Raw genomic sequence first — 143,735 nt, 5'->3', positions numbered from 1 at the left:
TGCTGGCTTTCTTTTAAGGCGGCTAGTATTTGGCGGTTTTGTGCTTGCAGTTCTTTAAACTGTTTCACAATCGTTTCGAAATTTGAAGAAATTTCTTCTTTTTCGCTGTCGGGGTCAACGTTCTCATTCTCGCTTGTTGCTTGCAATAGGCGATTTCTGTGTTCTCTTAGCACATCCTCGTTACCACCAGGGACAGAGGGAATAAGTATGTTAAGCCTTTGAGAATTGGCGCCATTTTCAGTATGTCTACTGGTACTGCTTGTACTGGTAGTTGCAGTAACAGAATGGATTGGCATTGGGCGTCCTGGTAAAGGTGTAGATGTTCTTCCCATTTTTTGATCGCGACGAATGAACGCAATTTATAAGCAAAGATATAGAATGTGCGGGAAACTAGATGACCGACAGAGTTTGTTACCTGTTTGTGACCAAAAGGCGAATGAACGAATAAGCACATCCACCGAACAAATCTACCCCCTATCTATCACGGCGTATCACGTGACTTGTGATGACATATACGTTCATATAATGAAGTCTAATAATAAAAAAAGGAATAACTGTCTTATAAAAATGCTGAAGTTGTATCCAGGATTCATGTTAAGTAATGTATTTATTATCTTAAAGCTATTTGCTCCATTTTATAAAGTTATGAAATTTTTTCTAAAGCCTAGATTCACGAAATATCATTGCAATAAACTTGATTAGCTTCTAGCTCTAAAACCATCGTACCATTATCTGCCGCCAACAGTGACAGCTCTAAGGAAAAGGGCGCGGTAATAAAGATCCGGCGTGCTTTTGTCCAGTGGCATGTGGTTGATGGACGTGGAACTTTATTACGCTGGAATATGGCTGTTAGCCATTCAAAATGCTTGGATTTTGAGTAATTATCCCAATGATACACACCGTCTTTTTAATTATATAGTTCTGGAAAACAAAATGTCTTCTGCGATGTCAAAGCGTTATCATTGCTTTCATTGTAACGAAGATTTACATTACAGAGTATTTTGCCGTCACAAAGAAGAATTTTATGATCCTTTAACAAATCAATGGCAATTACAGCGGAATGACGACGAAGACTCAAATGATAGTATTTTCACTCACGAGATTGACGGCCAGAACGACACTTCTTCTAATGACTACAGCGAGATAAACGTTTTGGACCAAACTGATCAAGACTCCTCTGATGTGCCAAATACAAACCAACCATCAAGTGACGAATTCTTACCAGCTACTTCACAAAAAGGTATTGATGTTATACGTTTATTTGATGATTAGATTATATAATCTTTAAATGTTAAAGTCAAACTGCATAGATAAAAGACTGAATCTTTAACAAGCGGCTGATTTGCACATGATCTAGCTCCCCTATTGGATTTACTACCAAGCATTAGTGTTATTGAAGCGAGATTAAGTTAGAGGTACAAATGATTCTTTTCTATTTCTATCTTAGCCTCGTTTTCACCGTTACTTTTAAGAAGGGTGCATTATTAAGTAATCGGCTTATGGTTGCCATTAAAACCTCAGTGTTCATTCAGAAAGGTTCATTCAAAGAGTTTATAAAATCATAGCTAGAGATAACTCATTTAAAACGCCAAAAAGAATTTACTATGTTCAAATGGATATTGCTGTACATTTTTGTCTCCAAATCAATTCATGACTGTGGTCATCCTGAGATAGCATGGTATCCGGCAAAACATGTTTGTCAAGTTAGAGAAATACAATTATAAGTAATTTATTTAATATGTCTCTTGGGTTTTTTATTTTCGATTTATCATTTTTCTTTCACGAATTATAAATTGTTGTTTTGCTGACTTAGAAATTTATATTTTATTTTCAATGGAAATCATTTATTTTCAGAGCAAAATTTGGGTCAAAATTATACATTTAGGGACCGGTCATTATTTAAGTTGGAGGTAGGGGGGGGGGGGGGGGGTGGAGGAGAAATTGTCAGTGACGCAAAAAAATTTCAAGGCCCCCCATTTGAAGGCATCCAAGTTTATCGAAAACCCCCCATGGATTGTAGTAAAAAATTAAAAAATTTTCCCTAAAAGTCAACTTAAATAATGACCGGTCCCTTAGCCCATGAGGTTTTTTTTACTGACATTTTTTTTTCTAGTATTATAATGGTTTCAGACTTTATCTTATACTATGTTGCAGTTATACAATGCCGAATGAATAAAATACATCGTATTTGCTTATGTTTAAAGGAGACGGAATAAATAACTTTGAGGAAGAAGATCAAGTGTTTTGGGATGACAAGTTGGACAGTGAATCTGACCATGAAGAGATAAGAGGAAATGAAAGAAGGAGATTGGTTGAAACTTGGGATATTGATATCGAAGACGTAGAAAGAGATTTTGAACAATCTAGTGCAGAAATAAGCGTTGCCGTCGAAGCAAGTTCCCGAGTGACCCTTATTAACTGGATTGCCTTGTTTGTGTGCTTTTGGTCTGCATACTTTTCTGTACCAGACCGAGGCATTGATATTCTCCTCGCCTTTTTTAAAGCGATTTTTGAGGTTTTGTGTGAGCTTTCGCCAATCATTTTCCCAACCGCAGTATTGGTTTTCCCGAGCTCCTTCAAACTCTTGAAAAATTATCTTTCTTTTAAAGATAAGCATTCAAAGTATGTTGTTTGTCCGAAATGCGACACCCTATACCGTTTTCAAGACTGCATAACAACAAGATTCGGGCGTGTCATTGCTAAACCATGTTCTCACATTGCTTTTCCGAATCACCGTCAATTGTTTCGCCGCACACCTTGTGGAGCGGAATTGCTTAAGGAAATTCGTTTGAAAAATGGACAGACAAAATTGTACCCACATAAAGTTTATTGTTATAAAAGCATCAGAGACACTCTAACTCACTTTATTAAGCGACCAGACTTTGTACAAAAATGTGAGATTTGGAGAAATCGGAATGTACCGGACGATATTTTAGTTGATATTTACGATGGCCAAGTGTGGAAAGATTGGCAATATTTTAACGGCACTCCTTTCCTTGCCCAGCCTAATAATTATGCTTTTATGCTGAATGTTGACTGGTTTCAGCCTTTTAAGCACAGTGTCTATAGCGTTGGAGTCATATATATGGTCCTCCTAAATCTTCCGAGAAAAGAAAGGTACAAAGAGGAAAACGTAATAATAGTTGGGGTAATACCTGGTCCACACGAGCCCAAATTGAATATCAATACGTACTTACAACCACTTGTAGCCGAATTGAACTTATTGTGGCACGAAGGCATCCAAGTTCGGCCTCATGGGAGTAGAACAGCAAGATGTTTTCGAGCTGCCCTCCTTTGTATTGCTTGTGACATTCCTGCACTAAGAAAAGTTTGCGGTTTCTTAGGATGTACTGCTCACCGAGGGTGCTCAAAGTGCACAAGATTTTTTCCCGGAGATTTTAGTAGCATGGATTTTTCAGGTTTCGAAGATGACGATACACCAAGGACAAATGAAGAGCATCGAAGAGAGGCTCAGAAAATACTCAATGCAACAACCGCTGATGAACGAAACCAAATTGAAACTTCCACTGGAACAAGATATTCTGAACTCTTACAGTTGCCTTACTTCGATTGTACTCGTTACCATGTTGTTGATCCTATGCACAATTTGTTTTTAGGGACAGCAAAACATTTAATGAAAAATGTATGGCTAAATGCTGAAACGCCAATTATTTCTAAAGAAAATTTGAATAAAATCCAGGAAAAGGTAGATGACGTCAAAGCACCATCATTTATTGGGCGTCTCCCGAAAAAGATATCAACATCGTTTGGAGGATTTACTGCTGATCAGTGGAAAACATGGACTCTCTTGTATTCTGTATTCTGCATTTGGAATATCGTTCCAACAGATGATTTGGAGCTGTGGAGGTTATTCGTATTGTCCTGCTTTCACCTTTGCTCTCCACTTATTACAACTGAAGAGCTACAAGAAGGACATGATTACCTAGTGGAATTTTGTAAATCGTTTGAAAAAAGATATGGAAAGGAACGTGTTACGCCAAACATGCATCTACACCTGCACCTCAAACAATGTATTTTAGATTACGGGCCTGTATATTCATTTTGGCTTTTCAGCTTCGAACGTTTCAATGGGATTTTAGGAGCGTTTCGAACTAACAATAGATCTGTTGAAATACAAATCATGAGAAAATTTCTCCAAAAGCATGAACTAAGAGATATCCCTTTACCAGAGAGATTTCGAGAAACTTTCCAACCAGTATTTCAACTTCTTCAGGAGGCACAACAAGTAGGAACACTTGGCGAAAGCATCCCATCAATACCATCAACACTTAATCTTTCAGTTGGTCAAGTACTACGTTGCTTAGAATGGAGCAATATGAATGCATACTCATGTTTTTCACCTCGATCCATTGATGTTCTTGATGATGACTATACAGAATATCTCTTTAAAGCTTATGAAACAATTTTACCTCAACACTCGGTCATTGAATGTGTTACCGATACGTTTGAGAGAATTAGTACCATTGGATATTCGGGGACAAAGCTAGGGTCCTCTGACTCTAGACTGGAACGTTCTTCCTTCATTCTTGCAAGTTGGTGTGGCCAATATAGTGGCAGTATTGAGACCGATTCATTTGACTTGCGCCCCGGTGTTGTCGATTTCTTTCTTAAACAAACCATTATAATTGATGGCAAGCAGGAATCATTGTGTATGGCAAAGGTTCGATGGTATCAGCGACATCCAGAAAGACACAGGATTGGCAGACCACATGAAATTTGGTGCAGAAACTTGTTTGAAATGGAAGGGCCCTCTACATTCATTCCCATACAAAGGATACACAGCCAGTTTGTTGCTGCTTACGATGTTATTGACAAAGAAAGAGTATTAATTGTTTGTCCTTTACAACGTAAATTGTACGGATGATGGAGATGACAGTAAAGTATCATCCAGGAAAAATATTCAAAGCTATCAAAAATAAACTGTTTGAACTGTGCATCAGTAACTAGATAGTCAAAATGAAAATTGAATGAATTCTTTGATGAGTTTAAAATTAGATGAATTAAAATAATTATGAATGAAATTGCATATATTGCCAATAAAAAAGATGAATTCATATGTTTAGACTAAACAAAATTGATGCTTCAAATAATATTACAGATGTTAGCGGTTTGAAATGCAGCTGAGGTTAATGGGTTAATGAGTTTTCTTATTGTCACTGGAAAAAACGCATGTACGACTTACGCATATTAAAAATACATCGTCCGCGTTTTTTCCTGTGTGTATCAACGCATATAACCTCACTTTCATGACATCAAAGCAAAACAATGATTGAATTAATGTGGTCGCAACATTGATGTCATGCGTTAGGAGAAAAAATTGACACATATGACTGAGATGGACCTGCATGCACTCCCCCCTCGTAAGTCGTAAAAACAAGCCAACATCCATCATAATTCAGTTGAAAAATTATTGAGTTGTTTTGAAAAGTTTTGATTGCAATAAATTGAAACGGAAACCTCACATCGGATATACTCAGTTTGGGGTATTGTATTTGCTCCCCAGGTAAATATGGGGCAAAGCCTAGTGCAAAGTTGATTTCATATGTGCCCTTCATTTGACAATAGGGCAAATATAGGGCAAAAACGGTTATCATATATCCCCACTGGGTAAATGCGTCTAAACTAAGGGCAAATATATAACATATTTACCCATGTGTTCAGATGTATGGCAAAGCAATGGCAAATTTATTAGAAATTTACCCCGACCTTTGCCTGCATAGGCAAATGTATGGGCAAATATAGAGCACCATATTTGCCCAACATTTGCCAAGCGGACATATGATGACCAAATCCATTATTTCGTCGAGTGTTTTTAGCCTCGGAACACCCAGTCATTACCTCAATGATGCCTTATGATAAATGAAATATCTAAAAAGCTTCCTTTTAATTTGTTGACCCGCTTCAAGATCTAAAATAAATGAACTGGTGAATATCTTACAAAGGCTTTATCTACTTGAAAGAAAAAAGTGATAACAAATAACATCAATTTAGTGAGGGGAAAAAACCACCAATTTAGTGCAAAATATAGTAAGCTTGTTTTCGTTGTGTTCGTTTGAATGCAAAGAACATGTATGAAACATTAGATCAACTGTCTGTTTCGAGACTTAGAATGTGAAGTTTACAAATTAGGGCAAAGCAATTGTTAAATTATCAATTCAGGGCAGACTTGCTTTATCTAATAAATAATAATAATCTAATAACGGCCTATTTTGCGCAAAATGCAGAAATAGCAATACTTTATGCAGCATGCGAATTCAATCGCCTCGGGCAAAACGAATCGAAGGAATAACCAAACTACAAAACAACCACACGCATCGTCTTTTCTATTTTTGCTTGGCAATATATAAAAAATGTAGGCCCGAAAGAACAACAAGTATAACGATAAATAACTATTAAATTATTCAGGGAAAGAAGACATACTGATTACGTGAAAATTTCAACGAAAAAAAGAGGTTGAAAATGAAATAGTAAATACCAAGTACAGAGAGAAATTACAACTACATTGAATTAACGAAACTTTGGAAGGAAAATCCACTATATTGCAAAACTTACTTATAAATATATATGCAATGCATAGTACGCAACCTACAAGCCCACCCACACAAAAAACAATATATGCAAACATGATTGTCTTATCATAATGTGTGAACTCCACACATTAAAACAATTCAAATAAAGCTAAACACTCAGACCTATAGCTATAATTTTTTCATAAACAATTTTTTTTTATAAAAATAATTTTCGAAATATTTGATACTTTATACAAGGATTTTGTAAAAAAAAAAAAAAAAATCTTCAGAAAGTAATTACTGAATTCCAAGTTTCTTGATCCAATAAAGGCTAGAGGTATGCTGCCCTCATAAGCTCCCAGATCAAGTTTTTATACGCTATAAAATGCGCTCAGCAGTAGCGACTATATGTGGTTTGGTTATTTTGTTAAGAACACAACCACTTCCTCACACTATGTTCTCGTTCAAGCAGCTTCGGTATTTGTTTTAAGTCGATAGAGCAGAAGCTTTGCACGAACCCTGCGGACAAAACCGCCCATGCAGACAGGAAAACTGTTAATTTCGATGCGCGAGTTGGTGGAAAATTTTTTATTCAAAGATAATACGAAACAAAAAAAAACAAAAAACAAATTAAACGCGCAAGGACATTATTGTATAATATGAAGCTACATTACCTATTTTCCTTCCGAAAGAAATTGTTTTTCTCATAGCTTAAAATACTTCCTGTTTGTTGAAATAGATGCTACAAAAACCAGCTTAGAATCGACGCATTTAACTAAGATAATGGATCAAGACGATAAGATAGTGACCAAGTTTTTAAGCTGGCAATTTGTCAAAACTAAAGTATTCTTGCTCTGATATTTTAGATTTTAGACTATGGATTTTCATATGCATTTATATGGATTTTCATAGTGCCAGAACTGAACAATGTTGTTGGGGATGAGCACTGGGCTTTTCAGACTGGGCAAAGGTGCTGTTATATAAGGAAGCATTAAGATCTGATAGGATAAGATAAGGACTTTTACTTACTTGAGTGCATCCTTGTTTCAAGAAGGCTTATTGCTTATAGTAAAGCAATGCACCAAATCACCTAGACTTTAGTTATAAATGGAATGGCGAAGTTTTTAATACTGTTAAATTTGTAACTTTAAGTCCTTACATTTCGAGATTCGTTGGCTCATTTTTCGACAACCTGTGGAATTTTCTGGGCCCATCTGGAAGGATTTAACTACATCCGTAAGAAGGAGCTTAGCTGAATAATGAATATCTTCCCAGTCGTTGCTCAATACCAACGGTTTAAGCACACTGTGACGATATAGACGTTGGCTTGCAATAAAATAACTTTGAAGTACTGTGAAAATGAAACTTTGTGTGTGTGAGGTCGACGTGGGTCATCAACCGTAACAATGGAAAACAACCAGACTTGATTGAACGATCCAGCCTCTAGAAGAAAACCAGTTCTTAATTAAATAGCAAAAAATCCTCGTGTTTTGTATCTTTGAGCCAAGCACTTGAGCCGTGTGCGTCAGAAATGCTTGACTTATTCCTAAAAATTATGCTCCTCTTGCTGTCATTGGACAGAAAAAATAATCACGTGACCAATGCCTATGGCCTTCTCGAGTTCTTTCTTCTGTTTCTTTATTGCTGATATGGATATACTTAAAAGCTCTCAACGCATGCTTTCAGTCGTAGAGCCACTTTGCGATGAATTTATCGATGTTAAAAATAAGGCGTTTTGAGTGGGAGTCGTAACACGTCGAGTTGGACTTCGAGTTCGAGTTCGAGTTGAGTCCGTCATAAGTAGCTACTCAATAGCACAAGATCACTAGCCAGTGGGAATTTACCGTTATATTTTCTATCAATCTTTTTTAAAGAACTCGAAATGCGAATTTCGAAATAAATAAACCTGAAGATATCTTGTGACTTCCTTTCTGGGTCTACTACTTTAATTCGCGAATTACTTCGAAAATAAACATACAAAAACCACTCACTCGTTATATATAGCTGGTATATTGTTTAACATGTTAATGCCCGAAAGATGTTTATTACAAATGACAGAGTGGTATAAAATGCTTTAGCGTATTTAGAACTACTTCACTCTAATTCTTTTGTTTGCTGTTATGTTTATTTGACTAAATATACACTATAATTAGTACAATATGAATTCATATAAAATTATATGGATCGAACCCAGACTTTCCAAATTCCACTCACCACTGAGTATTATCTACATTTTTTTTTTGCCAGAGGTTCATTTATTAAACGTTAAACGCTGTGTCGATATGGCCGGCAGCCGGCCAGGGCCTTCGAATTACTAAATGGCCGGCAGTCAAGAATTTTTGTTTATATCTAGCTGGAAATATAGCCAATCGCTTCCAAGCTACTCTAACTTTATTCTATTACCCCAAGCGAACACGAAAAACGTTTTAGATCTCATATTGTACTTTTCGTCGATGCCCGACATAGAATACGAAGCCATGAATTCAGTGAGACAGAGAAATCACCACACGACTGCCGGTCAAAAGGCAACACGAATTCCTAAATGACCGGCAGTCAAAAAAATGCACTTTTTTTCCAACCCAATCGCTTTTTAAAATCAAAAAAGGCTCGGTTTTTTTAGATTCGTTTGGACTGCGACAATTGAGTTGAAGTATTTAAATTTCGGGGTAAAGCCGATGAGTGTTGAAGTATATACTGAACTCTATAGACTGCCGGTCGAGAAATATTTATATTTCTTCAAAACAAATTTAAAATAGCAATCAAATTAAAAAAACTTTATTTTAAGAATCACCAGGCACTTTTTCACAACCCTGTGCTATTAGAATACAAATCAGATTGGGCTGGAAAAAATGTGCATTTTTTTGACTGTAGAGTAGCTTTGAAGCGATTGGCTATATTTCCAGCTAGTTATAAACAAAAATTCTCGACTGCCGATCATTTAGTAATTTGAAGACCCTGGCCGGCTGCCGGCCATACAGACACCGCGTTTATTAAATGTTAATTACTGGAAGCCATTTCTTAAACACTTCAAAAACATACCTACATGGGTCTTATGCTTTCATCAGATTTGGTGTTTGGAGCTACTGATCCAAACACTACCAGTAAAACATTACAAAACTAAACCAAACTCCATTAAATTACTACGGTGTGCCTGATTTAGCATATCCCTGATAACGCGGGGTATTTGGACTAACGATGAAACAAAATAAGCCTGTTGCCTTTTAAGACAGCCCGTGTTGACGTGGTAATATACATTCCCAGGTCTATCTCTCAGTAGTCCTGCCTGATCGTAATATGACCTGGTCGTGTTAGATACAATGACTAGATCATGTGGGGGATTACCAATTTTACCCCCTGGTTTTAAAGCTTGTCCACACCCGAAACACGATTTTACTTGTGGTGGACAGAATTGCAGGAAGTAGACCATATAACTACCATAAAGAGGGTTGGGATAACCAGGAGAAGGGGCGAATGGATTGTGCCTATTCGGCCTAAGTTGCGTATGATGTGTTGTAGATTTGTTTCTTGACTGCTGCTGTAGGAGTTGTTGTTGCTGTTGTAAACTAACAGGAGCTAAACCTCGCGTGCGTTGTCCTGTGTACCAGTAATTTGATGGATTTGGTGGTTGTTGCGTTTGCATCTGCTGCTGTTGTTGTTACTGCTGCTGCTGTTGCCATGATTGCTGTTGTTGGTGTTGCCATAGTCGTTGCTGGTGTTGTTGTTGTTGTTGTTGCTGCTGCTGACATGATTGCTGTTGTTGGTGAGGTGGCCATGACTGATGCTGTTGCTTTTGCTGTCGCTGCTGCTGTAGTTGCAGAGGTGATATTCTTTGATCTGTCTGATATGTCGACGTGTGAGATTGTAGAGATGGTGTATTGGTTTGTACGTGTAATGAGTTGGAATGTGAAAGTGAAGCGTAACTTTGCAAAGTCGATGTGGCTTGTGTTGTTATTGTGTGTGTAACAGCAGATTTTCCAGGATTAGAGCGCTGATCCGGTGATGTGCCTAGCAGAGTATGCAAGACGTCTAAGGTTAGCGTTTTCTTCTCAAGCACGTCGCTATTTTCGTCAACATTCAGAGCGAAAAGATAAACCCAAAGAAGGTGCTTGCAAACATCCTTTTGGCCAAAATCGGGATAAGAGCAGCGAGGAGTAAGGTTGATGTCAATGAAGTAGCCTTTGTTTTCGTGGGTGAGTACAAACCTACAGTAATCAGAAGCGAGGAGCACTTTGCGTGAGAGGTACATTTCAGCAGCTTCAGATTTCGCTTTTGCCAGACGCGCTTGAAAATCTCTACTGCGTCGTTTCGGCTTGGCGGGTTTGGCAGATCGTGATTTTCCTGTTCGTTTAGTTGGGCTATGGGATGAGGAGGGATCAATATCACAATGAACGTCAGTTGCACTATAAGGATCTCCCTCGAAATGGGGATCAAGGATTTCTTTTCCGTAGTCTCGTGCCCTCGCCATTTGTGCCGCATGGTCTCGGGTAGCAGCTGCACTAGAACTTGGACCCTTCCCAGTAGATTTGATACTTCCATCCAGGAATCCCTGGACGATCTTTTCCAACCGAATGTTCTCGCCCACGTCATGCCTTGCCGCGTCTACGAGAGTGAGATTACAGGCTCCTGATTTTGCCCATGTTGAATGCCCTGTCTCTGCCAGATTCATGTGGGGTATTTTAAATGTACCCTTAAAAGCTCTGAAGATATGTGTTTTTCGTGCTTCCCACCATTTTACCCATTCCTTTAGAAAATCTCTTTTTTTCTGGTTTTTCCTTTATAAAGCGGTTCAAATCTGCACGTCGCTTTTCAAACACACTAGGTGTGCTGGCTTCTAACAACGCAGATGAAAGCGACTCAAAACGTGCTTTGCTGTCTTGAGGAATCTTATGCGATTTCCGTCCAACAGACTGTTTAAAATGGAATTCGCAGGACACGGCCCTGGAATCTGCATCATCACCAAACACAATTTTCAAAGCGTTCCAGTTACCGCCAGCCTCATCCATGACGAAACCAGTAGGATTAAACATATAGATGGGATCCCCAGACACAGCTTGTAATACCTGTGAACATTAACGTAAAGAACGACAAAATATAATGAATAAGAATGTATGTCCGCGTCCATGCAGCAACGAACATGCAGACATGTTTTTTTTTCTTCGACGGAAATTTTTGTCCCAGGAAAGATTAAATAGTCATGGGTGTAGCTAACTGTACGCCAAAATACGCACTTGCGTACCTGAATAATGGGCAAAAAATAAAAGAACAACAATAAAGGAAAATAAAGCATTGTGAAAAAAGGAAATGAGGCAATTGATCTTTCCTCCGATAAGATCCTAGCTACGCCCATGATAGTAATACTCATTTCTATAGCGTGCGCTGCATCCGGAATTCCGGTTGCAGCGCAGACTATGGTTTTTACAGTTCCTTTTAAGTCGTGGTTGGAATTGCATTGCCGGGAATAGGAAAACTGTAGTTTGCACGGCAACTCCAACCTGGCCTATTATTCGTGGTTACCGAACGGAACTGTTAAAAGTATTGTGCCCTACCTCATTCCAGTTTGACCAAAACTTCACCAAGGCGTCAGTGTCTTCTTTTTTACACTCCATGGTGGCCAACTTCACAACTTTACGTATCAAGGGATGGTACACCCACAGAGTGATAGTTTTAAATCCCGCGCACCTGTTGTGCTTTGCGTCCACATAACAATACTGATCACGTAGTAATCCCTCTCCATCCCTATCCATAGATATTCCAAGACTTGCTTGGAACTTCGATGCTTTAAAAACAAATGACATTTCCTTGTTATGCCTCTCATCGTTGATTTTATGAATAAAAAAAGGATCCCGTTTGTCACACTGAGCTTTAAAATCAGCAAGGGCCTCGAACGAATGTCCAAGGTTGTCCTTTCGTGAGCTCTTTTTTACTGACTCTATGCCTCTCGTATCGGCAAGACTTTCAGCGAGCTTGTCAATTTCATCCCAGTCCGTTACTTCTTTCAGCGCTTCAACTATTTTGTTGCTGGCAACTTGCATGGGTGTAAGTGTATGATTTTTCAGAAATGTATCTTTCAGTTCTGCCTTGACCGCTTCGCTGAATTTTCTTGAAACTGGGGGGCATGTGTGATTGCCCTGATGATAAACAGTAACCTTTGTCTTGTTTTTGTCGAACTCCCACACTTTTATCGCCGGGCAAGGTATGAATTTTGCCGTTGACTCACATACGAAGCAGCATTTCTCTTTTTTTGGCCCTACAAATTGCACATTATTTTTCGTCTTCCTTTCTTGTAAAAATGTGCATTCTTCGTTGGGACACATCCATGAACCAGTACACTGACTTCGACGTCGTATCCCATTGAAATCTGCTCTATTTGATGTAACCCACGTTTTCCAGGGGCGTCCATCCTTGCTTGACTTCATTATGTTATTTGGATCACAAGGGAGCACAAATTTTTTGTAGCCGTTGATATCGTACGGCAGTGACTCGACAACGCTTTCAAGCATTTCCAAAGTATGAGGCAGAACATTGGTATTCCTGGAAAAGATAACGAAATGTATGCCATCTCTAAGCCTCTCTCTTCGTAAAATGAATTTTAACGCTATAGAATACTAAACGATGGTATTCATGAGTGCTCTAATCTTTACCTGATCTGCTTTTGATTTTCACAATCATTTACATCTGCTGGTTCAATAACGTCCTTGCATTTGAATAATGTTTTGTTATGGGGAAAAAAAAGGAGCATTGTTGTCATGTGACCATATACAATCAGGACAAGCCACAAAAGAGCAGAAATTAACGATCGAAAGGGAAATGAAAACAAAAGAAGGGTCAAATTAAACTAGTTCAAAAGCTAAAAAAAATAATAAATACAAAATAAAACAAACAAATACAAAAATAACTCAGCTGTTAGTTGAACAAATACGACAGAATAAAAACAAAAGGAGGGAGAAAAGTAGGAGAAACAAACAAACATGACAAAAACAAAACACTAAGCGAGACTGCAAATAATCACTGATAGGCGCAAACAATTCAATGTTATTCTTACATACCTCGATTTTTGAGGAGTATTTTCTGGGCTTGACAAGACGATTACTTGTCAGCACAAACAGAGCTACCAAACCTGTTCAAATAGTAATAGATGTTAGGCTTAGTCAATTTTTTTCAGGGCTGGATGCTTATCAATATAATTAATCATAACGGAATTTTACCGTGGCTTTTGAGGACTGTTTTCAGGGCTGGACAAAACGATGAATTTGTCAACAGGAGAACAATCAACTCTGCATATATAAAAAGAACTACCGTTCAGCTAGCTGCGAGATTGCATTAATAGTAAACATTTTTTTACCGTGGCTTTTGAGGACTGTTTTCAGGGCTGGACAAAACGGTGACTTTGTCAACAGGAGGACATTCAGCTCTGCATATATAAAAAGAACTACCGTTCAGCTAGCTGCGAGATTGCATTAATAGTAAACATTTTTTTTACCGTGGCTTTTGAGGACTGTTTTCAGGGCTGGACAAAACGGTGACTTTGTCAACAGGAGGACATTCAGCTCTGCATATATAAAAAGAACTACCGTTCAGCTAGCTGCGAGATTGCATTAATAGTAAACATTTTTTTACCGTGGCTTTTGAGGACTGTTTTCAGGGCTGGACAAAACGGTGACTTTGTCAACAGGAGGACATTCAGCTCTGCATATATAAAAAGAACTACCGTTCAGCTAGCTGCGAGATTGCATTAATAGTAAACATTTTTTTTACCGTGGCTTTTGAGGACTGTTTTCAGGGCTGGACAAAACGGTGACTTTGTCAACAGGAGGACATTCAGCTCTGCATATATAAAAAGAACTACCGTTCAGCTAGCTGCGAGATTGCATTAATAGTAAACATTTTTTTACCGTGGCTTTTGAGGACTGTTTTCAGGGCTGGACAAAACGGTGACTTTGTCAACAGGAGGACATTCAGCTCTGCATATATAAAAAGAACTACCGTTCAGTCAGCTGCGAGATTGCTTATATATCACATAATCTAGTTTTTGCATGTATACATTACCGTGTCTTTTGAGGACTGTTTTCTGGGCTAGACAAGATGGTCACTATGTTGGATGGAGAACTATCAACCCTGTACAAAGAACGTTATATTCTCTTTATTTTCTTATAAATTGGAATTTATAAAAATTGCCTATTTTGTTTTTTCTTACCTCTTAGTCTTATGACTTTTCTTGTTTAAAGCTTTACGCCACAATTTACCTAAATATTTAAAAAACATCACAGTGAAGAGCAGGATAACTATACTGGAATGTAACATTTTCAATTAACGTGATATTTTCATAACATTCCGAATTCCAAAACCTGGCCAGGAACGGCAATGCCGTAAGCTATAACAAAAAAAGTGTTTACCTTTATCTTCCTTTTTGGTAGCATTTTTAGGCCTTTTGCGGTAGCGCTGTGCCAGTGGAGGGTTTTCAAGTGCGCTATAGAAAGAAATATGTGGATTGATAGCGGTTTTTCACTCAATGCTTTTGCATGAGTTAGAAAATTTACTCCTCAGAGAAAATAAAATTTCTATTGTTTTACCCTTAGACATATTGCTGCCGTCACGTCCTAATGCATGATCATTTTTTACCTTATACATTTTATGGTGTCTGTTGGCGTAAGAGGTTAAATTTCAATTTCCGGTTCAGATTCAGACCTCTTAGGATTGTCAAGCCTATAGTTAGTATGGAATGAATTTGTATCTCTAAAAGAAGTTTTAAAATTATTTTCATGCCATCAAAAGCCAAGAAAAAGTGGTGCAAACGTAGGAGTGATGATAATACATAAAAGAAAACGCCCGTTCAGATAACTTTATATATGCCGCTATGTAATCAGCTAGTGATAGTGCTGATACATCGGTAGATAATCGCAGTTTCCTAATTTCCTTACTGTCTACCCTGTCATTTCCATCACGTTGACAATAAACGCGTTCCTCGGTATAAAAAAGCAAATTTTGTTACAATGGTATCTAGTTAATGATCGGCAGAACGAAATATGGTAGTGGCTCTGCATCTCGCACACGGGGGGGGGGGGGGGGGGGGGGGGGGGGGGGACGAGGGGCGCATTTCATTAGTTTTCAGTCAACGGAAACCCCATTGTTGTTCTTAGCATTGTTGTCAGTTAACTTTTCAAGAGCCTAATGTCTAAAAGCCGATACTGATAGTATTTCTTTTGGGCTAGGCTATAGATGCTCTCAGAAAAGATAGATAATAGAAGTCAAACCTGAGTTTGCGTCATCCGTTAACAAAAAATATGAACTACTTATTGTTACTTTAAAAAGTCTTATCTTGCTAGCCATCACCCCAAGACCACCATTTTTTAAAAAGCCAGCTAATAGCCTGTCCAATAAATTCCGGCTTATGTGTATTCAGAGAATTCCTCCGAGAAAAAGACTAAACTTAACTGAATAAATCTTTGAAATTTTCTTTAGATAACACAGGCGTTTTGATCATTAAAAAACTGCACAACATGCAATCTTCAAATAGCATCATCGACAGGTATGAAAAAACTAAAAGCAGCGTTGGGGGTCATAATGATAAGGATCGTACCAAGCAACGATGACAGTAGAATTTTTTTTTACAAAAACTTACACTAGGATTTATTCTTAAACCTTATCCCAGTATTTGTTCAATGAAAATAACAATAAAAACTTTACACTTAACTCTCACCTCACACCCATATTTCCAATGTTTTGGGACGATCCTACAGTCCCTACAGTAGAGACAAATCCACGTGATTACGGACACAAATGATAAATTTGAATAAACAATTTGAAAGAATTTTCCGCCTTACCTTTGTTAGAAACAACATCTGCATAGCTCCTTTTGCTCATGTTGGTGAAATTTTTCAGAGTATTTCTTATATTCTTATATATAATAAATTGAAAAATCTACTTCGTGAACAGATATCCGAATATCAGTTTCAACCTCGTGTAAGTTAATTTTGTAACTTTGTGTTTTTCTAGTTATCAAGTTACAGCAAAATCATCGATCAGAGGGACGAGTGTGACGGGGACGGGGGACGATCAATGGGGTAAGGGAGTGAAGCGTTGTGCGACGACAATGATAGCGGCTGCGGACTAACAAGGACGAGTTTGTTTTTTTCGAAATGACTTGACATGAACAGATGGCCGCTGATTCGCGGAGATATCTTTTCTTTTATTATCATTGAGTAACATTGTAGCTGTTCGTGAACTCTATTCATGTTCTCATGTAAATATTAAGTTTTATTACATCTGTAAAAGCAAAATATCTGCAAAATATATTTCGTTGTTAACGCAATGGTTCGTCATCGTATCCCTGAATATTCGAGGTGACGAATCTAATAGTTTAAATAAATAATATATTTATCCATGGTAACTCGAATTCGAACTCGAAATCCAACTCGAACTCGAACTCGAACTCGAACTCGGTATCCAACTCGAAACATCCGGAATCCCGTTTTGAGTAAGATGCTGCCGGTGATGAATCAGATTTGAATGATTATAAAATGCGTTGAGTGAATAGTATCTCCTAAGGCAATTCCTAGCGATCCATGCATGTCAAAAATGAAACGAAATCCCCAAAAGGTTTCCTAACAGTTATCCTACTAGTGTTATAGGTTTGGCCTCTGTGTTGAACGATATAAATAGTTACTTTCTGCACAAAATCAAGAAGCGAGGGAGTCCATTCATTGGCGTCGCGTTGAAAGAAATTCATGCGAGACAAATCAGTCATGACTAGCTTGGACAAAAAGGCAAAAAACTGGCTCATTTTGATACTAGACGAGCTCCTAAACAATAGACATACACCAAGAAACACAGACCAAGTGATATTTATAGCAAATAATTCAAATTTCATGAACAAAGGTTATCTGGGACCAAGATCCTCCAATACACTGAAAATCCAAAACCCGCCATTTCGATAAGCAAACTGTGGGAAGACGAACGAGACAACAGGGAGCCCGGCTTGGTGATGCTAAATCGGTAAAACGATCACGTTTCATATCTTGATGACATTACATAATAATCGTAACTCAATACACCCCTGTTACAAATGGTCACTACGTAATTAGAACTTGTAATGCAATAGTGTTAGACGCCCCGTAAGAAGAGAGAAAGGAGAGAAGGGCTGAAACAAAATATAGTAGCAATTTTAAAACCTCGATTTTCTAGTCTTGTTTTAGAGTTAGGGCTCTTAAACCTGGATCAAGCGAATGAGTATAGATTAAACCAAATGAGGGAGCGTTGATTTCATAACTTGTGAGCAGTTCTCATGATATTTTCGGCAAGCTTGGTTTAAAGTTATGTGCGCCAGCAGTTGATGGGACATGTTTATGATTAACCTAGCCTGATTTGCCATTTTTCAATGAAATGATTCCCCCCCCCCCCCCCCCCCACTTTTTTCCAAAGTGATTTTGACTAGTTGCTGAAGGAAAAACGGTTTTTAGGAGATGTCCGAGTTCTCTGTTATTATTGTCTATATTTTCTTTATCCTGAACTTACCCTGCGAGCAGAGGTTTTTTTTCTGACCCTCCGTGGAGCTGGCTGTCGGGGAGAAAAAATAACTCGAGGTATTTTTTCTCCCCGACAGCCAGCTCCACGGAGGGTCAGAAAAAAAACCTCTGCTCGCAGGGTATCCTGAACTATATGCCGGTAGCTCTTCGTATATTTCGGCGATTGATATTTCTTCAGAGCCAACTTCAACGTTTTCAAGTAGCCTGTCCTCGAAATTCACGAAAATAATTCTTAGTTTATAATCGATAACAAACTCATTTAGTACTTTTTTAAATCAGTTTTAATACCCACTATTATGGACGAACTCGGAACTAGTACATTTGAGTACACGTTCGATGTCATGCTGGTTATGAATAAATTAAGTGTCCATCAACTGTTGGCGCACATACAACAAATAAACTTCGCTTGTTTCAGCCCTTCTCTCCTTTCTCTCTTCTTAACGCGTGCGTTACGTATTTGAATTTATCACGGTATTAAGTTACGCGTTACAAACACTGGTGTTCTATTACGTAGTGACCGTTTGTAACAGGGGTGTATTGAGTTACGATGATTATGTAATGTCCTCAACATATGAAACGTGATCGTTTTACCGATTTAGCATTACCTCTCTCCTTTCTCTCTTCTTACGGGTCGTCTAACACTATTGCATTACAAGTTCTAATTACGTAGTGACTATTTGTAACAGGGGTGTATTGAGTTACGATTATTATGTAATGTCATCAACATATGAAACATGATCGTTTTACCGATTTAGCATCACCAAGCCGGGCTCCCTGTGACGAGACGAGACTTTTGTTTGTCTAAACGAAGAACATGCACCAACGCTTGCGAGCAATAAAAGTGTTCAGAATAAATATTTTTTTCCTAGAATACCTAAGAAATAGTATTTAAAAAACACTTGGATCTGAGGGCTGACCCAAGGAAAAGAATTGAAATTTAACGGCCATTGCTTTCAGACCGGAATTTTCTTAGCCCAATCATTGGAGAGCTTTCATGTTAGTTACTCTCGTTAATTTAGACTTACTTTAGAATAAAGGGAGTATAACACGACAATCGTCGTGAAATAGCCGTGGGTAAAAGAGGAAAAGAAACCTTCTTGGTTTCACGTTGTTTCGTTTTGTGTGTGTGTGTGTTTTTTCTTTCATTCTTTGACTATCATAATTTCAGAGTCTGGGGTGGACGAATATAATGGCGTCTGTTTTCTAGAGGATAGTGAGTTTGTTAGAAAGATTAGAACAGCGACTGCTGGCGATAATTATCAACCAATATCGTTTCTTTATAGCTATATTTTTTACTTAGGCATCCAAGTTTTCATGGCAAATAATTTTTGGTGAAACATTTGTACAATGTAAGACTCATGTGGAAATGTATTAAAGCTTATGTACATCGAGTTTACGAAATTAAAAAAATAAAATAAATCGGAAAAGCTAGAGCCGATGCTTTTTCCACCGATAATGCGCAGACTTGAAGGCTTTTTAGGAGAACAAGCCCTTCTTCTATCGAGGAAGGAGAGAAATCATAGATTTGGTCGTGTTCGCTTCTCTTTTCAGGAATGAACAATTAACTAACATTAACTTTGATAAAAATGAATTCCACTTACCGCATGTACCTCACTTGACTCGAAATATGTCCCAGAGCGCTCGACTACCAAGAAGTCATCGATAAAACTGCCACTAAGCATAAAAATTGGCGAGATAGAAAAATAAAATGAGTAGGAAAAGACTTTGAGATGAAACCAGTGCTCAGGAGCGTGGTTTCAACGGCCGTTTGTACAGATCAAACATGTTCCTGATGTGCCCATGTTGTCGTGACTTAATTCATCCTTTTTACAGATTAGATCCTAACACATCACCGATCGCATTTAGAATCACGATCGAAAGAAGCAAAGACCAGGAAACCTAGGCTTATATTTTGCAATAATTTTGGATGAAGTCCTTAAGGCGCAGCCAGCATAGTCTCCCCCACAGCCGCTTCCAGTGTCGTCACGCAACGCTTTCCATTCCTTTCCTATTGTTTGTGATCAACCAATCAGATAAAAGTCACTGTGTTTCAAGAACCAATCAAAACGTTTCGAATTTGACAACTTGTAAACATTCGCGAGAGAAATAATTCTAAGACGCATTTGAGTGGAAGTTGGAAAAAATCTTTGGGAAATTAAAATTGAATTCGTTCTTGTTAAATGTTTAATGCCAAGAAAAAAAATTATTGGAGACGGAACTAAGTGTTTTCTTTGTTCATAAATGAAAGAAAATATTTATATTTTTATGAGTTTAGCTATCGACATTGTTTTATCGGCCGATAGTGAATTCGAGTTTGTACTTGCTATCGAGCTCGCACCAAAATATTAGAAGCAAAAAGAAACTGGAAAACTTTTTTTAAAAGCGTAATTTAGACTCATGGAAGTTAAACAAGACGACTCAAGATTTAAGAGATTGAATTCGAATATAAAGTCTGGGAACTTAATATAATGAAATATTATGTTATTATCTCAGTATATATACTGTTAAGTTTTAAGCCGTTTTCCCAGTATGTAATATTTAATATATATTCATATTTACCGACGAAACTAATAGGCCATTAATTAACGGCTTAAGATGTTACATAAAATATTACCGACCGTCAAAATAGGCAATAGGCCGTTAACTAACGGCCTAAAATGTTACAGTAAGTAACATGTAGGAGACCGACAAAATAGGCCGTTAACTAACGGCCTAAAATGTTACAGTAAGTAATATGTAGGAGACCGTCAAAATACGCCGTTAACTAACGGCCTAAAATGTTACAGTAAGTAACATCTAGGAGACCGACAAAATAGGCCGTTAACTAACGGCCTAAAATGTTACAGTAAGTAACATCTAGGAGACCGTCAAAATATGCCGTTAACTAACGGCCTAAAATGTTACAGTAAGTAACATGTAGGAGACCGACAAAATAGGCCGTTAACTAACGGCCTAAAATGTTACAGTAAGTAACATGTAGGAGACCGTCAAAATAGGCCGTTAACTAACGGCCTAAAATGTTACAGTAAGTAACATCTAGGAGACCGACAAAATAGGCCGTTAACTAACGGTACCACCGGGAGTCCAGCTAGCCTTTTGGCTGTAATACACCATGTGCGTGCGTACACTTTTTGACGCAGAAAAAATTGGCTTCTTTATACCAACCATTTAACTTTTTTGGGGGGTGGGCGATTATTTTGTGAAAATTGGAAATTTAAAAAAAAGTTTTTAGTCATTTGGAAATGTATTTTGCCCAAATGTAGAGGATTACGTTACCATTTTCCCTTGCTGGAATTTTTTTTCGGCTTTTGGACCGTGCAGGAAGTTTTTTTCAAAAACACCCGTCCCCCCTCACAAGTTAAATGGTCCACCCATAAAGCTGAGCAGAAATTAAATGATGTGTATGTATGTATATGTAACATATCAATTAACAGTTTGACGTTTCGCACCTTTTGCATTGCCATCTATGCTCAAGCGGAAGTGCCAATCCAAACTTTAGCAAGGCCAGTCATTCTCTCGCCCATTTGCTTCTTTGCAAGAGCGCGATAAACTGTTGTCAGTGTATTGCTGGTTATTAGCGATATTTTATAGATTTGGTGATTGTATTTCAATGAAAATGGAAGGCGGATTTCTATCATTGTTTGTCCGTGGTACTTCCTGGTTTGGCAAGCCGGATTCCCAGGAATTGCTAGAGCATTTTACTCGTAAGTATGATACTGATATAAATCGCTGTGCGGGACGGGCAGCACTTCATAATATTCCATGGATAAATGCGTCTTTTTAAAACCTTTAAGAGTAGGTCTCTGTAAGACTCAAGCAAAGTGGGAAATGAAATTTTTTGACCACCCTTGAAATTTGGTGTGTGAGTAGGCTTTTATATGGGATTCACAAAAACAACAACAATTTGGTCACCAAATGTATTGTTGCCATGGAAACGGCAAGTGTTTTATGAGACCTTAATTTCCAATTTTTGGAATAAATTAAACCCACTCGAAGGTAAAATTCAATGCTGTGTTTCTTATACATGTTAAACTTAATTTCCTTAAAACTTTCGTCAATTATAAAGTATCTTTTCTAGTTTAGAAAAATACCAATTATTGTTAGTTTGTTATTTTGTGCATGAAATATTCGTGCCTTCAAGTAATCGATGTATCAACTGTTTTAGCAACAAGATAAAATGGTCAAAATGTTTTTTGGTCGTTCTCCAAAAGTATTGCATTTCTAATATAGAGGCTTGGTGGGAAGTTTTCTGAAACATTGAAGTTACCAAATCGTGCAAAATCTCTGCGGGTACAATCATCTTTAGTCCTTGGATAGTCAAATTATAAGGCCTAAAATTCAAAATGTCCTAAATTCAACCATATCAAAGCTTCGAAAATTAGCACCAAAAAGATGCCAATAAGCTAAACAAGCATTAGAGGTTGAAGGGTAATACCTAAATAACAAAATTCTAGCAAAAAAAATAATGTTCTAGTCTGCAAACACGGTAAAAAAAATTTTTATTCGAAGTAAACAATGGGTTATTTGCAATTTTCGTCATTTTCAACCTACCTTTATCGTTTCATTGTGACTTTTGTGGCGCTCAACTTTCCAAATTTTCACAAGGAAATGTTTCTTGGAGACTCAATAAGCATTTAGCGAACTAACCTTGGTCGTAAAGAGCTAAAATCCAAGCAATAATTAAGTGGTTCTATAAAGGATTACAACAGAATACACAAGTCATCGAATTCTCGTTCGAAGCAATACAGCATTTATAGTTTCTTCGAGCTTCAAAATTCCTGTATTTCGTGACAGAATTACCTGTAAGCTGTTATTTAACATGAATGCTGAACTTTTGAAGGCTACAAAGTAAAAAAAAAAAATTCTTATTTTGAGAATATTTGAAAGAAAGAATTCTTGATCTAAAGTTGTTGTTCTCATTTTCAACCGCTGACCGGAAGTTTGGAAAAATGAATGAGACATTCGGCCTTAGCAAATGTACTCACTTAGTCAATGAATCCGATTTATTACTCTGCCGCGCAGGTAAGTATAATTACAGGTATTTCATGTTCAGCCATTTGTTAATGACTTCAATTTGTGTTATGTCATTTATCGACCTTATTCTTTTCTACAATAATTAAAGGGGGACCAGCACGAAAATCATCCAAATTTTAATTCTGCTGAAACCTTTACTGGAATAACCCTTACAGGTCTAATAATCACTGGTTAAAGTTTTTTTCTGATATTTGGGTGGGAAGTATTATATTTTACCAATTTTTATAGGAGTCTGTGACGTCATACACTCAACACTAAACATTGCTCCATACATTTCTTTGTATTTTGTAATCAAAATTTCCGCTAGTTTTATACTCAGTCTAACCACAAGTTCGAAAGTTAAGTTTTCAGCGGACCTTTGTGTTTAATAGAAAAAGAGTAAAACATGAAATTATTTACAAAGAAATGTATGGAGCGCAGTGAAAACAGAAGTAAAAGATCGTCAAGGTAGTCGGCATGCATGCTTCGAATAACTTGTTTGTTCCCATTGGAATATAAAAAAAATAATTTAACCAGTGATTATTAAACCCTTAATAATTATTCGATTGAAGTTTTAGTCAAATTAAATTTCGGAGGATTTTCATGTTAGTCCCCCTTTAAAGTGCTACTACGACGAAAATCGCTCAAACTTGGATTCAGCTGAAACTTCCTAAGAATACTCTTTAAAGGTCCAATAATCACTGTATGAAGTGTTTTCTCGATATTCAGGACGAAAGTATGATATTTTTACGATTATTTTTTGGAGTCTGTGACGTCATACACTCAACATCGAACATCGCTCCATACATTTCTTCGTAGTTTATGATCAAAATATCAGTAGTAAAGGGAGAAAGAAATACCCAAACACCCCAAAATATAAATTATAGTCACAAGTAATGTGAAATAAGCACATTAGCCACCCTTTGGGCTTCATAGGAATAAAATAAATTAAGGATTTATATACAAAGAAATATATGTAGCGATGCTCGATGTTGAGTGTATGACGTCACAGACTCCAAAAAAATAATCGTAAAAATATCATACTTTCGTCCTGAATATCGAGAAAACACTTCATACAGTGATTATTGGACCTTTAAAGAGTATTTTTAGGAAGTTTCAGCTGAATCCAAGTTTGAGCGATTTTCGTCGTAGTAGCACTTTAAAGTTAATAATTTAGTTTCGAATTTCTATTTTGACAAGTTTATGTGAAAATAGTTGTAGGAACAGAGTTTTTAGTAGCGGAAGAGGGGGTATATCTTGTGATAAAGTATTAAAAAAAAAAAAAACAAGTTATTCGAAGCATGCATGCCGACTACCTTGACGATCTTTTACTTCTGTTTTCACTGCGCTCTTGTCAAGAATTTATTCTTCGCATGCTGGTATATAATTGCCGTGCAAGTCAGGGGCGGATCCAGGATTTTTTCTATTGGGGGAGACACCATCCAGGATTTTCGTTTTAGGAGGGGGTGCATCCTTTGCTTACAAACTCAAACCCCAATAATGCAGTAGATAACAGCTCATCTAGGGATCTAGGGAGAAGGGAAACAAAATTCCCATGCACCCCTCCCCTAGATCTGCCGTTGCAAGTTAACTCCGCAACAGGATTTTTTGACATATCACTGGAAGATTCTAATAAATTTGTATATGCAACCACCATCGTGATAAGCTTGGCATTTACTGGAGAGGATGTCTCTGGAATAGTCAGGTCCAATCAGAGAAAATCATCAGTTTCCAAACTTCCGGTCAGCGAATTGTACACATATAAGATTGAATGTTGTAATATGTGAGTTAAAATGGGCCATATTTGGCTGAACATGAAATACCTGTAATTATACTTACCTGCGCGGCAGAGTAATAAATCGGATTCATTGACTAAGTGAGTACATTTGCTAAGGCCGAATGTCTCATTCATTTTTCCAAACTTCCGGTCAGCGGTTGAAAATGAGAACAACAACTTTAGATCAAGAATTCTTTCTTTCAAATATTCTCAAAATAAGAATTTTTTTTTTTACTTTGTAGCCTTCAAAAGTTCAGCATTCATGTTAAATAACAGCTTACAGGTAATTCTGTCACGAAATACAGGAATTTTGAAGCTCGAAGAAACTATAAATGCTGTATTGCTTCGAACGAGAATTCGATGACTTGTGTATTCTGTTGTAATCCTTTATAGAACCACTTAATTATTGCTTGGATTTTAGCTCTTTACGACCAAGGTTAGTTCGCTAAATGCTTATTGAGTCTCCAAGAAACATTTCCTTGTGAAAATTTGGAAAGTTGAGCGCCACAAAAGTCACAATGAAACGATAAAGGTAGGTTGAAAATGACGAAAATTGCAAATAACCCATTGTTTACTTCGAATAAAAATTTTTTTTACCGTGTTTGCAGACTAGAACATTATTTTTTTTGCTAGAATTTTGTTATTTAGGTATTACCCTTCAACCTCTAATGCTTGTTTAGCTTACTGGCATCTTTTTGGTGCTAATTTTCGAAGCTTTGATATGGTTGAATTTAGGACATTTTGAATTTTAGGCCTTATAATTTGACTATCCAAGGACTAAAGATGATTGTACCCGCAGAGATTTTGCACGATTTGGTAACTTCAATGTTTCAGAAAACTTCCCACCAAGCCTCTATATTAGAAATGCAATACTTTTGGAGAACGACCAAAAAACATTTTGACCATTTTATCTTGTTGCTAAAACAGTTGATACATCGATTACTTGAAGGCACGAATATTTCATGCACAAAATAACAAACTAACAATAATTGGTATTTTTCTAAACTAGAAAAGATACTTTATAATTGACGAAAGTTTTAAGGAAATTAAGTTTAACATGTATAAGAAACACAGCATTGAATTTTACCTTCGAGTGGGTTTAATTTATTCCAAAAATTGGAAATTAAGGTCTCATAAAACACTTGCCGTTTCCATGGCAACAATACATTTGGTGACCAAATTGTTGTTGTTTTTGTGAATCCCATATAAAAGCCTACTCACACACCAAATTTCAAGGGTGGTCAAAAAATTTCATTTCCCACTTTGCTTGAGTCTTACAGAGACCTACTCTTAACAACTCTAAAGGCAGATATTACAAAAAGCTGATCCAAAGGTAAAACCGACTATAACAGTTGGCGGATCAGCTTGTTTCGAATTCAGTGAATTGTCTTGATAAGGGAGTCCCAACAACTGATTGCGTAAGTCACGGAATACTTTCGTCAATCTTTTTCTAATTCCAATAGTATTACTTTGTTGGTTTCTTCTTTTGGTAAAATAAATACAAATGTATTCTAACAAGACCGACAAGTTTTTGATAATGATTCATTTTGATTTATTCCTACCACACTAATAGCGATTTTCCTTTGTTGTAGGCTATGGGCAAGTCTCCAGTGCTCACGTGTCGCAACCAAGGGTGAGTAATTTTTTTCTTACCCCTTTTAAACTAATTTAGACTAAATATATAGTTTGCAATCAAATGAAATACAGGTTTCGTATCGAAATGAGCGAAATCAGTTATAACGATAAAAGCAATAAGGTTACCAGAGTTTATATATATGCCACGAGGTTTCGAGAGCGGAAAAGTGCGACTCCATGAGACACAAAGATTTTTCCAATTAAAATCTGAAAATTCGTTAGTAAGTTAATCATATGTTTCAAGTCAAGTACAATATATGCAACGCAATTTGTATTAAAATTTCAATTTATGTAATGCGCTCTGGTTTCATGCTCACTGAAGAGCAAAATGGACAAGCTATATTTTTCGTATAAACTGCTAACATGCCATCTGTCAATCACGCATGCTTGTAAGCTTGTCAATCACGCATAAAATTCATCAATTGCTATAAGTTCACGTCACTGTTTAGCATGTTCCTCTATACGTTCTTCGATATCGTTATTTTCATAGTGAAACACCACGAAGATTTTATCTGGTGAACGTTTTCACCCTTATCCAGATTTCCCTCGCACCTCTCGCCCAAATGATGTAGAAGTGGATCAATTAAATACCTGATCTTCCAATAATTGGTTCTAGGCGTTGACTTGCGGATAATCATCGTCGAGTGATTAGTCCCATTAGATTAAAAGTTATTGGCATCTTGATAACAAGAGTTTATTATTTTTGCTTTTATTCGCGAGAAAGGAGTAATTGTCTAAAGCAATAATTCTAAGAAATACACAGTGACGAATGCCATGTCCTTGGTTAAGTAAACTGAACTGATTAAGGAAATAATCATATAGATTAGCACCATACGGGGTAATAACCGGGGTCACAAAGGTCACAAAAATTTTTGAAGTTATTTTTGGCCAGTTCAATAAGATATATCGTATAACAGTTGTTAATCACAACTGTTAAAAAAAAAGATTGACATTGATTTAGTAAGAGTATATTAATATTTGAGAAACTTTTCGAAAGTTTGAAGTTAATCTATCCAAATAAATATTAAAATTTGAAATGTCTTCATCTCTCTGGACGAAACTCCTTTTTTCCCATCAAAAGTTGCTTTTGTAGAATTTTGTTTACCATGTGAGTCAGCTGCTTCCCCGGGGGTTAAGCCCGAGCTAACCACGGAGATATGGGCGGGGGGGGGCTTGGACGGTAACATTGCCCTGGGATCCAGAAAAATGCACGACTTTGTTTTTGGTACAAATATTCAAAGCTGTTTTCTAAAAATAACGGGAGATTGTAAATCACGTAAGACTCTAACCAGGGGTCTTTGGAAACAATGATCCCTCTCCCCCCCCCCCCCCCCCCGTGGGAAATTTATGGTTTCTTGCATTTATAGCATACAATCCCTCCGTATAGCCCAGGGCTAGCCTCCCTTACCTCTCCCCCCGGGAAGCCGCTGTTACGTGCGTTACGAAGAAAGAAAGCAGTTTGTTTATCATTAATCGTCTGTCGGACAATTACTAGAAGAAGAACAGACAAGTAACGATTTATTGGTTCAGAACTACTAATTAGGTATTTGAAGAAGAAAAAAAGAAAGAAGACAAGAAAAGAATAATATTTATCCTAGCGCCATAGAAACGATAAAATCCTTAACTGTTTATTTTGCTCTGGTGTGTATTATTGTGTTAGATGTCATTATGTAAGAGTTAATTACCGAGAACGGAGGCAATAGGCCATATACATCCCGAGGGCCGCAGGCCCGAGGGATGTATAGGCTTATTGCCGACGTTCGAGGTAATTAAGTATTTTATTTATCAATTGAGAAGGTTTTCTATCAAATGTTGCTCCCTATAAATGCGAACGGTCTATATATAGTTATTAACAGGGTTAATGACTATATATTGACCTCGCATTTATAATGAGGGTTATAACAAAAATAAAGCCTTGTGAATAACAAAGAAAACCGTGTCAATTGAGAAATAATGAAAATTTCGACCAGAGGCAGCAGGCTGTCCTTTCCCTTCCCCTCCTTCCTCCCCTTCTGAGAGCAGAGCTACCGCGTAGGCTAATGTAACAGCGCTTATTTCTCAATTGACACGGTTTTCTTTGTTATTCACAAGGCTTTATTTTATAGAAGAGAAAAAGAGGCCAGGGCTTTTCAAACATGAATGAAAGCACCATGTAGCGACACGGCTTAAAAACCGCTGCGCATGCGCCAAAATTCCTGAAAACAAGATGGCGGACGCGAGAGTGTTTCCCGTGCTTCAAAATGCTTATATTTTCAATGACTCCCAGCGTTTCAGTTTGACTTTGTTTGGAGATCGAGAGCAAGCAGATAAATCTGTAGACCCTATTGAACATGTCCATGGTCTATGAAAGAATATTGACTCATTGATCATCATGGTAAACGATGCTGTTTTGGGGCAACAATATTGATAGTCATGGCAAAAATCGTTGCAAACCACCTTTGTATTTTGAGCTGACTTAAGGTCAGAACAACATACTTAAGCTCAAGACTGTGATATTTTGTTCATTATTTGTCATTCTACAACATATCAAATGAGCTCCTGAATCCAAGGATGAGCACCGAAACAATTTGCATTTTTTCCTTTCTTGTACACGAAGCCTTCAACGAGATACCTGGGCATTCGAGGGGAAATTCTTCGTACGATCAATAGTCCATCATTGCCATTCTAACCTTTCAAATGTGACAAGATTTGCTATACTTTAAATCAGATTTATGATACAAATGGAATTATTTCAATAAAGATGTTTCCAATAGTAATAACTTGTAATGTTATTGCCTCCGAATATTTCCGCCATAAATTGCTTATGTAAGCTACTTATAGATCAACAAACTTAAGCTTCTAGCTTTGTGAAAATGTTTGTTATTGTTTCTTCTACTAAATATCGAAACTGACATTTGCTTTTTGTCGAGATAACTTTTATATTTTTAAGTTTCAAGTGTTTAATTTTTGATATACAAAATTATTAGTCAACACAGCTAGATTTCACTTCAGAAGGTAAATAAATAAAAAATCTCTGGGTGCTTCCAAAATGACCTATTCAATAAACATATTTTTTCGAGTTTGCCTATTTTCATAACATGAATACAATACAAGTGGATCACTTAATTAGTTTAGCCTTTTTTTATATAAAATTACCTTGAATATTAATCATGCCACAAAGGTGGTTACTGCATATTTCTACTTTAGCATTAATCTATTCTGCATTATTGGTAAGACAGAAGATGATGCTATGAAATCAGAACAAGCATGAAATTAAAGCCTATAAATAATTTATACACATACAATGGGATGAAACTCTAAATTCCTTTTTATATTTTTATAATATTTCAAAAAAAATTCAGTTAGTACAAAGAGGACTCATGCTCACACTCTCATCACTCATTAGGAGCATTTCAGATTTAAGTCTAGGACTAGTTAAAGCTTTATTTTATTTTATTTATTTTTGTTTGTTTTGTTTTGAAAGTAAACCTTTTTAAAAAAAGAAAGTTTCCTTTTTTAGCCTCTTGTAAACTGTAATACTTTATGCAATCAAAACTGATTGATGTATTGTGAAAGGTGACTCTTTTTTCTATTTATTCCAAATGATATCATTATTCTGACAAATATAATAAATGAAACACAATTATATCTCACTTCTGTAGTTAACCAATGATCTATTCCAAAAGAGCTTAATATATAATCAATATATGAGCTGTTTCAAGAAATAAAACCTGGAACTGAAAAGAAATAACATTGACTTAGAGTCACACAAAATGTATACTTCCATTTTAAAGTTTTAAATTTTTTAAGTTTTAAATTTTAAATTTGACTAGGATATAACCACACTACCAAGAAACAACTAGTCTACTGATCTTGTGTACCAAAACAATGGAATTTTAAGATTAATACATAAGGTATACTTATGAAGCATTGTAAAGAATAAATATCTGCTACCATGAATATATATTATTTGGTTTTTTGCAAGTAAACATTTTCATGAAAAACCTCAGAATTGCCCAACTGAGTTCAGGAATTTTTCTATATATTTTTTTCTATTTTCTATATGGTCTTCTCAACAGTATACCTTTTAAACTATATATATATACATTTGTATGAATGGTTCTTTACTTTTGTAAAATAAACACTGAGGACAATGCACATGGCAAGACCACTGCTGTCAAAATAATGAAGGCCTTTACACATAATGACTTAACACAAAAATTCCAGAAAGACTTTTCTATTTTCAATGCTGCAAAGTGCTTATATAGAGAAATACATTACTATGTAAATAGCAGGTTTGGGATACAACTGAAAAAACCTTGAAAAGCTAGAAATTGAGAAAAAAGTCATTTTTGACATTGTTTAACATTGTTTGACATTGTTTTGGTTTTGGTATTCACCTGTATAAAGATTTTTAAAGAAAACAAGACCTGAACCAAACTATACAACAGCTCACAGTTATACACAACCTTACTCCCACTTTACAGCTATAGCACTAAACAAAATATTTTCCCTTTTTAATCAAAGGAGTTTACATCCACACTAGACATAATCAGTATATTATAAAATTATGGGGTTGTTTTTTTCTTTTCATTCATAATATATGAACTTATTGAACTGAAATGAGAGTAATATGACTGGAGAGATCCTAATATAGACTCTAATTTGCATTTAATTCCTTTTAATAGTGATGAAAATATTTAATTGTAAACCAGGAGGTGATTAAACTAGCCTTTTAAAAGCAACTTCAGTCTGTATTCAAAATCGTCTTGAAACTTATGAAACTGTTTGAATAATTTATTGTTATTGTTGTTGTTGCTTTTTTTTGCTTTTCGTTGTGTTTTTTGTTTGGGAAATCCCCAAGCGAAGGCATATCTATGATTTTACCTCACGTTATTGAAATTTGTCGAAAATTTCGCAGCAGTATTGGTAACGTTACCTTGCATATAGGGGCGCCTTGCATATAGGGGCGCCTTGCATATAGGGGCGCCTTGCATATAGGGGCACTTTCCATAAAAGGCTATCGGTTGAATGATATATGATATGAATTGTATACTGATGCAAACTAAAACATAGAATATATCGAATAAGGTCGTGTGAATGTAAAAGATTGAAAAAATCAAACTAAAACATGTGCGATTTACAAGAGTCTATCCGTGTTTTGAGACCGGTTTTAGCGAGAGTGTTTAGCGATCACTGCCTGAATTAAAAGCACGTTAAATCTTGCAACAATCACGTATTCATGCAGGGGTTTATAAACATCTATTGACTCCTAGTGCTGGTTGTATTACATGATTCATTTACGAGGATCTCTTTTATCAAATATAAGCCGAAAGCGCCATTACAGACATAAACTTCATAAACCAGTCACGTAAATATATCAGAGAAATGTTGAAAACCAAATTCGAAAAATTAACTTTACTGCTATGAAACAAACACCGTAGTGATCTACAGGATTAAGTGGTATCAATGTGAAAGTTTCGAGAGAAATTGATTCATTATTGTAATCTAGGGGCGCCTACTTACGTTACCTTGCATATAGGGGCGCCTACTTAGGTTACCTTGCATATAGGGGCGCCTACTTACGTTACCTTGCATATAGGGGCGCCTACTTACGTTACCTTGCATATAGGGGCGCCTACTTACGTTACCTTGCATATAGGGGCGCCTACTTACGTTACCTTGCATATAGGGGCGCCTACTTACGTTACCTTGCATATAGGGGCGCCTACTTACGTTACCTTGCATATAGGGGCGCCTACTAACGTTACCTTGCATGTAGATGGTTGCAAGCATTCCCAAGAGAGTCAAATTGTGGTGCCGTTATTACTGATCATGGGTATTCCGTGAAGCTGAATAATTGATATTTATAGTTCGTTTATTGAAACGTCAAGGCATCTCCCGCAAGCTGCATTCTTCGGGGGTTTTTTTTCTCTTAGCAGAGCTTTCATAGAGGCTCTGCCGCCTTGCAAAGGAACAGGTTATTGTGGCGCCGGGTAGATTAGAGAGCAAGCAATTAGATTATAAAGGAAGTAATTACAAACTACTGGACGTTTTTGTTTCATTACAGTGATTTGGAGTGAAAAGTAAATGCTTTGCCATATCTGCCTTTACCGTAAAAAACAATGAATTCCCAGCTACATCGCTCAATAATCCCTCTCCTTCTTGTTGCTCTTGTTGCGGTCTCTCGTGCGAGTTATAAAGTTTAACGTACGTCATATTGGGCGGCGGAAAACATTGAATGAATCAAATTTAGATCAAAAATTGTCAAATTCTTTTGTTTCAAAGTTGATGTTCACAAGATACATCCTGTTTCATGAGAGTAAGCGGTCTGAGCAACTGGTGAGGTAAACACACATAAATTAAATATCATAGGATCGTATCATTTTTGAGTTTAACGAAATAAAACCTCTTCGCTTACTGGGCAAACATTTCGTGGCGTTTTTATTAATTGATATTCTTCATGGATCTTTAAAAATAAAACCGATACTCCCTTTATTACTTTGATTGCTTTTGCTTCGTTTCATTTGACTGCTTTTAAGAAAGTGCGTTACCGCCATGTACACATCGGGCGTCCCATAAAGAATAAATAGAGGATAGTACAAATATTGATCATGATATCAACCCCGTGTTATAAAACGGTCGAGGACTTGAACATTTACGATAAAGATGTATAATAATAATAGATTACATTATATATATTATATATTATAATATGGATTATTATCATCGATTGTAAAGCGCCTAGAACAATTATTGATATAGACGCTATACAAATAAAGCTTATTATTATTATATTATTATTATAGATTATCATGATTAGATATTACAGCCGGATTATGTTACGAGTGAAAGCGAAAATACAGCTAGCTTCACAAGTAAAATTGTCTGGCTGTAAGCAGTGTTGATAAATTATTTATTGTACGCGACGAAATTTAATGAGAAAGAGTGCATGAATAACAACGATTTTTATTGCACACAAGCAGACTTGAAAGTTAGGACCTCAAGGAGATCAACAAAAACAAACTTACTCAAAAAAAAAAAGAAAAAAAAAAGACGTTAAGAACAGCCGTGTATTATCGCTCTGTAATTCCTCTATGAAAATGTTCGTAAAAAACGGGAAATGAGTGTGTGGTATAGTATATGCAAGGTAACGTAAGTAGGCGCCCCTATATGCAAGGTAACGTAAGTAGGCGCCCCTATATGCAAGGTAACGTAAGTAGGCGCCCCTATATGCAAGGTAACGTAAGTAGGCGCCCCTATATGCAAGGTAACCTAAGTAGGCGCCCCTATATGCAAGGTAACGTAAGTAGGCGCCCCTAGATTACAATAATGAATCAATTTCTCTCGAAACTTTCACATTGATACCACTTAATCCTGTAGATCACTACGGTGTTTGTTTCATAGCAGTAAAGTTAATTTTTCGAATTTGGTTTTCAACATTTCTCTGATATATTTACGTGACTGGTTTATGAAGTTTATGTCTGTAATGGCGCTTTCGGCTTATATTTGATAAAAGAGATCCTCGTAAATGAATCATGTAATACAACCAGCACTAGGAGTCAATAGATGTTTATAAACCCCTGCATGAATACGTGATTGCTTGCAAGATTTAACGTGCTTTTAATTCAGGCAGTGATCGCTAAACACTCTCGCTAAAACCGGTCTCAAAACACGGATAGACTCTTGTAAATCGCACATGTTTTAGTTTGATTTTTTCAATCTTTTACATTCACACGACCTTATTCGATATATTCTATGTTTTAGTTTGCATCAGTATACAATTCATATCATATATCATTCAACCGATAGCCTTTTATGGAAAGTGCCCCTATATGCAAGGCGCCCCTATATGCAAGGTAACGTTACCAACCCCCCTCGAAAATTTGCGAGTACCAGAATTCATAAGTAAGGTGTTTCACATCATGATCGGGGTAAAAACATGTTCATCTATAACTTTTATTACGATTTTTAACATTTACAGTATCCATGACTATATTTACTTGATTATCTTGACAATCCATGAGCTTTTCAAGTTCAGAATCTTGAAATAGACTTGGAACAAGAAAACAATAATCATATTCCTTCTCTGTCTTTTTATCCAAGTAAGCTTACTCGATGACTTGTTTTTGTCCGAATCAGACTGAAAACTTGACAATTTACCATCTACTGGGCATCGTGTTACTCGTCTGTATCGTTTTCTTGATAAACTACGGCATATGATCAAGGTGTTTGAGATAAAAACTGCGATTTTCGGAAGGAAAAGTGCTCGACAGGAATCCTTTCCTCGTCCGCCATTTTGTCAGAGCGCCTGCGATAAAATCAGCGGCAAACCATAATGCGCACTCTCATTTGAGATTCCAAATTAGCCAATCAGCGGTTTTTTAGCCGTGTCCCATGTAGCGAGATTAAGGTAAATATTGACTACGACAAGCGAGCAAAAAAAGTTCTAGCTAACATAAAAATATGCTAATTTCAACAAAGTTAGTCACCTGAAAAAAATACAGAACCGAGTCTGACAAAGATTATGGCTAGATATATTTTGCATATTTTAACTGCATGATAATTTTTGATAGACAGTTGCATTTTCTTATCCTAAGAGAATTCCGTGACGTCACACAATTCGTATCAGGCTCACACTTGATATGCCTTAGTCAACGTCGCAACCAAGAAAACAAGGAAACATGCCTAGGTTTTGCAGAACCCAAACAGCCAACTAGGTTAGGGAGTGGTCATAAAGTGCAGGGGGGTGGACCACATAATTTTGAACTCATTGAAAGGGTAGGGCTGTCAATGAAATGGGACACCTAAGAGGGTTATTTTAATTTTAATTTTTTAATCCTTGAAAGCCTGGGTGGGCCATGTAATTTTTGTGCAAAAATATAGGGGTGGGTCGCATAAAAAAATCTTCCAGTTTTGGGATTTTACCCCCCCCCCCCCCTTGTACTTTATGACCATTTCTTTATATGCAAAAACAAATATAGAAAATTATCGAGGCATAACATTACTATCAACACTAAGTAAATTATTCACCTCTGTACTAAATCAAAGATTGAATGATTTCTTAGAGAGGAATGATATTCTGAAAAAAGAGCAGTTAGGCTTTAAGAAAAAACATTCAACTGTCGACGGAATATTCACATTAAAAGCTCTTATAGATCGTTTTGTAAAGAGCAAGCCAAATAAGGGGACAAATATGCTTTATGCTCTCCCCCCAACTTTACCCTTAAATTCTAAAAATATATCAAGTGCTGCTAAGCCTGAGCTCTGTTTACTGGGCGAGATAAAGATAGACAAGATTGAACGATAAGGGCTATGGGTTAAAAACCCAAAGCCGATTTATTGAGTTAATAAGTTCAATCTAGATAATTACAATCATTTCATAAAATTTGATATAACTGTTCAAATTTAGCCCAGCAAAGGTGAGGGCAACAAACGCCACGCAATAGCAAAAATGGGCAGGGAGGGTGGGAAAAACCTGACGTCTTAGCTGTTCAAGGACGTGAAGCAACTGATCCCACGAGGTTGTATCACGTGGATAGATAGTTGCCCATGACAACAGCTATCAAAAGGAGTACCGCTGCCCATCTGCCGCGTGACTTCTGTTCTTACGTAATTATAATTTTAGCCTATCTTTAATGGCTTATTAATCAAATAATTACAAAACAGTTGGAGGGGAGCATAAAAATCCTATTCGCCAGCAAATATTCCATTTATGCTCTCCCCCCAACTTTCCCCTTAAATTCTAAAAATATATCAAAGTGCTGCTAAGCCTGAGCTCTGTTTACTGGGCGAGATAAAGATAGACAAGATTGAACGATGAGGGCTATGGGTTAAAAACCCAAAGCCGATTTATTGAGTTAATAAGTTCAATCTAGATAATTACAATCATTTCATAAAATTTGATATAACTGTTCAAATTTAGCCCAGCAAAGGTGAGGGCAACAAACGCCAAATGCATCCCTGGAAAGCAGAGATGCAGCCCCACCCCAGGCAAAAGCAGCACCAAATAATCATATATAATTTCCTTCTGCAGTAAAATATAAGTACTTATTATAAATGTAATTGACAAATTCAGCACTGCTGCCCTTGCTAGACAGTCTGAACTGCCCTAATCAATAAAGATAATATAGCAATTTCATTTGGTTAACAAACAGTAACAATTAACTAATGACACAATGCTGCCCATGCCATACAGTATGCACAACATAATTATATTAAGGCATTGATACACTTCTGCCCTTGCAAGAAAGTGTGGGTAAATCTTAACTCACTTAGAAAATTAAATGTTTTGACCGGTTGAAGACTGCTGCCCATGCTAGACAGTATCAACCGTTCTTCTATATATAACATTCAAACACTTCTGCCCTTGCTAGAAAGTGTTAATAGCCCAAGTAACACTTCTAAGACATGTATCATGCTATAAATTGCTGCCTCTGCTAAACAATGATAGCACGACAATGACTTATAAATTACTTTTTAGATGAGGTTTTGGCTGAGAAACTATTAATTCTTATATATTTAAGAAATGCATTGGATTTCCAGCGACCTAGTGTTCTTATCTGTGCATCGGTAAGCCCCAATGCTGCAGCGTGGGTAGCTGCCCCTATGCGAAAACTGTGCCCTTTGTAATGCAAAGGATCTAAACCACATTGTTTGATGGCAGAAGATAGAAAAGATGAAAAAACATTCCGAGGAACAGAGTCACCCGAACTAAGGTTGAAAAGTGCACCAGGCATGTTACCACGTTGGTCGAGGTATTCAAGAAAATATTTAACAGGGCAAGGCCCAGCCTGACGATGGACAGTAATTGAGAAAGGTCGGTTGTTGTAATTATGTTTGTAATTTCCAAATGACATTCTTATGGCTTCAACATAAAGAGAGGAATTACACAGCTTAAAAACTTGACTTATTTGCAACGGGGGGTTGGCAGACCGTTTCCCATTCACAGTTATTTCCCCCACTCTTAGAAAGGCAAAAAATGCAATGGCACACATTGCTCGGAATAAACAAGCCTCGTAAAAGGAATTTGTGGCATTTGAAGCAGAAGCTAGTAGTTTTTCGAGAATAGGAAGAGTGATTGGTAAACGATTATCCAACCTAAACCTTATCTTCCCATAACCTTTAAGCATTTGTACTATGTAAAAAACCTTAGAAGGATCATCATAACCAGCTAATTTGTGTGAGTATGCAATAGCCGAAACGTAAGTATTAACTGTGGAAGGTGCATAACGGTTCTCATATAAATAGGCAATAAACAAAGCCAGCACTGATGGGGAAACTGGCAACTTAGCAGCATTGTTGCTAGGAAAAAGACAAGTTGAAAACTTATAAAAAAGAGCCCAAGCTCGTTTGTAAGTTGGTACCGATGATAACTACAAGCTAGATTGCAAAAGCTTTGAGACTATATCACCCAATTTTGAGGCTGTAAGTGTAGAGGAATTGCTGTTGGCTGAGAGTCCATGCTGGGCAGAGCTAGCTTCATGAAGTTGTGAACCCTATGGTGAGTCGCTTTGATTCCAATAGTGAGGTCTATTAGCCGTCGTAAAAAGGCTCTACCAGGGATTATCACTGAGCATGCAAAGTTCAAAAGGCCAATCAGAGACTGGATTTCTACTAAAGTCACTTTCTTACGATGAATGAAGTCAGAAATAAGCTCAATGCATTTGTCGATTTTATCTCTAGGAAGGCATGCTAATTGAAGCTGGGAGTCAAGTTCAATACCAGCAAAAGACAAAGTTGAAGATGGACCGCATGTTTTTTCCGGGGCCATTGGTATACCCAGATATTCACAAGTATCAAGAAATAATTGTAGCTGATCTGAACAAAGTTTGGCGGATGGTGCAACAATAAGAAAATCGTCTAATAAGTGTAAAATAGAGGAAATTCTTAACTTAGTTCGGGCAATCCACTCGACTGATGAACTGAAAGTTTCAAATGTTTTACAGGAACTGGCACAGCCCATAGGCATAGCACGATCATAATAATAAAGACCGTCCCATTTCATCCCCAATAAAGGATAATCAGCTGGTTGGATTGGAATAATGCGAAAGGCATTTTTTATATCTGTCTTTGCCATAAAACAACCCCTCCCATTCTGTTTAACAAAATGCATTGCATCCTCAATTGTGGCATAATGGACACTAGTGTTTTCAGGCTGAATGCCGTCATTAACTGAAGTACCCTGAGGGAATGACAGATGGTGAATCATTCTGAATTCGCCAGGGGTTTTCTTTGGTACCACCCCTAAAGGAGAAACTCGAAAATTGGGAAATGGTGGAGAATGAAATGGGCCTGCTAGTCTATGGGCATCCAGTTCCTTCTGAAGTTTAGCTGAAACAATATCAGGGTTACTGCGTGCACTTAACAGGTTCTCAGCCTCAAAGGAAAGAAACTCCCCTTCAAAATGCAAAGGGAATCCTTCACTAAAACCAGAACGTAAAAAATCAACTATAGACGGTGTATACCCAGAAAGCAATTTACAAAGGCGTTCACATTTTACTGGGGTTGGGAGCCTGTGGTTTGAAATGGCTGGATTGGTTGGAAGTTCTGATTGGCTTCGTGAAGGGACGGAAATTGCACTGAAAGCCAGGGTGGTTTCCCTAACATTTAAAACATGAATGCTTAAATTCACAGCCCGAGCACTCTTTCCCCCTGTGAAAACGATAGCAAAACCCCTTAGGTATCACTCCTGCCTTGTTAGGTTTAACAGTTGAATTATTATTAAGAGGTGATGACTTGCTAACATTAACTTGCGCCTGCAACCACAGCTCCCAATGGATATTACCCCACGGAAAGAGTTGAGGCTGACTTTGCCTCAGAAAACGAAAATTTTCATCATAAAATTTCCAATTGTATGACCTAGAGGCCAAGTCCTGAATGGTCTCACCATATTTCATTAGATGAGGTGCTTCGCCAGGGTGTGCCTGGGTATACACCGCAACAAATATCCGGAAAGCAGACATCCAAGTATCAATATTTAAGATGCGCCTGGGTTTAGAAGTGGGTTCGATGGACAGAGCAGGCTGGTCCCCACTTCTATTTACCACACTTATTTGATACTTGGACTCTGTGACTGGATTCATGAGTAACAAACCAAAGTCAAAAAATTCATTTGATAAAATTTTGGATTTAAGCTTCGCAGGAATTCTAGCCTCTAAACTGAGTCCTACTGACTGGAAAACCTGACTGGGCACAGATTTTTCAGGCTGCTCACCTCTCACACATTTATTAGCAGCATTCACGTCCTCATCAACTGTTGTCTCTGCCGACTTTTCACCCGGTGACTGGCCAGTTGTTACATTTATGTTGCTGGACTCCTGAAGGTTTTGCCCAAGGGGTACTTCTGTGAGATCATTATCTGCATCCTGTTGAAATGTTGATGTAGCAGCAGCGTCATTTGCAGTTTGCGTCTGAGTTAAACCTCGAGTCAGCAAGGGGGTTATACTCTTTGTGACCTCAGCGCTCACTCAAGCCACCAGCTCATTAAACATACTGGTAGACAGTGCCATTGATGATGTCGCTCCAGCTGTAGCATCAATCACATCACTCTCTTCCTGAGGAACCACAGGACGGCCTTTCTTGGTTCCCTTCTTATTAGCTTTCTTTTTTGATGCGGCTGGGGGGACAGGTGCCTGTGGGTCTTGTCGAGACCTAGTAACTCTGGTGTTTTGTGTTAATTCCACTTCAGAAATAGGCCTTTTCTGATGTGCAGATTGTCACGGAGGCATCCTGAAAAGAAAAGCAATGGCAACAGAGACCATATGACCGCCACAACTTTAAGAGGGAGCAAGGTCCCACCAATAGTTGATTAAAAATTAAATAAAACCCACAGTATGGAAGATAAATAAACCCGGGACAATAAGACCCACATAAAAAATTGTGGGAAAATGTTAGTAATGGGAGGTGAGCCCCAAAAGGATCAAACCTGAGGGTAAAGCCTCAACATGGAATGGGTAAAAATAAAATTTAACAAGGGGAAGTTAAGTCCCTTAATATGCCTGTTTAATGAAAAATTGAGGAATTAAGCCCCAAATGACAACAAGAAAAGGGGGAGTGAAGCCCCCATTCTTTGTTAAAATTGAGGAGTTAAGCCCCAAAATACAACAAGGGAGTTTTAAGCTCCCCCTTCACATACAAGTTGAGGAATTAAGCCCCCAAATGTCAACAAAAATAGAGGGAGTGAAGCCCCCATTCTGTGTTAAAATTGAGGAGTTAAGCCCCAAAATATAACAAGGGAGTTTTAAGCTCCCCGTTCACATACAAGTTGAGGAATTAAGCCCCAAATGTCAACAAAAAATAGAGGGAGTGAAGCCCCCATTCTGTGTTAAAATTGAGGAGTTAAGCCCCAAAATACAACAAGGGAGTTTTAAGCTCCCCCTTCACATACAAAGGATTGCAGCCTCCATTGAAATACTCCAAATACGAATTTAAAAACGAAAACAGCCTTAAATATAACGCAAATCAAACAATCAAGAAATAACTGGAAGAAAATTAATCTAAGAATCGAGCAACAAGAGATATCGACATCGTTGAGTGCTGAGCATCAATCAAAAAACAAAACAATAAAATATAATTCATGGACAAAGAAATTGCTAATTTGAAAAGCTAAATACGCGAGAAAGTAAAATAAAATATTGCTACTAAAAGAATTAGGGACAAAAGATGATCAACTCAAAGCATCGTCAGAACTTTCAAAATGGCGCCCCTATAACTGCGATACAACAAGTATTGCCCTAACTTATTGACGTGAACTCCGTCAGGTAATAAAACTTCACGAACGGGATTAGAAAGACCCTTATGAAACCAACTAAAGACCCCAGGAAGCGGCTCGAGAAGAGCCTGTAAAACCCTGTGAAGAGTACGGACCTTCCCATTGAATGGCTCGGCAAAAGGTCCGCCACGTGGGATAACGTGACAAACACAAACAATACGGACCCCAAATTCTCTACGAAGAAAACAAACGAAATCTTCGATTTCAGAGCCCACAACCTCGGGACCGCACTGAGAAAGGTCATTAGTACCTATCTCGAGAATAATTGCCTCAGGAGCAATACGGGAAATGACACGAAGGTCGTGTTTTTTGAGAGACGAAACAGTGCGTCCCCCGACCCCGAACATATGAACTTTAGCACTGCCTAAAAGTCCAAAATTCGACTCAGCCCGTCGATCAAAATTCATAAACAAGTCATCTTTCAGTCTACGGACAAAAGAATGACCTAAAATAAGAATATTTGGCACTCCTAAGGCCATATTAATCTTACCTTTAAAGATAAAAAAAACCTGACGTCTTAGCTGTTCAAGGACGTGAAGCAACTGATCCCACGAGGTTGTATCACGTGGATAGATAGTTGCCCATGACAACAGCTATCAAAAGGAGTACCGCTGCCCATCTGCCGCGTGACTTCTGTTCTTACGTAATTATAATTTTAGCCTATCTTTAATGGCTTATTACAAAACAGTTGGAGGGGAACATAAAAATCCTATTCGCCAGCAAATATTCCATTTTTTCTTGTTTCATAGATTTCAAGAAGGCATTTGATTGCATACCGAGACAGCTCCTTTTTTCTAAAATCGAAAACGCTGGTATTAAAGGCCGTTTTCTATCCTTGATAAAATCGATGTATGAGAAAGACTGTTCTGTTATCAAAACAGACGGTATCATAACTGAGTCCTTTCAATGTTTTAAAGGAGTGAAACAAGGTTGTATGTTAAGTCCTACTCTATTCAATCTCTTCCTAAGTGACCTTCCAGACTTTCTTAAACAAACAAATATAAATGATCCGATCTGTTTCGATAATGCACTATTAAATTGTATTCTTTATGCTGATGATCTAATTTTATTCAGTAAAAACTATACAGATCTTCAAGCCCTTTTAAATAAACTTGAACTATTCTCTAACGCAAATAGTCTAGATGTAAATATTGAGAAAACTAAAATTCTCATTTTCAATAATTCAGGGAGGCGGTTAAGTAATTATGTTTTTTACTATCAAAACAAAATTTTAGAAAATGTTAAACTTTACAAATACCTCGGCCTCACATTTAGTGCTTTCGGAAATTTCACAATTGCAAAACAGGAACTCAAGAAATCTGCTCTGAAAGCCTTATTTAAGTTGAAAAAGGAGATGGGTCACTCTTTTCACTATGACCCTCGTCTCATCATGAAACTTTTTGACACACTAGTAAAACCTATTCTGTTATACGGAAGTGAAGTCTGGGGTTCTGAGGTTTCTAAAAATGACCCTATAGAACTCGTTCATACCAAATTTTGCAAAATGTTACTCGGAGTGGGAAAATATGCAACCAATTCTGCCTGTTATGCAGAACTAGGTCGACTCCGTCTGCATGTAGCTGCAAACTTAAGATGCATAAGATACTGGCTCAATCTAGTTACACCTACATCGAGCCATAAAATTACATTCTTAGTATATAAAGAAATGATAAGCTCCAGCCGTAAAATTTGCTGGAACCAAAAAGTAAAAGAGTCATTATTAAAAAATGGGCTGGGTGATATATGGCTAGAAGTAAATTCCAATACCTCTCGCCAACCAAACGTCTTTGTTACTATCAAAACGAGATTTGAAGACATAGAGAAACAAAACTGGCTCGGGGAGATCTTTAATGATAAAAGGGACACCCCTGGCCAAAAGAACAAATTAAGAACGTATCGCCTCTTCAAAGTTAGTTATACATTAGAAGGTTACTTAATAAATGTGCAATTATGTACAAAACGCCAAATAAAATATGTCTGTCTGTCTGTCTGTCTGTCTGTCTGCAAATCTACTATACAGCAGAATTGCTTGCTCTTTTTTTTTCTTTCTTTTTTTCAATTTTATAGCACAAAAAAGGCTCAAAGGCTGGTGCACAGAAAAACTGCTTGGTAAGTCGTTTAAATTATCTAGATAAGCAAGAAAGCAATAAAATCATATAAACACGCCGGCCGTTTTATTTTCTCCTTTTATAGTATTCCAAAAAAATGAAGCTCCGACGCACTATGTACCCTGGAACCGACGACTGGCCTGAAGGATTTTCGGAATTAATGGCATTCGTCGAGAAGATGGACAGAGTTAATCCACCGAAATACAACCAGACGGGGATCGTATCCTCCGATCCAAGAGAAAAGCAGGGGAAATTTGGAAAGGGACGAATTCCTGTAGGAGGTGAGGTAATGGTAGAAACAGAAAGCAAAAATATCCAATTGTCTAAAACTCCGTTTGACAACGGATCAACGTGCAAAATGTACAAGGGGATGTACAATTGCAGCGGGGAGGATATACCGGTGGCTTGCAAAGAATTTTGCATAAAAATGTCACCAAAATTCAGACGTCGTATGGAAAAGGAGGCAAAGTATATTCTCAAATTCGAACATCCTAACGTGCTCAAGCATTTTGGAATTGACTTCAGTAGATCTATTTTGGTCACCGAATCTGATGTGGAAAGAGAAATTCTAATGTCTAATGGAGTAACTGCTGTCATCCACAACGCACGACAGCTTATTGATCATCTAGAGGACGATCTCCTGTAGGTGGACAGACTGGAAATTTTGGAGCAGGCAAGTTCTGGCATATCATACCTCCATCAAAAACAAATCGTACATTGCGATATTAAGGCAGGTAACATACTTATTGGGGGGAAATCGGACGGTAGATATGTCGCTAAAATAGGGGACTTTGGGCAGGCATCATTTGATTTAGCTCAATTTTCGGTCTCACAAGCAACTTCTTTTCCTTCCACGAGCTCCAAAAGAGACGTTGAAAGAGAAAGACTTGGAACAGCTCCATATACTGCTCCTGAAATGATTGACATTGGAGGCAAGAGAGGCATCCATAGCGACATCTATAGCTTTGCCATGGAGATGGTAGAATTTACCATGCCAGAAAGATGCCATCCATGGGAGGGAGAGTTGACAGATTGCAGCATGATTTACTATCACGTAAAAAAAGGGAAGAGACCGACCATTGATGGCGATAAATTGGCTGAAATACCAGGTAAACAGGGGGAGTGCTGGCTTTCGTTCTTAAAAGAATGTTGGGCCCAAGAAATTCAAGAAAGACCATCCATGGAAAAAGTCCGAGAGTTTCTTGCTAGTGTTTCAAATAATGCGATGGAAAAGGGAAGCGTGGAAACTAAAACATCTTCTTCAAAAACTGACGCAATAATAATTGAAGACAAGACATTCCTTTAAATACTCATCAAGGAGTTGTTGCTGAAAATGCTGGGGAAGTCGCTGCATTGATATTTCAAAATAATGAAACCATTGATAGTCATCTCCAAGATGAAATTGATAAACATGTTCTACAGCACGATGGAACGAATGCTTGTGCTTTTCTTGCAGTCAAAAATGTAGACCTTTTGTCCTCGAAACCTGAGGCCTTGGAAAGTCGTGAAGTTTTAAAATCGGAGATCGAAAAGGTATTGGACATTCTTCCAAGTCAAATTAATGACCTGCGTGATGCAAACCAGCTTTCAGACGTGGTGGAGGCAAGGCGTGTTCTGAAGAAAAAGAAACTTCTTAGCTACAATTTTGAGCTGATCGAACTGATCAAACCCGAACCGTGTGATAATGCAATTGAAAAAGACGCTAATCTAAGGGAGGCTATGATGGAATTATCTAATCACAAAAAGGCCATCGCAGTATATACTTGCACTCCCATATGTCTTGTTATTGGATTCTTAAATGGGAAATTCTTTATAATAGATACCCACTGCATCCATGCAGAACTTGGAGGCAATGGTAACGGATTTGTAAAAGTGGTTCATTGCAAAGAAAATGAGGATGCAAAAGCTGAAGGAGGTGAGGCTATTTTTAAATGGCTAAAGCTCGGGATGGGGACCACTGGCAACAGAAGAGGCGAAGAATCTTTGCTTCATTTAGTAACCAGGCCTATGGATGAAGACGAAAGCAAACTTTTAGCGAGTCAATCAAAGAAAGATAATTTGAAAATCTCTGGCCTTCAAGATAATGAAAATATGCTCAACGATGATGAAGTGGCGGAAAAGTTCATTATCTCTGATGACGACGACGAGGCCTTGGTCAACGTAAGTATAGAGGCGGAAAACAATGAAAAAACTCTTCAGAAACCGATGCTAATTGACGATAAAGAAACCGAAGAGTTCATTATCTCTGATACCGACAACGATGAATTGTTGAATGTAAGCATAGAGGCGGAAAACAATGAAAAAACCCTTGAGGAAGCGATGCTAATTGACGATAAAGAAACCGAAGAAAATGAAAAAATCCCCGAAGAAGAGACGAAATAAAGCAATACCGGGGCCAAAAAACTGTTGTTCTCCGCCAGGGACAATGAATTAAATACCAATGTGAGGACAGAAGCCGGAGAAAAACAGCGCAAAGCAGAACGACGAAAAGAAGATAAAATGGCAACGCCACTTGACATAAAACCTACAGAACAAACTACTGCAAATGAAAGTCCCAACATTCTGGAAGAAGATTTGATTATGTGGAAAGGTCATCTAACAAAATTTGGATACACTTCTTTAAGAGATTATCAGAAACAAGCAATACAAAACATCCAGTTTGGTCGAGATGTGATTGTCATGCAACCAACTGGAAGTGGAAAGAGTCTATGCTTTCAACTGCCCTCTTTATTTGATCCAAAAAAAATGGTTATAGTTGTAAGTCCTACTATTTCTCTAATTAATTCGCAACTAGAAGGGTTACGTAACTGGAACATAGACGCGATAGCTTTGGGTAGACCAGCGGGTAATGAGTCATATGCTAATTATAAAAGAGTATTTATGAATGATGGGACAACGCCGCAACCTACCTTGGTATACATGACCCCAGAGCACTTTGCTAATCACGCATCATTTGACCTCGTGAAGTGTAGGACCAGAATGAAGATGCTAGTATTGGACGAGGTACACAAGATGTTTGATCGAAATGCTGAATTCCGTTCTAGTTATGACGTTTTTAAAAAGATTAAGGAAGATTTTCCAGATGTCCCTGTCATGGCACTCACTGCCACCTTAAACGAAAGTCAACTTCATAGCCTGTGCAACGAATACTTGGGCAACCCCGTAGTTATCAGAGGTACTGTTAATAGAAAGAATATAAAGTTCCATATAAAGTCCTACGTTGCTAAGTTGAAAAAAAAAAAAATACAAGTGTGAATAGCAGTAGCAGTTCTTCTTCCACTGATGGTATGTGGGACATTTGTGCACAGGACATCAGAAATATCCTAAATGAAGAATATGGAATTGTATATATGGACTTTCGGAGTGACGTTCAGCTGATGTGCGAATCACTACAGGCGAGATGTGGTATTGAGAACGTCAGATCATATTTTGGAAAGGGCATGAGCATAGAGGCAAAGAAAAAAGTTGACGCTGAATTTAGAAATAAACAGTTCCAGCTTCTAGTGGCAACTGAATCATACGAAGTCGGTACACATTCTCCTCATGTTGAAAACATCGTTAGAGTGGGGTGCATGAGAAACCTCAGTGTTCTACTTCAAGAATTTGGCCGGGCTGGGCGAGGTGGAAATAGTGGAGATGGCTTTCTGTTGATCAACGAATCAAAAGATGACCAACGTTTAGCCTTCTGGACAAAAAACTGCTCTAAGGAAGAAGAAGAAAAGAAAAAAATCTGAATTTCAGCAATGTTGGCGTTGGATTTATTATATCTATTCGGGGCGGTGTTTGAGGCAAGAAATAATTAGTATGTTTGGAGAGGAGGAACTTGGCATCCAGTGCACTGATGAATGCTGCTCTAGCTGTGACCAGAAAGGGGGGAAAGATTATAATGGAAAAGAGGCTATAAGTTTATTGATTCAGGCGATCCTTGACATGGGGAATGTTCAACGCTTCGAAGATGGAGTTAAGGAGGGAATTCTTATCGACTGGTTAAGGGGAAGTAACAAAGACATGTTTTCACTACCGGAAGTTCAAGAGGTCATTGAAAAGACATAAACCTATGGATCAGGGGAAAAGTGTGTTGGCAAGAAGTGTTCTGCAGATTGGTGGGCAAGACTTCTCAGACAAGCAATAAGCTTAGGATATGTTGACATTGAATTCGTTATAACAAGATGTCAATCTTTTACAAGAGTGTGGAGAAAATATAGAGTGTCTACGAAAGGAAAAGAATATCTGAAAACACCTGCTGACCTATTTCTTTTACACCCATCAGTAGACCCACTTGATACTTTCAAACCCGTGACTGAAAACTCAGCTACAAAAAACAAAAGATCTGGAAGAGGGCACCATCACCTACCAAAAATAAGAAAAGCGCTGGCATCTTCCAAAAACTGGGCGAAAATAGTATCCAAAGACCTGTACGAGTTTCCAGGATTTGAAGGAGGTGGAGCAGTTATGGAGAAACTTATATACACGGAAGATTCTAAGTCATTAAAATTCGCGCCAAAAAGTCGACCTCATTTCATGTGGGACGATAATCAGTTCACCAAAAGAAACACGCAGACCAACAAACATGAAATTGAAATGGATGGGGTAAAAACGCTTCTTAATATAAAGCGAGGACCATGTGAGGGAATAAAAAGGTGTTCTGGTGAACAATGTACCTACACTGTTAGTAACAGGCAAAAAATTAATAGATGCCTTGAGCACAAACATGACTGTCCCCTTGTTTCGACTGGTGATTGTAATGCTCACATGATATACATCTGGCCAGAAATTGACGACGGGAAGCGATGGGTTGGCTTAGTTCCTGGGACGCAACACAACCATCCCAAACCAGCACCACACATCGTGTCGAGTAAGGTTAAAGAGGACATACAAAAGGTTGCAGCGGGCGATGTTAGTAAAACGACAAAGGACTTGATGAAAGGACTTGGACTAGAATACGTGCCTGGTGAAGCAAGCGCAGCAGCAGCAAATGCTAATCGTGTGCGTAATGAAAGAAAGATGGCGTTAAATAAATCTTCCTCAGTACAGAAAGATCTGAGGCCACTCGATGACATATTAAAATTTGACAAGATAAGGAAAAAAGTAGAATGTACCCAACTGGATGACGGTGGAGATTCTAACATCAGCGTGAAAGTAAACGAAATGGTTGGGCAATATCAGCTAGAGGGTTGTGAATACATATTTACTCCTAATAGAAAGTGTGCTTTCTTCATGGCACCTTACCAAGCATCTCTTTTAAGCAAAGCCGTTGATATATTTGTAGATATAACATATACTGGAAATGATTTCTTCCCTTATCTACTAAACATGGTCACTTTAAACGAGCAGACTTGCGTTTATAATGCAGTAGCGAGAGTACTGTGCAGCAGGCAAGACGGCGAGAGTTACGCAACTTCTCTTAAAACAATATTCGAAAAAGTTACGAAAGGACATTCGAAATTTCGCAACGGTGCAGATCTGAGGTCTATACTGGTGGATTTTGACGACGCACAATATAACGGATTTCAAGAATGCTTAGGGGAAGAACTGACTAAAAAACTTTTGAGAGGCTGTTCGGTTCACTGGATGAGATCCGTAAACAGAGTTTGCAAACTTGTCTGTCGAGGAGAGAAAGAAGACGAAGTTTTCAAGGTGCTGGCATCTAGAATTAAGGATGAAGAAAAAAAGGATAACGTACTTTTTCTTTTCCAAGTTCTTTCTGGGGAGAAAGAAATAGAGAAGGCCAATGATTTCTTGCCTGAACGTTTAAAAGCAGTGGCTTCTTCCCTTTCAAATCAAAACTGGAAAAAACTTAGACATTGGGCTAAATGGTGGTGTAGATCGAACCATGTTATGATGTTTACACGGGCCTATAAAGAAATGGCAGATAAAGACTGGGAGGAGGGACCAAAGACAACCAAACCAGTGGAGTCTTTAAATAGACAGTCATTTAAGGAGGGCTCCAATACACTTCATGCTTTATTGGAAAATATTTATCTGGAAGACAGAGTGCAGGCTGTCAAAATTGCTGCTAGCAACTGCCATGTTACTACATCTTATAATGCCACGCCCTCAAAACAGAGAAAACGAAAGCGAAGTATTGGAAACTCCTCGAGTACTGAAGGGCCACCTGACGAGCGCCGCGACCTGAGAACTAGCAATAGGAAGAAAACTGGAAGAGCTTTGATTAATTGTCGACTGGAAGTTGAATATGCCGAAAAAGATGCAAACAACAAGGTTACTAAGTACTGGGGTTGGTGCCAAGGCACCATTAGTGCATACAGCAAGAAAGAAGGCTATTTAGTCAGATTTGATGATCGATGTGATCCAGAGACATCGAGGAAAGTAGATAGATGGAACAGATTGGATAGAAGACTTAAACTCTAGCGATGTGCATCTACTTAGTGTTTAAGTCCTGAGAACGGAAATTTATTGAAACCATCGAGGAGAAATTTACCTATTCAGCAGCTGCGGTGGCTATAGAAAAAATTACAACCAACTATAAAATTAAATTAAAGAATAAATAGCTTTCTGATGTGTGTGATAAAATCATCACTGTTGCGGTATTTATGACGTCATATGATAATATATAATTATAATGGTCAGTTTTTATATAAGCGAATTTCACAGTTTCTTCAGTAGTCTTCGACTCGATCAGGATATACACCTATTTCAAAAAACGTTGTCCTTAGTCAATCTGAACCTGAAACGGAGAAGAAGTATACAATTTGTTTTTGCTTTGGAGATTCCTCACTAGATTAAAGAAAGAACAACTGTAAGTCGATAATATTAATTTTACAAACAATTTTATAACCACCTTTATAACGCTCATTAATATTCATGAAGGAAAACACAATAGAAATCATAACCGTGGAGAAGCAGATCATCACCACTGTCAGTGCAAGATCCCTTCCAGGACAGAGCCAGAGCAACAACACCGCCAGTGCCAGATCCTTTTCATGACAGAAGCAGATCATCAACACTGTCAGTGCAAGATCTCTTCCAGGACAGAGCCAGAGCAACAATACCGCCAGTGCCAGATCCTTTCCATGACAGAAGCAGATCATCAACACTGTCAGTGCAAGATCTCTTCCAGGACAGAGCCAGAGCAACAATACCGCCAGTGCCAGATCCTTTCCATGACAGAAGCAGATCATCAACACTGTCAGTGCAAGATCTCTTCCAGGACAGAGCCAGAGCAACAATACCGCCAGTGCCAGATCCTTTCCATGACAGAAGCAGATCATCAACACTGTCAGTGCAAGATCCCTTCCAGGACACGGAGCCAAAGTAACAATACCGCCAGTGTCAGATCCTTACAAGGACAGAGTAAAAACCGCGACAATGAATTCAAAGACGAGGCTAACCGTAACAGAAACGCAAAATACCTCCGAAAAAGACTGCCACTGTGCTGTAAACGTCTCCAATCGACACATCATTCTTCTGTTAATTTTGGCTAACATTTCCATATATAAACTGGACAGACAAGGAACTGTATTTCGACTTCTTGAACATTTAGTATTCTGTTTGATATAGATATTTTTATTATTTGAGGAACATTGAACTGGTTCGAATGTCATTACGCATTCCTATTTAACTCGGTACTTCTCGGTATAACTTGCTTTAAATGAGAGCAATTAGTCATTTTCCAATAACCTGAAATTTTGTGAACACACTTCCCTTCAGCTGAACAATCATACCTTTTTAATTTTTCCCGCATATGTAAATATGACGTCATAAATTACGTAAAAGTGATGACATCACAAATCTCATCATAACCACTACAAAGAATCGTCATCGAGATTCAAAAAATATGTTTTCAAAGAAATCGTTGTTTGCGAAAAGGTAAATCTCTGCATAACCAAGTAAGAACGAAAACCCAAGAACGTTAAAGCCAAGAACGTCTGCAAAAACGTCCCTCGTCCAGTCCAGTCAAGTAAATTCCTGGTCTGCCTCCACCAGTCCTCCCTCTTCTCCTGCGTCTCACTCGTCCAGTCAAGTCAAGTCTGTTCATCTGTTAATCAACGATTCCTGGCCTGCCTCCACCAGTCCTCCCTCTTCTCCTGCGTCTCACTCGTCCAGTCAAGTCAAGTCTGTTCATCTGATAATCAACAATTCCTGGTCTGCCTCCACCTGTCCTCCTTCTTCTCCTGCGTCTCACTCGTCCAGTCAAGTCAAGTCTGTTCATCTGTTAATCAACGATTCCTGGTCTGCCTCCACCTGTCCTCCTTCTTCTCCTGCGTCTCACTCGTCCAGTCAAGTCAAGTCTGATCATCTGTTAATCAACGATTCCTGTTCTGCCTCCACCTGTCCTCCTTCTTCTCCTGCGTCTCACTCGTCCAGTCAAGTCAAGTGCGTTAATCTGTTAATCAACGATTCCTGGCCTACCTCCACCTGTCCTCCTTCTTCTCCTGCGTCTCACTCGTCTAGTCAAGTCAAGTCTGTTCATCTATTAATCAACGATTCCTGGCCTGCCTCCACCTGTCCTCCTTCTTCTCCTGCGTCTCACTCGTCCAGTCAAGTCAAGTGCGTTCATCTGTTAATCAACGATTCCTGGTCTGCTTCCACCAGTCCTCCCTCTTCTCCTGCGTCTCACTCGTCCAGTCAAGTCAAGTGCGTTAATCTGTTAATCAACGATTCCTGGTCTGCCTCCACCAGTCCTCCTTCTTCTCCTGCGTCTCACTCGTCTAGTCAAGTCAAGTCTGTTTATCTGTTAATCAACGATTCCTGGCCTGCCTCCACCTGTCCTTCCTTACTCGTCCAGTCAAGTCAAGTCTGTTAATCTGTTAATCAACGATTCCTGGTCTGCCTCCACCAGTCCTCCTTCTTCTCCTGCGTCTCACTCGTCAAGTCAAATCAAGTTCATTAATATGAAACGCGTTGGACTGAAGAGACAGGGCAGGTGTTTTTATGTTCTATTTTACGAAACAGGGAAATGGACACAACTTCATGTATTTTGGAGCGGAATATATGATAAACGCTAAATGCTGGCGACAATGAGTTAGGTGGCACCTGATGATACCCTTCCGACTGAAGTCGGAGTAATATCTCATTTATGAGAGGGGACCAGCAGCCATGTCAGTTATCGCCAAGGCAAGGCCTATTTTATTTTATTGCCGTTATTATTTTAATGAGGTCTGCATGTAATAGCCTTATTTGTTCTGAGATGTAGTAGATGGATAAAATTATCTGAAAGCTTGGAACTAGATTGTAAAAATTAAAAAAAAGAAGAAGAAAAGATTAATAATTGCTATTATTGTTCTTAGATGGTATAAGTTCGGTTATCAACTGGATCTTTTTTTTAAAACATCAGGGTCCAAAGTATGAATATAATATTGACCTCTTAATCTCATCAAGTTTTTACTTTTTTAGGAAGTGGTAGTCTTTCACAGAACCGGTAAACTTAAAAAAAACATTTATCTTTCTATTAACCGCAGTATCACCTTCCTCGTTCATACTGTATCTCAAGTTCAGTCCGTATAGTATTTTGGCTAGACTGTTGAGTGATAATGTGTAAACAATAAACGTCAAGCCTATCTCTGGCCTCACCCACAGACTTCAAATTAACTTTGAGGAACATTTTCCATAATTAACAACGGTTTGTAGGATGAAGATTCGTGGAGATAGTAGGACTGCCTAGATCCGTTACCGTTGGAATGGTGGGGAAGGGGCTAATAAGAGACAGCAATACTAGAGACCGTACAGAGTCGCTACAAGTTCAAATGCACACATAGAAGCATTTAGCGAATATTTTTAAACACAATTAATATAAAGAAGCCAATTTTTTCTGCGGCCAAAAGTGTACGCACGCACATGGTGTATTACAGCCAAAAGGCTAGCTAACCTCCCGGTGGTACCGTTAGTTAACGGCCTATTTTGTCGGTCTCCTAGATGTTACTTACTGTAACATTTTAGGCCGTTAGTTAACGGCCTATTTTGACGGTCTCTTACATATTACTTACTGTAACATTTTAGGCCGTTAGTTAACGGCGTAATTTTGACGATCTCCTACATGTTACTTACTGTAACATTTTAGGCCGTTAGTTAACGGCCTATTTTGACGGTCCCCTACTCATTATTTACTGTAACATTTTAGGCCGTTAATTAACGGCCTATTTTGACGGTCTCTCACATATTACTTACTGTAACATTTTAGGCCGTTAGTTAACGGCCTATTTTGACGGTCTCTTACATATTGCTTGCTGTAACATTTTAGGCCGTTAGTTAACGGCCTATTTTGACGGTCTCCTAGATGTTACTTTCTGTAACATTTTAGGCCGTTAGTTAACGGCCTATTTTGACGGTCTCCTAGATGTTACTTTCTGTAACATTTTAGGCCGTTAGTTAACGGCCTATTTTGACGGTCTCCTAGATGTTACTTTCTGTAACATTTTAGGCCGTTAGTTAACAGCCTATTTTGTCGGTCTCCTACATGTTACTTACTGTACATTTTAGGCCGTTAGTTAATGGCTTAAAATGTCACAGTATCTACCGACTGGGGATTTCGGCTCAAAATGTCACAGTATATATACTGAGGAAACGGCTTAATAAGCCACAACCTAATCGCCCTAAAGTCTGACAGTATTTTTAATAAACGAAGAAGATGAGCCGCGCAGATCACTTATTTTAAACAACGAATGCAGTGTAAAGCTAAAGAAAATCGCAAAAAGGCTAGATAACTTTTAAATCTGACACTGTCACACCGTTGACTTCCACGGGTATTCATTGTAAACTTCTGGGTAACGCTTACAGTTCTGGTATTTACTTCGCGTATACTGCGAGGATTAGCTTATGATTTGATACTGTTAGAAAAGTTGTTTTGTTTTGTTTTGTTCACACTGTCAGAAAAGTCGTGAAAAGTGAACACGAATCGTTAGCTAAAGCGTTATCTTATGGCCAACCTTCTAACGTCGCGTTAGCAGTATATGTGAAATGTCAAGAACTTCGAACTCCTGTTATTCAAAAATTCCTCTAGCTTGTCTCGAAAGAAATTACTGGGCTATGCTCTAGAGCGCCAATATTTTATTCTTTTGATCGATTTCCCATATCCAGTAGGCAGATTTTCAAAGAAATCTTGTGTTTCTTGTAAAATCTTTCGTATAGCGTCTTTCTGGTGATCATTAAACTGTTTGATGCGAAATTTCTTAGCTGCTATCTCGAAACCTTTCTCTAACGAACACTCTTGACATTGTAGATGCACTTGCTCCAACTAGCTTTGCCATAACTCCAAGGTTAACACTGTGTCTTGCTATCGTCAAAGCTATGATAAGTTCAGTTTTCTCATCAAGAAGCTTGTTATTAAAATCTTTATTCTTGTCTTTATGGATACAATCAGGGTAAATCAATAAGTGAGTGAATGGTTCAAGACAAGCGAAAACACAATCAAATTCATTTGTAGTTAAGCCACATAGGTAGAAAAAATCCTTAGCATTCTGAATTAAACATTTGTAAGAAAATATTTTCTTGCTGAGTTCAAACTTCATTTCTTTAAGTTTCTTTTCAAAGATACTTGTCTGTGATTGAAGTCTCTCTTGTAACACATCGATTTCCTTTTCCAGTCTCTTATAGTTCAGACAATTGTGTGCCCAATTGTGAAATCAAATGTTGATTTTCTAATCTAAGCTGATTTTTAAGCTGATCACGCTCTGCCTTTACTTTTACGACTTCTTTCTCCAAATTCCTATATGATTTTCTTCTCTTCTTCTTTATAGGTTGTATTGTTGATCGATCTGTAGGCGCTTTTCGTTTCAAACTAATCAGGCTGTCTTGCTTTCTCGTTCTTTCGGCACATACCAATTTTTTCTTTATTTCGGTGTTTTCTGGTCGCTTTTCACTGGCCTTTTTGAAATTTTTCACTTGTTCCTCACTGCAGGTGATGTCTGGGACATGATCTTTCGACAATCGTTTACCTCCTTTCCAATGTGCTGAACAGATTACTTGTTTGTTCCAGTTTACATTGTCATTCTTCAGGATTTTCGCATATTTACGTCTTAGCTCGAAATCTGTAGGTAAATTATAGTAATGCACTCCTTTGGTTCGCCAGCTATTGTGGCACAAAGCACTAGCACAATTCCAATGCCAAACCATGAAGTTGATGAGCTAAAACTTCAACAAAAATAGAACTAAATAAAGATCAGAAGAAGAGTATGAAAACTTCACTGTCCGCCATTTTGTTTCTTGCGTCCGGATTTTTCTGAACTAGATCCCAGACTCTCTCGGCTTGAAATCCGGCAATGAGGGAAACCTACTCACTAAGCGTGGTTTTCAGTAGTGCCCTAAATAAGATTATTATATGACCGTGAATCTTAGAGCCTGGTCACTAGCAAATCGACCAATCTGATTGGATAGATCGCATCGCGGACTGGTCTAGATTCTCCGGTATTAACCGGTCCGATCGCATATTAATCTTACGGCGAAAACATTTTGTCCTTTTCAATGAAAAGTGGTCATATAATAAAACTCTTATCAACCGAGCTTGGTCGGTCTGTACGGGATAATCTTGACCTCGGTCGGGTACAGACCTCGCTGCGCTCGGTCTGTACATTCCGACCTCAGTCAAGATTATCCCGTACAGACCTCCCGCTCGGTTAATAAGATCTAAATATACAACGACTAATTTTACAATAATACAATTAAAGAAATATGAATAAACAAAAACATGGATAAAAAGATAAATTAAATACGATAAGATAAGAAAAATGTAAAGTTATAAAATATAAAAGAGTGATCTAAAAAGTCTTATGATATATACAAAATATTAAAAAGCTAATAAATATTTTTAAGAGATCTCTTGAAACTATCGACTGATGTTATTTTCTTATAATCTAAGTTTAATTCATTATATTCTTTTAAAGATTAATATAAAAATCGCTGTTTTCCCCAGTTAGTGCGAACTCTGGGAAGATGAAAATTATCTTTGGATCTGGTGTTATAAGAATGAAAATGACTATTGTTGTATACATTATCTAATAAATTAAAATCAATATCACCATTAATGCATTTGTACACAGTAACTAGACGATTGATTTTTCGTCGACTTGATAGTGTATTAAAACCTAATATGCTTAAAGCTTCAGTAGCTGAACTATGTATTGGTTTATTTAAAATCATTTTTGCAGCCTTATTCTGTAAGGTTTGTAAATAGCTCATTAAAACTTCACTATTTTTATCTCCCCAAACGGTCTCCATAATCGAACAATGGGACAACTAGACTGTTATATAATGTTATACGTGCCGAACAAGGTAATAAATATTAAACTCGTTTTATCAAACCAATTCTCTGGTTGACTTTTTTGACTAAATGATCGACATGGTCATGCCATGTCAAATTTTGATTGAGTATTACTCCTAAGTATTTAAATGTATCTGTTCTATCTAGTGTATACTCATTTATATGAATATCAATAGTTCCAATATTGTTCAATTTTCTTGTACTCCCAAACGCCATAAATTTGCACTTTGAGGTGTTAATAGTGAGTAGATTCCCTGTTGAACCAATGTGCAACCACACCCAGAGGGAGAGACTACAGCCAGCATTGCTCGGCTCAATTTTGGACTCTGTCTTTCCACAGTAAAGTGATTCACTAGCTACACGAGCCAACTACCCATCAGCCAATCAGCTTTCGAGAACGAATAAAATTATCAAAGGCCACTGGCCTACTTACCATACAAAGTCACGAAATGGCTTTGGATACATTTTGTGACCGAAAAGCAACAATATTTAATTTGGAATATAAAATTTTGATATCCCACATTCGACTTTGATGATTTTGGTCGATTTCCCCCCGAGTTGTTGGATATTTAAGTTGTCGTGATGTGGCTAGTTTTGAGACGTGCTATTTAGTTTTCTGGAGTACATGGGCACTAGACGTGCTATAGGGCGCTTCTATAGCCCTCCAACCAGGCTGTCAATCAAACCAACGCTGTTAAAAGTCACGATATCAATGTAGAATGATATAAACAACCTCCAACGAGCGAAAAAGAAGACGAAGACAAAAAACTTATCTTGATCCTTGTCAGATAATCGATGCCACAAATATGCCTTAAAGGAAAAATAATTTACTGGAGCACTCCGATCCATTTGAAATGATATTTGATTCATATACTAAATTTATTCTTTATAATTGCTGGTATATTTCTCATATTTCCTTAATCTCCTAGTAGCCTTTTATCAACTTCATTTAAAGCTGAAATCCAAATACTGAAATTATAGACTTTGAAATTGCTTTATCATCATCAGTTTCCCTTTTATTTTCCCAATTTCCCCCAACTGGGCTGGATCTACTTCAACGAATGTGCAAGTAGTGAATGTTAATCATAAGAAGGCGCAAACAAGTTAAGACAAATAAAATTCTACACGTGAGCTACGATTATAATTACCACTGGATACAATGTAATGACTTTAGAATGCTTTTACCTATTTCTTGGGCTCGGTTTGTTGAGAACGGAATTGCCAAGGCAGTCGGCGAAGAAACGCCAGAGAATAACTCTAAGTCGCTTTTGAATAAATTACAAAAACGAACACCAACCACAACAGGTTTATTTATAGTAGATGATTTGCTGTTCAAATACTAGCTCACGCGACGTTCACCACGTTCACTTACAACATCACGCAATTTTTTTGCTTTACGCGCCCGCAATCGTATGGCATGATGATCCTTTTCGGACATGCGTAGTAGGGAGAGAAATTCAAGATGGCGGACGAGGTGATTGTTTAGGTGAAAGTGCTGTTGAAAATATGTTGAAATTGTTAAGGAGAGACCCAGTTTTTGAGATTTTTTGAACTATCTATAGGCGGAGAAGAGATTTGTAAAGTAAAATAGGAAAATTAAACGAGACTTACCTGGTAAGTTGAAGTTTGATTGAAATTCTACCGAGTTATAGAGTGCCGAGAGATTACATGAGAATGCAAGCGCATGCGCCAACTCAGTCTTCAAAGGTTTAATGTGAGTGATTTCTGATTTTCAACCCAAACACGGGTGGGTGGGCAGGGCATGTAATCTCTCAGCACTCTATAACTCGGTAGAATTTCAATCAAACTTCAACTTACCAGGTAAGTCTCGTTTAATTTTCCTATTCTACCTCGTTATCGTGCTTCGAGATCACATGAGATTTTGCAGCAACACGAACATTAAACAACAAGTTGCATAGCAAAACTTTATTACATGTCCAGGAATGTAATACTTGCCCAGAACAAAAATACATGTAGACACGTTACTGAAGAATAAGTTCACTCTGACATCGTATCTACTGACTTGAGCACCCTATCAGCAAAATTATTAGACTTAATAATTGGCTTGTTATAAAACTTTGCAAAAGTTGAGTGTGATGACTACCCTGCTGTTTTTAGTATGTCATCAAGACTTGCTGATAAATTATTGGCTGCAGATGTGCTGGCAGCTCGTGTGCTGTGTGGTTTAAACCTGGTTGTGTTTATTCCAGCGTCTTTCATAACTTGTTTTATCCATCTGCTTAGTGTATCTTTACTAACTTTCTTAAACGGTTTTTGAAAACTAATAAACAACTGTTTTTCAGAATCTCTTAATTTCTGTGTCCTTTCTAAATACTCCCTGAGAGTAGTAACAACACACAGTGATTTATCCTCAAAAGCTGTGAGTTTTATCAATGGGTTTCTCACTCCTGACCTACTTTGCTTCAAATGTTCAATTATTTGGAACGTATAGCAGTTATTGGAAAATGACATATGATCAATGTTCTACAAGAGGACTGTCTGGCCTCTCTGTCCTGAGACTAACAATATTAACTTAACAAGCTTTAACGTAAGCTGTTTTAATGACAACTTGTCCACTGGTGATAGTGATTGAAGGTATGCAAGAACCGTGGAGACATCCCAGATTTCTGTATATTTAGGTTTTGGAGGCTTGTTCTCGAAAATCCCCTTCATTAATCTGCATACTAATGGATGTCTTCCTATATATGTCCCATCCACAAGTGTAATGTAAGTGGATAAAGCACTTCTGGCAGTATTTATGGCACTGTATGTGAATCCTTGTTGATATAAGTTTGTAAGGAAATCAAGCACACAAGCTACAGTTGGTTGGGTGTGATCAATTTCCCTCTGATTGCAAAAGTTAGTCCATTTTGTGATGTAAGTGCTGTACTGCTTTGCTGTTCCCTTCCTCCAGGAGTCCATGATGAGTCATCCAGCTGCCTCTGAAACCCCCTTATTTTGGATGGAATGCCAGACAGGAGACATGCCAGCATAGTCAGCTTCTTCCTTAGAGGATGTAGATTTCCCAGAGAGTGAGGTAGTGTTAGTAGATCCGAGTGCTTTGGTAGAACAAGAGGCATTGCAATCAGCATCTTCAGCAGTTGTGGCCACCAGACTTGAGTGGGCCAATAAGGTACCAGTAGTATCCCCTTGGGTACTTTTTCTTCCGCTATTTTTTGTAGACATCTGTGAATTTGACAGAAAGGTGGGAAAGCATAAAAATACATCGAATTCCAACTAATAGTAAAAGCATCTACAACACATGAGCCTGGGTCTGGTTTCCATGAAACAAATTTTGGGAGTTTTGTGTTTATTCTAGTAGCAAAAAGATCAATCTCTGGGACCCCCCAGTGATTTGTTATCTGTGTAAAAACTTCCTCCTTAAGAGACCATTCAGTACGATCATTGAATATTCGTGATTCTTTATCAGCTTCTATGTTGTCTACACCAGCAATATGTGCTGCAGTAAGCCAGATATTGTTGTATATACAATACTCCCATATATCATATGCAATTTGGTTACATCTAGGGGATTTTGTACCCCCCACAGCATTGATATAAGTGACTACTGTTGACTTGTCACAAAGAATTTTAACATGTTTTTCTTTTAGCCTCTCAATAAAAGCTTTCAGAGAAAAATATATAGCCTTCAATTCTAACTCATTAATATGTAGTTCACTTTCAGAACTAGTCCATAAGCCTTGGGTAGTGTACCCTTCAAGATAGGCACCCCACCCCTTTTTTGAAGCATCAGTTCTAATTTCAATGCTTGGGTTTCCATGAGACACCGGGTTAAATGCCTTATCAACATTTTCAACCCACCAGGTGAGTTCTGACTTTGCACCATTTGACAGTGATGTCGTTGCCTCAAAATTGCCTTTATTTTCTCTGAGTGCCAGGTTCTTTTCAATCTCTAGTTTCCTGTAATGGAGTTTACCAAACTGCACTCCCGGCAAACTAGAAACTAATATGCCAATCAGTTGAGCTATCTCAGTTATATTAACTGTATGTTTAAGCTGTATCGTTTTACAGCTGACTTTTATCTTATCTTTCTTGTCATCGGTGAGTGTAATTGTCATTGACACAGAGTCTAGTACAAAGCCTAGAAATGTGAGTTGCTGAGTAGGTGTGACAACTGATTTTTCTGTGTATCATTAATAGTGAGCTGACATTCCTCAGCATCACTACCTTGAAGGTAGGTGTCATCTATATATCCTACTATAAAGTGCCCGGCCCTTTTTTCGCAAGGTTAAGTATACCGGTTTCAATAATTTAGTAAAGTAACGAGGGGCAGAAGAAAGACCATTTGGCATACATGTATATTGGTACAGGCAACCTTGCCAGTAAAAGCGAAGATATTTTCGGTGCTCCTCAGCAATGGGAACACTATAGTATGCATCTTTCAAGTCTAGTGATGCCATATAACAGTTGGGTGTCATAAGCCTCACAGCTGACCAAAGTGTGTCCATCTTAAAATGATGTTTGGTAATGTATTTATTAAGTCCTTTCAAATTCAAAATCATTCTGTATTTGCCACTCTTCTTTTTCCTGACAAAAATGTTTGAGATGTACCCATCTGGAGATTGTACAGCACGCTCAATGACCCCCATTTTGAGGAGGTTAGTGATTTCTGCATCAATTATTTTTATTTCTGCTGAATCAAATTTTATTTCTGGCCTTAGCCTTGTTTGTTCCGGATTGCCAATTTCTAAATGGCAATGCTGTACAATGTCCAGTATTTGGGGGTCAGCTGTGATGCATTCCCAAGCTGAGGCAAAGTGTCTAATTCTGCCTGCAAATACATGTACATTTGTACTAACCTGAGGTGCAGTTGACATTAGTCGTTCTTTGTCTTCCCCTCCACCCTCTTTTTGAAGCGGAGGGGGCTCTGGTGGTTTTTTGACTGTTTGCTAGAGTCTCGTGAATAGTGACTTGGGTAACCACGTTTACCCTTCCCATGACCAGAGTATCTGTTGCCCCCTCTTGAGGGGCGATTTGATGTGTAGTCCTTAGTCAACTTAGAACTAAGACGATTTGTGTCAGATATATCTTTGACAGCTTTTGGCAGATCATCACCAAATAACTCTGCTGTGACAGGATTTGAAGGGTTACAGAGGTGTCTGTAGTTTGAGTTGAGTTGGGGTCTCATTAGCTCTCTTCGTCTATAGTTTAGCTCTTGGTTGGCATTTGCCAACATCAATACCCCATCCATGAGTGTACTCACAGTATTGTCTTTATTGATTTCTTCATCACCCATTAGCTTGTTCACTTCTGACACAATGATAATGATTCCTTTTACCAGACTTTTCTGGACTTTCTGAAATTTTAAATTAGTTGATCGAGTGTTTTCATCTAGGTTGTTCCAGACCCCTTGGTTTACCTTTGTCTCGGCCAAGGTAGTGCAATTCTCTGGGGTTTCGTGCTGTTTTTTTCAGCTCAGTTATTTTTTCCTCGTTAGCTTTCTCCCTCATGATCTTATCAACGAGCGAGGCCAGTCCGTCGTCAATGGCCGGACCCACATGCTCGCTGAGCTGTAGTGTTTTTGACAATTTATCAATGAGGGGATTCTTCTTCTCTGAGTCATTTGATTTTTTCTTTTTTGGAGGTGGTTCACTGTCGATACGCGATCCATCGTTGTCCTTAGACTCTGTGTACGCGTGTTCGCCATCACTCGACGACGAATAGTCACCGCCGTAGTTTTGCGATGCAATAGCATCGCCTAAACCAGCGAAACCTAAGTTCATTGAATCCCTTAGGCCTTCAAATGAACTTTTAAGGGCTTCTGCAATTATGCCGCCCAAAGCTTCTGCGTTTAAAGCCATTCCAGAGCTGCCAGGTTCGCTTGAAGTGTCCTTTACTTGCCGACTTGTTGTAGTTGGCTTTTTCCCGCCTTTTTGTAAACTTGTCTTCCCTGTTGGTTTACGAGTGTTATCATCCGTAGAGTCCTCCTTAGAAGACTTTTCCTTCCCCCTACTTTCTTTAAGAGGGGTTGTGGTTGGATTGTCACTCATTTTTCCGACTTTTTTGGCCTTTTTTTTTTTCTTTTTTCTTTTTTCCCAAATGAGCGACGACCTAATCGACCAAGATGGCGTCAAGCTTCGCACTGAGTTGGCGCATGCGCTTGCATTCTCATGTGATCTCGAAGCACGATAACGAGGTAGAATCTGCAAATTTAATGCTTAAAACTATTTTTTTGCTTAGAATCTTGGAATCTTGGTCTGTCATGCTATATGTCATATGATACCATAGCATTGACTGAAACCCTATATCATTCTATCAGACTGTATGATACACATTTGTAGCCCGAATTGATATACTCAAAATAAAAGCCATATTTCGCAACCACCAAGGAACAGAAATCATTACATGGTGCCAGAAGTGAAAGGTAAAACATACATCGACATTCGGTAAGTGGTTAAATCAGATACCAAGACAGGAAATAAAAGAAAACAGCTAGCAGACCGCGTCAGTGATAGAACATCATGGCCGCAGGGTTCACGCCACCCGTTATGCACTGGCAAACCAGCGATATCAACGACGAATTCGCCAGATTCAAGCAATACTGTAATCTAATTTTCAATGGCACATTTGCAAAGAGGTCAGATAATGAAAAATCCTCGTACATCCTACTATGGATAGGCCGTCAAGGCGTAGATATCTATAATAGTTTCACTTGGGACAGCGAAGACGAGAAAACAAATCCCGAGGACATTTGGTCAAAATTTGAAAAACATTTAGCGCCGAGAACAAATTTCAGGCTAGCTAGATACCAGCTACAGCAGATGAAGCAATCAAACGACGAGAATATTGATGATTTTATGACCAAATGTCGCAATCATGCCAACAAATGCAAATTTCGTGACCAGCTTGAAATAAACGAGCGCTTAATCGAGCAGCTTATCATAGGCACCAAATATCGAAAAGCACAAGAGCGTATACTAGAATATGGAGATGACCTTACATTAGATAAAGCCATAGTTATAGCTAGAACATATGAAGCTACATTAGCGCATGTGGCCCAGCTCCAGAGCGATGATGACAAACATGTTCAAGCTGTCAGGAAATACGAGAATCGGCACAGGAAATGCGGAAATTGCGGAGGCGAACACGCGCCAAAGAAATGCCCCGCATATGGTTCGACTTGCAATTTCTGTTCAAGATTGAACCACTGGGCTAAAGTATGCCGTCAGAAAGGCAACCCTAGTGAATCAGAAAACCCAAGCGCTAGAAAAGAACAACCATACAAACAACGCAATAACAATAGGGAAGCACGCCAAGGCAGACGCGCTGTGCATGAAATACAAACAGATGACGATTTCAATGAAGATTTCAATACCCTACATTTTCAATCGATAATAATTGGAACTATACGGCCGGCGGAACGCAGGGACGAAGCATTCGCTACTATCAGCATACAACTTCCACATTTCCCGAAAAACCGAGCGCAACTGAAAGCAAAACTCGACACCGGTGCGCAAGCGAACATCTTGCCATTAAAATTATATCAAAGCATGTTTCCGCAGAAAATTGGGACGGACGGTGAACCAAACCAAAATGCATTGAAGCCATCCAAAACCATACTCACAGCATATGGTGGAGCGAAAATAAAGCAACTAGGTACTTGCGAAATACAGTGCAGCTATGAAGGCATGACTACGACCGCGCTCTTTTATGTCACTGACGCGCCAGGCCAAGCAATCCTTGGGTTACCAACAGCACTAGACCTCAAATTAATCTCTTTGAACTGTTCTGTCGAAACACAGAATGAAGGTACACAACCACGAAAAGAAACTGCAAGACCCACAAACAACACGAACAAAATAAGCAGCAAGGAACAACTGCTCGCGCAATACCCCGAATGTTTTGACGGAGTAGGTAAATTTCAAGGAGAATATCACATCACGCTGGACCCAAATGTACCCCCTGTCATTCACTCACCGAGACGCGTGCCAATAAGCCTCAAAGATGACATTAAACGGGAACTAGATGAGATGGTCGCCCAAGGTATCATCACCAAAGTACGAGAAGGGGAGCCGACGGCATGGGTCAATAGTTTAGTATACAGAAGGAAACCCACTGGCAGACTTAGAATATGTCTTGACCCTAAAGATTTAAATGCTGCCATACAACGAGACCATCACGTAACACCCACCCTTGAGGAAATCTTGCCCAAGCTGAGCGGATCAAAATATTTCTCCATTCTAGACGCAAAGTGTGGATATTGGAATGTTGTACTCGACACACCATCAAGTTACCTGACTACCTTCAATTCCCCATTTGGCCGATACAGGTTTAAACGAATGCCATTTGGACTGAGAATGTCGCAAGACGTTTTCCAAGCCAAGATTGACCAGACATTTGAGGGTTGCGATGGTGTTATTGGCATCGTGGATGACATCGTGGTTTACGGAAAAACGGAGGAAGAACATGACATCCATTTAAAGGCGATGGTTGAGAAATGCAAAGAAACAGGCCTAAAACTCAACCCAGACAAGTGCCATATCAAACAGAACAAAATAAAGTTCTACGGCATCATCTGCAGTGAAAACGGTATCCAGCCCGATCCCGCCAAAACATCAGTGCTGAGGCAGATGAAAGAACCGGTTGATCGCCGCGAACTACAAACGTTCCTTGGGCTAGCCACCTACATGTCCCCATTCATCGCAAACCTAAGTATCCTGACCGCACCCCTGAGAGGATTGTTGAAGGAAGACACACCCTTCCAATGGAATGCCGACTACCAGGCCGCCTTCGAGAAGATCAAGAACTCGATAAGTGAAGAAATCACCCTCACCTATTTTGACGAAACAAAAGATGTAACGCTCCAGGTAGACGCCTCAACAAAAGGCCTTGGTGCAGCCCTCATGCAAGAGGGCAAGCCCATAGCATTCGCCAGCAAAGCGCTAACCGACGTCGAAACACGCTATGCGAATATAGAGAGAGAGCTCCTCGCAGTAGTCTATGGTTGTGAGCGTTTCCACACATACCTGTTTGGCCGTCCATTTACAGTGCAATCCGATCATAAGCCGCTGGAAAGCATACATCTCAAACACCTCACATTAGCCCCACCACGATTACAGCGAATGTTGCTGAGATTACAACCATACGATATCAAGATCAGATACGTACCAGGAAAAGACATGCTGTTGGCTGATGCACTATCACGACTCTCCCCAGAAGAGAAATACCCGATAGAGAACGAGAGAATACAAGTGCACGAGATCTATCCACATTTCAGCACCGAAATGATCGAGCGGATAAGAGCTAACACGGACTTAGATCAAGAGCTGACCTGCCTAAAGAAAATGGTATACGAAGGTTGGCCAACGATGATTAAGCAAGTATCAAACATGCTGAAGCCATACTGGTCCTTTAGAGATGAAATCACAATTGACGACGGCATCCTAACCAAAGGACAACGGATCATAGTTCCCTCTACCATGCAAAAAGAAATCCTGGACAAACTACACGCTAGCCATCAAGGAGCAGAAAAAACCAAACTCCGAGCAAGATCAGCCGTATACTGGAAGAACATGAACAACGACATCGACAAAATCACCCAATCTTGCGTAACGTGCCAGGAGTTTCTACCAAGTAATCCGAAACAGCCACTGCTGCAAACCGAAATACCACCAAGACCATGGCACACGATCGCTACTGGCCTATTCTACATCCACGAGTCTGAATATCTACTTGTAGCTGACTACTACTCGAAATATCCATTCATAAGGAAAATTCCCAGAGGGCAGAGTAGCAGTAAGCAGGTTATTGAGTTGATGAAGCAGATCTTCAGTGAACAAGGAGTACCAAAGATTGTAAGATCAGACAACGGGCCCCACTACAGCAGCGCTAGTTTTCATGAATTTGCCAAAGAATACGGATTTGAACATATCACCAGTTCTCCTCACTACCCCCAGAGTAACGGTTTCATAGAAAACCAAGTCAAGACGGTTAAGGCAGTCCTGCACAAGACCGCAAGAACCAAAGAAGACCCCTACATGGCTCTACTCTGTCTTCGGTCCACTCCAATCGACAGTAAGTTGCCATCACCCTCTGAACTACTCCTTGGCAGGAAGCTCCAAGACAATCTACCGCGCTCGATAACTAGGAACCAGAACAACGAAGAGATCATAGAGAGATTAAAGAAACGACAGGAGCTGCAAAAGCACTACTATGACCGGAACACCAAGACAATCCCGGATCTTCTGCCAGGGCAGAACATCAATATTCAAGACCCCTCTACAAAGAAATGGGGACCGGCCACAGTCAAGGAAAAGTTGGACCAACCAAGATCATATACAGTCACTACTTTAAAGGGTGGAGAGCTACGTCGGAACAGAACACACATCAGAGAAGCACTGCCATCCCCCATAGGACATCAAAGCCCGCCTGCAGAATCTCCTGGAACAGAAGTGTCTAATCCAGCACCACATAATGGAATGATTACAACACGCAGTGGCAGGGTCGTGAAACCACCAGAACGATATGTATAATTTTCAAAAGAACTGTTCAAGAATAGCACATAATCGCAACATCAGTTGTATGCATGGACAGCTAATATATAGTCATTGTTACTATTGTTTTCGTTGCATGTACATCTATATATATATATATGTTGTTGTTTTTACGAAAAGGAGGATGTCATGCTATATGTCATATGATACCATAGCATTGACTGAAACCCTATATCATTCTATCAGACTGTATGATACACATTTGTAGCCCGAATTGATATACTCAAAATAAAGCCATATTTCGCAACCACCAAGGAACAGAAATCATTACATGGTCTCATTCCAAGAGGGTGCCAATGGGGGTACCCAATTGTCAGTCTGCTAATTTTTTTGGGAGAATGACAGTTAACTGTAATAATTTTAAAGAATATTTTCCTTTTTGGAGAGAGAAAAGTAGGCCCTGCCGATGTAGGATGTTTAATAATAATAATGATGATAATAAATATTTATATAGCGCCTATCCAAATCTGCTCTAGGCGCTTTAAACGAAAAGAAAAACCACAAACTGTGGTAGGCTGTGAGCTTTGCTTGGCGCCTGTGGCTGCCGCTACACGACCCATACCACAGGGAGAAAAAGAGGATGAATAAATGATACGAAAATAAAATGAATAAACACACACGCACGACGAAACCACGACTAAAGGTCAGACTGTTGTATCGGGTAACAATCCCCTACTCTTACGTTAATGGGAGTGGAGCGGTAGGGATTCGGTTACCTGTCACAAGGACATAGCTATGTAACTAGATCACGTACATTAAGTGTAGTGTTTCATATTGCAGTGTTCGTCGTTCTGTAGTCTACGCGTTGTCACCCTACCCTCCCTCCCTAAAGTTAGCAGTTGTATTGTCCAAATATGAACATTATTAAATTGCTCTATTTTAGCCCAAAAATGCGTATTGTATAATTTGTGTAATGATATTAATTAACAACTGGAATCCAAAACAAAATTTAGGGGGTATTTGAGAGACTTTAGCAGACTACATACAGCTTCTCCCTCTCCACAGGCCCAGTTCAAACCTGATGGGCTGTAATAGCTATAATTAATGGCATTCGTACCGATTATTATTTTACCACATTTATGATTTTTCTCGCTTTCTGATTGGTCTAGAGCCGGGGGAGATAGCAGGACATACCAATAATTTACAAAGCACGTGCGCGCTTGAAACCGTTTTTATTTAAAATTTTAACCTTGTTTTTGAAGTAAAATTGTTAATTTTCTGTTGTAAGAAAAGCAATTTGCTCCAGTTTTCTATGGTATGTCCTCTTATTTACCACTTTTTTCATCATCTAGCTGTCAAAATATGTTGTGGACTCCCTTGGAGTATGCCTCATTCATGAGTCCACAACATTTTGACAGGTAGATGACGAAAATAAGAGGACATATACCATGGAAAACTGGAGGAAATTGGTTAACCTTCCCATATAATATAAAATAGAGCTTGTACTTTTGTACAGTGCAATTAAATGTCATTAAAATTTAAAAAATGATAAAAACCCTTCTTTAATAACCAGGGACTGTGCACTCTGGCTGCATGAAGAGAGGCGAGGGGCTTTAGCTAGTCTAGAGCTTGTACTTATGTACAGTGCAATTAAATGTCGTTAAAATTTTAAAAATAATAAAAACCCTTCTTTAATAACTAGGGACTGTGCAGTCTGGTTGCATGAAGAGAGGCTAGGAGCTTTAGCTAGTCTAGAGCTTGTACTTATGAACAGTGCAATTAGATGTCGTTAAAATTTAAAAAATAATAAAAACCCTTCTTTAATAACTAGGGACTGTGCACTCTGGCTGCTTGAAGGGAGGCAAGTGGCTTTACCTAGCTAGCCTATATTTATCACTATTTTCATGGGTGCTCCCAAAAACGATTTTCCTAATGCCTTTATTTTAAATTATGTGAGACCTCTTTCCAATTTCAGGCAATGTGTCATTCCTATAGTGTTATTTCTTTGTTTAACAGTTGACCAGTATGCATGAGAATTCATTAAGCACATGAATATGGATACAGCTGACCATTATCAAAGAATGATTTATTTTCAAAAGAGTGACACGTGGTCTGAAAAGGGAAAAACAATTAGTTTTTATTCTAATCAAGCAAAATTATACATGCACAGTAGAATTAACTTACCAAAGCAAAAATATAACAAAGATAATCCTACACAAGAGAAGAAAATATGCTGGGGGGAAAAAGATGTTAATGATTTTAATTTTAAAAATATTTCAATAATAAAAAATTATAAAAATTATGAAAATTATGAAAATAGAAATAATAAAAATAAAAATAATAAAAATAATAGAAATAATAAAAATATTAAAAATATTAAAAATAATAAAAATAATAAAAACATTAAAAATAATAAATAATAAAAATAATAAAAATATTTCAATTATATTGAAATATATCTAACAACTATTAATGAAGTTGCATTGTGAAAGCAAAAGATGCATAAAGTTCTGAGGCTTGAGATGTGCCATATGATTTATCCATTGCCAAGTTTGAAATGAAGTGGGAAAGGGGAGACCTGACATCTGTTGAATATTTCATATATAAAGATATTATTACACTGCTAGTTGTGTATTACTTAACGGTTATTCACCAAAGGCGCAGTGATTATTGGGGAATATTTACCGAGACGCGAGTCTTCGAGCGGCGAGGTAAATATTCCCCAACGATCACTGAGTCTGAGGCAAATAATTGTTTTAGTATAAATACACAGGTGATTCTTTCAAAAAAAGGAGAAGAAAAAAAGAAGATAAAAGGCATTTTTTCCAGTAATAGCAACAAAGCGGCTGGACACCATTGTGGATTTTCGCTCGAGGTGATTATCGTGTGATAGTGTGAATTTCTTGACCAATCAGCGTGCGAGATTTTCTATAATCACCTGCGTATTTTTACTAAAGTCGGATAATTTTGAGAGTGAAAGCAAACTCTTTTTTCAAACCCCAAAGGAGTGAGAAAAAAATACAGTGTCACCAGTAAAATTATTCAGCTTTAATACAAAAACTAGCAGTGTAATAAATTGTTTAAATGGGAAATAGAGATATTCATGTTATCATTGTTGTCATGGTTTCCCATGATATAAAACTCGACAATGAAATTGGCTCACTGCATGGTCAAATATACAGCACTCGAATGAGATACAAATTTGGCTAATGCTTTAAAACTCCCTAATGTACTCTTAATTTAATAAATCATATTATATAAATATTATCTATTATCTCTTTATAAGAAAGTAAAATGTTAAACATAGAGTAAACTTCAGACGTGATAAGTTGAATAATAATTATATTTGACAAATGAACCAGTGGCGTAAAATTTACTTTTCCCACGTAATATGCATAACTCCCCTCACCCCTCCCCACCCAATGCATATGATATGCATCGCAGGGACCATATGTAAATCTTTCAAGTTTGCAAGGAACTTATTTAAATTACCTGAACAGCTGGTGATTTTGACTGGAAGACAGCAAGATATAGAAAAGCTAGTGGATAAGCTGGAAGAAATTTTTTTTTTTAATTTATGAGAACGATATAAATTAGAAATAAAATAAATATGAATTTTAAGAGTAGGTGGCTATAATATGGACTATTAATTTATCCATTTTGAACGATCTAAACTTAAAGTTTCAGTTATGCCTTTCTTATTGGCTTACTTTTTCTTTATACTTTTTTAAATATTTTTATCTGGTTCCAAGATGTGTCTCTATATTGGTTTTTTTCCTTCTTTTTTTAACGAGAGAAAAAAACAATGAGGCGAGCCCTTATTATAAGTCAATCAGCACAATTCAACTCAAAATAAAAGCGAAATTTATCTTTATTTACTTCCATTTTCGATTATATTCCGAAACAGAATCCTCTTAGCTATTGGAAAATCATTTAATTCTCTTGTTAATGAGGGGAAATAATATGTAATGTTTTTCAAAAAAGACTTGCTTTGTAATCGTTAGCTAGAAAACCTGTTGATTGTAAAACTTTGTCTGTACAACAAAGCACAACGGGGATCAAAATATTATAAAATGGAATAATCCGTAAACAAAACAGGTATCTTAAGCATGATGAAAGGTTACGAATAACTTATATAAGAACAAAATAAAATAGAAAGTTAAAATTTGAAGGGCAGTGACTGAGATCATTGATGGTCGTCAAGTTACGTATTGAGTAGCTCATGCATATGGCAGGCACACAAAAAACCCAACAAATATGTTATTTTGAACAAAAACGAAAGATTTATCCTAGATACAGCTACCTAGAATGAATTAAGATAGTTTTTTGGAATCAAAATAAGCTTAAAATACGGGCAAAGAGACGAAAGAATAGCCATTTTTGGAACTCTGTTTGAAATTCAAAACATGAAAAATATTAACTTCATAAGGTTCATAGCGTAAAGTCACGAAATCTTTTCTTGCAACTCAGTGTTTATTCATTGTTGTTTATATATGTTATGCTTTCGGGGTATTTTAATATTAAACCCGTTTTTAATATTTAATTAGGATTATTCAATATTGAGGGGGTGGTCAAATTTACAGACTAAGGACCGTATAACTGCTCCCACTATTAATAAACTAAACGTAAAGACCTGTAACTTTGAACTTATGAAGACCTACAGACTGTAAACATTAGGAGTGTATTGTACGACTTACCAAGAAATAAAGATAACAAAAATCGTAGAACATGAATCGGGAAGCCAGCTTTTAGTGAGATTTGTTCTTCGAGCTCAGAAAATCTAAAAAAGGAAGCCATTTTAAACTTGAAAGTTGATGTGGTCGCATGGCGCCGATCATGAACAGCGGTTGCCAGTAAATCGGATGATGCCTCGTCACTCACCCGTGAAAAATCCTTAATGCGCGCTTTTTTTTCAAAATTTTTTATTCTATTTTTGGCCATTATATTTGACTCGCAGTGTATAGAAGTGGTTTACGTTTCTTGTTTTGTGAGTTCACTAACATGTTTAAACAAAAATTCAACCTGTGAGGGGGTTCAGCACACACCGCTCACGCCCCGGGCAAGAGTTTCAGAGTTCAATTATGGACATGGACGCGACGAAAATCGTTAATTTAACTGAGACTTCAGTGGAATAATCTTTAAGTTGTTGTTGTTGTTTTTTTTTTTTTGTTGTTGTTGTTTTTTTTTTTTTTGTTTTTTGTTTTTTGTTTTTTGTTTTTTTTTTTGAAGTATTCTTTTTTTAATTTTACAGAATATGTGACGTCATCTACTACATTACGTCATCTGCCGTTCTCCCTTTTCCTTGCTCTTCCTCAGTTCCTTCTAGCTTTTTGTTGTTTCTTCATGTTTCTCCTCCCCCGCTATCAGCATTTCTCCGTCCTTGTCGATCCGTTTTCGGAAAAGAAGAAAAAACCCGCCAGAAACGCGGCTGCAGGAGAAAATTAAGGACAACTCCAAAAGCAGACTGGCTGACACCAGTGATAAACTTTATCAAAAAATTAAAAATGAATTTAAAATGCTTCTCAATGATTGGACATCTGCCAATGACATAGGCCAATTTAACGGCGGACTGTTTCATAACCAGCCAATTTAACATAGTTTTCAAGGCTTTGTGCTTACCTGACTACGATGACGATTCTCGAAAATGACTCGGAACTTTCGAAGAGGGTGCAAATGGGGTTAGGTTAGTAGTTAACTGACAATTGGCCAAAAAATAGTGCCAATTGTCAGTTAAAACTGTTCGCTGATAACAGAGCCTTAATTTTCCGTTTGTTTTGGAGGGACGGCGGTGGACGGCGGTGTATCAGAGGAAACATGGACACATGGACGGGTCGTCGGCGTCTAAACCGGCTCCCCCACTGGCTATCCAGTGAGGAGGGTGGCTTGACACCCAGCAGGATTAAAAATGAGACCTGTCAAAGGGTGGAGGAGCTCGTAGGAGCCAACAGCCATCAAGCAAGCGTCTTCTCGGATAATGACGTAAAACCGGAGGTCCCGTCTGCTTGCACTTGACCCCCGATAAAGTGGACGTAAAAGATCCTGTTGTATTTTTCCTATGTTAATACTTAAGAGCGACTTTCTGTAAGAGTCGACCAAACATCGGCACAAGTCAAAAAATCGATTTCGCTCATATTTGGTTTTTAGATAGCCCTTAGTGTAAAATAAATCGAGGTGTTGTTAGTTTTGAAAAAAAAAAAATTTTCCCCACGAAATTTACGAAAATAGATTTCGCCCAAATGCAGGGGGAAAATGACCGACGAGGTCAAGGAATTTAGTACAAAAATAAGCGCACCCTACAGCTAAACTACTTAACAATTTTTTCGGTTGGTACTTTTTACCGAAGGAATAGGTATTCCTCTTGCTTTTCGTTGTATTTATTCTAGAATATTTGGCGATTTAAGATTCGAAATAATTTTTCTACCGTGTACACTTTTTCCAAAGTTTAAAAATGCAAATTAAGGCCTTAAAATACTGCTCATAAAAACTATGTGCGGAGATACCAAATTATTCAAAACCTACACCCAGAGGATTATCTAATGTATTTCTATCAGATTCAAAAGAAAAATCTCTGGGCAAATCTTTTTTAGCTTTCCGTTGAGGTCTTTTTACGATCTTTATTTCGCGATATTTCAACCGTAGACAGCTTGTTGCGTTACCTCCACCGACGTGACTATAATTTTAATTGCAATCATTCCATCGCTGAATTTTGCTAAAACTAGGGGATCAAACCAAGGAAAAGACATCATAGTAATATCCAACACATTTCAATTGCGAAATATTAACATATTTTATCACATACTTTCTTAACTCATTCTATTGCGTAACACAAAGCATGCTTTGTCAGTAAAATGAACACGCAGATGAAAATCGAACAATAACTTTCAAACTAAATATATCAGTGAACTAACTTTATTTTATTTAGCAGCTCTTTCATTGGATTTTCAAAATATGGTTTTACTAATCCAGTAGCATTTAATAATAGCAATTTCCTTCAATAAACATTGTTTTGATAATGCATGAAACTAACATTGAGTTGACTGCCGCAATGATTAAAATCACGTGCCATCTTTCCATGGGAAAGTTCAGCAAGCACTGTATAAACATGGAAGTGGTTTGTTCGTTTTAATAGTTCTATAGTTGGAGGTCCGTGTAGCTATGATCGAAGAGACAGAAATAAGTCAGTCGAGTCGTTACCCGTCAAACGCAAGAAGCTATATCAGATAAGCTCGAACAAATAGGCAAGTCCTGTTCCTGCTCTTGAGATAAAGCTGGTATAGATGAAATTGCTTCTCGGCTTCTAGTGAAGAAGATATATGAAAATTGCATTCTGACGACAATACGCACATTGTGGTAGTTAGTCCTCCTACGTACTACTTTTGACATTTGGTAAATAACGCTAACTTGATAAAAGTATCCTATATTCAATAACAAATACCAATACCCCAAAGGAGGGTTTGACATTGATTGTTTTTGTTAATCTTTTTCCTTGTTGTGTCATCGTGTTGAATAATTAAAGTAATCTTTCACACCAACCCAGACATCCATCTCTCTCGCTGGAGTACTTCCCGGTAACTTCGACCGAGAAGTACTGGAGCAAGTCTAAGATCTATATTAATTATCGTTTCAGAGATAAATGTATATACTTATTTCAATAAAGTTAGTCACCAAAAAACCTAGAAAGCTGGGATCACTGATATGAGCATCATGGGAAACTTTTCATATCAAGGAAGCATATATATACCAAGCTTTTTTAATACAAACTGCAGCTCGATGATGCTCAGAAGAGGTGAGACTATAACCCGTAAAAGATTCGCAAGTCCATGAACAGTTATCAAGCGGTTGAACGTGTAAAATGAATCTACCCATAATCCTTGTCGGCCTCAGCTTTATAGTTTTTCAGGTGACTAACTTTTTTGAAATAAGTGTATAAACTTTTTATAGACAGACAAACATATTTTATTTGGCGTTTTGTACATAGTTGCACATCAACTTAGTTCCAAATAAGTTAGAGTGCTCACACTAAACCCGTGAAACAAATACGAACCTTTAGTACTAAACAGTGATAATTAAACGATAGAAAACAAAGGATTCTTTATGAAATAGTACTAATTAGTACTAATTAATGTTCACGGATTTAGTGCGTGCACTCTATCGACTAAAACAAATCAAGACTCAAACAACTATAGCTAAAAAAGACCCAGTACGCAAATGAACGTGTTTTCTACCATTTTTATTTGTTTTATGAAACTAAAAATCAAGACAATACGCATTTATAAACTAAAACAAATCAAGACTCAAACAACTATTGCTAAAAAAGACCCAGTACGCAAATGAAAGTGTTTTCGACCATTTTTATTTGTTTTATCACAATTAAAGTCAAGACAATACGCATTTAGAGTGCGCGAACTAAACCCGTAAAACAAATACGAACTTTTAGTACTAAATAATGATAATTAAACAATAGAAAACAAAGGGTTCTTTATGAAATAGTACTAATTAGTACTAATTAATGTTCACGGATTTTAGTGCGTGCACTCTACGAGTATATACGTATGTTTATGTATGCGCATAATATTCTATATTCACATATTCCACACATACACGTCATACGTATATATAAATGTTCATATAATTGATTCGATAAAATGCGTTACTAATCCCAATCATCTTTATGCAATATTATAAAAGTATTGATTTTTATTTCTTTTGTTGTTTTTGTTATATAAGGCTGCGTTTATAATGTATGGCAGAGGGGGGGGGGGGGGGGTGGCAGGTAGAAGTTTGAAATGTCCAGAATAATTCTCAACATCCCCCTTAAAGTTATGCAAAAAAATACGGTTCCCCCTAAGCAAGGCTTGTAGCTTCTTTCAAAAATTGTGCATCCCCTACTCCTTTTTCCTACCAAAATTTTCCCGATCCCCCCTCAATTTCACCTGCCCCTCCCCCTCCCCCTCCCCCTCCCCCTCCCCCCCCCCCCCCCCCTTTCATACATTATGAACGCAGCCTAATTTAAGTTATTTACACGAGCGAATTTTGCTGGTTGGCAACACGCACCATTTTTATGATGTTAATATATCTTGAATGTTTGGAAATGTTCTGCATCCAAATGAGGACAGTTCAGCTGTTTCAAAGTCACGCTGAAGATCTTGTGAAAGCATATATCAATCGCAAAAATGTGAGATTGGAACCGGTTTAGCTCACATACTTTTTACCGACAAAGCATGCTTTATATCACGCAATAGAATGAGTTAAGAAAGTATGTGATAAAATATGTCAATATATCGCAATTGAAATGTGTTGAATATTACTATGATGTCTTTTCCTTGGTTTGATCCCCTAGTTTTAGCAAAATTCAGCGATGGAATGATTGCAATTAAAATTATAGTCACGTCGGTGGAGGTAACGCAACAAGCTGTTTACGGTTGAAATATCGCGAAATAGAGATCGTAAAAAGACCTCAACGGAAAGCTAAAAAAGATTTGCCCAGAGATTTTTCTTTTGAATCTGATAGAAATACATTAGATAATCCTTTGGGTGTAGGTTTTGAATAATTTGGTATCTCCGCACATAGTTTTTATAAGCAGTATTTTAAGGCCTTAATTTGCATTTTTAAACTTTGGAAAAAGTGTACACGGTAGAAAAATTATTTCGAATCTTAAATCGCCAAATATTCTAGAATAAATACAACGAAAAGCAAGAGGAATACCTATTCCTTCGGTAAAAAGTACCAACCGAAAAAATTGTTAAGTAGTTTAGCTGTAGGATGCGCTTATTTTTGTACTAAATTCCTTGACCTCGTCGGTCATTTTCCCCCTGCATTTGGGCGAAATCTATTTTCGTAAATTTCGTGGGGAAAAAAAATTTTTTTTTTCAAGACTAACGACACCTCGATTTATTTTACACTAAGGGCTATCTAAAAACCAAATATGAGCGAAATCGATTTTTTGACTTGTGCCATGAAAATTCGATTTTGGTCGATCCTTACAGACAGTCGCTCTTAACATCACTTAATATTATTACACAAATTATACAATACGCATGTTTGGGCTAAAATAGAGCAATTTAATAATGTTCATATTTGGACAATACAACTGCCCAAATAGAGTGGCCCAAATATGAGAAAGAACTGTATATGTAGTTATAAAAATTTAAACTTGACTAGGTGTGTAAGGGTCGGCATATTGATATGTCGAGTGTTCTGTCTTTGAGATTTTTTCGGCGATACTGGTGAACGAATATAACGTTTATAACAATCAGAGTTCCATCTTCCCAGGAGCTTAATCTCGTAGTCTTTGAGTCCGGCAGTCGCTGCTGATGTGGCGCCACCGATCCGAAAGCTATGTGTGCTATAAGATCCTGAGTCAATTCCTAGTAGGCGTAAGAGTACCGCGAGATAGCTAGCCATGTTCAAGCGAGCTAAGGTTGAGCCCGAAGACAGGCCGAACAGTGGGCCGTCACTCCTGCCTTGCGAACGTAGACGCTGTAGATGTAAGTTTGACTTCATTGCGCAAACAGCACAGACCGTGTGTTTCGCGTGACCGGTGTAGAGTGTCACTCCCTGTCGTTTCTGATCAGTTTTTGACGTTTTGACGTGTAACGCCAGATATTCATCGTTGTTGGCTGTAGTTGCAATGTTAACGTCGCTGAGTGTAAGCATAGGATCTGAAGAATCGGTTATCATGAATTCGCTGGCCCGTAGTAATAGAAAATGAGCCATTGTCATAGCCGACCAGTAAACAGTATCATCCGGGTTTGCTAGGTCGATGAAAGTGTACATTTTACAGAGTAGGTCAAATGTTATGGGTAGTTTTTGTTTTACTGGCGAAAAGTGTTTCCTTTCTATTCCTCGTAATGTCTGTTGTAGTTTTATAGTATTAGTTAAAGGGTTGTGGTAGCCATTGCTGATATGCAGTGCGCGAACTCCAGCCGTGTATACTTTAATACTTTGGGGTTTAATTCGTTGTGCTAGATGCGTAATGAAGAGTATCAAAGTGGTTTCATCTCCAGGTAGTGCTTTGAGTCTATGTTTATCACAAAATTCTAAATATTGACGTTGAGCTGAAGAGTAAGTTCGATGAGTGTTATTAGCCAGTCCACTGTGGAAATATTCATTGGCTTTTACTTGAAGGTATCTAAGTTCAGACGCCTGATCGGAGTGGGACAAGCCTGTGCTTCTGGGACGAGTTGCTTGAAGCGAGATACCTGCAAACGAGACAAAGCGTCAGATGGAGCATTGTCAATTCCCGGTATATGAACAGCTTTGAGAATTATGTTAGATTTGCTACACACGTAGAATAGATAGCGCATGAGTGACATGATATGTCGACATTTACTAGAGCCGGACGCGATAATATCGATCACAGCCTTGTTGTCGCAATGAAAGATGATATTTTGAGTTTCAAGCTGGGACGACCATATAGTGATTGCCATGGTGATTGCGAATAACTCTTTGAAGGTTATGGAGCGGCGATTAGGGACTCCCACCGCTTCAAATGTTCCACAAAACCACCGATTACCAAATAGTCCACCAAAGGAGCTAGTGCATGCATCTGTGTACAGATGTAAGCAGTCGTTGGTGAGCCACTGATCGCCGTAGAAGAGGCTGCGGCCATTCCAATCGCGAAGAAAGGTTAACCACCATTTGACGTCCTTGAAGAATCGTTTATTTAAACGAAGGTGATGAGTAGAGTGTTTGACAGTTGTTAGAAGGTCAATCATTCGTCGAAGAAACGTTCTCCCTGGACGACAAACGAAACAGATGAAATTCAGCTTTCCAATCAGAGATTGAAGTTCCCGTTTTCTACAGGAAGTGCGACTTTGCCATGTTGAGAGTAAATCAATTGTCTCTTTGAGGCGCGTTTCTGATATGCGAGCTTGAAGGGTGATAGTGTCAAGTTCGATTCCTAACAGTTCTAAGTTTGTACATGGTTGAACTGTTTTCTTTGGATTTACAGAGAAACCCAGATCGTGACATACGTTTAGCATAACATCCAAGTTGTGTTGACAGTGATTGGCAGGGCTTGGAGCACCACACGTCCAGAAGTCGTCCAAATAATGCCACACAGGAAACACCCCGCGGTGAAGCATGACCGTGGCCAGTGTATCAGCGAATTTTTAAAATAGTGCTGGTGATGAGCGTAGTCCAAATGGTAAGAAAGTGTCGAGAAAATAAGCTTGAAAAATTGATCCGTTGATCTCGATGGGCATGTCGACCCTAATAGTTCCCAGTCGTGGGGATGCACGAGAATATGACGAAAGGCGTCCGTCAAATCCAGCTTACTCATTAAGGCACCTTTTCCGTATTGTCTTAGGTGAGTTATAGCGGTGTCGATCGTATCGTATGTGCATGAAAAGTTTTCTTTGTTTATCCCGTCGTTAACTGACTGGCCGGCGGGCCAAGATAAGTCGTTGATTATGCGCCATTTGAGAGGCGTCGAGCGCTTTTTGGGGATAGCGCCCATCGGCGATCCGATAAAATGTTGGCATGGAGGGCTCAGAAATGGACCGATCTTGCGTTTAAGACTAATTTCGCGTTCAAGTTCCTGAGCGATGACTTTTGGGTTAGATAAGGCAGATTTGTGGTTCGGTGAAATGAGGGAAGTCCTGACGCCATCGTAGCCGATGCGTACGCCGTGTTCAATTTGGTACAATAGTTCATTGGTAAAGTTTGAATCAAAATAATCACGTAATGAGTTCGTCCACTGTTCGGTGTTGAAGGGGGAACTAAGTTTTGTTAGAAGAGACCTTGCAATCGGCCATTGCATGGTCCCCCCGACAAGCCTTGCAAACGTGGGCTCGCTTGCAGTCCTTTCCTTGTTGGCACATTCGTCGTTGGAAGAGGTTACATCCCTCCGTATTGTTGTGGAACCATCTGTCGAATTTCCACCGATCTGCTCCGATTGTTTCCGCTTTTTTGCCGCTTTTATTTTCGTCCACCGCCGTCCTCGCGCGAAAGGGACAATCGCGCACGAGATGGTATTCCGATCGGCAACGTTGACATGCTATTGCTTCTCTACGGACTGCAGAAGAGTCGAGGATCGTTGTGTAGAGCGTTGTGTCGATTTGATGGAAAGGCCCTGGCAACGTAGAGAGGTTCTGACGATACTGCACATCAAACTCGTAGACAGCTTTCCATTGAAATTTCCGATATTACTATGATTCGGTAACTCGAAAGTTCCTGATAGAGTGATGGGTCGGTCGTCACTAGTTTGCGTTCGTAGCTTGACCAGGCTTCAAGCCAATGATCGAAGGATTCGATCGTAGGGCTTTTGCGTTTGTTGGCGTCTTCCCCGGTTGAATCGTGGGGTTTAGGTAGGAGGGTGGACAGGTCGACATAGTTATAGCTAGACGACGTTTCGTCGAAATTACCTGAGCTCGCGCTAGCTTGTAAACCTGTAGGAATTGTCGGGCCATTGTTGCAGTTGCTCACGGAGATCCTTCTGGTCGAGTTGTAGCTTCCCCACTTGTTGCGATAGAAGCCTTATTGCGTTGAGTAACTCTCCATTGGTCTGTGTTGGGGAAGTCTCATGAATATTAGCCTCGTGGTCGCTGTATTCGTCGTAATCGCTACTGGGTCCCTGGCAAGATTTGTGCATCTTACCAAAGCGATGATTTTCCTGTGTCGTGTGACACCCTGGACAGTAGCGCTGTCGCTGTTTCTTTTTCGATGACATAGTAAACGATTATTTACTATATTGACTATTGACTATGACAACGCGTAGACTACAGAACGACGAACACTGCAATATGAAACACTACACTTAATGTACGTGATCTAGTTACATAGCTATGTCCTTGTGACAGGTAACCGAATCCCTACCGCTCCACTCCCATTAACCTATGTTAATACTTAACATCACTAAATTCAAGTTCAAGTTCTTAATAAATAAAAAGTATCCCTTACTTTCAACAGGATGGAACTGTCTACATTCATTGGCAAATATTATTTTGGCCTACTGTCTCCTTCATCAGGGAGGCCCAACATTGACCACTGTAGTGTGTTCTTTTATACTTAACCTGGTAAGAGCAACGGTAAACCTAAATATCTGTAATAATTCTTAGCCTGTATAGTGGACCTATAAACTGTTTGGAGGGGGTCTGGAAAAGGGAGGGTCATTCCCATTCAATTCCAGAAGATTTTTAAAGGGCCACTAAACATGCTATTGTAACCTTGGTAAGATCGGTCATAAATACACTCCCTAAGTTATGGTACCTTTGTTTAGCATTAGGTCTAAGGATGCATATATACTGACTCAAACCTAACAGTAAACCAGACAGAGATTGAACTGATAACAGCATTAGCCAATCAGATTATGAAACATTTATTTATTTGATACTGTTATCTGATTGGTCAGTTTTATTCAAGTGGTCCCGATTATTAGTGTGTCTGCAAAGTAAACATCACAGCGTTTGCCAATCAGATTATGAAAAAAATTATTTATTTAATAGGGTTATTTGCATGTAGCATATTATTGTCGCTCTCTAAATGAGTTCATGCTGGACTGGTCTGTACCACATTGTATACTGTGTTTACGCTTGACAGGTAGGTGAATGACTTGACAAGAAGAAAATAATCAATCTGAATTGGATTTCCCATTTTATTATATTCCCTCCCCCTCCCCTCCCCTTTGGAAATTCCAGACCAAGATCCTCCCCCTCTCCTTCAAAATTCTTGATCTGAAAACCCCCCTGTCTCCCTCGAAGTTTCCAAAATGCTACCCTTGGTAGGGGTATTTATATTTTTATCTCCCCCCCCCCCCCTCCCCCTCCTCCCCTTTTGAAATTCCAGACTAAGATGCTCAACCTCTCCTTCAGAATTCTTGATCTGAAACCCCATTGTCTCCCTCAAAAATTCCCAAATGCCACCCTTGGTAGGGGTGTTTATATTTTTACTGGAACTATCCATTCACAGGTAAAGACATCTCTCTCTTAGTAGTACTTTATCTTTACAGGTATTGCATGGGACTATTATGATGGAAATAACTTTAATAATAACGTGAGCATCATATATTTTCTATTACTCACTGATACAATCTTTGCATGAAATATCATATTTTAAAATAATATTGAGAATCTAGTTATAATTGTGATGATTATTGTTTAGACCAAAAAAACGGATATTGGGGACCCTGTGTAGTCACGTAGCAGATTGTAGGGAATCTTTGTAGTTGAAAAATAAAGGCGGGCGAAAAAGAAGAACAATTATAATTAATTATTATTTATGATGGTTATGGTTATTTGATGGCCCTATGTAAGATTAGTTTTGACTAAATTGGTTTATTTTCCATTGCTAAATAAAGTTTATCATCGTCATCATTATCATCATCATCATCATTATTATTATTATGTATTGTGTATTGTAGTATTGTGATTGTGTGTCTAGATGCCATGATTGACATAACCAAAGTCAAATAGACCAGTTTCGAATTCCAAATTACCGCTGTATTTCTTGATTACAGACTCATTTAACACAGGGTTAGCCTCGATTTTGTGAAGAATATTCACGTGTTCCAGTCAAGGTCCGTCGAGCTTCAAAGTGATCCTATTGTTGAAGTTGTGCATTCTTTATTTTACCATTGGTATTTGTGAATATTTACGAGACACTGATACGAGGCTAACCCTCTGTAAATGAGTCTGTAATCAAGGAACACAGCGGTAATTTAGAATTCGAAACTGGTTTTGAACAGTGCCTTTATTTGCAAGAAGGTCTTAGATTTCTTTTGTTTTATCATTAGAAAATATCAGAAGACATGAAAGCCACGAGAATTTCTACACCACCAACACTGTTTGAGGTACATCAAAATGAATAAGAGAGATTGATCACCACTCAGAGCACCCTAAAAAGGGGGGAGGGGCTAGGATTTGAAAATATGAGATCAGTATGAGAAAACGGAAAACGTGGGGGACTATAGCCCCCCTGCCCCGCCCCCTCTGCGGCCCCTGCACCATCATATGTATTCAAGGGCGTATAGCTTTTATCCAGACACGTGTCAATCGATCAAATGTCTGTTTCATTACGTGAGTATACACTTATTCCGTTTTTATAATCTTAATGGGCATTATTTTGCAGATGACTGGATTTTGCTACTTTTTCGGAGGCGTTCTAGTTGGACCACAGGTTAGTGTAGATTCTAGCAAGATACTGAGGCTCCCCGGAATAAAATGTTCAAAACTGCGTAGTAGCATGATATAGGAGGGTGCCATTGGGGTACCCAATTGTCAGTACTAATTTTCCGGCCGGATGTCAGTTAACTGTAATAATTTTACGAGCGCTGGTCATAATATTAACCAAAATTAAAAATGTATCAGTTAACTGTTAACTACTAATTTTGTGTTATTTGTCAGTTAACTGTTATTTATTTGGACAATTGCCAGTTACCTACTTACCTCATTGGCACCCTCATATAGTCCTGTAAATGCGGTTATAAGGTTGTTGAGTCAGTGAACTGACTAGCATTTCTCCCAAAAATTTCTTATTAATTGCCGAAAGGTATATATGTTATTATATTCCTAACGATAAATGTATTTGTCCGTCCGTCTGTCCGTCCGTACATCCATCAGTCCATCCGTCAGTCCATCTGTCAGTCCATCCGTCAGTCCATCCGTCAGTCCATCCGTCAGTCCATCCGTCAGTCCATCCGTCCGTCCATCCGTCCGTCCATCCGTCCGTCCATCCGTCCGTCCATCCGTCCGTCCATCCGTCCGTCCATCTGTCCGTCCATCCGTTAGTCCATCCGTCCGTCTGTCCGTCCATTACTTCGTTCATTCATTCGTTTATTTTTTCATTTCTTAAAGTTCTCAATAAGAAGATACCAATCGCTTGTTGATGGAACGCTTCAAGATAAGGACATTGATAGGAGTTCAAGGTAAGCAAAGCAAAGGAGTGGTTCATCATTTGAATTTAGCGTGCTAAATTGGGGGGGGGGGGGGAGGGGAGGGGGGAATTGTAATAATATATACTTGTCACGCAACATTAGGCTCTATTATGTAACAAATGTAATATGACTCTCTCTCCCCTCTCTCTACACACATTGTATCAAGTTAAGCACCAGAATAAGTATGCCGAATTAATCATCATTAAAGCAAGCAATCATAATCAAAGCCTCCACTAAATATCATGACATGGTGTCAGAAGTAAAGCACTAAACACACAAGACACTGGAAGGTCAGTAATATTAAGAAATAAGCGTTTTTTCGGCAAGAAACACATCAAGCATGGCGACAGGGTTCACGCCCCCTGTTATGAACTGGCAAGCTGGAGCCGATATCACCGACGAATTTGCTAGATTTAAACAATATTGCCAATTAATATTCACCGGTCCGTTCTCAAAGAAATCAGATGTAGAAAAATCCTCATATATATTACTTTGGATAGGCCGTCAAGGCGTAGATATATACAACAGTTTCACGTGGGCCGACGACGATGACAAAACAAAGCCCGACTTTATTTGGTCCAAATTCGAAAAGCATCTTGCACCTAAAACTAACTTTAGATTAGAAAGATATCAGCTACAACATCTAAAACAAAATAACGATGAGAGCACTGATGATTTCATGACTAGGTGCAGGAATCATGCAAATAAATGCAAGTTTAGAGATCAACAGGAGTTAGAAGAACGCCTGATTGAACAATTGATTATAGGCACTAAGCATGTTAAAGCTCAAGAGCGAATACTAGAGCACGGAAACGACTTAACGCTTGACAAAGCAATCGAATACGCCAGAACTTACGAAGCAACGATGGCGCATGTAGCACAGCTATCCAACAAACCGCTTGACAACCAAAGCGTGCACGCCATAGGAAAATCCGGAACCGGGAACATGAGAAAATGTGGAAACTGCGGAAACACTCATGAATACCGAAAATGTCCCGCATATGGCTCTACATGCAATTACTGCTCAAGAGCTAACCACTGGAGTAAAATGTGCCGCCAAAAGAACAGGTCCACACAACAGCCCACAAACCAACATACGACACAAGACAAAAAACCATCATATCAAGACAGCACACAAGACGCACGTCACAAAAACAAGCGCGTCCATGAGATGATGAACACAAATGATTTACATGAACAGTTTGACTCATTGAATTTTGAATCAATAAGTGTCGATAACGTCAATACTAAACCCAGAGATGAAGTATACGCAACACTAGGCGTTCAATTGGCCAACATGCGAAACGCACAAGCTGCAAACTTGAAGGCCAAGGTAGACACAGGAGCACAAGCCAACATCCTACCAATCCGACTTTTCAAACAGATGTTTCCGGAGGAAATTGGTCCAGACGGAAACCCTCTACCTAAAGCCCTAAAGCCATCAGCAACAAAGCTCACAGCATACGGCGGATCAGAAATCGGTCAACTAGGTATATATGATATAGAATGCACACACAATAAATTGCAAACCAAAGCACCTTTCTACATCACCAACGCGCCAGGCCGTGCAATCATAGGCTTGCCAACAGCACTAGATTTAAGGCTAATTACACTGAACTGTTCTGTGGAAACACAGGATGATGCCAAACAACCACACGACCAAAGTCATACAAACCACGCTACGAGCCAGAAGATAGAAAGTAAAGCACAGCTATTATCCAAATACCCCACCTGCTTCGACGGCATCGGAAAATTCCAAGGCGAATACCATATCACGCTGAACCCCAACATAGCCCCTGTGATTCACCCACCAAGAAGAGTACCAATCAGCCTTAAGGATGATATCAAGCTAGAGCTAGACGAGATGATGGAACAAGGAATAATCACAAAGGTCCGAGAAGGTGAACCCACCGCATGGGTCAACAGCCTAGTCTATAGACGCAAACCCAACGGTAGAATAAGAATATGTCTGGATCCTAAAGATCTTAATGCCGCCATTCAACGTGACCACCACGTTACGCCAACACTAGAAGAAATTCTTCCCAAACTCAGCGGAGCCAAGCATTTTTCAATTCTAGATGCCAAAAGCGGATACTGGAACGTCGTCCTCGACAAAGAATCAAGTTACCTAACAACTTTCAACTCCCCGTTTGGCAGGTATCGGTTTCTGAGAATGCCATTCGGCCTCCGTATGTCACAAGACGTATTCCAATCCAAAATCGACCAGACCTTCGAAGGCTGTAAGGGAGTCATTGGAATCGTCGACGACATAGTAGTCTATGGCCAAACAGAAGAAGAACATGACCAAAACTTGCACAGCATGATCCAAAGATGTGAGAAGACTGGGTTAAAGCTCAATCCAGACAAATGTCACATAAAGCAAGATAAGATCAAATTCTATGGCATCATCTGTAGCGAAGCTGGAATACAGCCCGACCCTGCAAAGGTGTCCGCCCTGAAGCAGATGAAACAGCCAGGAGACCGCCGAGATCTTCAAACCTTCCTAGGACTAGCAACCTACATGAGTCCTTTCATACCCAACTTAAGCACACTTACAGCACCTTTAAGAGGTCTACTCAAAGATAACCAAGTCTTCACTTGGAACGCCAACTACCAAGCAGCATTTGAGCAAGTAAAGAAGTCAATCACTGATACAACCACCCTAACATATTTCGACGATAGAAAGGAAGTAACCCTACAAGTTGATGCCTCGACCAAGGGTCTTGGAGCATCCTTACTCCAAGATGGCAAACCAGTCGCTTTTGCAAGCAAGTCGCTAACTGAAACCGAAGCAAGATACGCTAACATCGAAAGGGAACTTCTAGCAGTAGTATACGGTTGTGAGAGATTTCATACTTATCTATTCGGGCGACCATTCACAGTGTTTACCGACCACAAACCTCTAGAAAGTATTCACCTCAAGCATCTGATATCTGCACCACCCAGATTACAGAGAATGCTACTAAGATTGCAGCCATACGACCTGAAAATCAAGTACATACCCGGCAAAGACATGTTGATAGCAGATGCACTCTCACGTCTATCACCAGAAGATCACCATCCCATTGGAAACATGGAAGTCCAAGTACATGAGGTGTACCCTCAATTTAGCAAGACCATGATTGAGAAGATTCGTGAAAACACCAGCGCAGACCAAGAATTAGCCACCCTCAAGCAAGTCATCTACGAAGGCTGGCCATCAACCATCAAAGAAATCTCAAAGAGCCTAAAGCCTTACTGGTCATTCAGAGACGAATTAGGAATAGATGACGGAATACTAACAAAAGGTCAAAGAATCATCATTCCCGTAACGCTTCAAAATGACATTCTACAAAAGCTTCACGCAGCACACCAAGGAGCTGAAAAGACAAAGCTCAGAGCCAGAACTTCTGTGTACTGGAAGAACCTTAACAACGATATTGATAAGATTACCCAATCATGCCCCATTTGCCAACAACATCAGGCATCTAATGCCAGACAACCGTTGCTGCCAACTGAGATACCTCCTCGGCCGTGGCACACCATAGGAACTGATCTGTTCCACTTACACGACTCTGAATACCTTCTGATCTCTGACTTTTACTCCAAATACCCATTCGTCAGGAAGATATCCAAAGGGCAGAGTAATAGCAGAACTGTCATTAATGCGATGAAGCAAATCTTCAGCGAGCAGGGAATCCCAAAAATTGTCCGCTCAGATAACGGCCCTCAGTACGACAGTGTAGCATTCCAAGAATTTGCCAACGAATATGGTTTCCACCACGTAACCAGTTCTCCACACTACCCACAAGGAAATGGATTCATAGAAAATCAAGTTAAAACAGTCAAAGGTGTTCTCATGAAGACACTCGAGAAACGACAGGATCCCAGTATGGCACTGCTTTGTCTACGCACCACACCCATTGACAATAAACTCCCATCGCCGTCTGAGTTACTTTTCGGAAGAAAGCTACAAGATAACCTACCCCGCACCATCAACAGGAGTGCCAACAGTGATCAAATAACCGACCGGTTAAGGGAGAAACAAGAAATCCAAAGGTTCTACCACGATCGTAATGTCAGACCTCTACCCGAGCTAGCAAGAGGTACCAACATCACCATTCAGAATCCCTCGACCAAGAAGTGGGAGCCTGCAGTCGTCAAGGAAAAGCTTGAAGCACCACGCTCATACTTAGTGACGTCACAAACTGGAAGTGAGCTTCGACGCAACAGGTGTCACATCAGAGAAGCACCCCCAGCGGCAGAGCAACCTACCAGTGAATATCAAGAACTAACAGAGACCAGAGGCAATGCAGAACCTCTGGAAAACAACGGAAGCCACGCACCTGGGACCACAGTTACCCGAAGTGGAAGAATCGTAAGACCGCCCAACAGATACGTTTAAAGACAAAAAAAAAGAAAAAAAAAAAAAAAGAAAAAAAAATTTGACACTTGCAAGCATGAGCAAGTAGTATTACTGTTATTACATATGATATTTTTTTTCTATTAAGATAATTTTTAGCGTTTCATAAAATTAGTTTTTTTTTTTCTTTAATGGAAAGGGGGATGTAATAATATATACTTGTCACGCAACATTAGGCTCTATTATGTAACAAATGTAATATGACTCTCTCTCCCCTTTCTCTACACACATTGTATCAAGTTAAGCACCAGAATAAGTATGCCGAATTAATCATCATTAAAGCAAGCAATCATAATCAAAGCCTCCACTAAATATCATGACAGGAATGACCCGGGAACGAACATAACTTCGAATACTTCTTTTTACAGTTCAGTTCAGTGACCACGAATAGTAGTTCCAAGTCGAGGATGGAGTTGGCGTGGAACTCTTATACGTGCATGGTCACTGAACAAAACTGTAAAAAGGAATATTAAAAGAGAGTCCCTCAAATGCTATACTTTAATGTGATAGCGAGTCCAGGAATCGAGCCTGAGACTCCGGAGGTGAGAGGTGAGTGCCCTATGCTGCGCGCTATGCCCACCATTGATTCTTCGGTAATAAAAATTGCACTTTTTTCTTCTTCTAGCATCCAAGCTGGGTTGCAACGCTTCTTCTTTGGAATTGTATACTTGGTATTATTCGTTGTCCTCAATCCTTCCTTCAATAAAAATCACTTCCTTTCTGAATGGTTTGAGGTAATTTTCTCCCTTAATGTCGTACTTTTGTTATGTGTTATGATCATCTGACTGGTTTCTTTTCTTGGCCGAAGCCATCGAAAAATTCTTATAAGATATGATTTTTTTATTCTTTGCAGAATATTTCACTTTTACATCGGTTCTGGTTTTTTATTTGGTTTTACGAAGTCATGTATATGAAGTATCTAGGTCTTTTCTTAGTGTCGGTGAGTATCACAAAGATATATTAGTCGCCATTCCGACCTTGAGGAAAAAATTTGGTCGAGTTGTTGTTGAAGTGCATTTAATTTGGGGCTGTTTTAGGGCGAGAAATAACCGCCATCTTGAAAATATGCCGTCTAAAACAGCCCCACAATGCACTGCAAGATATCAGAAGTTTATCAAAACGCGAGTTTTGCCGTAAAGATGTTCCGCTTTCTATTGAGAATGACTGTAACACTGATAATACTTGACACGCTCAACTAAGCGCTTATAATTTTCACGAGATACTAACTATGATTTTCGAAAAATTTGGTAAACGGAAGCCAAAATACATGCGCCGCAGGGGCTGTGTTGGTGTTGTGAAGAGAGTTTAAGGTGCGGGCTTACAGAGGATAAAATCGCTTCTCTTCTCGCGCAGTATTGATGTTTGTACGTTGTTACCGCTCTGCGCACAGCAAATATGCTAACTCAAACTTTTGAAAATTTGATTAACGGAAGCCAAAAACTGATTGCGTTTGGTGCAGCGTATTGCGTGACGGTCACGCAGTTATATCGTCACGCAACAGTGACATATTAGTGCGTTGTTACCACTCTGTGCTCATCGAATTTTCTATGTCTCCAGCAAGTAGAAACTAAGAAACAACGAAAAAGTTTCCTTCGTTGTTTTGTCGCAAGGGTTTATTGAGTATGACTAGATCGACTTTCTTACACAGGAAGGCTGCTGTATTATCACCGGGCTAGGATATAATGGTAAAACAGAAGAGGGGAAGCCAAAGTGGGATGCTGTGTCTAACATACGCATTATCAGTTACGAGACTTCTTATTCTATTCAGGTAAGCAATTGGCGATGGTGAGGAAGATGATGCATGATGATGGTTGTGGTGGTGTTGGTGATGATGACGATGATGAAGGTGCTGGTGGTGGTAGTGATGATGGTGATGAGGATGATGATGATGATGATGATATTAATGTTGATGTTGATTTTGATGTTGATGTTGATTATGGTGGTGGTGGAGATGATGATGAAGATTATGGTGGTGGTAGTGGCGATGATGATAATGATAATGATGAGGATGAAAGATGATGATGATGAAGGTGATGATAATGATGATAAACGATGATGATGATGATCAACGATGACATTGATGATGGTTGTGGTGGTGATAATAAGGATAGTGTGATGCTGATGCCAATATTAAAGCTGTTGCTGCTGCTTGGGATGATGATAATAGAACACTTGCATTATGGCACGTCAGTGCTACTTACGACAGTGATGATGATAGTTCCTGATGTTGAACTTATTTTGTATTCTTTCAGCAAATTATTCAATCTTTCCATTTACAAACTAGCTTATGGATAGTGCGGTAAGAGATAACTTAACATTCCCATTTATCTATTATTCTTGGCTTTCACGTGACGTCACTGACCTATTTCGACCTATCCAAATATGGGCGTCCGCCATCTTTGTGCCCCTCCGAGTGTGAAATGTTATGATAATAGTAGGCCATTTTTATAGTGTTTAGAGTTTTAGCTCGCTTCAGAGCCAAATGACGTCTCAAAACTTTGGAAAATGGCTGTGCCAGTGCTCTCGAAATATGGATCAGGTCTTGAAAGTCATGTAAAGGAACGTTATTTGAAGAAGATCGAGGCAGTAGGCGTTGATCCAGTCACCATACCAAGTGAGCAGTTTGATCCTGAATGTTTGCCTCCAATAGAGCAGTCAGATTTGTTTAGTTACTTGGTTTTGCAGACGAGCTATTATACGAACGATCAGTTTAAAAATTACAAGAGTTTGGAAGCATATAATCAAGTGGTGTCTGGATTTGTGGCTTCAGTAAGAGGACGAATTATCTCAAGCAAGCATGTGGTCGTGGCGAAAGTTCGCCATTCCCAACGCATGAATGACCCTCTGGCCGATATTTGGATCATTGCCGGCAAGGATGGTACGATTTTTTCTGCTCATTGTTTGGGTTGTAAAGCAGGCCTAGCAGAATCTTGTTCGCATGTTGCCAGCGTCTTATTTTACATCGAATGTTGGACAAGAATCAACGGGAAATTAGCCTGTACCCAAGTTAAGTGCACGTGGCTTCTTCCCACGTATGTCAACCAAGTATCTTACGCAAGGGCCAAGGACATAGATTTCTCTTCTGCGAAAAAACTCAAAGAGATTCTAGACAGTAACATTGATAAATTGAATGATGAAAATTTAGGACAGTCTCGTAAAAGTCAAGCTGGACCTGGACGAGACCCGAACCCTTCAGCCCAAGTTTCAGCAGCGGAAAAGGAGGAATTTTACACAAAACTCTACAACTGCCAAACAAAAGCTGCTTTGTTAAGTTTAATCGACCCCTTCGCTGACCATTTCATTTCCAAAAGTCGGAATGTTCCAGTTTTATGTGATCTTTACGAGCCTTGTAATTTAGATCTAGATTATCTAGAACTGTTGCGAAAGTGCTTAGATGTCAAGCTGAACATTTCAGACGAGGAGATAAAAGCGGTTGAGCAAGACACAAGAGATCAAGCTAAGGGCCCAGGCATTTTAGACATCGTGCTGGCAGAATTGGAGCCTCTGTATGTGGTGCTGCCTACAACACCAACCTAGCTCAGCCCTCCCAGTCACTAATCCAATCTATCTGCTACCCCCACTTGTACAAGCTGGATAACAAGGCCATTCGACATGGCATCAAGTACGAACAGTATGCCATTAATGCATATGAAAGCTTAATGAAAACAAAGCATATTAACTTTGAACTTAAGAGATGTGGTTTGTTCATCAACAGGGAATTTCCTTTCATCCATGCAACCCCAGACTTTTTAGTTTCTTGCAATTGCTGCGGATTGGGATGTGGAGAGGTGAAATGTCCCATTTCCATCCCCAACTGTGACTTTAAGCAGTATGTTCTACAAAAAAACTCTTGTCTTGAGGTGGTAAATGGCCTAATGAAGCTAAAGAAGAGCCACAATTATTACTTACAGGTTCAACAACAGTTGTTTACTCTGCCAGAAAGAAAATATGCTGACTTTGTTGTTTGTGCTGTGGATTCAGATGGAAATGCACACATTGTGTGTGAGAGAATTTACCCAGACCCCCACCACTTCAAAACTGTCGTGAAAAAGCTTGAAGCATTTTGGAGGATTGGCATACTCCCTGAGATCTTGGGACGGTGGTACACAAGAAAGTGCAATGTTATCATTAAAGTTCCAGGTGATCAAGCAGTCTGCTTTTGTAGAGGACAGTGCAGTGATGAGATGGTCTCCTGCAGTAATGCTGACTGTCCTTATGGCCAATTTCACATAGAATGTTTGGCTGTAGGTGGGAAGTCCATACCTAAAAGATGGTATTGTCCTCACTGCAGCAGGCTGCCACAGTTTAAGAGAGGAATTGGGGCTTCAAAAGCCAAGCCGAAACCATCTACTGTCAACCAAGCTGCAATGCAATGCAATGCTATCTGTGTTTGTAATGCAAAGGCACTCATAAGTGATAAACTGGTCGAGTGCCACAATGCCAACTGTACAAATGGTCATTTTTTTCATCTTAGCTGTTTGGGATTGAAAAGAATGCCAAAGAATCACCAGTCAACGTGGGTGTGTGGTGCCTGTAAAGCTAAAGAAAACAAATCATCCACACCTACCACTTCTACTTCTTCAAAGACAACCTCTGCCAAGCCAAGCAATTCACCATCACCAGAAACTTCAGAATCACAAACAGATGATTGTAATAGTGACAGTGAAGATGATATTGAAATCACACAGGTTACAACCGGTGTTGTTGACAAGTATAGTGCCCTTGCAACACTAAACAATGCTGATTATGACCTCATCAGTGATCCTGCTGGATGGCTTAATGGTGATATAATTCAAGCTACCCAAGTATTATTGCAGAATGTAAACCAGTCAATTGAGGGATTTCAGCGCCCAACCCTAGGAAGAGTAAGGAACTTTGATGTAGTTTTGGGAGAATTTATTCAGATTTTGCATACAGGGACTGATCACTGGGTATGTATTAGCAGTATAGGATGCTTACCTGGTGTTGTAAATCTTTATGATAGTCTCTACCATCATGCAATTAGCCAGGAAATAGAGGAGCAAGCAAATGACTTAATCGGTGGAAGACTAGTTAATTTAGAATTTGTACCAGTTCAGCAACAAAGTAATGGTAGCGACTGCGGAGTTTTTTCAGTTGCTTTTGCTACGTGTTTGGCTTTTGGTACTAACCCCAGTCATGTAACTTTTGATGTTGCTAAAATGCGTCCCCATTTATTAGCTTCCCTTAAAGGTGGACAAATAAGCATGTTTCCAACTTTTTAATTCATTCTTTAGCAAAGAAAATTATTAGTGATAAGTAATAGTCAGTAATATGACATAAATATTATAATAAATAATTTTTAATAAATAACCAAAAGCAAAAAGCTGATAATCAAAATAAATACTTCATTTAAGTGATTTAAATCAGACATCTTTTCATTGGAACTCAGTGAATAAAATGTAAAAATGTTTGTGTCTGAACTGTCCAGCATTATCAGCTTCTTACTTTAGGCTCAGTCAAAACAGATTAATTCTGCTTTGAGAAATACACCAACATATTAAAATCTTTTCTTTCGAGATTCAATCTACATCTCTTATTATGAAATCTAGTGACAATATTAAAATAAGCAGGAACCCATGTTCAGGGAAATGGTGTATCAGGGAAGAAACAGTAACATGACAATGAGTCATACATAGAGCAATATTTCTAGCAATAAAATTAATTAATAAACATTTCAGTTGCTATTGAATATTATTAGACCTCTGTTTACCTTTGGCATAATATTTTTCAATTTCTCTCTGGCTAAAAAATTGTTAGTTGAATCAAAATCAGTATTCATGTGTTAGCCACAGTTATCTTCTTAGCACATAATCTCAGATGAAAAATTAGGCCATAGGTAAAGAGTTATTTTCACTTTCTTTTTCCTTCATACCCTTTTTCATATCAAAATTTAATTTTTAAGATTGTTTGTCCCCTCCATATTTGGACTTGTTGAAGAACGTGAATAAAATTGTTGCTTTATTTCTAGTGAAATAGTAATTGTGATTTTTTTGTGTTTTGTGCCTGTCGCAATGTAATAATGATTTCTCCTGGTATAATGTTATTATAGAAAAAACTTTAAACATTGTTACCACCCCTGCTTTTTATGAAAAATGTACTACTCAAATGGCACTATGGAAGGACAAAAATTAACAAGTGCAGAGCAAACCCTTAAAATGCGGTCAACGATTGGTACCTGGAATTCAGGTGACCCATTCTGGTTGCTGCTTACAAAGTTTGTGGGCAGTGTTCCTTCCAGAATAGTGTATTTTCGCCACAGTAGACCAATCACTCTTTCGACGTGTATCCTAACACTGGCTATCCCCCTTGAATGTTCAACGTCAATGGGATCTAACTGGGCTTTCCCTTTGGTAAATGCTGGAATTACCAGTTTTCCATGCTTTAAACCAACACTTTCTGTGATGGTAAATCCCCGATCAGCCATGACTGTATCCCCTGGGGTCAACTTATCTAAGAATCCACAATTCTCAGTTAAATATTTATCTGAGGTGCGGCCACCCCAAGCTTCAGAAACAAAGCAAATTGTACCTTGGGGAGTGATACCAATAAGGATCTTTATGGTGTTGTGGTGCTTATAAGATGAGAACGTTTGAGCTCTGGCCATAAGATTTGTTGGTTTTTCAATAAAAACTTCAAAGCAATCGATTATGACAGTTACTTTGCGCCTAAATGTATATTGAAAGCACATTGGCATAGTTTTCCACAACTGTTCCCTTTCAGGCCAATGGATAAAGCAGGACAACCTAGAATCCATTGCCAATATCCAAGAAGTAAATATTCTTGATACACTTGACAGGGACACCACGAAACGATACGCTAGGTCTTGAAAGGGAACGTTTAGTCTCAGCTTCATCAGTACCAGCACAAATTCTTGAAATCTATTAAGAACTGTAGATTTCCGTTGAACATGTGGCGCGACATGCTCAAACACCACCATCAGGACTTCATAGGAAGGTAGTCCTGTGTAAAATCGAACTTTATCAGCTGTATCGAAGAATTCTCTGTCCGGAGCTTGATATGCAGATTTTAAAAACATGTATTCAAATTCATCTGTCTGTGTGTCAGCGTTCTGTGAACCTTCAAAATAAGTTAAGTCTAAGTCCATCTGTGTTGACTCGTCCTTGAAAGTCACTACGGATGTCTGGGTGCTCTTGTCGAGTATTTCTTCACGCTCATCATTCGCACTGCTGCAAGAAGGCTCAATATTAAAACATGAATTACTCTGTGTTTCGGTAGAAAACTCGATATCTTGGACAGCATTCCCAGTTTGATTCAAGTCCTTCTTTTTCCTCTCGACTCCAAGTTGCTGATGTTCTATGATTCGCTTCCTGCGCTCTCTTGCCCTTTCAGCTCGTTCTGTCTTAGCTTTCGCTGCTTCCTTCAGATCTTCTTCCTGGCTTTCCTTTTTTCCAAGGTTAATAGTTGGAACCCAATCAATATTATATCTGTCCCAGACTTTTGCAGGCTTTCCAGAGACAAAGTGAAGACCACAAACACGTTCGGTTTCAAGAACCCTCTTCGCGTCAGTATCGCCTCGACTGATGGCCGAAATCCAAAGCCTTCTCCGCTCTCGTGTCAACTCTTCGTGCTCTTCGCCTTGATTCGATATCACTTTAGGTATTGAAGAAAAGGAAACTTTTTTCTTACCGCTCTTTGAACCGCAACCAACTACGATACAATGCACCATGTTCAGTGAAAAGTTCACACATATCTCTCTGTCGCGTCTGTTTGTTTACTATCGAGGGGCACAAAGATGGCGGATAGCAACCGTTGTCAAGACCGGTGTCACGTGGGTGGGTGCCAATTAGGTTTTCCCGGCGACTGATATTACAAGCGATTATGTTGGCATTTCAATAGACCTCCTCGGCTTGGACGTAATGTTGTCCCATTTCAGACCATATGTCATTCTCTTGAGAATGAGATTCTTTGTTTGAGTTGTATCCATATTCATTTGTCTTCTCATGTGTAACCGTTAAACAAAGAAAGAATACTCTAGGGAATGACACGTGGTCTAAAATGGGACAACATTACGTCCAAGCCGAGGAGGTCTATTATATTAGCCATTTCGGATTGAGGAAAAAAACTGGGTCGAGTAGGCATTGCAGTGCTTTGTGGGACTGTTTTCGGGGATGAAATAGACGCCACTTTTGAGATAAGTTCCCTAATGCAAATATGCCAACTCGACCCAGTTTTCCCTCCACCTAAGAATTCCTAATACATATATGTTGGAGTTGCCGTTTTTATCCATTCCCGTATTTAGAACCTACTCAATTCACTGGAAATCGTAACCTATCAGACACTAGAGAAAAACGTTTGCGCGTGCGTGCATTTTAGCACGTTTTCTAAGAATTTTAAAGAGTTTGAGTGAGAAACTAAATGTTTGTTTTCTCCAAGTATACAAAAAAGTTCGCGAGTATATTTTTTCCAGACCAAGATACTGTATTAACAAACACAATATGAAAGAATTAGCCTAGTTTTGGCATTTTATAAAGTCCGATTTATCACGCATGTTTGAAAGCCAAATTTACATATGTTTTGACTAAGATTCAGAGCATGCGCAGACGTTTTTCACTCGTGTCACCCTATCATTGATAGCAAAGACTGAGAAGCTGAGCATGCGCCCTGGTGACCTGGTCGCAAGATACTTGCTTCCGGTCCGTTAGGGTTTACCAGAGCCTACGGCTGTTAAATGAGTAGAAAAAAATATCGAAGCTCAATTATTTTCTCTCTTTTTGATCATAGGTTATTTAATTAATTGATTGTAAGACTGTATGGTTGTTAATTTATTTAGTATTTATTGATTTATTCGAATAAAAAATAATTATAAGAAAAAGAATAGGTTCTGGGAATGAAAATGAGTTATATCATTTTATGACTGATAAATATTCCGGGATTGTGTTTACAGATATGTTTACAAACGTGCAAAGTTTCTTGGCAACAGAATCTTGTCCTTGGCTATTGCTCAGTTTTTCCTCGCTGTTTGGCATGGAGTGCAACCTGGGTACTTCTTTTTGTTTTTCTGCCAGTTCATGATCATTGTCTTTGAGAGATCGGTAAGGATACTTGAAGTAGTGCATGTTATACACCTAAATCAAAATGGCACACGGGCGGTTGAAAACGAGGCATCCAGGGCCAAATTTACAAATTTATAGTATTTTCTTATGATTTGATGCTGCAAAATTGTCGCATTCCTGAGGGTAAGAAGAAAAGAAAGACAGAACAAGTGCATACTTTGCATTGACACCCTATTATTTCTTTGCATTTGGCCCTGGATGCCTCGTTTTCATGTAACACACTCAGCCGTGCGCCATTTTGGACTTAGGTGTAAATGAAGGGTTTGATTGTATGAATCAGACTTCTTTTGAATTCGTAAAACACCGCTGTGCTCATTGATTAGAGACTCATTTACTCGGTGTTAGTCTCATTTCCGCACTACAAAACTGAAAACCCAACCCCCAGATCCCTGGTATACATTCGGCATGTAGGGTTAAATTTAGCACTTTCTGTCTCAGGGGAAGATTTGCTGTTAAAATTATTAAAGTTGTTCCTGTTTGAAGCTGTTAGATGCGCGTTAAATCCTCGGTCTCACCGCTTTAATTAGAGTAGGGAGGATTCTTCATAAAATTTCATAAATCATCGGTAATTTTTCTCTTGTTTTCAGGTCCTAACAATGTGGGAGCTATTACAATGGAAGAAGGTTTCAGAGATGCCCGTTTATGTCCAGATCATAGTTAAATCGATGATGTACTTATGGTCTCATATGTTGATGGGTTACGGGTCAGCTCCTTTAGCTCTATTGTATCTGGACAAAATACATAAGGTATGGATAAAAAAAATTGACCTTGCATTTCCCCTTGCGCAGCCAACTATCCAATTCGGAAGAGTTAAGTGTTAAAATGTACGCTGGAAAACTTACGAAATGTTTAAAATTATTTATTTATTTTTCCTTGAAAATGGAGTGTTCTGGCTGCTAGAATGCGGACATATTACTACTAACTGGCTGTAGGGGACTTAGAGAACACAAGATAATATTTTCTTTTAGTCTTCTCGGACAAGGACTTAAAACCGTAGGCCCTGTCTCCCAACCCTTCCTAACCTACAGTAAAATGGGGGACATAAAAGAACCTGTTGAATTATTCGTATAAGAGTAGGGGATTGTCTCCCGGTTCAACAGCCTTTCCCAATCTGGAGGCATTAATACTAACTTACTACCAAATCACCGTCATGATTGTAAGCTGCACGGCTGCTATTAGCGCCTAAATACGCAGCCCGTAAAGTCCTCCACTGGTCATTATTGTGAAGGGCATTGAGACCATGTAAAATGCGCTATATAAGAACCCCGTTATATATTTATTTCCACTCCGGTATCCTATAAGAAAGGCATCCTGATTAGCTGAGCAAGTGGTATCCAGACTGGGATAATGGGTTGCGCTAAACAATAAGAAAACATTTGCAAAACAAGATTAATTTTAATGGGAAATATACGAAATATGACGTCCTCGGCCGTACATTCAAGACCGAGGGCCGCAGTTTTTTCCTATCGGGAATGTAAATAACCTTTATCTGTTTTTTAGATAAGGGAGAAAGCACAAGCCAGGTATTAAAAAAAAAACCTTGACTTATAGATCCCTGCAATCTTCCTTTTCCATGCAGGTTGGAATGTTAACGTATTATGCACCGTTCATCGCAATCACTACCTGGATAACGATCATCTATCCATATGTGGTTCTACCTCGCCTTGGCTCACAAAAACCGCTGACCAAAGTGAGCTAGGCACTGATTATCTCAAGTACTTAGTCACTTGCATCTTGTAGGACCAGGCGTAGCTCAGTTGGTTAGTGCGCGACCTTCAGAGCTTGAGGTCCACGGTTCGATCCTTAGGATCTCCACGTCTGTTTCGACTTCTCTCTAATCCGTGTAGCTGCAGCTTTAAATACTCTTAAAACAGAGCACTGATGGAGAGAGGGGGTAAAGTGCGCACCGTCAGCTCCCATTGATAGCAGTTGAATTTCGACTGAAGGAACTACCGACGTTAAATATAGGTACTTTACTTTACTTTTACAATAGTTTGTGTTTAATGTTACAGACAATTTATCTAATAAGATGGATGTATTTTTACCTTAGTCGAGCTGTGGCGACATTCTGACTATGTCAGCAGTTCAGTAGTGCTTTTGTGAGCTGGACAAACCTACTCACTTCTTAACCTCAGCATCAATAGAAGTTTGGCACCATCACGTGACGTCAGCCATGTTAGATGGGAGGAACAAAACAATCGTTTTACATAAGAAATAATTCAGTTCCCGAGAGAAAAGGGATTCTGTCATCTAACCACAGGCAGCCCAAGCTGTATTATGGGCGCCGGCACGTGATGGTGCAAAACCTCTATACATATTCACAAACATTAAAATATTATCACACTAATCCAATATTTATGAAAAAGAAAGTATGTATTTTAGGACTCCCTAACTTGGGAGCAAGGCTCTCTTGACCAGGCCTTCTCGGTCGTAGTTTTCTAGAAGTACTGGATCGAGAGAGCTTTTTAGAACTTAACCAAATTTTAGTTGTTTTTTTTTCTTTTTACTTTTTGTTTAAAGTAAACAATAAATAGTATTTTTTAAGAGTGAGATGTAATATTTTCATAACTATATATAGCGTGTCCAGTAAAAGAAATGTCTACTTTTACCAAATGTGTATTCCAGAGGAAGTAACTGATGTGTTAAGTCCTCAATTGTATTTATAAAATTAAACCGGAGTAAAGAAAAATAAACATATAGTATGTTGCAGTTTGCGTTTTTTGAATGTGTTTGTCGACTCAACCACAGGGAGCCCAATATTAATAATTCTAACGAATCTCCCAGTTTTCTTTCTATCTTTCTTCTCTGTATTTCGATTAATCCCCATTTCCCTTTCTTTCTCTCCCTCCCATTCTTTGTACAAAACAATATCACGCAATCAATGCGCAATTCACCATTTTCCATACATCGTTTCACTATTCAAACACAAAGCATTCAGTCGAGGTTGCAAGATTCAAATTTAAGGTGGCTGCCTACTTTTGAACGTTCGATTTGAGCCCACGATGTGCGCGCGCTCAAAAACCGCTGAAAAATCGACAAGATTTTATTGAAGAACCATACGCGTTTTGAGCTTCAACAGGGCAAAACCCTCAAATTTTGCACGGGACTCTATATTTTTTGATAGCTCATTCGAAAAAAACCCCTAAAAATCTAGGTTATATCAACATTTTAGGAAAAGCTTAAATCAGGAACACGTGAAAAAATAGATTTTTGTAGGGATTTTTGTTCGACTTTATGAGATTTTTTAAGAGCACCGAAACTACAAAATATGACAAATCAATGTATCTCTCTGTCTTTTTGTCGGAAATTTCCATGTATTATTGTAGAAGGATTGACTAGCCACCATTCGTGCAATCATATAGTCTGCAAATAACTATTATCTTATTAATCTTAATTTTTTTCTAATCACTTCCGGTGGCGCAATTTTTACTCCAAAAGCTCGTGCGTAGGCTTCCATTAAATGCTGATTATCTCGAAAACGAGCTCGGGACACCCTATTTTTCTTTCCAGATTTGGAATCAGCATTAAATTTCAATTCGGAAAATCGAAGTTTTAAAAAAAGCTTAAATCAATTTCCAAAAGTAGGCAGTCACCTTAAATAATCCTTTGAAAGTACCTTGGCGCGTGCTCGCTTGAGCGCTTTGTGTTTGTCCAGTGAACCTATGTATGGCAAATGAGTTGAAGTTTGAAATGCAGTCACAGGCAGCCCAATTAATTAAGTCCGTATACTTTTATTCTTCGTTTGCAATAGACGTCATAGCCGCCATGTTGGAAGAATTTGACAAAAATTTTTCAATGAATTCTTTTGTTATATCTTCCAACATGGCGGACATCCCTTTTGTTATTGTGCTCTCTTGGGATTGATTGAAACCAAGAATAGGAGAAATTCAAAAGAAAAAATACAGAAACGCAACAAATATTTAGTTTAAGACATTTGAATGAATCTTTAGTCGTTTCTTGTACAGAAAGAAACGACTAAAGATTCATTCAAATGTCTTAAACTAAATATTTGATGCGTTTCTTGTACAGAAAAGTTTTTCTGTTTCCCCCAAGGGTTTTCCAAGTTAGTATTTCCGTTTCCGGTTTCCTCTCGTTATCAAATCGAGGCAGTTCGTTATTATACTCAAACAAAATGGCGGATTACGAGACGGTTGGTGTTGGAGATATCAGTTTTTTGGTTCAGAAAACTGGCCTTTCTGACCCTTCACTGCGTCTGGTCATAGGCTTACCTACAGGTACTACTATTTTTTTAATTTATCTGTCAAGCTTGAATTGTTATGAGGAGAAAAAACAAGTTTTGATTGTCATTTGTAAGGGACGGTCACCTGTTGGTGAGTTTGGTGATACTGGGTGATGTCTAATGCAAGTTTTATTCCTCTCTGTTTAAAAAATCTGGGCATTCCTAAACGTAATACATCACAATATTATATAAAATTTAACCAATAATTTTACCTTCCTTTGGTTAGAAACAGAAAATCATTTTCATTTTGCATACTTTTACATTCAAATCCAATCAATACAAATGTACAATCCAATTGAAGCTTATCAAGTTTTAAATGATTAAATTACTATATTTGATTTAGACTGAGGACTGCTTGAAGCATTCATTACGCCAAACACTCATCAAGATTATTACAATATGATACCTTTAAGATTATATAGCTCACTTTGTAGTTAATCTAATTTGAAAAGATTTTGCCATTATAATTGGATTGTCAAACTTCACCTACAAAACTGCCATTTTGGCTGCAGAGAAAATGATTATCTGGCGCACAATGCATTGTATTTGACTAGGATTCTTTAAGATATCATTCAATTTGCACATTCTTTACATCATAGAGGCACCATCATGTGATGGCAGCCATGACACGAGGCACAAAAATAAAGTCATTTTCCCCTGGGAAACTGAATTCTTTCTTGTGTAAATCAGATTAGACCAGATTCAATTGTTCCTGCCTCCTGTGATGGCGCAAAGCATCTACAGTTGATTTCTGCAAATGATTTGATTTTAAATGAGGCTAAGCCTGTACAGTACAAATGAGTCGCAGTGGTATCATTTACTGAATGAGAAAGGGGACTATTACATCATATCCAACTCCACCTCCACAGGGGCATAGGTATGGATTTTTCAGTAGTAAAACATTGCTTGTTCTCATAAAATAAATCTAACTTATAACTTTTTCTTTGATAGCATACCCACTGTCTGTGTTCTACCGACTTGTCCTGTACAGAAAGAATGCAATAATTCAAGTAAGTCTAGATGGATAATAGGGATGTATGATAATTGTTTATTTCAAGTGACATTCCTAGCAAAATTGATGTGATTTAGTATTTTATTCAATAAGTTCCCCAGTTTTAGGGTCAAATGACGTCTTTTTGACTTCAAATGAAAATCCACAATGATAAGCTTTAGTAGGCATTGCATTTTTTTTTACCATTTAAAAAGACTTGGGCATGTTCTTTTTGCAGAATCACTGTAGGCCCACACGTGCCCCGAAATTTTTTGTGTCTGTACCCGAAAATTTTCGAAAACGGTCTCCAGAGTGGAAATTTTCGAATATGCTCCGAATACAGATACGTTTGGACGGTCGTATCAGCAAATTTTCAAATACGCTGACGTAAACACGATTTTGCGCATGCTCGATAAGAAAAACTATCCGTCAAAGGGACTACGCACTAGCGTGCAACAGGGCAACTGAAGAACGTGTGGACAGTGAAAACGATTTGAAAACGATTTGAATACGCTGCATGTGGACGCAAACATTTTCATACCCGCAAAATAAAATTTGCGGATACAAAAATTTGCGGAGGCGTGTGGATGGGGCCTTAAATGATAATTATCATTATTCATGTCTTATTTCTCTGGTGTAGATGTATATTTTATAGATTCTTATAGCTATATTATATTCTACTTTCAGAGAGTAGTTTTATACATGGAAGTCCAGTTTCCTCCTGTTTCCTCCCTAATAATATTTAAACTAATGGACTATCAAAAATTCTACTTTCAATTATTTGGTACCCTAGATATTAGGTATATTCATTTAGTGATGGCTAGCCCACCTGTCTTCAAGCTGAGCCCATGTATTTTTCTGTATGGCTTCACATATTAATTATGCATTACATTGGTCTTTATTACAATATTATTATTAAAAATTTATATCAACCTTCCCTTATTTTTTGGTTTTTGTTTTAGCATTTATATTTCATAATTTGTGGCCTGGCTCTTCTTATCTTCAACTATGGTAAGAACACCAACAGGATTTATAGTCTTACAGTGATGGCTAGTACATTTAAAATATTTTATGTAGCAAAGCTGTAGGCAATTGCTCTTAAGGTGGCTCTATTGGGTTTTGTTTGTGGCATATCTTCAAAGTTAGAATGGGAAATGCAATGCTGGCAATAAGCTAATTTCAAATAAATTGTTATAACATGTCTAGAGATAGATTCAAGTTTCAAATGATATACAGTATATCACGATCGGAGTTACCATAGTAACACAGTGACGTCATGTCATTTTTTTTATACAGTCTATTTTCAACGAAATTTGATGTTTGTTTAAAAAATGGTTTAAAAGTAGTACTTTAGTACGTAAAAGGTTATGTTGACTCAATATACAGTATTAATGTCGTTTGTAGGCTGGGGTGCCAAACATTCTGTTATCAACATTTCCATGGTTTATCTTGTCCTTTTGGTTGGAGGGAGTCAAGCAGCTACAGTGCTCGCTGTATTTGTACTCAACTTTGTAAGTAGACACCACTGGAACCAGGGAGTCTGGAGGCAGGAGAGTTTGGAGGGTTGGGTGGGGGGGGGGGGGGGGGGAGGGGACTAACACCCCTAAGTTTTTAGCCACAAAATGATTTTCTGTTATGATTTGCCTTATTGACACTTAGCCTTAATGCAATTAAATAACTTGAATTTGCCCCTCAAAACTGCAGCATTGGAAATCAAATATAGGAGAACATTTATTTCAATGTTTTCAGGAAAGGTGGTTTGGTTTTTTGACCAAATTTAAAAAACGTTTTTTTAATAGTTGAGTATCATTTTGTGTTGTTGATTTCCTTAGACATACCTGATAACAGGGTATATAGTTAATGCTACTGGTGGCTATGATGTCAACTGGACTACACCACATTGTGTATTGTGCTTGAGACTCATTAGTAAGTACCTTCAGGTAACTTATAGACCTCCTTGGCTCGGCCGTAATGTTTTCCCAATTCAAGCCAGATGTCATTCCCTTGAAAATAATATTCCTTGTTTGAGTTGTATCCATATTCATGTATCTTCTCATGTGCAACCGAGAGCAACCATTAAACAAAGAAATGATACTCTAGGAAATGACACATGGTCTGAAATGGGAAAACGTTAAGTCCAAGCCGAGGAGGTCTGTTATAAGTTACAAATATAACATGGACCCTTAACACTGCAATAAGTATTCTCAATAGCCTTTATTGCAGTTTAGCCCATGCAGTTCATGCTGTTGGCCTAATCTTGATCTTGATAAATTTCAAGAAATTTCAATTATCTAAGGATAATTTGCAGCTAATGTTCAGAAGTCCATGGATCTTACATAGTTTTTCTTGAAATTTATTGCAAGCCAATGGCCTCACTTCTATGTATAACACTTGGTAACATCTTGCCTGAAAATGCCTTGTTTTTGAATCTTAGTATGCGATACTTTTGACAGCGTAAATGCTCATCTCATTGTCTTAAAACCCTAAATTGGACTACCTGTGGTGGAATACAGTTAACCACAGGAATTCCAAACATAAGAACGTCTGTGAAAGAGATGACCAGCTTTTTAATTTAAGTAATATTTATTTTGTGTATCCTAAGGTTTGGCTTGGGATTACTATGATGGAGGGCAGGACCAGGTAAAATTTGCAAAATCTTTTTTGCTTGCTATTATCAGTGTTGGAAGATTATTGGTGATATGACGTATTGACATATTATTATTATTATTATTATTATTATTATTATTATTATTATTATTATTATTTATTATTATTATTTTGTTGTTGTTGTTGTTTTGTGTGTTTGTTTGTTTTTCCTTTTCTTTATAATAATTTGTTGTGCTTGTTAATGTTCGTTTGATTGTATTATTCAAACTTTTCTTCTAATCGATTCAAGTAGAAAATTGTAAACTGCCTAGGTTATAGTGAGGTTTACAGTTGTGTGTAAGAAAAATGAAAATAAAGTTTACATTATTATTATTATTATTATTATTATTATTATTATTATTATTATTACATAAGTTAAGTGGATTCCTCTTTTTCCTATCATTTCTCCCTTGTTTTTTCTTTTTTTCTTTTTTGTTTGATTCATTGTTAGTGGGAATTTGGAAAGCTATTGGTTAGGTTGACCAGATCTGTAGTATGGTGTGTTGGCAGGTTATTTTGGTGACATTGGTCATTTCAGAGGAAGATGATGAGTGGATTCATTAAATCATCTTGGAATGCTAAATGTTGGACCAGATAGATTGTCTGTAAGATGGTGTGTTACATTGCTGATAGGTTTTAATATAACAAAGATCATGCAGTTGTTTTTGTGAATAGAATTGCATTATATTTTCTAGGAAACCTTGTCTGAAGACTACAAGAAGACAGCCCTGAACAGACTTCCTTCCCTTCTTGAGGTATTGGCAAGGCCCTGATCCATTTGGGGATTCAACTCAAAATCCAAAATACACCGTAAATAGAGCATACTGTACATGCATTAATTTTTTATTTCCTTTGCACACTACTATGTGCCTCTTGCTTCTGGTCTCAGGTTCAATTCCTGAACTCAGCATCATACATGTATGCGCATGAGTAGAGTTTGTTAAGTCTCACTCTTAAATCTATCAGTTTTCTCTGTAATCACAGAGTGGGACAATCACGAACGGAGCCGTCAGAACCATGCTAGGTGAAAGCCCAAGATCAAATTGGAATTTAGAAGTTGGTTTTGCGGAGGGAGAAAAACCGGAGAACCCGGAAAACCCTCGAAGCACAGGAGAGAACCAACAAACAACTCAACTCCCATACAACACCAAGCTCGTAGGGACTCACACCCGCGTCGCATTGGTGAGAGGCAAGCACTCTCACCGCTACACCACCCATGCTTCCCCTTAACTTGGTCTTATTTCATTGGGTTCTTTAGTCTTCCTTGAACTCTCTGCAAAACTAGGGTCCATTGCGGAAGCTTTCGAGGTAACTGATTAATTGATTTTCAGGTATTTGGTTCCAGCTATTTCATGGGTGGAGTCTTGGTTGGCCCTTTGGTAAGTACATCTCTGTTCTGCCTTTACTAAATCTTGTAAAAATATTAGATAAATTTCCCAATAAAAAGTACAATCATGAAAATTAGTATAGGAAATCGCACGATCTCGAGTACAATTTGGAAATTAATAGACACGAGTAATGTTTTGAAAGTTCTTGTAATTGCATGAGCCTTTAGGCGAGTGCAATTAAAGAACTTTCAAAACATTACGAGTATCTATAAATTCCAAATTGTACTAGAAGATTGTGCGATTTTTTGTTTATAACACATTCAAAAAAATTGAGCAACTTAATTGGCACTCTACAGAGTACAATTTTGATTTAATTGTACTCCTCTCTTCCAATCAGATTCGAGTAATTTTGTAGAGTGTATTATAAGGGCATAAAAGAAGTTTGTGGAAAATGGGAAAATATGGAACATATATGACAGCACATGCAATCCATGATCTTACACACAGCTATGTTTATTGTAACCTAAAAAAATATTATTACCAATCAGACTGCACTGTACCTTGGGTCAGGGAGGCGTTTTTTTAGGCCCCGTCCACACGTATCCGCAAATTTTTTTTGCGGATACGAAAATGTTCGTGTCCACACGCAGCGTATTCGAATCGTTTTCGAATTGTTTTCACTGTCCACACATATCCGGAAATTTCATGATCCGCCCTGATGCACGCTAGTGCCTAGTCCCTTTGACGGATAGTTTTTCTTATTGAGCATGCGCAAAATCGTGTTTACGTCAGCGTATTCGAAAATTTGCGGATACGACCGTCCACACGTATCCGTATTTGGAGCGTATTCGAAAATTTTCACTCTGGAGACCGTTTTCGAAAATTTCCGGGTACGGATACAAAAATTTCCGGATACGTGTGGACGGGGCCTTAGACTTTGAAAAAGTTTCAATTTGAACGAATGAAGCATCTTATTTATGCACCTACAGTAACTTACTTTGATTATAATTGTATTTCTATATGTTTTTCCTTAGTATTGCAGCTGGTTTCAAACGTCTATCTGCTGGGGTACTGTACCTTGGTCTTTATGCAACCCTTGGTTCATTTTTTTCAGATGAATATCTGCTGTCTCAAGATTTTAAGGTAATATGCTTATTGTTTGAGACAATCTTCAATGGAGGGATGCTTCCATCTGTCCATCTGTCCACCTGGCCATCCATCCGTCGATCCATCCATCCCATTCATCCATCCACACATCAATCCCATCCATCTATCCATCTGTCCATCCACCTATCCATGTATCCATGCATCCTCCCAGCTGTCCATCCATCTGTCAATCCATCCGTCAATCCATCCCATTCATCCATTCACACATCAATCCCATCCATCTGTCCATCCACCTATCCATGTATCCATGCATCCTCCCAGCTGTCCATCCATCTGTCAATCCATCCGTCAATCCATCCCATTCATCCATCCACTCATCAATCCCATCCACTCGTCCATGTATCCATGCATCCTCCCAGCTGTCCATCCATCTGTCAATCCATCCGTCAATCCATCCCATTCATCCATCCACTCATCAATCCCATCCATCTGTCCATCCACCTATCCATGTATCCATGCATCCTCCCAGCTGTCCATCCATCTGTCAATCCATCCCATTCATCCATCCACTCATCAATCCCATCCATCTGTCCATCCACCTATCCATGTATCCATGCATCCTCCCAGCTGTCCATCCATCTGTCAATCCATCCGTCAATCCATCCCATTCATCCATCCACTCATCAATCCTATCCATCTGTCCATCTACCCGTCCATGTATCCATGCATCCTCCCAGCTGTCCATCCATCTGTCAATACATCCATCCAATCCTATTAACCAATCCTATCCATTCATTTTCTTAAGGACGTTCATGGGCAAAAGTTCCTATCATCAGATTTTTCAGTACATCATACTAGAAGTAAAATAAGCAAATAAAAAATGGGGGTCCCCAACTTCGTTTAGCCGTCAGAATACGTGGAAGTCACCCTTTTTACGGTAAAAACGTGCAAACAACATAGACATGGAAAGCCATCAAAAATAATATTTATTCCCTTAATTCATTTTTTTTCTCACTCTGAATTCATATAGTATATCACAATTTACACAATCTTCTCATGCACATATTTTAAACCAAGAAACGCCCAAGCTAAAAAAAAGTTCTGTATTACTGATAAAACAATGTTTTTTCCCTCAGAATCTATCTTATCTGGCCAAGATTTGGTATATTGGATTTTGGGGACGTTTCCTCTTGATGAGATATCTGGGCGTCTGGCTAACAGCTGTGAGTAAATGCGGCCTGAATTATTATCCGTTCTAGAGTTGAAGTACGCGTTGCAACATGGGTCTGTTTTAGGCCCCGTCCACACGTGTCCGCAAATGTTTGTGCCCGTATCCGCAAATTTTACGAAAACGGATACGTGTGGACGGTGAAAACGATTCTAATACGCTGCGTGTGGACGCAAACATTTTCTTATCCGCAAAAAAAAATTGCGAATGCAAAAATTTCCGGATACGTGTTGACGGGGCCTTAGGGGACGCTTTATGACTTACATGGCGTCTTTTTCGCTTGCTGATAGCGAAAAGTGATAGGAAATCTTAATTGTTAGGTTAATTTTCACATTTATTTTCGTTTCTACCTCAACTGTTACATTAAAACTTTTTTTTCTGTTTGCTAAAATAGGAAGGTAGCTGTATAATTCCCGGGCTGGCCTACAATGGCAAGACGCCTCAAGGAGAGCTAACATGGGATGGATTGAGGAATATCAAACTCTCTATATATGAGGTTTCTTACACATTCCAGGTAACTCGAGGTCACTAGACTAACAATAGAGGATTTGCACCATCACATGCCCACACCCATAGTACTACTTGGGCTGCCTGTGGTTAGATGGCAGAAGAATGAAATCCCTTTTCTCTCGGGAACTGAATTCTTTCTTATGTAAAACGATTGTATTGCTCCTGCCAACTAACATGGCTGCCGTCGCGTGGTGGTGCAAAACCTCTATATTAGACGCGCAGCCCGAATGGTCTACAAGTCATGATAGCGAGAAGACTAATCATTTTAACCTACTAATTGGCCAATAAATGTATACAAAGAAAAATTAAATTATAATATAGTCAAGTAAATCCGCGCGATCTGATTGGTTGAAAAGCATGAACCATTTGCCCATGGGTTGCACGCTCACGTCAGCTTTTTTAGCTTCGGCGAAAAAAAAAACTTTTTGTATCTTTTTGCTGACAATTTATCTAGAAAAGATAACTGAAAATGATTGAAAAAAACTAGCGAAAATACTCATCAATCTCCGACATTTAGTATAGAGTTGTCATTTGATCAGCCTAGTAATAATACGTCAAGATTTGCATCACTTTCAAACAGTGAGCTGGACAACATTGTGTCAGAGCGTCACTCCAAAAAGACAAAGCAAACCACAAATCGATCGGTCGGTGTCTACATTCAAAGGATTTTAAGCAATGATTAAATAAATACAAAAATATTGTTATCGTGTATTTATTCAACAAAAGTATTTCCAAAGTAATTAACTATAAATATCTTGCTCACCATCTACTTCGCAGCTTCACAACTGCAGTGAAGTACTTTCTGAAGCTCTACATGGGAGGGAAAGCCGACAAAGCGTACTACCCAGAGAAAATTAATCCAGTTCAGTCAGTTAGTTTTGATCCGTGTACGAGATTATTTCCATTGCTAAGTCATTGTACGATAACAAACTTGAACATCGTCAACAACAACAAAGACAGCCACTTTGTTTTTCACTGATTTTCTCGGGCATTACTGTACTAAGATATGTCAACATTTGAAATGTACTTCTTACAGTTGAAAATCACTTTCTCCGTAGTTTTGGACATCTTTGATTCACTTGTAAGCTAAATTTTTGCCATTGTAGTCATAACTGTCTTCAGTGTAAAGCTGCCATTTTCAAAACGACTGTTTTTCTGTTTTTGGCGCCTTTGTGCTTTTCATTCACTCAAGATGCGTAAGGAGAATTTAGGGCATGATCAACAAATACAGTCTATAATTTGTATTTATTTCTTGTTTGTTGACTTGACTATATTATAAAAGCAATGGATCATAAGTAGCTGTGCGTCCATCGAGTTATGGATGCACTTGGGAGGTTGCTTAAGCACTCAAAAAAGCTAGAGTTGCACTCCGCTTCGCGTCGTGCAACTCTTACGCTTTTCTTCGTGCTTAGCAACCTCCCGCGTGCATCCATAACTCGATGGATGCACGCTACTTATGATCCATTCCTTAATTAGTTTGATTTATTTTTCTTAAGTTGTTTTGGTTTTCAAAACTGGCACTTTTTGCTACTGGTAGTCTATCATTCGTAGCTCAGCTAATCAGAGCGAAGGATTTGTGATATACCATTAATAGGTCATCATACTAACCCTGAGTAACTGAATCTGTAATCAAGAAACACAGCAGTAATTTGTAACTCAAAAATGGTCTTTTCATGATATACTTAACACCTCCCATTAAACCGTCAATCACAGACAGACCATGATCGATGGGCTCCCTGTGGTGTTTGGAGTTTATTCTATATATCACGAAAAGTCAGTTTGAGTATATTAATCTATCTTCTATCCTGATTTTTATTTGCAGCACATTGTTGAATGTTTTAATATTAACACTAATAAGTGGGTGTTCAGGTAAGTTTTCTGAATATTGATTATTGGAATGCTGTAACAAAAGGGCTCTTGCAGATCATCTGTTAAGGCGTCATTCTCTCACCAATGAAAGGCTTGTGACGTGCGGCCTGCGTTCGAGTTGAGTTTATTTGGGTGTTGTTCTCTCCTAACCAACGTGGGCTGTCTCCGAGTTTTCTCTTTGGTTTTCCTCCCTCCATAAAAAGAAACCCCACGTGAATTGAGGGTAGTGTGTATAGTATATTCGAATGTAGTAAGGAGCGTGTATGGATGATACACTGCCCCACAAGCTTCTAGCTTTGAAGCCTACTGTGTATAGGACATTCGAATGTAGTAAGGAGCGTGTATGGATGATACACTGCCCCACAAGCTTCTAGCTTTGAAGCCTACTGTGTATAAGGTATTCGAATGTAGTAAGGAGCGTGTATGGATGATACACGCCCCACAAGTTTCTAGCTTTGAAGGCTAAAATCTTTATCCAATGAAATCCATAGCTATCGTACTATGCACCGAGAGTTACTCCGCATTCCACTAGCTAATTAAAGCCAAATACCAAGGTAGCTTTCGCATAAATGGAGCGCGCACTTGAAACCAACTCCAGTTAGATATAAGACACTTTTCCAATCTTGGAGAGTTTAAGGCAAATGCAAAGCGCCATTTTAAACTATGCGCATTGTCTTGTTTTGAACTATTATTATATTGTATCGTAATGTAACTTGTAATTCATGTAGTGTTTATTTATTTTGTAATTATAATTATTTTATACAGGATTTTATTTAAGCTAGCCTGTGCTTAATTAGTTGATAGATAATTTGTAACACCGTATGGTATGTAAAAATGAAACTGACGTTTCGGACGTTAGTCCTTCATCGGAGTAAACCGATTCGTTTACTCCGATGAAGGACTAACGTCCGAAACGTCAGTTTCATTTTTACATACCATACGGTGTTACAAATTATCTATCTATCAATTGTTTTACTGAAAACACCGACGCAGTTTACACTAGTTTTCACTAGTTTTCCACCTTATTCTGTGCTTAATTAGATGTTCCTGTTAAAATATTGAATAAAAAATAAAGAGGGGATGGCCTAAATTCCAGCCTGATAATGTCAGGGCTGATACAGTAAAAACCCGCGTATAAGAACCTAGATTTTTTCAAGTTAGCCTAAACAGGTTCTTATATGAATTTTTTTATTCAATGAGGACATGTTCTTTACAGTAACCATGTACAGTTATAGTGTTTATAGCATTATCGTGTACAGACTGTGTTATAAATATATTTTTGAAAAGGATGATTCTATTTTTTTTTTTTTTTTTTAAATAGGAACCTGTTTTAGGATTTTAGCTTAAGAGTAGGTCTCTGTAAGACTCAAGCAAAGTGGGAAATGAAATTTTTTGACCACCCTTGAAATTTGGTGTGTGAGTAGGCCTTTATATGGGATTCACAAAAACAACAACAATTTGGTCACCAAATGTATTGTTGCCATGGAAACGGCCAGTGTTTTATAAGACCTTAATTTCCAATTTTTGGAATAAATTAAACCCACTCGAAGGTAAAATTCAATGCTGTGTTTCTCATACATGTTAAACTTAATTTCCTTAAAACTTTCGTCAATTATAAAGTATCTTTTCTAGTTTAGAAAAATACCAATTATTGTTAGTTTGTTATTTTGTACATGAAATATTCGATCCTTCAAGTAACCGATGTATCAACTGTTTTAGCAACAAGATAAAATGGTCAAAATGTTTTTTGGTCGTTGTCCAAAAGTATTGCATTTCTAATATAGAGGCTTGGTGGGAAGTTTTCTGAAACATTGAAGTTACCAAATCGTGCAAAATCTCTGCCGGTACAATCATCTTTAGTCCTTGGATAGTCAAATTATAAGGCCTAAAATTCAAAATGTCCTAAATTCAACCATATCAAAGCTTCGAAAATTAGCACCAAAAAGATGCCAATAAGCTAAACAAGTATTAGAGGTTGAAGGGTAATACCTAAATAACAAAATCCTAGCAAAAAAAATGTTCTAGTCTGCAAACACGGTAAAAGAATTTTTTATTCAAAGTAAACAATGGGTTATTTGCAATTTTCGTCATTTTCAACCTACCTTTATCGTTTCATTGTGACTTTTGTGGCGCTCAACTTTCCAAATTTTCACAAGGAAATGTTTCTTGGAGACTCAATAAGCATTTAGAGAACTAACCTTGGTCGTAAAGAGCTAAAATCCAAGCAATAATTAAGTGGTTCTATAAAGGATTACAACAGAATACACAAGTCATCGAATTCTCGTTCGAAGCAATACAGCATTTAAAGTTTCTTCGAGCTTCAAAATTCCTGCATTTCGTGACAGAATTACCTGTAAGCTGTTATTTAACATATATGCCGAACTTTTGAAGGCTACAAAGTAAAAAAATATGCTTATTTTGAGAATATTTGAAAGAAAGAATTCTTGATCTAAAGTTGTTGTTCTCATTTTCAACCGCTGACCGGAAGTTTGGAAAAATGAACGAGACAGATTTTGTGGTGACCAGACATCTTCAAACATTCGGCCTTAGCAAATGTACTCACTTAGTCAATGAATCCGATTTATTAATCTGCCGCGCAGGTAAGTATAATTACAGGTATTTCATGTTCAGCCAAATATGGCACATTTTAACTCACATATTACAACATTCAATCTTATGTGTACAATTCGCTGACCGGAAGTTTGGAAACTGATGATTTTCTCTGATTGGACCTGACAATTCGAGAGACATCCTCTCCAGCAAATTCCAAGCTTATCACGATGGTGGTTGCATATACAAATTTATTAGAATCTTCAAGTGATATGTCAAAAAATCCTGTTGCGGGGTTAACTTGCAACGGCAGATCTAGGGGAGGGGTGCATGGGGATTTTGGTTTCCCTTCCCCCTAGATCCCTAGATGAGCTGTTATCTACTGCATTATTGGGGTTTGAGTTTGTAAGCAAAGGGTGCACCCCCTCCTAAAACGAAAATCCTGGATGGTGTCTCCCCCAATAGGAAAAATCCTGGATCCGCCCATGACTTGCACGGCAATTATATACCAGCATGCGAAGAATAAATTCTTGACAAGAGCGCAGTGAAAACAGAAGTGAAAGATCGTCAAGGTAGTCGGCATGCATGCTTCGAATAACTTGTTGTTGTTTTTTTTAATACTTTATCACAAGATATGCCCCCTCTTCCGCTACTAAAAACTTTGTTCCTACAACTATTTTCACATAAACTTGTCAAAATAGAAATTCGAAACTAAATTATTAAGTTTAAAGGGGGACTAACATGAAAATCCTCCGAAATTTAATTTGACAGAAGCTTCAATCGAATAATCTTTAAGGGTTTAATAATCGCTGGTTAAATTATTTTTTTAATATTCCAATGGGAAGTATTATATTTTTATGAATTTTCATAGGTGTCTTTGACGTCATACACTCAACACCAAACATCGCTCCATACATTTCTTTGTAAATAATTTCATGTTTTACTTTTTTTCTATTGAACACAAAGGTCCGCTGAAAACTTAACTTTCGAACTTGTGGTTAGACTGAGTATAAAACTAGCGGAAATTTTGATTACAAAATACAAAGAAATGTATGGAGCAATGTTTAGTGTTGAGTGTATGACGTCACAGACTCCTATAAAAATTGGTAAAATATAATACTTCCCACCCCAATTTTCAGAAAAAAACTTTAGCCAGTGATTATTAGACCTGTAAGGGTTATTCTAGTAAAGGTTTCAGCAGAATTAAAATTTGGATGATTTTCGTGCTGGTCCCCCTTTAATTATTGTAGAAAAGAATAAGGTCGATAAATGGCATAACACAAATTATAGTCATTTACAAATGGCTGAACATGAAATACCTGTAATTATACTTACCTGCGCGGCAGATTAATAAATCGGATTCATTGACTAAGTGAGTACATTTGCTAAGGCCGAATGTTTGAAGATGTCTGGTCACCACAAAATCTGTCTCGTTCATTTTTCCAAACTTCCGGTCAGCGGTTGAAAATGAGAACAACAACTTTAGATCAAGAATTCTTTCTTTCAAATATTCTCAAAATAAGAATTTTTTTTTTTACTTTGTAGCCTTCAAAAGTTCAGCATTCATGTTAAATAACAGCTTACAGGTAATTCTGTCACGAAATGCAGGAATTTTGAAGCTCGAAGAAACTTTAAATGCTGTATTGCTTCGAACGAGAATTCGATGACTTGTGTATTCTGTTGTAATCCTTTATAGAACCACTTAATTATTGCTTGGATTTTAGCTCTTTACGACCAAGGTTAGTTCTCTAAATGCTTATTGAGTCTCCAAGAAACATTTCCTTGTGAAAATTTGGAAAGTTGAGCGCCACAAAAGTCACAATGAAACGATAAAGGTAGGTTGAAAATGACGAAAATTGCAAATAACCCATTGTTTACTTTGAATAAAAAATTCTTTTACCGTGTTTGCAGACTAGAACATTTTTTTTGCTAGGATTTTGTTATTTAGGTATTACCCTTCAACCTCTAATACTTGTTTAGCTTATTGGCATCTTTTTGGTGCTAATTTTCGAAGCTTTGATATGGTTGAATTTAGGACATTTTGAATTTTAGGCCTTATAATTTGACTATCCAAGGACTAAAGATGATTGTACCGGCAGAGATTTTGCACGATTTGGTAACTTCAATGTTTCAGAAAACTTCCCACCAAGCCTCTATATTAGAAATGCAATACTTTTGGACAACGACCAAAAAACATTTTGACCATTTTATCTTGTTGCTAAAACAGCTGATACATCGGTTACTTGAAGGATCGAATATTTCATGTACAAAATAACAAACTAACAATAATTGGTATTTTTCTAAACTAGAAAAGATACTTTATAATTGACGAAAGTTTTAAGGAAATTAAGTTTAACATGTATGAGAAACACAGCATTGAATTTTACCTTCGAGTGGGTTTAATTTATTCCAAAAATTGGAAATTAAGGTCTTATAAAACACTGGCCGTTTCCATGGCAACAATACATTTAGTGACCAAATTGTTGTTGTTTTTGTGAATCCCATATAAAGGCCTACTCACACACCAAATTTCAAGGGTGGTCAAAAAATTTAAATTTCCCACTTTGCTTGAGTCTTACAGAGACCTACTCTTAAATGGTTCTTATGTGAAGGGTGCTTTAAAATGAAATTTTAGCCTAACAGGTTCTTAAATTTCAGGTTCTTATACGCGGGTTTTTACTGTATTAACAGCTATTTCTTGGTCTGTTTTCAGGTACGTGTTCAAGCGTCTTCGTTTCCTAGGCAACAAGGATCTGTCTCATTTCCTGACCCTAATGTTCCTGGCCGTTTGGCATGGCTTGTTCCTTGGATACTTCATTGCCTTTCTTTTGGAATTCCTTATCATCAAAATGGAGAAACAAGTAAGACATCTTTGCTCAGTCTATCCTCAGTCATTCCTTCTAATGTTATGAGCAAAATCTGGGCTGATCTGTGTTAGTTGGGGCACGGATGACTCACAGATCAAACCCTGAAACAACTTCTGGACTGATGTAAATCAGGGCACGACTGAAAAGCCTGAAAACCCTCGATCATGGGAAAAACCTAACAACCTCTAATCAAATATGTCGTAGTAGGTTATCACCGTAGGTACTAAAGATAGCAGACTGAAGTTTCGGACGTTAGTCCTTCGTCGCAGTCAATGAGAGAAAGAGAATGATGGAGGGGTATATATAGTGGTGTAGGGAGAAAACAAACCAATGAGAAAATAGGAAGTCGTAAAACAAAAGAGAACAAAAGAATCGAAAATAATAATGGTAGGTGAGAAGTGGCTAATTAAAGGTGAAGCGTTCGTTCGGCGATACAATTATCTACTACGACACATTTGATTCAATAAAAAAACACCGACGCAGTCCAAGCTAGTTCCAAAACTAGTCGTCATCTAATCAAATATGATGTCGAGTCCAAAAATTGAACTCGAGACTCAGCTATTAATTAATTATTTATCACTTATTAATTAATTATTTATCACTTATTAATTTTTGGAATTAACTTGTTTCATTTTGTTTCTGCAGATTTACACAATGTGCATAACATTGTCCAATAAGCGCTGGGCAGACATGAGCATTGCTCTCAGAGCATTGGTTATCGCCATCTCTTGGCCAATAAGATTCTGTGGTTTTGGATATACTATTATTCCATTTAACTTCTTGACGTGGGATAAAATGAACGAAGTAAGTTTTGAAATCATTATCGCTTCTTCGTGTATTATCGGGAATCAGCATTTTATTGAATCGAAAGATTAAACATTAAAAAGAGACAAGCCATGCGGACGCTCTGATTGGTTGATAGAACGAAAATATATCCGTGTTTTCCCCCGAAATCCTTTCGGAATTCTTTCGGAGACTAAAATGAACGAAGTTGTAAAACTGATGCTGACCCTTCTCTCTTTAGTTTCACTGTATACTTCAGTTGTCCTCTTTATTCCCTCTTTCTCCTTTCCCATAAAAACTACTTACTTTGTTATTCCATTAAGGTTTTTTACACCACGTACTACACGGTTCCTGCCGTGCTTCTCGCTTGGTTTATCTTGTATCCCATTGTTATTCTACCAATATTCAAGGCAGTTAGTCGAAAGACAGGAGACAAAGAAAGGTACGAGATTTATTTTTCTTTAAAGAGAACGGGTGGCGTAGCGGTAGGAGCTCTCGCTTCTCGACAATGCGACCCGGGTTCGAAGATGATGATGAAGATGATGATGATATGAAGATGAAGATGATGAAGATGATGATGATGAAGATGATGATGAAGATGATGATATGAAGATGATGAAGATGATGATATGAAGATGATGATGATGATGATATGAAGATGATGATGATAATAATAATAATGGGATTAACAGTGGATTCCACAGAGTGGCTCTTCTTCCACTGGATTCCAATTGGAATTTAGATGTTGATTTTCGCGAATGTCAATAGAGTTGCTTGTTGGTCCTCTCCTGTTCTTCAAGAGTTTTTCTCCCTGTCCCTCGATCTTTCCACACTACAAAAAAATCAGCTTATAAATTCCAATAGAGGTATTGCACCATCACAAACCCATCCCATAATACTGTTTGGGCTTCCTGTGGTTAGATGGCAGGACAAAATCCCTCTGCTCTTGGGAATTGAATTCTTTCTTATGTAAAACGATTGTATTGATCCTGCTATCTAACATGGCTGCCGTCACGTGATGGTGCAAACCTCTATTAAAATTTCAGTGGAGGAAGAGGTACTCTGTAGAAATTTCAATGCTGAATCCCATTTAGGCGGAAAAAAAATTGTGTTTGCTATTGAGCGACCGACCCTAATTTTCTTGCCGATTTTTGTCGACCCTAATATTTTTTTCATTCCCAAATGCACCACAGGGTTCCCAGTAAACTCATTTCCACTGTTGTATCAGTAAACTAAAAATAAAAAATCCGACCTACTGACCTACCGACCCCAATTATTTTCTCATGCAACAGTGTAGGCGTTACTATCTATTTATTTTGTTCGCTGATGCTTATGATGGCTTTGTTTCTCACGGTAATTTCTCTTGTTTTATTTTTCAGACTCAAAAAGGCAGAATAACTTATATCCAAGTTCTTGTGTATCATTCTTTGGTGTTTTTAAGTCAAATTTACGACATTTAATTTGAGTACCACGGACAGTACTTCTAATTTTGCGAAGGTACTATTAGGATAATCATATAAATATAACGCTTTACTTACAGTGCTTTTTACTTCACCCGTGAAATAGATATTAGAATAATACACATTGGTAGACCCTAATTCCACTGGGTTTTTTTTTTTTGTGTGTCTATTTGACTATTACACGTTGACTAGTATTTTTTATTTCACGGGTTAGAGTGAAGGCATTTGACCCGTGAAATAAAAAATAAGGCGGTGAAGGCATTTAACCCGTGGAATAAAAACAAATACTAGTCAACGTGTGATAGTCAAATAAACAAACGTCGAACTAACCATGAGCTCAATTTAGTCGAACCTATTACATTTGAAATAGGCTCAAGCCTAGTACGACGTTTGCTGCAATTGAGAACGGCCCTATTGAATAGGTTCGAGTCTAGCATAAGTTCGAAAAGCCAAGTCGGACATCACGACTCTGGAGCGCCTTTGCCGCTTTAAACAGGTGCCGAATTAAATTCATAAATTATGCAAAATAGTAAATCAATCATGCCAGTCGCATGACTTACACCAAAGCCGTGAAAACAATCGCTCCCCAAACTCCCAAACTCTCATTCCCCCCTGGCGAGCATGCGCTATACAAAGATGAGTGATGAATGAGACCGAAGAGCTCTGGATACGAAAATAAATTCAAAACTACCCAAACTGAACATGTCCGCGTTTAGAAAGTCGTTGCCACGAGACGAGACTCTTGAGTCCTGTAGTTTTTGTTTTGACCAAATGAAATATTTTTGCCTGGTTTGTGAGATGCCGACCTGCAATAAATGTGCTGTATTCGAGAGCAACGAAGATGAGCTGGGATGGGCGGCCGGCAAAAGCGTTGCGTATTCTTGGTTTGCAATCAATCCCAAGAGAGCACAATAAAAAAAGGGATGTCCACCATGTTGGAAGATATAAAAAAATAATTCATTGAAAAATCTTTTGTCAAATTCTTCCAACATGGCGGCTATGACGTCTATTGCAAACGAAGAATCGTGAATGCTGCAAGAGAGACAAAAAAAAAAAAAAAAAAAAATGAAAAACAGGTTCCCGCAAGGATATGCACTGTAATCCAGAAAAGACAAACAAATGCCCGTACGTTCCCCCGTGCATTTTCATGTCCAATTAAAATTATAATAACGATGGGTGAGCGAATTAAGATCGACATTGGTTCGACTTTTGCCGCCACGTAGGCCCTTTAGTCGGCCTTCCACCGAACCTATGTTAAATAGGTTCGGTGCGACGTTAGTCCTATGTTTGCCCTAGGCCTTAGTCTAATATCTATTTCACGGGTTAAATGCCTCCACTCTATATTGATTATTTAATCATTGTGGATATTTAATTCGCATCAGTCAAAATTTATCGATCAATTATTCGTGATGTTCATTAATTAAAATGCTAATATTATTGATAATCATTGACATTATTCTTCTATACGTCAGTGTTGTTTGAATCTTAAGGCACCTAGCTTGATCCCATCCTATTCATTATGATTAACGATTTTTAAATCGTTAAAACTACTCTTTCCTCTCTAGCCTGTAAACATGGTTCTCTGTAACCTGTGAACATGGCTCTCCGTAGCCTGTGAACATGGCTCTCCGTAGCCTGTAAACATGGCTCTCCGTAGCCTGTAAACATGGCTCTCACGTAGCCTGTAAACATGGCTCTTCGTAGCTTGTACTCACGGCTCTCCGGGTAGGGGCAATGGATGCATGTTGACAACATAACCATCTCACATCCTTTCTACGCATGAGTTAAGTACATGGGCGCTCACTGTGATTATTCGAATGTATATTTTCATGACATATATATTTTATTCTATATTTTAATATCATTAGCATTTTCATACAAATTTGTTTAGCATCTCTCTCTTGGAATTGCTTGCAGAGGTAAAAATAGACCTGTCGTAATTATTGGCTACCGGTAAATTCTGTACGTAAACGCTTCCTTATAACCAAATAGGCGTTAACATATGCAGACCCATAATCCTCAGGGCACTTGGCCACCTCATCTTCGTAACGGTGGTACAACTCATCGACGATCCTAGATTTCTCTTCGGCAGAACGAGAATCCGATAATCCTGGAAGACAAAGTAGAGAGGAAAATAGTCAAAAAGGAAAGTAAGAGAGGTCGTTAATGGCAAACTGACTGACTGACTGACCGACCGATGGACTCGGGCTTGCTAACTGACTGGATGGTTGATCGGACTGCACCGACTGGCTGACGGACTGAATGATCAATCGACCGACCGACTGACTGATTGCGCAATCAATTACCTGAAAGAAATGAACTGTTGCTCCACGCTCGAATACTTCCTACGTATTTCTTTGCATGTTCTTTGGCATCTCCCTTTTCTTTGATCCATTTTTCCTTATATGCACAAGGCACTATTTTCGTTTCTATGGAAACCAACTCAAGATCTACTTTGACAACAGGCGAGTCAGGACATTTGAATGGCTTCTCGAACTCATCTACCCTTCTGAAGTAAGTGATGAAATTGGTTTTGGTAACCTCGTCCTGTAAGAACGAAAGAGTTTGGAAACGATTAGTTAATAGGCCACTTTAGAAACCCGCAAGAGACTGGGCCTAATTTAATTTTAATCTAATTAGCAAAAGAGTTTTGTCATGTGATGAAGTATCTCAATATTAGTAATTATGTGAAATTTGAATGCGTTTTGTTAAAAAGAACCAGAGTAAAAGCCTTTAAAAGTGTCAAAAATTTACTAGGAATTTCCATATGGTTACAACCAACCAACCACTCGAACAATTAATGAAATGTAAGTCTTCTTCTGAAGTCCCGAAGACCTTCCATCATACTCACCTTAGTGATAATTCCCTCATCTGAAAGTGATTTCCAAAGTGTTGATAGAACTGTGTGACAACAATGTTTGGCATCTTTCGTGTGTACTGTAAACTGGTCATTCTCATCCACAGCTAACTCCGCCAGGACCATACTGCCTCCTTAAGAGCAAATATCAGACACTATTTATATTGATCCCATTACGATTCCAGCAGTATCCTGGACAGTTATTTGTAGAACAATCTTGCGAAAGAAAGTATATAGAAAGTATTTTTTAAATTTCGCACACGTAAGCTCACTAATTTTTGCACGTGTGTTCTTCCTGCAGTATTCCTCGTTTGTGTCACGTTCTGCAGTCATACCAATGTATTATTTATATAGGTTACTGAGATGGACGGCTAGTGTTTTTCAGTCGGACATATTGCGACCTGAGTTAACAAACATCTTACCTGGTCTAAGTTCGGCCGCTCTTCTCGTTAGGTGTAATTCCCAGTCTTTTTCGGCTTGTGCTCGAAACTTCTCTTTTTCCTCTGGTGCAGTAATGAATAGGTGAAATATAGTTCCAGTCATGTCACAAGGCTTGTCACGCAACCAATGTTCACAATTAGAAGAGAACCCCAATGTCACGCTATCTTTGGGGAAACACTGATCGTAGAAATTTGTACCGCTGGCCATGACGAACACGTTGAGGAAGTCAAGGAGATAACTGCGAGGACCAGGAATCAAACCTTGGATAGAACAACCCCGAGTACATATTGGATCAGGTGTATATATATTATAATATTGAGATACAAATACACTCGTCAATGAAATCCCCGGTCATATGATTAACACAACAAGTCCCACCCATGCTACCAAATTTCGTTAATGATAGCATGCCTCGTTAAGGCGTTATGGCAGAAGCTATAATCCAATCACATTGAAATTTAATTCGATGCCTAATTTGAATTTAACAAGTTCTACTTTATTTCTGTAAGCTTCAAAACAATCTTGAAATCAAATTTCAAAAAATAAATTTCATAGGTAGGAACGCCTAAGCTGAGCTGCGCTGGTTTGACTTAATACTTTTACCTTGTGTTCTCAAGAAAACAGACGTGAAATCATTGACAGGTTGATCCTCGTAGATCACATTGATCGGTAGTTCAGCTCCATGTTTTTCTCGTATTGCTTTGACGCATGCGTAGATAAGATCCATCGAAATTCCACCATCAGCCGTCCCATAATCCACTAGGGTTACCACAGACTGTTTTTCTAGGGCCATAGCATCAAGTTCTCTCAGAACCAAAGGGGTCGCTGTCTTAACCACTTGACGATTTGCAATGCTTCGAGTTGAATAAAACCCAGAACCAACCTTACCGTACGGAAAGTGACTATGAGGGACCTGGAAGGAATCAAATTCAATACATGGTTACGTCTGGTTACTTGAAAACCTAAAAAAGATGTTAAACTTAACAAAATACACATGCATTTTAATTAACATTTGTGACTTTTTATATCTCCGAGGATTACCAGACGGAGCAACAGTTGGTTCCAGGGGAGAACACTGTGTCTTAGTTATGTTCGCTGAATTAGGTTAAGGGAAAGTTCATTTATTTTGCTGAGGGCGGGTGTGGGATATTTTTAATCAACAATTTATTCATTTTTCAGAACCCCTTTAAACAAGTTGCCGTGAGCCCACTACATTTTGACGGCAAGATGACGATAAAATCTAAATTTATATTATAGGTACGAATGATATTTTGAAAGTTTTTAAAATTATACGAGCCATTAGGCAAGTCCAAATTGAGAACTTCCAAAAAATCACGAGCATCTATAAACTCCAAATTGTACGAGAAGATTGTGCGATTTTTTTAATATTTTTTTTTATGACACACTCAACAAATTTGAGCAACTTAATTGGGACTCTTTTTTCCTTCTTTTTTTCTTTTTTTTTTCTTTTCTTTTATTTTATTTATTTTTTGGACAGAGCTTGATTTAAGCTATTTTTCTTCCAAAATTGTGCCGCAAGTCATTCCGGAGTGATTATCTCAAAAACAAGCTTAGGATACCCCATTTTGCTTTGCATTTTTGAAATCAGCATTAAATTTCAGGTTTAAAAAGTTTCAGTTTCCAATTTTTAGTCGGCCACCTTAAACAGGTTTTTAGATCGAAGTGCATCATAGTTACAAATAGTTTGCTTTCTTCCATTACTGCCAGCCTTCATGAAACAACCACGAATAAGCACTAACTAGTTAGTAAAAAAAGCCGTTTTGAGAAGGTACTTAAGCTTAGATATGACACGTCACCAACCAACACAAAACCCGGTTGAAAAACAACTGAGTACGTGTCAGTTCGATCACAGCCAGAAGCCCTTCTTTGCAGACGTACTAAAGTGGCCCTTTAGGGGACGTCTGCAAAGGAGGCTAGATCACAGGCAGCCCAAACAAGGTTCCTGTATGTGGTTTATAAGGGAATGTATGGGAGTTGTGATGAAGATATAACAATAAAATGTTTCACCCAACAATTCGCTTGCTGCAGCCGTTCCTTATTGTACCTTGTTCAGTCTTCTGACGAAGTTTCGGCGTGATCTAGGCCCGTTAAGCGTTTTTTTTTTGTTGTTGTTTTTTTGGGGGGGGGTTTTGTTTTATTTATTCATTTTTCAAAATTCGCTCTTCTCTCTCTAAATAATTTACTTTTTTGACAGGGTCTGTTTTATTTCAAAAAGAAACGACTATTATATGTGAAATAATTTTTGGCTCAAAACATTTAACCCGTACCCTGGGTGGGTATTTAACCCGTCAAGGTCTCCAGCATTCTTATTTTGCAGTTGAACAAAGAGAAAACATCAACAAGTCTCGTTACTGAAAATAGAGCTCATTAGTATAGAAGAAAATCATGGCTGTATTGTCTAAATAACAATGAACCATTTGTTAACGTTATCCCTCTATTTTTATGTTTAGAGACACTTTCCATCCACTTTCAATTTTTCATACTATTCAACGACTAGTATATGTGCAATTAAGGTCTATAGAATTCTTGTTAGACTACTTGTTGAATGATACTCTTGTCTGAAGTGGTTTAACAAAAGAATGAATATTAAAAGATCCAAAATAGAAGCTACGCATGAACATTATTTTTAGTATTTGTAAACTTCATCTCTGGCATAAACTCAGTTTGTCGTGGAGTGAGTGCTCTGACTGTAACAATCAAGCTATTAACATCCAGCCCAGCTATCGACGAATCAAAGAGAATGTTAACTGCACTGGTTATTGCAGTAATCCTCATCATCCAGCTTGTGTCAGCAATGCCAGGCACTGAAGAGAAGTGTCTCAAAGGCATTCATCACAAGATGTTCCCTTCAACAGAGTCGTGGGCTTCATTTTAAGAAAAGAATAATGCAAGTCATGTATATTTCTACATTTCATCTATATGTGAGCTATATTTTTCCCAATAGTCATAACCCATAATTCTGTTTCTGAACCAAAAGAACCTTCGAAGTATTCCTTCATATCATATTACTGTAAAATAACTTCTTTTTTTTTTTCATAGCCAAGTTTTTCCCCCCTAAAATATTGCCCGAAAATGCAGCCTCGTTTTCGAATCTGAGCACGTGCAGTCTAGTTTCCAGAGCTCCTCCGTCTCGATACTGGAGGAGTACGCGATAAAGTTCGGACAGCGATCTTGCGCATCTCCGAAAATATCTACATAAGCACGGCACGAGTGAAAAAACGTCTGCGCATGCTCTTAATATATCCGTATGCACATTAGTCAAAACATATGTAAATTTGACTTCCAAACATGACTGATAAATTAGACTTCACAAAATGCCAAAACTTTGTGTCCATGCTTGAAACTTAAGGCTAATTTTTTCATATCGTATTTGGTAATACAGTATCTTGGTCTGACAAAAGTATACTCGCGAACTTTTTTGTATACACGAAGAAAACAGACCTTTCATTCTCTGCACACAAACTCTTCAAAATTCTTAGAGAACGTGCTTAAATGCACGCATGCGCAAACGTTTTTCTCTAGTGTCCATATAAAGCACCGTCTTCTGACTTCAAACCTTCCATTTACGTGTAATACCCGTGTTTTGCTGTTTTATGAGGACTGGAAACTGAAAATGGAAGAAAAAAATGCATTTGTAAGTATGACATATACTGAATATAGGGTTAAATTCAGACGATGACTTCTAAAAACCTTGAATACTTTCTAAACTAACTCTGCATGGTTTAAGTCTGGTCTTCACTAGCCATGACATAAGCACAAGCAGAAGCATAAGAGTGTACGTCCTCACTGAGATATTCAGTGACATAAGCACAAGCATAAGAAGAACGCAATGTTTTGATCCTTATGCTTTAATATGTCATTCTAGTATGCTAAATAATTCAATTTTTTGACAGGATCTATTTTATTTCAAAGAGAAGCGACTATTATATGGGAAATAATTCTTGGTTCAAAAAATTTAACCCTTCGAGATCTCCAGCATTCTTAATTTCGCAGTTGAACAAAGAGAAAACATCAACAAGTCTCGTTACTGAAAATAGAGCTCATTAGCATAGAAGAAAATCAAGAAGAGACACTTAGACCAGCTAGATGGCTGTATTGTCTAAACAAGATAATAATCAACCATTTATTGTTAACGTTATCCCTCTATTTTTATGTTTAGAGACACTTTCCATCCACTCTCAATTTTTCATACTATTCAACGACCAGGATATGTGCAATTAAGGTCTATAGAATTCTTGCTAGACTACTTGTTGAATGATACTCTTGTCTGAAGCTCAGCACCATTAAGGCATGGCTCTTTTGAGGAAGTGATGGAAAATCAGTTATTTATTCATATCTTTGACAGTTTATTATGAATCTTTCCCAAATTTGGCTCGTAGTAGTCATTCTTCAAGGCAAGCAATTACCGCATATCTGTTACCATGGAAACCAGGTCACGTGACACCAAGACCGCCATCTTGGATTTTTTAAACAAATCGTTTGTAATCGTATTGAAACTACTTCAAAAGTTCTGAAAATCCATATTCTTTTCATATTTGCAATACCTATATGGATCTAATTGGATATCTTGGAAATTATATTAAGTTTAATTTCTAGAATATTTTTAATTTTTTGGAAAGAATAGAAAATATTCTAAAAATTAAACTTAAAATAATTTCCAAGATATCCAATTAGATCCATATAGGCATTGTAAATATGAATAGTAATCTGCATTTTCATGACTTTTAAAGATGTTTCGGTACTTTTTCAAACGGCTTGTTTAAAAATCCAAGATGGCGGCCTTGTGGTCACGTGACTTAGTTTCCATGGTAACCAAGGCTCTAAGGTTCCTTCTTTTCACAAAAGACATTAACTTGCCAAGTTTGGGGAAGATTCGTAGAAAACTGGCTATGATATAGCTAAACAGTTTTTCATCTGAGAGCCATGCCTTAATGATGCTGAGAGTGGTTTAACAAAAGAATGAATATTAAAAGATCCAAAATAGAAGCTACGCATGAACATTATTTTTAGTATTTGAGTAGTATAGGGCATACCAGTCCTGATTCACCCGACCTAACCCCATGATTTCCTGAGTTAATCAAATTCGCGTAGTAATGAAATTCCAAAAACGCAGTAAAAGCTACGGCACCAAAAAATGGTCCCCGAGGATTACAGGGATCTCAAAAAGCGGGCATTCGTGGGGTCAAGAATGATCCTACGGGTATTCTCCATGTTGCCTTCCAAAAAATATTCCTTATATATAGACAATGGACTCGCAATACAATTTCGAAACTTACGACATCGCTGGTAGTTCTGCGATAGATTTGCGGAGGTATTGGGATACGAACGCGAGACGCATACAGCGATTGATAGAGAGAGGTATAGAAGAGTTAGGAGCTGCAAAAGTATCTATTGTGGTGGAGGCTAATTTGATGAAAGATGAAACGGAAACAACAGTTTGGTTGCGCACCAAAACGCTAACAGTCTTAGAGTCGACGGATTTGGATCAAAGGTTGTCCTCACAAATCGAACCAATTTCGGAATCACTCGCCAAGTACACCCGAGAAGGATTCGGATGGACTGTAACAGCTATCAAACGTGCTACGATTAGCATTGCCCGTTACGTGCCGATTCGTGGTGGTTCTTACGTGCCACTGCCAACTTTCATAGAGCGTAAGAAGGCAATTATCAGTGTGCGTAACAAAGATAACAGGTGTTTTCAATGGGCACTGCGATCAGCGTTGTATCCAGTGAATCAAAATCCATTCAGAACGTCTAAGTATCCACACGACGACCTAGATTGGTTTGACGTAGAGTTTCCAATGGAAATACGATGCATACCCGACTTTGAAGAGCGAAACGAGCTTGCTATAAATGTTTACGGTGTCCGAGAAAAGACCATAGTTCCCCTGCATGTTTCATGTAACAGAGGAGAGCGCATAAACCTTTTCTACCATGGTGAGCATTATTCGTGGGTGAAGTCGCCAAGCCGCCTATTTGCCATGCATAGTAAAGACGGACACAAAAGGTTTTACTGCGACGCCTGTCTGTTACCATTTAAAGATGTAAAAGCATTGAAGAAACACGGCCAAATTTGTCGAGGAAGCGAGGAGCCAGCGCAAAGAATTCAGCTGCCAGTAAGCAAAGATTTACGATACGACGACCACAAACGCCAAAACAAAGTGCCTTACGTGACTTTACGCGGACTTCGAGTCCTTGATTACCGATGAGTATGAGGAAGCTGGTAACACGCAAAAGAAAGGGCTACACGAGATTTGCTCGTATGGTTACGTAGTCGTTCGCTGCGACGGTGAAGCGGATGAGCCAGTGCTTTACCGAGGCCCTAACGCTGCACGGAATTTCCTCACAGCTTTAGAAGAAGAGGAAGAATACATTCGACGCCGGTTAATGCATAAAAAGAAGGTTAAGTTGACCAAAGAGCAGTTAGGGGCATATCACGCAGCACAGAAGTGCCACGTTTGCGAGCTAGGCGTTCTAAAGTACGGACGCCGAGCAAAGAAAGCCTGGGATAAGGATGGGGCTTACTTAGGAGAAGCGCACCCCGCATGTGGACGTTATGCAAAAGACGGAGATAAGCCTGGCAAACCTTCCACGCACTGCTTTCACTGCGGCGAACCTATAGAGGAAGACTTTTACATAGACAAAGTGATGGATTGCTGTGAAATCACTGGTGAGTTTAAAGGCGCATCGCACTGGAAATGCAGACAGCGGATAGACCCCAACATGGAGATTCCTGTGTTCTTTCACAACCTCCGCGGGTACGACTCCCATCTCTTGCTGCAAGGCGTGGAGGGGCACGAAGTAAAGTGTATACCTAACAACAAAGAACGGTATATGTCCGTAACGATTGGCAAGCTAAAGTTCCTGGACTCCCAGCAGTTCATGGCAGATTCCTTAGCCAATCTAGCCAAGTACAATGAGGATTCACCAATATCCGACGAATACGATACGGAAAGGAAAGGTGTGTATCCTTACGAATACATGAATTGCTGGGAGCGCTTCGAAGAAACGCAGCTTCCACCCAAAGAGTCCTTCTACAGCACTCTAAATGAAGCGGGAATACCCGACGATGAATACTCCTATGCGAAGGAGGTTTGGAAGAAACACGACTGCAGAAATTTAGGCGACTACCACGACGTCTACCTACTCTCGGACGTTGTCCTACTAGCAGACGTCTTTCAAAGCTTCCGAAAGATGGCTATGTCTTACTACGGGTTAGACCCAGCAAACTTCTATACGGCTCCTGGGCTTTCCTGGAGTGCGCTGTTAAAGAAAACAGACGCACAACTGGACCTCCTAACCGACTACGAGATGTATCGATTTATGGAAGACGGTATTCGCGGTGGAGTTTGCGGGCCCAGCAGACGTTACGCGCGCGCCAACAATCCCCAAGTAGAGGGTTACGACCCCGAAAAGTCAAACCCTTACATATTTTATTTAGATGCGAACAATCTTTACGGGTGGGCAATGTCCCAGCACCTTCCAGTTAGGGAGTTTGAATGGACGGAGCCACGCGAACCGGAGTATTACATGCGAATAAAACCCGACAGCCGCAAAGGCTTTGTCTTAGAAGTTGACTTGGAGTACCCCGAGCACCTACACGACCTCCACGATGATTACCCGCTTGCCCCGGAAGCAATTGAGATACCTTTTGAACAGCTATCACCACTACAAAAGAAGCTGTGCCCCAACTATAAGCCGTACCGCAAGCTAACGATGAATTTGATGAACAAAAAGAATTACGTTGTTCACTATCGCAACCTGCAATTCTACGCGCGCCACGGAATGCGCGTGACAAAGGTGCACCGCGCCCTGAAGTTCCGCCAAGAGCCGTGGATGCAGCCGTACATAGACTTTAACACCCAAAAGCGCACAGCCGCCAAAATTGATTTCGAGAAAAACCTGTTTAAGCTAATGAATAATAGTGTGTTTGGGAAGACTATGGAGAACATTCGCAAGCGGGTTAGCATAAAGATTGCTAACACACGCGAGGAAGCGGAGAAGTACGTATCGCAACCAGGGTTCGTACGCTACGTAGACATGTTGAACTTCTTTGTGATACACATGAAGAAGGCTAACCTATTTCTAAATAAGCCTGTATACACCGGGTTTTCAGTGCTGGAGCTATCGAAGTTGCTGATGTACGAGTTTTATTACGACAAACTCAAACCCAAGTACGGCGATAAGTGTCGACTCCTTTACACGGACACCGACATGGAGATAGAAATCCCCGACGTTTACACAGACTGTCTCGAAGATATTGACGAATATGACACGTCCGGTTACCCGCGCGACCATCCCCTCTACTCAGCCAAAAATAAGAAAGTAATTGGAAAGATGAAGGATGAAATGTCAGGCAAGCCAATCGTGGAGTACGTTGGGCTAAAACCAAAGATGTATAGTGTACTTAAGACGGACGGCGCAGACAAGAAAGCAAAAGGCGTAAAAAAAATACGTAGTTAAGAAGCAACTTACGCATCAGTCTTACGTGGATGTGCTTCATAGTCAAAAGTCTCAGAAGCACCACATGAATTCCCTGCGGTCCTTTAGGCATCGAATACACAGCATTACTCAGGAGAAGGTGTCACTGTCCGCATTTGATGGTAAGAGGTGGATGTGCGACGATGGCATCCATACGCACGCGTTCGGTAATCACACGATAAGCAGTTCTTCTTTGACGAACCCACGTGTGGGACCATCATAAAGATAATACAAGATGGGCTGACCCTTCTTAGCTATTACACTTCGGATCTGGTAAGTTTCCAAAGACCAATTAGGATCCGTAGCTCTTTTGGATCCTCCTTCTAATTCACCCGGCTCATAGAGATATCGAACCGTGACATCGCCTAATCTCTTTTCCTGGGGGAAGACCGCCCTTGAGCTTCTGACGTAGGACTTGTGTTCCACGTGTTTCTTTTTTATGGCATCCTTGGGTTTCATTCCCGTAGCCCTGGCCGCCTCGTTGTTCAAAGCCGCGACGACCTGGGGGAGCCTTTGGGTCCATTCCCTGTTGCGTTTGGAGGGATCTTCCAGCTCTTTCCAATACTGGTACCCAAAGAGACGCTCGGCCAGGGTCTTATTGAATCTTTCGACGATGCTCTGACCCCTGTGGTACTCAGCTTCGGCTCTCCTAATCTTAGTGTCGTGGTCTTTCAGGGTCTTGGTAACCGCGCCCATGAACTCCGTCCCCGCATCCACTTGCAGCAGCTTGGGCCATTTCAAGACGCGCTTATAAATCCTACCTAGGGCTTCTGCGACTTCCCCAGAATCCTTGCTGGTTATGGGTTCGGCGTCCTTGTATCTGCTTGCGATATCAACTACGGTCAAAGCGTACCTATAGGTCTTTCTTCTCACCTTGTCGTGCGGTAAGAAAAGCAAATCCGCCTGATGAACCTCATTGGGGGCATTTACGGTAAAGCTGGGCCTGGGAATGTACTTAGGCACGGGAAGATAAACCTGCCAGAGGGTTTGTTTTTTAACCAGTTCTTAGCCGTTTCTTCTGATACCCTGGCCGCGGCTGCAAGTTTCTTGATGGCCGACGCTCCTCTCCAATAGCCTTCTGGCCCATAGTAAATCCTTTTGAGCTTGTCCTCAGTTCGGCCCATTATATAAATTTGATTCAAGCGAAGGATAGGACAAGATTGATCTTACGTCCGTTAAAATCCACCGTCTCTCCGTCCACTTTAATGGTGATGTTTATGCTTTCTACCAAATTAGACAAATCATAGCACAAAGAAATGGGAGTGTATTCTACCAGGTCAAATGGATTACCTCTGGGCAGAAACTTGGACATAAGAGAAGACTTTTCTCCATTGTTGTAACTATGGACCAAGTCGCAATAGACTTCATAAGAGGATGCAACTTTCCATTTTACAGGTATGGCTGTGTCGGTAATCGTCTTGCCCGAAGCACATAATAATGACCCCAATGGGTCAAACTTTCCAAAAGTTACTGAATAGTTTGGCATATTATGTTTGAGGGTCATTTCGTGCGGCAATCCCGTGGTGAGAGTATAACCGCGCTTGGCAAGCTCCTTAGCAAGGGTGATTGGCGTGTAATGTCCATCGGGTAGCATTTCACCTTGATAATTGCCGGGCGTCTTAAGTACGGTAACCAGGCCCCCAATTAAATTATACCAAGAATTGTACAAAGAGCAACTTATGAGCCGAACCTTACAGGCTTTGAGGGGGGTATTCAGATAAGTGGTAAAGTTATTCTTGTCGCTTTCCAAAAAGACGATCATTATATTTTAGGCGCCAAAGGCGCCACTAGAGGCTAAGCGTAGATTAGACTAAGTACGCCAAAGCTACGCCTCCTGCCAGCCCTGCAACTCCTACGAAGACCAGCTCATTGTCTTTTTGTTTCTTAGAAGGCTGGTAGTAATTCTTGAACTGAGGCCTTTTCAACCCCGTCGATGCCGCCGGGTGCGCCTGTGCATAAAGTTTAAAGGCGTAGTCTGTATTTTCGAAGTTCTTATCCGCCTGCATCTTGTCTTGGTAATTCTTGTCCAACCAATCCCTGTAAGCTTGTCTTTTTTCATTCCAAGCCGCCACGTCCCTTTGATATTTCTCCAGCGCCAAGTCGTGTCTCTTCCTTTCGGCGGCCAAATCTCCGCTGCGATCGCCTCTGACTAATCTATCCAAATACTGACCACCATAATTAGCTCCAGTGAATGCTAAAGCTGCAATGACTCCACCTGCGATCAAACTAGCCATTTATATATTGGGCAGGTACTTTTCCTTCCGTAGGTAATCCTTTACCATGATAGCCCCGCCTACGGCAGCGGTCATCTTAGCAAAATTAGCGAAGCTCTTGCTTGGGTCTTCAGTAAAGTCTTCTTTGAGCACTTTCTTACCTACCCAACCAATACCCGCAACAATGGAAGTAATGATAGCTGCTTCTTCAACAGTTTTCAATAACGCGGTTGACATTATATTACAGAGCGAGAAGGTTATTACTCCATCACGGGTATTTTGCTTCTAGGCTCCTGCGTCACATGCACGGGTTCTACTTTTGGCTTCGTAGCCCGCCATTGCAAGTAGAGGCTGCCTGCTGCTATAGCAACTCCCAACGCGCCGATGACGTACCCAGGATTAATAAAGGATTCCTCTTCTCTTTCCTCCACCTTTTCTTCTTTTTTGGCTTTGTTCTTCCTGTTCATCTCAGCGAGCTTCTTTCCGGCAGCGACTCTGCCTGGAGATTTAGCCTTGGTAATCTTCTGCTCGGGTTCCTCCGCCTTCGATTCAGCTTCACTCATTTATACTAAGGACTTGAAGGACTTGATAAGTAACTTAATAGGACCTGAGCAAGTACTTGAGAAGGACTTGATAAGTACTTGAGGCGACCTGGGTAATTCCTGAGGATGACTTAAGTAAGTACTTGATCAGGTACCTCAGCAAGTGCCGCCTGGAAGACCTTTTCGACTTCTCTATCCTTCTTGAAGTCCTTCCAAGACGTCGTGAGTTCCTTCAAGTCGACGTGCTGAGCTACGTGAAGTGCTGCAGAGGCAACTGCCATTAACTTACCGCACTTCAAAGACAACCACCCACAGGTTATCTTAAGTTCTTGAACAATGACATAGTCCTCGCTTATGTCCTTCCGCAGTTGCTCCACGTCGTCTATGGGCAGCGCAAGTCCGAGAAGCTTGGTGGCAAGTCTGATAGCGGAGTCTGCTACGGCGTCCGTGGTCTTACTTGCAAGGGCAGCCTCGTACCTCTTATGGAACTTCTTGACTTCATCTTCTGACAACTTATTGACCTGCTCATGGGTAAGTTCCTTGCCTATCATTTCTTTGCACTTTCCCGAAGACACAAGGATGTTGAGTTGTTCCTTAAGGTTACTTTCGTCTAACTGTGTGGGGACTTCTATCAACTGCTCAATCTCCATATACATTAGGAGTTAAAGATTCCAACCGTGTAGGGAAACCTCAAAGAGAAGATCATTTTGGAATGTTGGTGCGTCTTCAAATGCCGCATGTATTCGTGCAACTGTTCCTTGGATATTTCACCGCCATAGTCGCTTAAGATGGTTTCCAGGTCAGACTTACTTGGAGTATAAAATACTACGAGAGATCCTATGTTTTCCCTAAAAGGCTTGGAGACACTGGTAAGCTGCTGCGAGAGCAACCAAACGCTGATATTGTCGTGTCTGCCGCTAAAAGCGAGCTTCACTAATTCGGAGGTGCGTCTTTTTACGTCGTCCCCACAGGCAATGTCATCCAGTATGAGGAGTGTCTGAGTATTCTTGGGGAATTGTTTGTGCCAGAACTTAAGATGGCTGGATAACTCGTTAGGGTCCAATATGTCCACAAAGAAGTCGTCATCTTTTGCGCCTACGCCCGTCCAGGTGCGGTTATTCACGTAGGTGGGGCATAATAGCACGATATAGTCGAAACGGTATCTAAAGGGTCCTAATAGTTGCTCTACCACAAACTGGGTCTTTCCGCAGCCGGTGGGTCCTACTATCAGAGCGTTACAAGGCATGTGATTTGGTTCCATTATATTTTAGAAAATCACAGGGATTTTCACTAAGGTAATTTATTACCTGAAATATATGGAGCCCGTGGAAGCAGTCAAAGCAATGGTTAACGTCGTCAAAAGGAAGTCGGACCTGGAGAGGACGGTCGAAATGCAAAGGGAGGAGATAGACCGGCTGAATGAACGCGTAAAGGAGCTATATGAGGAAATGTGCGGCCTAAAGCGCGCAGAACGGTTTGGCGCTTTGATAACGATGGCAACGTGGGCCAAGGAATCCGTAAAGGATTTCATGCGCTACCCCATGTAAAAGGGTCAATAATGTTGCGTAGAGGTTAAGAATCTTGTTAATGACCTCGTCAAACTATTTCAAAAGTGCCTCAGAATGTTAAGCTGAGGTTAAGGAATTTGTTAAAAGGGGACACAAACTATTTCAAAAAAGGGTTGATAATGTTAAGCTGAGGTTAAGGAATTTGTTAAAAGGGGACGCAAACTATTTCAAAAAAGTGCCTCAGGATGTTAAATAGAGGTTAAGATATTTGTTAATATATATGAACTGCTTGATGTGTAAGAAGGTGTTTAGCACCAAACAAAGACTCCAATACCACGTTGGACATGGAGTTTGCACGAAGAAGCCCATCGAGAAGACCTGCAAAAACTGTAACAAGGAGTTCAGCTCCCTTCAGAAGTTACAGCAACACGTAAGGAAAGAAGTTTGTTATAAGACAAAACGATGTGGTTTCTGTGACAAGGTCCTTAGCAGCCGCCAACGTCTTCAGACGCATAAAAGAGTGCATAGGGAAGCATATCACGTCCTTTCAGATAAGTACGATTTGGACGGGGTGGATTGTTACCAATGTGGCGATCTTATGAGTCGTTGCGAACATAAAAACGATTACCTAAGGAATAGAATAGACTACTTTATGAAGATGAAAAGAGTCTTACCAGGGTTCGATAAGTTGGAGGGAGTACCATGGACAAATAGAGAATATTGGAGGTGTGAATGTGAGAGGTGCGGATGCGTAAGGGAGGACGAACACATATTTAACTGCCTTTTAACAAAAAGTTAACCTCAGCGCAACATTCTGAGGCACTTTTCAAAATAGTTTGCAGCCCTTCTTAACAAATTCCTTAACCTCTACGCAACATTATAAGGCACTTCTTGAGATAGTTTGCGGGGTAAATTAACAAATTCCTTAACCTCATTTCAACATTTTGAGGCCTATTTTGAAATAGTTTGCAGGATATATGCTAGCCTACGCAGTCGCATCCTTCCTTTCAATATATGGACTGTATTACCTGCGAGATATCCAACGACTGCATAATTACCCCTGAGGTCATAGAAGTCGTCAAGGAGCGCGCAAAGCAGGTTAAAAAAAAAGAGTCACCCTCGTCGCAGAGCGAAGGTACGACTGTCTCTACTGCCGCCACACCTACTTAGGCGACGACTTTACCGACCATTGGTGCAGCGCAGACCCTAAGGCGCTACGGACCGTCGCCGACGCTTTATTCTCGGCGTCTGAGGAATGAAGACGCATTAACTACAGAGGGGAGATTGAGTAACCCTCCTTTCTATGTCAAACACCCATCTACCGTTCTGCTTACCATGTGAACGCAGGTGGGTAAATTCTTCACCTTGCAGTATGTAGCGAACCCTGTCAGGCGCCCATAAAGAATACTCTACATCGTCGTATTTGAGAAGTAACCGCATTCGGTTCAAATCCTCAAAGACGACGTACTTTTTTATTTCATATGCAATGCCCTCAATCAAATCACGCCAATGCACTTGCCGGATCATATATCCTATGAAATATCTTTAAGTGCGTTGTCAGAGTGTCCGTGGTTTTGAAAGACTTACAGCACCACCTACAGGGAATCCTCAATTGCTCGGCGTATGCGGCAATTGCGCGGCATATGTCGTCGTAGTCGTTGCTTATGAGCACCTTATGGCCGTTTTCTTCATACCTTTTCAGGAGTAGTTGTTGATCTGGCGACAATCTACCGTCACCCTTAGGGGTTTTTAACTCAATGCAGAAGCCTCGGTAGTGCACGTGCGCATTTAACAGTAGTAAGTCGGGTTGACCTCGTTGGTAACCTTTTTGCCAGCACTTTATGCGCTTGCCGTCGCTGTCCTGCAATTCTCCTAAGCCCGGCGCTATGAGCATCTGAGGGTAAAACCTGCGAATGTAGTTAACCACCTTCTTATGTAGGTCAAATTCGTTTTCTATCTTAAATACCAACTTATTTGGGGTGTCAAAGCGCTTTTCTATTTCGTATTTACCGGTCTTTCTTAGTGCGGGTAGCACTTCCTCTATTACCCAATCTTGTAATTCCACGGCTTTAGGTAGCTTGGAGCTAAATATCAGCTGATACAAACCAGGCTCTGATATAAATAAGGAACGTGGGTGCATAGTAGAAGCATAACGATTCGTTATGTTCATCTCGCCCAGCCTTTTCTTGTTCTTATCTGAGACGTGGTCGCTAATAGCCTTAGCCGTGTTCTCGTAATCTAACGCAGCAGCCACCTCCTTTGCTTTAAAGTAGAGGGAATTGCCTTGCACTATGCATTGCAGTTTGGTGTTGTTGTTTTCGAAGACGCGTAACATGGTATATCTAAGAAATATTTTAATTTTTTTAGGGTAACTGAGGCACGAAGTTATCAATAGGCGACGCTTTTCAATTGATTCATTTCCACGCTAAGCTGCGCGTCAGACACGACGAAGACGTACGCGTTTATCTTATCGCCGTCGCCCGCGGAGGCATTCTTTGTGCGCTTGATCTCTAATGTTATACCATCCTGTGTATTTACTAGACGTAAACCCTGGCCATGTAGGTCTTCGTCGTTGATGGTGCGCATGTCGATCCATAACGCGTACTTATCATTAAAGAATTCCTCAGGGCTCACCTGGTCGCCAAACTTACGCATGGCCTCTCTGTACACGTCTGCAGGCTTTATTCCCTGGGAGTAGACCTTGTTTGGAACGCCGTTTATGTTTACCCCCACGTTAGTAATGTTGGGGTTAAAGAACGCTTCGGAGTCGCGCTTACCGGCTTCGTAGGGCTTAGCAAACACTAGCATCAACCCCGTGAGACTTCTTCGGGGGAGGTTAATGCTTTGGTTAATAACCTCGTCCGTCTTATCCAAGAAGCTAAATGTCTTGTACATCACCACGTGGTCGTAAAGGAATGCCTTTCCGGAGCTGTATTCCATGCCGGCGCTGCGTGCCAACTCTTCGCTGTATACCGTTTCGTACTGCAGCTCTAAGTTGGTAATAAAGTATGGGGTTGTTGTGGTAAGTGCAGTGGTCAGCCCACCAATGATGTTATTAGCATCTGCTAAAGTTACTTCAAACTGTAGCTCGGATAACTGTCTTGGGTAATACACACCGTGATTCGTAATCACTTCAAAGTCCAGTGGTATGACATACTTGCTACCATAGGCGGTCTTTATTCGCTTTGCGTCTACCACTGCGGTTTCCCCGCTGAAGTCCGTAGGTTGCGTTTTCGTAGGTGTGCGAACCTTACGCAGGATAACACTACCAATTCCCTGTTCTATTCTTTGCGCGCGGTCAAAGGCTGTTAACCATAAGTCTTTGTAGGTGGTATACAGATCGTACCTATTTAAGTCCAGCAAGGATTCCCCGGCGAATTTAACCCCACGTCGGGCTATTTGGGTCGAAAATTGTCTCATTCAATTCAGCCGAAAGGGAGAATGGGACGAGCTCGGTTACCAGCTTCGCTATAATATATTAAATTATGCCTTCTTTTGACTGTCTCTCCCCCAAAGGGGAACATATTTGCAACAAAAATGGCGGCAAAATCGAAAAGAACGTAAACAAAGCTCTATTTTGGTGTATAACTAGCCTAAATCTATGGATGCTTCTCTGACAGAGACAACGCTTATTAGGTAAGTAATTTTGCTCATGGTTTTGACAAACTAGAAGCTCTTTCTGGATTATTTTTATTAAGAAAAACACTTTAAATCGAAAAATTAAAACGACAGATTTGTAGTGCCCTTTCCAAGCTTTGTATTGATATATTGACATGTTCATTAGCTCACAGGATTCGACAAGTTCTACCAGCGAGTTTGTAGACACATGTACACCGGTTGCACCAAAGCGGAAAGGACGGTTCAATGTTGGTTTATATGCTAAACGAAGAAAGCTCATTATGGAAAAGCTAGTAGATGAAAAATTAGCCACAGATGTCAAACTCAAGAGCTTCCAGAACAAGCTGAATTATAGAAAACGAAAGGTGGGCTTTTCTTTGGATTACTGTATTTTTGATTGGACTATTCATTGCTTAAGATTGTAGGAAAGCATGCATATAACTTATAGAATAAAAACAATTGCCTTGTATTGTTGTAAGCATCGTGTTGTACTCATTTCATAGTATGCATTTATAGGCTGATATTTTGCCATGGCCTAAATTAAATCTTACTTTTTTTTTTCTTGTGTGTACATGCCCACGACACGGCTAAAAAACCGCTGATTGGCTAATTTAAATCTCAACTGAGAGTGCGCAATTTGGTTTACCGCTGATTTTATCGCAGGCGCTCTGACAAAATGGCGGACGAGGAAAGGATTCCTGTCGAGCATTTTTCCTTCCGAAAATCGCAGTTTTTATCTCAAACACCTTGATCATATGCCGTAGTTTATCAAGAAAACGATACAGACGAGTAACACGATGCCCGGTAGATGGTAAATTGTCAAGCTTTCAGTCTGATTCGGACAAAAACAAGTCATCGATAAGCTTACTTTGATAAAAAGACAGAGAAGGAATATAATTATCGTTTTCTTGTTCCAAGTCTATTTCAAGATTCTGAACTTGAAAAGCTCATCGATTGTCAAGATAATCAAGTAAATATAGTCATGGATACTGTAAATTTTGAAATTCGTAATAAAAGTTATAGGTGAACATGCTTTTACCCCGATTATGATGTAAAATACCTTACTTATAAATTCTGGTACTCGCAAATTTTCGACAAATTTCAATAACGTGAGGTAAAATCATAGATATGCCTTCGCTTGGGAATTTCCCAAACAAAAAACACAACGAAAAGCAAAAAAAAGCAACAACAACAATAACAATAAATTATTCAAACAGTTTCATAAGTTTCAAGAAGATTTTGAACACAGACTGAAGTTGCTGTTAAAAGGCTAGTTTAATCACCTCCTGGTTTACAATTAAATATTTTCATCACTATTAAAAGGAATTAAATGCAAATTAGAGTCTATATTAGGATATCTCCAGTCATATTACTTTCATTTCAGTTCAATAAGTTCATATATTATAAATGAAAAGAAAAAAACAACCCCATAATATTATAATATACTGATAATGTTTAGTGTGGAGGTAAACTCCTTTGATTAAAAAGGGAAAATATTTTGTTTAGTGCTATAGCTGTAAAGTGGGAGTAAGGTTGTGTATAACTGTGAGCTGTTGTATAGTTTGGTTCAGGTCTTGTTTTCTTTAAAAATCTTTATACAGGTGAATACCAAAACCAAAACAATGTTAAACAATGTCAAAAATGACTTTTTTCTCAATTTCTAGCTTTTCAAGGTTTTTTTCAGTTGTATCCCAAACCTGCTATTTACATAGTAATGTATTTCTCTATATAAGCACTTTGCAGCATTGAAAATAGAAAAGTCTTTCTGAATTTTTTGTGTTAAGTCATTATGTGTAAAGGCCTTCACTATTTTGACTGCAGAGGCCTTGACATGTGAATTGTCCTCAGTGTTTATTTTACAAAAGTAAAGAACCAAAGAAGATAGATTTTCCATCTACCATTCATACAAATGTATATATATATAGTTTAAAAGGTATACTGTTGAGAAGACCATATAGAAAATAGAAAAATATATATATAGAAAAATTCCTGAACTCAGTTGGGCAATTCTGAGGTTTTTCATGAAAATGTTCACTTGCAAACAACCAGTTATATATATTCATGGTAGCAGCTAGATATTTATTCTTTACAATGCTTCATAAGTATACCTTATGTATTAATCTTAAAATTCCATTGTTTTGGTACACAAGATCAGTAGATTAGATGTTTCTTGGGAGTGTGGTTATATCCTAGTCAAATTTAAAATTTAAAACTTAAAAAATCTTAAAACTTTAAAATGGAAGTATACATTTTGTGTGACTCTAAGTCAATGTTATTTCTTTTCAGTTCCAGGTTTTATTTCTTGAAACAGCTCATATATTGACTATATATTAAGCTCTTTTGGAATAGATCATTGGTTAACTACAGAAGTGAGATATAATTGTGTTTCATTTATTATATTTGTCAGAATGATGATATCATTTGGAATAGATAGAAAAAAGAGTTACAGTCACCTTTCACAATGCATTAATCAGTTTTGATTGCATAATTACAGTTTACAAGAGGCTAAGAAAGGAGACTTTCTTTTTTAAAAAAGGTTTACTTTCAAAACAAAACAAACGAAAATAGATAAAATAAAATAAAGCTTTAACTAGTCCTAGACCTAAATTTGAAATGCTCCTAATGAGTGATGAGAGTGTGAGCATGAGTCCTCTTTGTAGTATGAACTGAAAATTTTGTTGAAATATTATAAAAATATATAAAGGAATTTAGGGGTTCATCCCATTGTATGTGTATAAATTATTTATAGGCTTTCATTTCATGCTTGTTCTGATTTCATAGCATCATCTTCTGTCTTACCAATAATGCAGAATAGATTAATGCTAAAGTAGAAGTATCCAGAAACCACCTTTGTTGCATGATAAATATTCAAGATAATTTTATATAAAAAAGGCCAAACTAATTAAGTGATCCACTTGTTTTGTATTCATGTTATGAAAATAGGTAAGCTCGAAAATATATATTTATTGAATAGGTCATTTTGGAAGCACCCAGAAATTTTTTTTATTTACCTTCTGAAGTGAAATCTAGCTGTGTTGACTAATAATTTTGTATATCAAAAATTAAACACTTGAAACTTAAAAATATAAAAGTATCGACAAAAAGCAACTGTCAGTTTCGATATTTAGTAGAAGAAACAATGACAAACATTTTCACAAAGCTAGAAGCTTAAATTTGTTGATCTATAATTAGCTTACATAAGCAATTTATGGCGGAAATATTCGGAGCCAATAACGTCATTACAACTTATTGCTATTGGAAACATCTTTATTGAAATAATTCCATTTGTATCATAAATCTGATCTAAAGTATAGCGAATCTTGTCACATTTGAAAGATTAGAATGGCAATGATGGACTATTGATCGTACGAAGAATTTTCCCTCGAATGCCCAGGTATCTTGTTGAAGGCTTCGTGTACAAGAAAGGAAAAAATGCAAATTGTTTCGGTGCTCATCTTTGGATTCAGGAGCTCATTTGATATGTTGTAGAATGACAAATCATGAACAAAATATCACAGTCTTGAGCTTAAGTATGTTGTTCTGACCTTAAGTCAGCTCAAAATACAAAGGTGGTTTGCAACGATTTTTGCCATGACTATCAATATTGTTGCCCCAAAACAGCATCGTTTACCATGATGATCAATGAGTCAATATTCTTTCAAAGACCATGGACATGTTCAATAGGGTCTACAGATTTATCTGCTTGCTCTCGATCTCCAATCAAAGTCAAACTGAAACGCTGGGAGTCATTGGAAATATAAGCATTTTGAAGCACGGGAAACAGTCACGCGTCCGCCATCTTGTTTTCATGAATTTTGGCGCATGCGCAGCGGTTTTTTAGCCGTGTCCGCAACGGTGACACGTGGACTTGGTCGTCGATTTAGTTTCTTTATTCGTAGGGTACTGTTCATACTTGCGTTGATTTTGCGTTTGTCGCTGTGGACCCTTTAGAGCATTTACTTCATGGCTTGCGTTGCTCATCGCGACAAGTTGTTCACGTGTTGCTTCTTCGGTTCGTGCGATTTCCCTCGCTCTCTGGAACGTCAATGAATTTCTCTCTGCAATGCATTTCTTTCTAACAGTCTCATAGCCAGTGCCAAAAACTAGAGTGTCTCTCAGCATTTCATCTCGTAGTTCGACGGGAAATCCACAACTTTGTACGATGAGTTGTGCTTCTGTCAGAAAGACGTCTAGCGGTCTGCCGTTTTGTCTCACATTACGTAAATTAAATCTGTTCAAGATATGGTTTGCTTGTGGCTTAACATGATCCTCAAATCTCTTCCAATATCCATTTATGTCCTTGTGCTCTTCCTCGTCCAATGTCCAAGTGTTGTATAGATCTAGTCCATAGTCTCCTGACCATAACAGTAGGTAGTTAATCCTTTGCTCTTTAGTTTTGCCCTTCAATGGCCCATCAAACATGAGTTCGCATTTCTGTTTAAAACGCTTGAAACGGTTATATAAATCTGGTCCAGACGACCAATCCATCTTTGGGGCTTCGAAGCCTGAAAGATCTCCCATTCTCGTACTGGATTTGCTGAACAATACGATGTATATACTAATGAATACGATGATGCGTGGCGGCGACTTGAAAATTGACCTCGGTGTTATTGTTGTGTAATCCCCGGGTGTAATCTCTCGAAGACTTGGCTTTACAAATAGGTTCTTCGAAGTAAGTTAACTGATCCCGGTTCTGACATCCATGTGATAGTCTTCGGTTGGTTATGTCTCGATTTATTTGTTTTATCTTGACTCTATACTACATGTATTGATCAGTACGCGAACTGATATATATCTGGCGTACATGTGTATATATATACGATTACAATCCTGTGATTAACTATAACGTAACTAGTTAAACAAAGATGCATTGTCACACAATATCATATAATGTTACAGAGGTCATGAAGCCAGAAAAACCATACTAAACACTTCGCTTGTCTTCACATCCTATTGCAAAAAATACCATATTTTTTCTCTTTTTGACGAGTTAATAGCACAAATCTACTTTAGACATCTACTAAGAATATATTTCTTGCGAGAAAAGGGGATTTTTATAGTTATTTAGTGCGCTAACTTACCTTTTATCACCCAAAA

General features: G+C 38.7%; 11 protein-coding genes, 1 long non-coding RNA gene and 2 pseudogenes across 19 annotated transcripts; 7 read left to right on the top strand and 7 right to left on the bottom strand.

The window, feature by feature from the left end:
- Window positions 1–680: 680 nt before the first annotated feature.
- LOC148911339 (uncharacterized) lies at window positions 681–7,403 on the top strand. The gene is made up of 3 exons (XM_089029352.1): window positions 681–1,240; window positions 2,205–3,117; window positions 7,397–7,403. The coding sequence occupies exons 1-3, from the start codon at window positions 805–807 to the stop codon at window positions 7,401–7,403; spliced, it is 1,356 nt and encodes a 451-aa protein (XP_088885478.1). The 5' UTR covers window positions 681–804.
- Window positions 7,404–12,971: 5,568 nt separating this feature from the next.
- On the bottom strand, window positions 12,972–20,019 carry LOC148911338 (uncharacterized). 6 transcript variants are annotated; one of them, XM_089029692.1, is made up of 14 exons: window positions 19,654–20,019; window positions 16,228–16,270; window positions 14,924–14,997; window positions 14,725–14,773; window positions 14,577–14,645; window positions 14,423–14,491; window positions 14,286–14,354; window positions 14,148–14,216; window positions 14,011–14,079; window positions 13,873–13,941; window positions 13,736–13,804; window positions 13,577–13,647; window positions 13,172–13,224; window positions 12,972–13,061 (listed from the first exon to the last, which is right to left on the bottom strand). In XM_089029692.1, the coding sequence occupies exons 2-12, from the start codon at window positions 16,236–16,238 to the stop codon at window positions 13,617–13,619; spliced, it is 648 nt and encodes a 215-aa protein (XP_088885818.1). In that variant the 5' UTR covers window positions 16,239–16,270; window positions 19,654–20,019; the 3' UTR covers window positions 12,972–13,061; window positions 13,172–13,224; window positions 13,577–13,616. The 6 variants fall into 6 exon arrangements, with proteins under 6 accessions (XP_088885818.1, XP_088885814.1, XP_088885816.1 ...); XM_089029688.1 differs by lacking the exon at window positions 19,654–20,019 and adding an exon at window positions 16,352–17,539; XM_089029690.1 differs by lacking the exon at window positions 19,654–20,019 and adding an exon at window positions 16,352–17,539 and having other exon boundaries at window positions 13,172–13,208.
- Window positions 20,020–38,663: 18,644 nt separating this feature from the next.
- On the bottom strand, window positions 38,664–62,887 carry LOC116286336 (uncharacterized; annotated as a pseudogene). The gene is made up of 3 exons (XR_016119770.1): window positions 61,374–62,887; window positions 57,739–59,739; window positions 38,664–40,187 (listed from the first exon to the last, which is right to left on the bottom strand). The product of XR_016119770.1 is annotated as an uncharacterized LOC116286336 (transcript).
- On the top strand, window positions 43,435–49,734 carry LOC116286334 (uncharacterized; annotated as a pseudogene).
- Window positions 62,888–69,466: 6,579 nt separating the features above from the next.
- Window positions 69,467–71,905, bottom strand: LOC116286337 (uncharacterized). The gene is made up of 3 exons (XR_004195953.2): window positions 71,705–71,905; window positions 70,500–70,558; window positions 69,467–69,592 (listed from the first exon to the last, which is right to left on the bottom strand). It is a non-coding gene; the product is annotated as an uncharacterized LOC116286337 (long non-coding RNA).
- A 5,143-nt stretch (window positions 71,906–77,048) lies between these two features.
- On the bottom strand, window positions 77,049–79,094 carry LOC148911336 (uncharacterized). Its single transcript, XM_089029640.1, has one exon. It carries the CDS (start codon window positions 79,092–79,094, stop codon window positions 78,126–78,128), a length of 969 nt encoding a protein of 322 aa, XP_088885766.1. The 3' UTR covers window positions 77,049–78,125.
- On the bottom strand, window positions 77,146–77,784 carry LOC148911337 (uncharacterized). Its single transcript, XM_089029953.1, has one exon. The coding sequence runs from the start codon at window positions 77,782–77,784 to the stop codon at window positions 77,146–77,148; it is 639 nt and encodes a 212-aa protein (XP_088886079.1).
- Window positions 79,031–100,087, top strand: LOC116292191 (lysophospholipid acyltransferase 5). 2 transcript variants are annotated; one of them, XM_089029637.1, is made up of 14 exons: window positions 79,031–79,156; window positions 80,920–81,026; window positions 81,456–81,549; window positions 81,959–82,002; window positions 82,742–82,798; window positions 83,077–83,124; window positions 83,802–83,872; window positions 88,909–89,017; window positions 89,137–89,223; window positions 89,932–90,051; window positions 90,536–90,582; window positions 97,210–97,357; window positions 97,966–98,124; window positions 98,958–100,087. In XM_089029637.1, exons 3-14 carry the CDS (start codon window positions 81,501–81,503, stop codon window positions 99,075–99,077), a joined length of 1,059 nt encoding a protein of 352 aa, XP_088885763.1. In that variant the 5' UTR covers window positions 79,031–79,156; window positions 80,920–81,026; window positions 81,456–81,500; the 3' UTR covers window positions 99,078–100,087. The 2 variants fall into 2 exon arrangements, with proteins under 2 accessions (XP_088885763.1, XP_088885762.1); XM_089029636.1 differs by lacking the exon at window positions 79,031–79,156 and adding an exon at window positions 79,186–79,318.
- On the top strand, window positions 90,789–91,820 carry LOC148911335 (uncharacterized). The gene has a single exon (XM_089029638.1). The coding sequence runs from the start codon at window positions 90,789–90,791 to the stop codon at window positions 91,818–91,820; it is 1,032 nt and encodes a 343-aa protein (XP_088885764.1).
- Window positions 91,903–93,976, top strand: LOC148911334 (uncharacterized). The gene has a single exon (XM_089029634.1). The coding sequence runs from the start codon at window positions 91,943–91,945 to the stop codon at window positions 93,524–93,526; it is 1,584 nt and encodes a 527-aa protein (XP_088885760.1). The 5' UTR covers window positions 91,903–91,942; the 3' UTR covers window positions 93,527–93,976.
- Window positions 93,508–96,093, bottom strand: LOC148911333 (uncharacterized). Its single transcript, XM_089029635.1, has one exon. It carries the CDS (start codon window positions 95,989–95,991, stop codon window positions 94,402–94,404), a length of 1,590 nt encoding a protein of 529 aa, XP_088885761.1. The 5' UTR covers window positions 95,992–96,093; the 3' UTR covers window positions 93,508–94,401.
- Window positions 100,088–101,506: 1,419 nt separating the features above from the next.
- LOC116292192 (lysophospholipid acyltransferase 5-like) lies at window positions 101,507–120,030 on the top strand. The gene is made up of 16 exons (XM_089029952.1): window positions 101,507–101,613; window positions 102,570–102,628; window positions 103,572–103,620; window positions 104,014–104,120; window positions 104,442–104,535; window positions 105,212–105,249; window positions 105,951–106,010; window positions 106,587–106,634; window positions 107,618–107,698; window positions 108,827–108,913; window positions 109,313–109,432; window positions 111,251–111,297; window positions 116,561–116,708; window positions 117,360–117,518; window positions 117,821–117,939; window positions 118,877–120,030. Exons 1-16 carry the CDS (start codon window positions 101,511–101,513, stop codon window positions 118,893–118,895), a joined length of 1,338 nt encoding a protein of 445 aa, XP_088886078.1. The 5' UTR covers window positions 101,507–101,510; the 3' UTR covers window positions 118,896–120,030.
- A 749-nt stretch (window positions 120,031–120,779) lies between these two features.
- On the bottom strand, window positions 120,780–125,536 carry LOC116287848 (uncharacterized). Its single transcript, XM_089029639.1, has 6 exons — window positions 124,544–125,536; window positions 122,859–123,168; window positions 122,237–122,515; window positions 121,809–121,948; window positions 121,264–121,504; window positions 120,780–121,067 (listed from the first exon to the last, which is right to left on the bottom strand). Exons 2-6 carry the CDS (start codon window positions 123,046–123,048, stop codon window positions 120,898–120,900), a joined length of 1,020 nt encoding a protein of 339 aa, XP_088885765.1. The 5' UTR covers window positions 123,049–123,168; window positions 124,544–125,536; the 3' UTR covers window positions 120,780–120,897.
- Window positions 125,537–127,522: 1,986 nt separating this feature from the next.
- LOC148911332 (uncharacterized) lies at window positions 127,523–130,739 on the top strand. Its single transcript, XM_089029951.1, has 2 exons — window positions 127,523–128,392; window positions 128,487–130,739. Exons 1-2 carry the CDS (start codon window positions 127,523–127,525, stop codon window positions 130,737–130,739), a joined length of 3,123 nt encoding a protein of 1,040 aa, XP_088886077.1.
- Window positions 130,740–143,735: the final 12,996 nt, after the last annotated feature.

This window comes from Actinia tenebrosa, unplaced genomic scaffold, assembly GCF_029948245.1.
Source record: "Actinia tenebrosa isolate PJP-AT-01 unplaced genomic scaffold, QUT_ActTen_1.0 PGA_scaffold14__42_contigs__length_11649687, whole genome shotgun sequence".
Lineage (NCBI taxonomy): Eukaryota > Metazoa > Cnidaria > Anthozoa > Actiniaria > Actiniidae > Actinia > Actinia tenebrosa.
This window is presented reverse-complemented; position numbering and strand designations above follow the sequence as displayed.

What these genes read in the sequence shown, in the direction of transcription:
- LOC148911334 (XM_089029634.1), top strand. Translation starts at nt 91,943, where the DNA reads ATGAAAACAAAGCATATTAACTTTGAACTTAAGAGATGTGGTTTGTTC.
- LOC148911337 (XM_089029953.1), bottom strand. Translation starts at nt 77,784, where the DNA reads ATGTACACTTTCATCGACCTAGCAAACCCGGATGATACTGTTTACTGG.
- LOC116292192 (XM_089029952.1), top strand. Translation starts at nt 101,511, where the DNA reads ATGGCGGATTACGAGACGGTTGGTGTTGGAGATATCAGTTTTTTGGTT. An exon ending in TGGGCGTCTGGCTAACAGCT is followed by an intron (nt 108,914 to 109,312) that starts GTGAGTAAATGC and finishes TTGCTAAAATAG; the next exon opens with GAAGGTAGCTGTATAATTCC. An exon ending in ACTAATAAGTGGGTGTTCAG is followed by an intron (nt 111,298 to 116,560) that starts GTAAGTTTTCTG and finishes GTCTGTTTTCAG; the next exon opens with GTACGTGTTCAAGCGTCTTC.
- LOC148911332 (XM_089029951.1), top strand. Translation starts at nt 127,523, where the DNA reads ATGGACTCGCAATACAATTTCGAAACTTACGACATCGCTGGTAGTTCT. An exon ending in CGCAAAGAATTCAGCTGCCA is followed by an intron (nt 128,393 to 128,486) that starts GTAAGCAAAGAT and finishes ATTACCGATGAG; the next exon opens with TATGAGGAAGCTGGTAACAC.
- LOC116292191 (XM_089029636.1), top strand. Translation starts at nt 79,207, where the DNA reads ATGGGCATGTCGACCCTAATAGTTCCCAGTCGTGGGGATGCACGAGAA. An exon ending in GTTCTTTTATACTTAACCTG is followed by an intron (nt 81,027 to 81,455) that starts GTAAGAGCAACG and finishes TTTATTTAATAG; the next exon opens with GGTTATTTGCATGTAGCATA. An exon ending in GCGTTCTAGTTGGACCACAG is followed by an intron (nt 83,125 to 83,801) that starts GTTAGTGTAGAT and finishes CATTTCTTAAAG; the next exon opens with TTCTCAATAAGAAGATACCA.
- LOC148911336 (XM_089029640.1), bottom strand. Translation starts at nt 79,094, where the DNA reads ATGCTTCACCGCGGGGTGTTTCCTGTGTGGCATTATTTGGACGACTTC.
- LOC148911338 (XM_089029688.1), bottom strand. Translation starts at nt 16,391, where the DNA reads ATGAGCAAAAGGAGCTATGCAGATGTTGTTTCTAACAAAG. An exon ending in AGATGTTGTTTCTAACAAAG is followed by an intron (nt 16,271 to 16,351) that starts GTAAGGCGGAAA and finishes TCTCTACTGTAG; the next exon opens with GGACTGTAGGATCGTCCCAA. An exon ending in AACAGTCCTCAAAAGCCACG is followed by an intron (nt 13,942 to 14,010) that starts GTAAAAAAAATG and finishes TTATATATGCAG; the next exon opens with AGCTGAATGTCCTCCTGTTG.
- LOC148911335 (XM_089029638.1), top strand. Translation starts at nt 90,789, where the DNA reads ATGGCTGTGCCAGTGCTCTCGAAATATGGATCAGGTCTTGAAAGTCAT.
- LOC116287848 (XM_089029639.1), bottom strand. Translation starts at nt 123,048, where the DNA reads ATGGCCCTAGAAAAACAGTCTGTGGTAACCCTAGTGGATTATGGGACG. An exon ending in TGTTTTCTTGAGAACACAAG is followed by an intron (nt 122,516 to 122,858) that starts GTAAAAGTATTA and finishes GTTCTATCCAAG; the next exon opens with GTTTGATTCCTGGTCCTCGC. An exon ending in ATGAGGGAATTATCACTAAG is followed by an intron (nt 121,505 to 121,808) that starts GTGAGTATGATG and finishes TCGTTCTTACAG; the next exon opens with GACGAGGTTACCAAAACCAA.
- LOC148911333 (XM_089029635.1), bottom strand. Translation starts at nt 95,991, where the DNA reads ATGGTGCATTGTATCGTAGTTGGTTGCGGTTCAAAGAGCGGTAAGAAA.
- LOC148911339 (XM_089029352.1), top strand. Translation starts at nt 805, where the DNA reads ATGTGGTTGATGGACGTGGAACTTTATTACGCTGGAATATGGCTGTTA. An exon ending in ACCAGCTACTTCACAAAAAG is followed by an intron (nt 1,241 to 2,204) that starts GTATTGATGTTA and finishes TTATGTTTAAAG; the next exon opens with GAGACGGAATAAATAACTTT.